General features: G+C 40.1%; 1 protein-coding gene across 1 annotated transcript; it reads left to right on the top strand.

The window, feature by feature from the left end:
• Positions 1-24,805: 24,805 nt before the first annotated feature.
• On the top strand, positions 24,806-127,544 carry LOC117472391 (spermatid perinuclear RNA-binding protein-like). Its single transcript, XM_034117545.1, has 18 exons — positions 24,806-25,020; positions 59,809-59,943; positions 68,936-69,165; positions 70,873-71,038; positions 73,515-73,659; positions 77,760-77,899; positions 84,739-84,834; positions 84,969-85,080; positions 91,137-91,234; positions 93,511-93,604; positions 94,821-94,889; positions 105,825-106,033; positions 107,982-108,131; positions 109,792-109,926; positions 118,037-118,177; positions 118,797-118,920; positions 119,386-119,436; positions 126,533-127,544. The coding sequence occupies exons 2-18, from the start codon at positions 59,935-59,937 to the stop codon at positions 126,619-126,621; spliced, it is 2,058 nt and encodes a 685-aa protein (XP_033973436.1). The 5' UTR covers positions 24,806-25,020; positions 59,809-59,934; the 3' UTR covers positions 126,622-127,544.
• Positions 127,545-140,973: the final 13,429 nt, after the last annotated feature.

Raw genomic sequence — 140,973 nt, 5'->3', positions numbered from 1 at the left:
AGCCGGCCCCCAGTCTGACTTGATACCGCCCCCGTGATAAATACATTTAATTATTGTGAAGCCAGCTGCAATGGATCATTGATCCACCAGGGGGTGCAGTGGGGTTCCACACTGGAGCTCATGTGAAATCAACTTCGATACAGTAAACTGGATGTATGTCTGGTACTAATGTATAGCGGATCTTTGTTAAGATCCATATGTCACGGATAGGATCATAGTCTGTGCTAAATAAGACATGTAATCATTTACAAAACATCACCATGTTGTTATTTAACAAAATTATGTTGTTTAGTCGAAAAAAACGAACGAGAGGAAATGCAGCCGGCTCTCGATTTTTAATCCTAATTTAATCATTATCTTCACCACGATCATTTATGTTTATGTTCGCCGAATTGACATGAAATCACTGACAAATATGAATATACTGTATTCAACTTCATTAAAATGTTATTAACATGCCTAAACTCAGTAATTCACTAAAAATATTTATATTTTAATGGAGCCTTGTCAGGCAGATCAAGATCCCGACACCCTGGGTGTTATTTTTCCCCATAATGACCAAGTCGCTGCAAATTATCCCGCTTATTACATGGCCACATTCTCAACAAAGTAACGACATGACTCCCAATATTAATTGAAATGCTTTTATGGATTTAGAAAATGTTTTTATTGATTTAAAAAATAGTTGTATGTATTGATTTAAATTGACATGCATCCGCTAAGAAAAATAGTCCGTTGTTACCGTTTTTTTAAACAGAATGAAACGGCAGCTCTCAGCTGTGTGTTTACACACCTAATGGCCCATCAGCCACAGCTCTCTCCCCCCCCCTGATCTTTCTTTTCCAACAGTTAAGTTAACTGTAGGCAGTGGCGGCTCCAGAGTATTTTTGTTGGGTAATCTATGGTAGGGCTAACCCATACAGTGGTGGGGCTCAAGTCAGTATTTGCAATGTAATTACATACACGCTATATCACCCCCCTTGACAGTGAAACGCCATGCGTGAGGTTTAGATTATTTCCCTGTCTCAATCCAAATTGAACTGTATGAAATTATAAAAAGGCATATTTGTCTTGTAGTAAATAAAAAGGGCGACCTGGAGCCATTCCTGCAATTTCCCCACAGGTGAAAGAGTTGACATGCTGAAAACCCAACCCCTGCAGGGGGATCTGGGGGGATTCTCCCACAGGAGATTTTTTGAAATACTAACATAAAATACACATTCTGGTACTCTCTTGAGAAGAAAAATAAATAAATCTATTACTACACATTTAAAAAAATGAATGCCATTTTCGTTTTGTGTTACTTTGTTCTGAAAGCTGAACCTGCTGCTCTTCACAGAGAGAAGAGGGAAGAGGCTGTGTGAATTACTTTACATTGTGGATAAGGGTGGATAGCCCCCATTGTTCTGTGTGTCAAAATGAAAGACAGCCCACACACCTATCAATCATTAAACCGTGGGGTCTTATTTCATTACGTGTTGATTTCTATCAACACGTAATGTTGTATCGATGTAGCCAGATGTACTACAGCAAAAGTATTCTCCGTCGGGACTTCCTGCAACAACACCACGTTGTTATCGTGATTCTGATTGGCCAGAAGACATTATCAAATATGTTTTATTGAGAAGACGATCACTACGTGACAAAAGTTTTCAAAACCGTTTCTAGTCTTCGGTATTTCCAGACAAGTGGCTACTGAAATCAATCTTACTAACTGCTGTCTGTGCAATTTACTCTGCGCGAGTTGGCGGACTTTATTTTGCTTACTTTAACATCATTTTTCATGGTGGGGCTAAGGTGGGGCTAAGCCATTTCTTGGTATGGCTGTAGCCTACCCCAGCCATACCCTGGCGCCGCCACTGACTGTAGGTTACTCTGAGTGACAAGCTTACAGTTAGTGAAGTAACACATTTTTTTTGTGAGTCACGACCTGGCTGTTTCATTCTAACATAACGCTCCAAATATGACTGTTTCCACTCGGACTTCAATACAGCAACACCATTGTTTGGTTTCCATGGTAGCGTGTCTCTTTAGTAGCGTGCACTCCTTTCCTGTAAATTACAGGTCCAGCCAGGCAAAACAGTGCACTTCTCTTTCCCGCACTACTGTGACAGACCATGGGGCTGGGTCAGCCACTAACATATTCATATTTCTCTTCTCAAAAAGAGAAATATGAACGTTAGTTTTTAACTGAAATGATCAAATAAAGTCAAAATGTCACAGTGTTTACAAACATTGACCATACCGTTCACCAGCCCCCACCCCCCTATGTTGAGTATACTCTTTGTTTAAAACTAATTGGCCATCGGAATGTGTGTGTCCCAACCCCCCCCTGTGATATCTCTTCTCCAGCAGTCTGTAGGTTTGTGTTCGCATATTTATGCTGTCGCAGTTCCTGTGGTTTCTATCGCGCATTGCCGGTATGAAAGGGTCTGTGCCGGAAATATCAAACATTTCATAAAAGTGAAAAACAATGAGCAAGACTTAACGTATTAATAATAATTAATTATATTTATTCCGTTTGGATGTACGATTTTTGACTTTGTTTAGAGCAGTGATCTTCTCTTCCTCTCTGCAGCAGAGAGCTAAGTGCTGTCAGACCGGACCTAACCCTAACCCTGAAAAGTATTATCATCTGAAAGTAAAATTAATCATTATGTTATTAGTATTAAATACATATAAGTATTTTTACAACTTGTATTTAGAAATACTCTGTTGTAATGATTGATGCATAACTGTGTTCATCCATTCAATGTGGCATCTGCTATAATGGGGTTAATGTATGATATTACTTAATAATACAATACACTATATAATATATGATATGATAATTACATTTTAATTTGATTCATTTCTTATTTCATAGTTTCTCTTCATTATTATAACAGTTCTGTTTCATATGAGTGTTGAGAGCTGTATCCATACATCTCTTAATTTTGCCCTCAAAGTGCACCAGATTGATGATGCATTTAACTTCAATATAAAGAAAAACATCTTCTGTTGTAACAACAATAACATTATAAATAGTAACATAGCTGAACATGGTATTGCACATTTAGCTTTGAGTGTTACTGACCTGAGATACTGAAATTAAATGTATTCTGTAGATTTTGGGGATTCATTAATGCATTTATTGCCATCACCATGCTTTTTCAAGATTCTTTTAAATTCTATCATTTTATAAGGACTTTGCAGATGTCTGTCAAGTCGCTGCAAAGTACGGTAACTCCTTCTGATGTCATAGCTACCCACGTATAATATACAAACAAAGTCTTGGCTTTCAGAATATGAAACCTTTATTTCCAAAATCACACGATAAATACATTTGTGAAGCTTGTAAAGGGAAGATGACAGGCACCTCACTCGCAATCTGCTCCTCCGCAGCGCCGCACCCCTCCCTCCGGCTGAAATTATGAATGTACAGTAAGGCATAGTAATCATAGATAACACGGCAGGGTCCGTTACAGTTTGTTTTCATCTGATTTCAAATAAACAAAGTCTTGGCTTTCAGAATATTAAACATGTTTCGGCAAATTTAGATGATAAATACAACTTTGAAGCTTGTAACGGCATAATTACAAGCGGAGAACGGAGTAATTTAACGTTACAGCAGGCATAACAACAGCCGGTGTTTATTTTATTATTATATATAGTCGTTATTCATTTGTTTTAAAGCTCAATAAGGAAGATTTAAACTTTCACACACGTTGACCGGCAAAAAACTCTGCCCGGTTCCCTCGGCCCCCACCACGTTGAATAAACAGAAGGCTGCTTTTGTGGAGGAAGTTACAGCGCTACGTACAGGCTCGGAATATGCAGCTTTTTCCAGCGGTATCCATAAATCTCTTAATTTTGACCTCAAAGTGCACCAGATTGATGCATTTAACTTCAATATAAAGAAAAACATCTTCTGTTGTAACAACAATAACATTATAAATAGTAACATAGCTGAACATGGTATTGCACATTTAGCTTTCAGTGTTACTGACCTGAGATGTTTTTATTGCATGAATTAAGGTGACTGAGGCTTTTTAACATAGACTTTTCAGTGTCCCACATACCCACATACCGTTCACCATCCCCCACCCCCCTACTGTATGTTGATTTTTGACTGTTTGCCTACATGTAAATGGGTGGCATTTAGTATCTACCCCCCTCTGAGTGAATACCTGTTGTACCTGTCCGGGGCTAAGCCCATAGGACGATGCTCTGATGTCATCACCCTCGCACATTTGTCATATGTTTACAAAAAACGATGTTAACACTTTCTCGTTCTTAATATATGCTATATTTAGGGTCGATATGTGTTGAATTTACTTTAAAATAGCAGATCACTGTGACCGGATATAGTTTTTTCGGCTTAGTGAACGTGTGTCTCTTCCTCCGCGGCTCCTCCGTGCAGAGAGTTTGCAGCGGTGTGTGTCAGCAACGTGCAGTCAGGGGAGGCACGGATTGGCCGTCGGGAGAGTCGGGACTTATCCCTGGCCAGCTGTGAGTTCTGGAGAATCACAGAACGGCCGGACGCCAACGGCCCGGTTGGCTTACGGCCGACAACACCCCCCCCCCCCGTCGCCCCCCCGTCGCACCTTCTAACAGAGCCCCCCCACATATCAAATCCCAATTTAACCCCTGGCCTCTGGAGCAGAAATGAAAGAGTTTTAAAAATGTTTACATTTTGGTAAGTTTTTAGGGAAATGTTGTAATATTGCAACGTTGGCCTTAGGTGGGAGCAGAATTTCTGTATTTCTACTCACATTGTCTGAATAAATATATTGAACAACTAAGGGTTAATTTGCAGGATTGATTGCTTACTTAGCCCTATATCAGTATATAGCATGAATAATAATCACACATCAGTCATATTTGTTATGAATAATCATTTATCATTTATTAAATAGTAAGTCGCTTTGGATAAAAGCATCAGCTAAATGCAATTTATGAAAGCCTCACTCAGGATTTTTTTACCAAGTGTTTTTATTGCTCTTGGGGCATTAAAAACAAGATTTTAACTTTAGTTTTTTATATAATATCTGCATTTTCTCTTGTGAAAAACTAAGTCTTAGTTTGGCCATAGTTATTTAATATATAAAGACTATATATTATTGAATTACAAGATTAGATATACTTTATTTGATCTAAAATATTGATGTGTTCAAATGCTCTTCTAAACAAAACTGAAAGTCCATGAAAGTTCTCTTCCTGTTTTTGTGAAGGAAGCGCCATCTCCTGGTTAAATCCTGAAATTGAAAATCTGGCAACGCCCTCTTGGAAAATAGTGGGAGGGCTTAACATTCCCAGATACTGGTCTTTGGCAGGTCTGAGGCAGGTAACTGGCAGGTAGTAGGCAGGAAGCAGTAAGCTGGAGTCTGAAATAAGATGCTCCATTTCGCAAAGATTTGTTTGCCTTGGACTATATATTTTTTGCTTTCTTTTGTGGAGTGACGTTGTACTTGTATTTTTGCTTTCAACTGAATAGCATGCTGTTTTAAGAAGACTGGCTTTTCAGAAACTGTTTACATCTCCAACAAAAGCACAAACACAAAATATATTTTGAGATGGACATTACCTTAGAGCCCTCAAAGAGACATTACTCTAGGTATATTTTGTGTTTGCGCTTTTGTTGGAGTTATTTGAACGTTTTTTGTTAAATAAAATGTTTCAGAGATGCCCGTCCAAGTCTGTCTAGGCCTTTTAGTTTGGGTGGTAAATGTATTAGAGGACACACCAATATTATCAGCTCCTATTTGCCTTGTTAAAGAACCACAGTAGCTCCTCAATTATTTTAGTGGTAACTAGGCTTTGAATATGAGCTGATTGTTATAATTAGTTAAACGCACCTTCTATAAAGAAAAAAGTGAGCATTGTTTATTGGCTGATCCAAACTCTGCTCTCCTTTTTATAATTGTTATTTCTGATTGTCCTTCTATCCATTGTCAACCGCTTATCCGGAGTCGGGTCGCAGAGGCAGCAGTTCCAGCAGTTCCAGCAGAAGGCCCCGAACTTCCCTTTCCCTGGCCACATCAAACAGCTCCAATTGGGGGATTCCAAGTTGCTCCCAGTCCAGCGTGGAGATATAATCCCTCCACCTGGTACTGCCTTGGGTCTCCTCCCAGCTGGATGTGCCAGGAACACCTCCCAATGGTGGCACCAGGTTCCCATAACCACCTCAATTGGCTCTGTTCAACAGGAAGGAGCAGCGGCTCTACTCCGAGTCCCTCCAGATGACTGAACTTCTCACCTTATCCCTAAGGGAGATGCCAGTCTCCCTCCAAAGCAAACCCATTTCGCTGTTGTATTCACAATCTTGTTCTTTTGGTCATATTAGTGGTTTTTGTAACAAACCTTTTATTAATTTTTCAAGCCATATTAAGATGACTAACTCAAACAGGAGGGAATTTGTTTGGGACTATTTTCAGTCGAGGATTAATTTGTTTCGGCATTGATTATGTCGTTCCTGACTTCTTTGGTTCTATTGTTTTAATCCAGTTCAATATTGTAAGAGTGTATTCAATCCTTTATATTGTAGCCAAACTGGGAGTCACACACAGCCCAGATCTGTCAATGTGTCGTACCCTGAAGCTTTAATGAACACACAGATCTGATTCTGAAGAACGGCACAGAAATGTCAGCATAAAGCCACTGGCCTCCTTTATGTTATAGTGTGCACTGAAATATTGATGATTCGCTCTTTTCGCTGTCACTGTCTCAGATACTTTCCTCTGACTGTTGAACACTCTGGTATTTTTTACTGCAACATATCTGATTACAGTTAACAAAAGCTGCAGTGCAGGCCATGTATTATTTATTTGTTTAAACACAGGGGGAGAGGATGGGTGAGCATCCTGCAGCGTGAACAGTTTGTCACTATTTTCATCTCACTACCATCCGTGCTCAGTCTGCTGCTTTCCTCGAGAGCCTTGTTTTGGATCTTCGGAGAAACACTCATTTTGCCCCCCTCTCCCTTTGTGCTGAGCACTTCTCTCCGGCTGTGATTTATCACCGCTCCGAGGTTTTCAGTTAATTCCCAAGTGATGCTACTTGTCTTAACCACCGCCCAAAATAGAAGACTTAACACACAGAAGTAGGCTACAGAGGATATGTGTGAGGCTCCCCTCCCCTGCTATCAGAGACAATGTGTTCCTGCAGATTCACACTAAGGTCTCTTCACTTGTTTTACACAAAGAAGTGTTCTTGAGTCGATGCTGGATTAAAAAGGTTTCTCTACATAATTAGTTTGATGAAGAGCAAATACTGCAGATAACTGACCGATCATTCCCTGCAAGGTGCACAAACCATCCTTGGTCAACTAAGGTTCTTGTCATAACCTGAACCTGAACCTGATAAGGAAAAAAACGAGGGATAATGCTGTCTTATCAGAGGCTCTTTCAATATATAAATACACCATTTTATTAGAGTGGTGCAGTGATGACGTATTTTTGTAGGCCGTCCCAGAAGTTAGCATCTCAAAGGGCTCCCTTGACAAAAAGCAATAGGATTTTTCCATTGGATCTTGGTATATTGCAAAAAATCAGATCTGTGGCCAGTGATACGATGATACTTACCACGTTTTGTTCAGCAGGATAACATATTAACGCCAATTTGTGATTTTTTCTTTAAGCGTATGCAATCGGCAGAAGTAAAATGCTAACGCTAGGCTATAAACGGACTACATCACGGTGTCATGGCTGTCCATCACCACCGCTAAGCTAAAGGTGGTCTCGTGTCGGCATAATGACGTTTTGTAGCATCTTTTAGTCCCTTGTTAGCAATCGTCGTTTCTATGATACGTAGAAGTTTTCCGACATTCCAAGTGGTGTATTTACTGACATATTTTCAGGGGCGCCAGAGGGGTGTGTTGAGGTGGATGTGTTGGGGGGGCAGGTCTCTTCTGCCTGGGCCCCCAGAGTGTTTTGCAGCGCCCCTGCGTATTTTATGTAGTGGAACGTAATTAGAAAATCTCTTCAGCTTGTAACGTGGGAACCAGAAGTGGTAAAATGCTGCTGATTTAGGAGTTGTTTCTGCACCACTTTATAGATTATGTCTTTAAATTTGTCCTTAACTTTCTTTGTTATTTTGCAGCCACATGATTCATATTTACCCTACACAGACTCAAATACATGTGAAGAGCTGGAGTCAGGACCATTTTGAATGAAGTATTGTGGAGATGCAGAGATTACCCATCCTACAAATGTTTTACTACAAAATATATTTGTTTGGTACAGATCCTCTTAAAAAATTCACACCATGATAATTTTATGTTATTTTTCAATAATAATGAGAATAATGATGCAAAATGATTTAACTCTCCAATACTGTGAATCATATCACAATTGCAATATCAGTAAAATATTTTTGCAATAACTTGTATTTTCCAATTAATGCAGCCTTATATATACAAACTAGGGCTGTCAAGTTAACGCGTTAATAACGCGTTAACGCAAAAAAAAATTAACGCCACTAATTATTTTAACGCGATTAACGCATGTGTATTTTTTGTCCTCGGCCGCCCCGTAGTTTCAGAGCGCATCGAGTTTAAAATACCATCTACAAGATGATGCTTAGAGCCCCGCACCTGCCGCCCGCTTGTGGCAGACCACACTTCCACGCTCACCGGCAGGCCCGGACTGGCCATCGGGAGGACCGGGAGGGAGTGTGTATGTGTGGCGCGACTCGCGCGAGCGAGGCACACCTTACGTGTTGTTGTTGTTAGCATCTGGTGCTAGCTAGCTGCACTAACGGATATAAGGAGCTGTTTCAATGACATTTCGCCGACAACTGCGCCGAGCACTTGACTTTATGCAGGTAGCCAGACAGTGGGACATTGTACGAAAAGTCAGCACACTCAGCACGGATAGTGCGCGCAACATGATTGCAGCGTCCAGGCAGCTCTCCACATCCACATTCTCACACACACACACACACACACACACACACACACACACACACACACACACACACACACACACACACACACACACACACACACACACACACACACACACACACACACACACACACACACACACACACACACACACTTTGTATTGTATTATTGTATGAGTGGTTCCAGGTTGAATCGAATATTTGTAATGTTCAGAGGTTGTTGTGTTTAATATTCATGAGAATATTTGTCATTGTTCAAATGATAATAAACAAACATATAAAGCATATTTGTCCACTCATATGTTGATAAGAGTATTAAAAACTTGAAAAATATCCCTCTAAGGTACATTTAGAACAGATAAAAAATGTGCGATTAATTTGCGATTAATCGCGATTAACTATGGACAATCATGCGATTAATCGCGATTAAATATTTTAATCGACTGACAGCCCTAATACAAACATATGTTGCTCTTGGTGATGCCCTTGCTCCGGCTTGTGTCTTCCTTAGCTAGTTTTACTATTTTCTGACCCCTGGTGGCCTTATAATAATGCATCATTACAGCCATCATCTGTCTGACGTCTCAGCAAACATGCGGCAGATGGATGCGATGCAGCGACATGTTTGGACTGACGCCAGCAGCAGAGAGACGAGGCAGGGTGTTTAGTGAGCAGCTATTTATGCTCCATCTCTCTGAGCAAACCTTTAAATATAAAGGTGTGTGTGTGTGTGTGTGCGTGCGTGTGTGTGTGTGTGTGTGTGTGTGTGTGTGTGTGTGTGTGTGTGTGTGTGTGTGTGTGTGTGTGTGTGTGTGTGTGTGTGTGTGTGTGTGTGTGTGCCTTCAACAGGCCTAAGTGATGACATTTTTGTAAGGTAAATACATTTTGGGTCAGTTAGGCCATTTTATTTCTATCAGTCAATGAAGACAACTGAAAGATTATCACACTTCTTTTTTGTTTGTTTTTCTATTATTACTTACAAATATTTGAGAGGAAGGACTTGGTTTTAGGTCAAAGGTCCGATTTAGTTTTAGAAAGCCAAGAAAACACAATTTCTTAATAAGGGACCTCACAAAGATAGAAGCAAACAACTCTGTACAGCCATGTGTTTGTATATGTCCACATTCCTCTGTGTGCATGTATTGTAAACACACGTGCACATATATACCCATGAACATGCTTGTGCTTGTCCCTGTGTGTTTGCGTGTGAGACTGCAGATTCTTCTGACCTAGGACGCCCGTTAAGCGGCTGGAAACACGCAGCAGCTCATCAAATATTTACGGCTCCATCTAATTCAGGTCTTCATGTGGTCTTTCTTCCTCGGGCTGTTGGCCGCAGGCTGGCAGAAAAAAGAAGAAAACAGTCCACACTCACGATAAACAAATTAAAAGCACCGTTCATCCCATAATGAGCTGTTACACAGTCCTGCGTATAAAAAAATATATAAACACAGTTGTGCCCAAACACATGCAAAGAAAGAAACATCTTAACCAACTTGATGTTAGGTCCACTCCCCCACTTATAAAAATAGCACTTTACCCCTGCTTACACCTATATGCCATGAGCTGATTATCGAGCCTTCATTGTAACAGTCGCGGGTACACTGTGTATTTGCGTGGGGAATGTTGCAGTAGAAAATTCCACTGTAGCGACCGGTACATTAATGGGAAACCCTAAATGTTTGTGCACCCTCTATGAAACGTCAAGCTACCCCACAGCACCCCCAAAATAAATCTCTGGCGCCGCCACTGAGCCTGCAACCCCGTTTTGAAGAAATGTGCAGTGCAAAACAGGCTCATTGCAGCCACTAATGCTGTGATAAGACACACTTTTCTGCCAAATATCAGCATTTTCTTTCTTTTCATTTTTTTGCACAGATTGCAAAGTGGCAAAGTATTATAATGTATTGTTCTGTATTATGTATTTTATTTATTTTTTTACCACACAGACTTATGGAGCATTGTTTTATTATCACTGTTCTAGCAGAGTTTTTTTTTTTTAAAGGAATGCTCACGTTCATATTGATGTATTTTAATAAATGTTAACTTGGCCCCATTACGTGACTATTTGTGTTGGGGGGGCCCGACTTTTTTTTTCTCCAAAGCCTGACAGAAAAAGTTTGAGAACCACTGGTTTAAAGTGTTTGCAAACCAAATGTTATTGCACTATTGTTCATATAGCAGTACTTTAAAGGTCCCCAAATATACTGTTTTTCATCAATATAATATAGGTCTCAGATATATACAAAACATGTCTCTGAAGTGTTTGGCTCGAAATACCAAACAGATCGTTGTAGTATCCCATAATCCCCTCTGTTTCAGTCCTGTTTCAAAAGTGCTGATTCTCTGGCTTTTACTTTAGATGAAAATAAGGAGCCCCTCCCCACGCCCCTCTGAGAGATATTTGGTTAAAAAGAACACAATGGTGCTCTAGGAGGAGATTCAGGTGATAAGGTAAAAATTGTTATGACATCATAAAGTGGCCAAAATCTGATCAGCTCATTTTCAGACAGGTTTTTATATAAATGGATCAGGACAAAAAGTGAGGGAATCTTTTTTCCTAAAAAATTCAGAATCAGGGGGGGGATATGTTTATGTATAAAAGACGTGAAAAAGTGGATTTTGCATAATAGGTGACCTTTAAAATAAAAGTGCGCAATACACTACTTTGAATTCATTATTGAGTTTTGCACGATTACTCGCAGAAAACCATGCGATTAATCGCGATTAAAAGGTTAATCGTTGCCCAGCACTAGCTATTATTTTGCATCGTTTTCTGAAAGTTTTCCCCTGTCGGCCAACCTATATTGATATAACGAGGGGCTCTGTGTCATAATCTGGCATCAAATTTGTGCTCGAGAAAAAATGAATATAGATTATTCCCCTTTGTTACTCGACATACGCAGTTATGCCCCCACAACTTTATTCTATACGTGCAGCACATACATTACATGAGAGCTAATGTCAGAGTTGCTTATAATCATAGTCATAAGGTATTAGGAGCACAGTCAGAGGCATGAAGACCAGCATGTATCCATTTATTCTAACACTGCATCATCCCACACACACACACGGACACACACAAGTGATTGATGTCACTACTGTGCACGGCTGCTGTTTCTTTTCCTTTTTTTCCCCATCCTGATCCCTTGATTGTAATTCAGCGGTGGAGGTGAAGGGCAGATGGAGGCGATGAACAGATCTGTTGTGGGAGAAACAGAGGAAGTGAGTCCCTCAAGTGAAAGGAGTGATTAACAGCGAGGGTGAAGGTGACTCTGACAAAAAGAAGGAACTGAGAGAGTGTAAACATTTGAGCGGCAGTGGAAGTGAAAGTGTGAAACGGATAGGCGGAGGAGGGAGGTGATGATGCTGTGCCTAAAATCATGTGTTTTTTGTGAGCAGAAATGAGGATACAATGTACACCAGCATCAAACTGGTGGTGCTCTACCAAGATAACGTCTAGAAATGTTATGTTATGTTATTATGTTATGTGATCTTTATTAGATTTCCTGATAAGAATTGATTCAGTTTAGCAGTAATACTTATTAAATTGTAGATTATTAGTACATACGTTGACGTTATTCTTTCTATAGGAGCCCTGTAGACGAATCTCAATAAACCCAACCAATCGTTGTAGGGTTTTATATGTGGTAAACTTGACAACTGTTGCATTGTGGTCCGTAATAGACTAGTGCGGTAATTTTGTGATCCGACCCGGAAGTTAGCATCGAAAAGACTACCCTCGACAAAAAACATTGGATTTTGGTGTAGGCTATTGGAGAAAATAAGCTCTGTGGCAAACATCCGTTTATAATACTTAACACCACTGTGTGATTTTCTTCATTGTAAATGCACTTGCCAGAGGCTAAAAGCTAACGCTAGGCTATAAACAAACGACATCACAGTTGCATGGCTGCGCAAGACCAACGCTAAGCTAAAGGCGGACTCGTGTCGGCGTGATGACATTTAGTTAATTTCCGGGTTTAATCACGGGTTTCTGCATCACTCTATTATTACTCTTTAATAAAATGCTGAAGGGCCTCAGTATAGACATGTTCCTGTTTATTATACATGGAGCCTTAAGATTTTCTGTCATGATTCCTTGAAAGTTCTTTCTAAATATTTGTTGGCACCACAAGAAGCAGAGTGCTATCTAGTTCAGCTTCAGAGAATGCATACATCTGATATCTCCAACCATCTTCAACTCACATCATTCCGTTCTATTGAGTCGAAACATGTGCAGATTTATATGACACACAGTCCCTTGACCCTCCTTAGCAACGGTCTGTTCTCATTAGCAGCGGACTGTTCGTGAGAATTAACAACCTCTGAAATGTCCAAATTGATCAGAATCGAGTAATCAACTAAGTTGAGTAATATATAAAGATAAAATTGCCTGTTGATTAAAATACTTTGATTCATCCAACTTGTATTTTGCATCTCGCAAGGATAAAAAACTAAATGTAGCTGGCTGGCCTGGCTTATCAATGTTCTAGATATATTCAAATGTTTCATAAAATGTAATCAGTTTGTCAGTGTCTTCTGGAAGAACAATTAAATAATAAAATAATAAAATGAAATGCAACCAAACAAAGCAGTGTGAACTACTACTTATACATAGAGACTAAATACACACAGTACACCATGTAAGACTTGTGATGAGCTACGGTTTTCTTGTTAGCAGAGAGCAGCAACTCAAACAGATGAATGCTTGGTGGAATTTATCCAATTATAATCATGGTCAGTGCTTAAGGAGGTGTGAACACGATCATCTGACTGAATATGAGGGTCAAATCAGCTGAGACTGTGAAATAATTTTACCTGGACCAATATTAGTCATTATGCATCTGCACTAATCATCTCTGGTCAAGTCAAAGTAGTAAAAAAAGGAATTGCAAGCAAATTAAATGAGTCAAACACTGTTTGACTGTTGATAGAAATTAATACAATTAAATCACTACTCTCTTGAGACTTACAGAGTGTAGGAGAAAGGTTGCTGGCGTAATAACATTTTGGCACTTTGCAATGGAATACAAATTGTGTCCTGATTCTTCGTGCTCATCAAATGAAGACTTAATGCCAAATTGCTAATTTGCATTTGAATTATCAGGATTATAAACCCATTAATTTGGTCTTTTGTTTGTTTTCCATTTATACATTTAGATGTACTAATCCAAAGTGTGTGCAGGCGACACATGCTCTGGCTTTGTACAATGACCCATTCATGTTTTTAATAAAGACACTGGGTCTTCAAAAGTCATTAAATAAAGCTGGTTTCACTTGATCAGCCACAAGTTGCTTCACATTTTATTAAACAATTGAGTTATTCATGAGTGAGCGTTGAGGCATTATTCAGCAGTATTTTTGTGCCGGTGCGACTAAGCTTTTAAAGGCCTTCCATATTAAACATTATATGACACCTTCTGGCAGGTGTGGATCTCCATCAACTGATAATCAAACAGCAGCAGCTACATGATGAACCTGTGGTGTAACAATATAAACACCGCAAACAAACTACAATGTCCCATTCTCTGTGAAAATGCACATGAAGCCATAAAGGTGCAGGAATGATTCCTGAAACCCGAAATGAGTTTTGCCACTTTCAGTTTCTTAATCTCCAAGTTAACCGTTTTTTTTAACCAGTTTTTGTTTAGGTGCTTTGAATAATAATCAAGCTTAAGAGATTTTGAAAAACAATTTATGACATCATATACATTACATTACATTCAATGTAATGTCATTTGTTGGACGCTTTTATCCAAAGCGACTTACATACATTCAGTACCGTGGACAATCCCCACAGGAGCAATTTGGGATGAAGTGTCTTGCCCAGGGACACAACGACATGCTGACTGCAGTGGGACTCAAACTTGCTATCCCCTGATTCGAAGTCCAGCACACTACCCACTGAGCCACAGCCTCCCTATATACGTCAGTAAATACTCGGTACCGCTTTACAATAAGACTACCCTTATAAAGGATTCATAAAGGGTTTATAATTAGGTTATTAATTAGGTTGTAATCACTTTATTAATCATTAAGAACCATTTACAAACCACTTCTAACACATTTTCATACATCAACACAGGCTCACTATTTGGCAAGATGACTAAGCCTTATATTGGCACTAGCTTACTTTGTTTTCTTCATCAGCCAGCATCCTTGGTATCTGTTGTTCACTGAGTTGATTCCCCCACTTCCATCTTGATGTTTTTTGGCATCTCTTTATGACCATTTATTTATGAGTTACTAACATTTATAACTGCCAAAAGGGAGCCTTATAAAGTGTAAAACAAATCACCATTTATTAATGAGTTACTACCATTTATAATTAGTTTAAGTTATATTAAAGTGGACCTATCATGCTATATTTGAATAATATATTGTAGGGCCATACAGTACCTATATAAAACATGTCTGTGAAGTTTTTTTTTCAAAATACCAAACAGATCATGCATTTTAGCCATGCCTCATTTCGCTCTATTTGCTCTTTTCCAGCCCTGTTTTTGCAAGGGCTGATTCTGTGAGAAGTCTTCTTCGCTGCTTTGTTGTCGACAGACTACAGCGCCACTTACAGGCCTGGCATATGTACTACAGCGTCTCCAGCGCTTTCGAGCGGCAATTGCCGTGGCCGTGGCCGTGGCCGTGGCTCAAGCCCCATTCCCCTGATAGGTGGAGAGTTGCCCATATAGGCGGAGCTCCCTGTTTCTGACGTCAGAACAATTTCAAATCTGTATCAGCTCCGTTGCAGCCCCCTTTTTAGAGATTTGGGTATGGAGGAAAAGAGAGAGGGTTGTGTTTTCTGACACTTGGTGAGTTCCCTGACACACCGGGGACACATATTCATGTATAAAAGACGTGCAAAAGTGCATTTTGCATGATAGGTCCCCTTTAAGCCTTAAAGTAATGCATAAATTAGAGCGTGTTCACATTGAGTTACAGGTCTGTCCAGTGACTGTTGCTGTTAGCTTTCTGCTCTGCTAGCAGCTCCGTGATGCCACAGGGGCTCTGCCTGTTCAGCTCATCCGGGGAACATAACTTGAACTCGGCCGTGTTTGTTGTGCTGGTGCCTTGTGGACTATTCTTCATGCTTATATCGTACTATTGTGACTCGCTCCGCTTTTAAAACAGACGGTGCATGAACGAAGTTTTACGGTAAGTGAAATTCGAGTACTTCATTTATGTGTTGCTTATTTTTTTGGCAGCTAACGTTAATGAATGTTAAGGCTTGGGTTAGCATGTAAGCAAGTGGTAGCTACATCTGTGCTAACGATGCTAATCGTAGCCTCCAAGTTAAAACGTAATAGAGAAGTGTTAAGCATTAAGTGGGATAATACTGTAGAACAAACGGCTTCTTAGGGTCATAAGGTCATCCTTGTAAGTTAGAGAGATATTTTATTAGGTAGGTAACTTTATGCATTGATAAGGTTATTTTAAATTTGCTATGATCGATTATGTAGACAAGCTAACGTCAAAGTAGTCTTGAGCGGCCTAGTGTATGTGAAATTAACAATAAGATGTGTGTATGTTACAAATATTAATGTCATATTTAAAGATGAATACTTAGATATTACAATATGGTTGGTTGAGCTGGAGTTCATTATTGAGCTTACACGTTAACGTCACAATCATATCTGAAGAACGAAGAGAATACATTTTATTTTTGTTAAATCAATATGGACCATTACTGTATAATTATCCTTAAATGATGTTATACAATGCACCTAATAAACAAGTATGTTCAAAGCTTTTATGTTTAAATATGTGTATCAGTCATACTAAATAGTCATTACTTTGAGTCCTACTTTTCTTCATGTGAGAATAAAATGTTTTGCTTGGCTCTTTTGCATCTTACTTTGCATTTCATATGAAAAATGTGTATTAGCTAAGCGTGAATGTTATAACTCATTCATAAATGGACATGTGTATTACACTTAAAAACGACGCACCCTTTCAGTAGTTGTAAATGTTAGTGACTCATCAATAGATGGTGATGTGTTTCACACTTTACAATAAGGCTCCCTTTTACCAATTATAAATGGTTGTAACTCATTCATAAATGGGAATGTGTTTTACTCTTTACAATAAGGCTCCCTTTTGGCAGTTATACATGTTAGTAACTCATTCATAAATGGTCATAAGAGATGCCAAGAAACATCAAGATGGATGGGGGGAGAATCAACTCAGTGAACAACAGATACCAAGGATGCTGGCTGATGAAGAAGATGAAGTAAGCTAGGTAGCCAATATAAGGCTTAGCAGGACAGATAAATGTGGGCTCACTATTTGGCAAGCAACCGGTCACAGTTGCCCTGTTTATCTCATGTCTTATAAAAGCTTATTAATGATTTATAAATCGGTTCACAACCTAATTAATAAATGAATTACAAACTATCCGTAAACCCTTTATAAGGGTAGTCTTATTGTAAAGTGGTACCAAATACTCTACTGGTGAATGTCCAAAGCTTTTATGTGTCTCTTTTTAAAGTTTACAGTGGCCGACAGGGGCAAACACACTACAACAGCCCAAAACACTTACTTTAGGAGAAATGCTCTGTACTTTCAAAACCAATGCAAATATAAAAACCCAAATGTCCCAAAACACATGCAAACAAAGAAACATCTGCACCAACTTGAAAACTTGCGCCGCGTTCGAAAACATTCACCAACTAGACGAAACATGCGCTGGGTTTACTTAAAGCGGACCTATCATGCAAAATGCACTTTTGTACGTCTTTTATACGTGAATATGTGTCCCCGGTGTTCCAGGGAACTCACCAAGTGTCAGAAAACACAACCCTCTCTATTTTCCTCCATACCCAAATCTCTAAAAACGGGGCTGCAACGGATCTGATAAAAACTGATCCAGATTTGAACATTTCACTGACGTCAGGACAGTGGCGCTACGGCTATTGGGCCAACTCTCCACCTATTAGGGGAATGTGGGGTTGGGCCACGGCCGGCCATTGCCGCTCGAAAGCGCTGGAGACGCTGTAGTACATATGCCAGGCCTGTAAGTGGCGCTGTAGTCTGCCACAAAAGCAACGAATAAGACTTCCCGCGCATGGTTGCCATGGTTGCCATGTTTGCCCTTCTGTTTATTCTCCGCTGTGGCTCTTTTTCTCCCTCCCCGAGGCAAGCGTTTGCTCCTGCTGCTGTAATTCACTGCAATCCCTCCCCGTCGAGGCAAGCACTGTAATTCTCTCCGGTTAGTCCACCAGCAGATGACAAACACCCACCGCTCCGCCTCTTCCAAGGAACGAGGGGACCATGCGGCAGAGTTTCAGTTAGGTTTTTTTTCGCCAGTCAAGATGTCCGTTAAAGTTTAAATCTTCCGGACAAAATTAGAAAAGTGCCGGTCAAAGGTCTTCTTTGTTATTTATTGAGCATTAAAACAAATGAATAACGACTCTATATAATAATATAATAAAACACGGAGGATGGAGATCTCTTTTTCTCCCCCTCTTCTGACAGCCCAGCAGCTGATCAGAGCACGCTCCCCTCTCCTGCAGGGGGGCGTGGTCAGCTGCAGCTCACAGAATCAGCCCCCTGCAAAAACAGGGCTGGAAAGAGCAAATGGAGCGAAATGAGGCATGGCTAAAATGCAGGATCTGTTTGGTATTTTGAAAAAAAAACTATATTTATATACTTTATATAGGTATGGCCCTACAATATATTGTTCAAATATAGCATGATAGGTCCACTTTAAATCGCTGCAAGCACAAAATGCTGCCAAAGCTCAAACCACAAAAGAAATGGGGACATTAAAAACTGACGCACACAGCTGGGACCAGAGCAATGTTGACGTTATGGAATTATAAAATTGGCCAACAGTCGCTTTCACTGGGTTCACTTACAGCAGATCTCCAATAATTTAGAAAGGAATCACGCAATCACATTGTTAAAATAAGCCATACAACTTGCATTAGGAAGGTTCCCAGTGATTGTTGGCCAACTTTGTAATCCCCATATGTCAACAAGCGCTCTGATCACAGTTTTTCACTTTATAATGTCCCCCTTTCTGTTTGTTTAGGCTTCTTGCAGCCTTTTGTGTTTAAAGGTTTTTTTGCTTGAAGCGTTTTCCTTGATGCAGCGGTTATAGTAAACCCTGCGCATGTTTTGTCAAGTTGGTGAAGATGTTTCATTTGTATGTGTTTTGGCACATTTTGTGTTTTTATATTTGCAGAATTTTTCAAAGTGCAGACCCCATTTACACGCAAACGCAAACGCATACGAAACGCAAACGATCCGAATACGATATCAAAAAAGTATTCCGTTCATGCGAGAGCGCTCGAGAGCGCTGGAGACGCTGTAGTACATATGCCGGGCCTGTAAGTGGCGCTGTACTTTCGCCACAAAATACACCAAAAGCAGCGAAGAAGACCCCCGAGCATGGTTGCCATGGTTGCCCTTCTGTTTATGCCCCGCGGTGGATTTAGCAACATGTAGTTCATGTAATTCTCCATGTCCACTTGTTGCTGATGGTTGTGGTAGAGGAGCTGTAGATTTTGCAGTTACATCTGTAGCATGGTCGAGCTGTACATTTTGCACTAACATCTGTAGTATGGTCAGTAGCAGTAGCAGTACCAGTAGCAGTAGCTATGGCTTCATCGTTATCAGGAAATGATCGTATATAGGGCGTACACACGGAGCCGTTTGGCCCCACAGAGCGTTCCGTTTGCAAATATTATCATTTGCGGGGTCCGTTTCTGCGTTTCCGTTACGGTTTATTTTGCAATCAAAGTATCCAGTGACCTTTGCTTTCCAAATGCAACTTTATTAGCGAGAGGACCCTCTGCACTGAGATCCCCACGATGCCAAATCATTGATCTAATTTAAAATGAAAAAGGAGGCTGTTTGTCTGCTGTTATCGATCAAAAAACAGCCATATTGACAAGTCAGTCACAACGAATAAAGGAGTGGTAACATAATTGCAATTAAAGGGGCCCTGTAATGCTTTTTGGGGTTTTCCCTTTCCTGTCGTGTTATATAGGTTTTTGTGCATGTTAATGGTCTGCAAAGGCTACAATCCCTGTGTTCCCTACAGAGGGAGTTTCTCTCCCACACCCTCCCCCCCTGCCTGAAACATCTCCATTGGACTCCTTTGTTTACTTCCGTAACATAGTGACATCACTATGTAATACTTGCGCTTCTATTCGCTAGCACAGCACATTGTATGTGAAAATTAGCATTATAGGACCCCTTCCAACAAATTGCAAAACAATTTGGTTATCAGAGAACGTATTATTATCTTCGCAAGATTGTAAAAGTGTGAAACCAGAGAAATTCTTTGTGTTAAAATCACCAAAACTTGTGTGCGTTTGGACGAAAGCAGGCAGGAGTGCCGCTGGAGAGGCTCTCTTACTCTCCAGTCCACCTGCTGCTAAGTGATGCAGACAGAGCTCACACACACACACACACACACACACACACACACACACACACACACACACACACACACACACACACACACACACACACGCTCACCCCTGTAACCCAGCACTCTGCTGATGCAGCAGAATAACAGCCAGTGTGTCTCTCCATCTAAACAGGGTCACTTGAGCATGCAGAGCCACAGAGTGGTGCAACATGACAGATAAGATAAGCGCCGTCCTCCTCTGCTGCTTGAAAGGCTGAGACGCTGCTGATGCTTGCCGGTATAGATATGTGGGGGACCTGACGTCTGTGGTGTTAAGCACATGCCAGATGGAGAGCGTCAGCTCTCTATGTGTGTGTGTGTTAGAGAGAGTGAGATTGTGTGTGTGTGAAAGAGAGGAAGCCATAGTTGAATTTGAATGTGAGAAATCAGAAACACAATACATTACATTACATTTAGCTGACGCTTTTATCCAAAGCGACTTACAATAAGTGCATTCGACCAAGAAGATACAAACTTGAAGAAAACAGAATCATATAAGTACATCAGGTTTCATAGAGCCAAAACATTTCAAGTGCTACTCAACTGGCTTCAGGTAAGCCAGTCCTTTGTTAGTACATAAGTGCTTGTTAGTAATTCTATCGCTCGAAGTAGAGTCGAAAGAGATGAGTTTTCAGTCTGCGCCGGAAGATGTGTAAGCTTTCTGCTGTCCTGATGTCAATGGGGAGCTCATTCCACCATTTTGGAGCCAGGATAGCAAATCGACGTGTTTTTGCTGATGGGAACTTGGGTCCCCCTCGCAGTGCGGGTGCAGCGAGCCGTTTGGCTGATGCAGAGCGGAGTGCGCGTGCTGGGGTGTATGGTTTAACCATGTCTTGGATGTAGGAAGGGCCAGATCCATTCACAGCATGGTACGCAAGTACCATTGTCTTGAAGTGGATTCTAGCAGTTACTGGAAGCCAGTGAAGGGAGCGGAGGAGCGGTGTGGTGTGGGAAAAAAAACACAAAAAAAGAGTGAAATGTGTGTGTTTCTATGTTGTAACATTTTATAACGTGAGAGGAACAGTTTCTTCCCCTCCGCTACCGGCCTCTTAAACAAGGCCCGGCCCCCCCCCACTGACACTTACCTCAGCCACAACGTAGTCTCTATATGCATTACATTAATGCACACAATGTTCATACTGCTTACTGCACATATTTCTTGTTTCATATTTTATATTTTATATCCTATAATTCATTCATAGCATTCTATTTCCATGTAAATTACTGCTTTATTTTATTGCTATTTAACTATATTTTATTGCGGTGTCCTTAAAGATTTTTTGTTTTATATTAGATTTCTTGTTTTATATTTGATGTCTGCACCATGACATCAAGTCAAATTCCTCGTATGTGTGAACCTACCTGGCAATAAACCTGTTTCTGATTCTGAGGTGATAAGAAGAATAGACTTTATTAATACCAACTGGGGGAATTCAGTTTTCACTCTGTTAGTATACAGTACACCTGAAATACCCACATGCAATAAACTTGACATAAGATTTACACAAAGCACAAACGTGACCTATACATAATAGCCAGGAATACGAACATGCACCAACACATGCATTTTATGTAGAAGTGTCAGAACAAAGGGGCTGCCATGTTTCAGTGCCCAGTTATGGGTTCGGTGTTTTGCTTAAGGACACTTTGGCAGAGCAAAAGAGGTCTACTGTAACCTCTCCTGCTACCAGTCCATACAATGTGTTTAGCTAAACAAAGGATTCTCAAAGATAAGCTGTCACAATTCATCTCATCAGACTATAGTGCAACTTCCAGCTAAATCTGTTTGTGGTTATTCATTCATTACTTAACACAAAAAGTCAACTCAGTGTGCAAATTTGCTGCAATTACTGTGATTTCTGACATGAGCTAATCCGCTCTTCGGCTCGTTTGGTTAATATGTGATGTTAGATATGATGCACTTCTTAGTGCGTTAATGTGCACAGTGGTGGTGAGTCACCAGCAGGATTCATTCAGTATTACCTGGATTGCTTTGCTCTCTGCTGGCGGACAGCAACTGTGTTTGTGTACCTGAGAGGAGTAAATAAATGAAGAGGCGTCACTCTGCTGCTGTTTCCCCGGAACCATAAACACCACTGAAGTCTGTTATAACTTCGTCATCTATGTAAACCAATGGTGGAAGTACATTTACTCACTATACTTAAAGATACGTTAAACTACTTTAGAGACATTGCTGTTTTACTTCTCAGAAGTATTTGATGGCACTTTGAACACCAAAAGCTGAGTGTCATCTAGTTCCGTTACATTGGAGAGAAGGCAGACATGTTTACGGCTGATATCGCCAACACCCTGCAACAAACACCAAAACATCTTGACATTGAAATAGCATTACATGTAACGGGAAATATATTTATTTTAGATTTTGAGGTGAACTGTGCCTTTAACACTGAATATGAATTGCATTTTTGAGCTTTCAACTGAATTTCAAGGAGCTTCAGATTAACGTAACCCTCAGTCTTAAGTCCCCTACTAAGGAAGACCATAAGATGCAGTTAAAAGCTCTGAAAAAAATTGTAAGAGCTGCCAGTAATTTTTTTGAGCCATTTTAGTGCAATGTGGACAGGTATTAAGAATATCAACGGTAAATGATTCACTTTGTTACATACCTTCAAGTTCAGAACGTTTTTTATAAATGTTTTCATTTTGAAAGAAATAACAAATCAAAGTTTTAGTTGCATTACTGTGAAGATGAAACTTAATCAATCTTCACGCCTTGGCTGTGAATTTTCACACAGATCTCACTGTCCTTTTTTTCTCGTATTCAAATGATCTTCACATTACTGCAGCCAAACGGAGTTAGATTTCCTAAAACAACTGACTTTTACAACAACAGTTTAAAATAGATAAATGCAAGTGGACTGATATTGGAGGAATTTGTTGAATTGTTCTTTTAAATTAACGTTTTAGGTTTTTCAATTAAGAGCAACCTCGCATGGTTATCGAGTTTGACTCAGAAAGCATTCCTGAGAAACAGGATACTGACAGTAATGTACATGCTGCACATTTTACAACATGGGTGCCTATTTATAGTGCACAGGGTACATGAGGTCAGTTAGGGTATACCAAGCATGTATGCTAGTTGTATAGACATGGACGCAAAGCATTATTTACATTGTAAATACGTATTAGCATTTTGATTGTTTTTTGTTCAACATTGAACATTTAACAGGACATGCTTTGATTTAATGTTTTAGTTCAAATGTGTAAAGTTGCCTTTTTACCAAACACACGCTGGCAGTATACAAGCACAATCCTTAAAAGACAGTAGCATAACTGTTATCAGACTTTAATCACAGTGCAAATTAAAGTGGTGCAAGGTAAAAACAACTGTGTAGTAGAAAAACACAGCATGTTGCTTTCAAAGTGGATAAAAGGAGCCCTATTATGCTCAGGTTCAGGCTCATATTTGTATTTTGTTCCTCTACTGTGACATGTTTCCACGCCTAATGTTCAAAAAGGTCTTTAATTTTCTCATACTGGCAGCAGCTTTTTTCACCCTCTGCCCCTAATCATATCACTTACAATGTGTTAGAGCGCTAGCCAATTGGACTCACTCTGGATAATTTACATGCATACAAACACACACTACTATAGGAAAGGAAAAAACCCAAAGAGCATAATACAGCCCCTTTAGGTTTGCAGATTAAGTCAAGTTTTCTCTGAATATTGTTGCACATTTTAATTTTGTAACACAGTGATTCACACTAATTGTTATGTACAGTGACTGACTTTCTTAGTCGTCAATAAATGTTCCAGTTTGAGAAGCCTCAGAGGCTTGAGTTGTTTTTTTGCAGCGTGCTGGTTTTGGCTGCACTGCACATTAAGTAAACAGAATGCAGACATACGGGGTAATGGCACGGCAGTGTTACAATTATAGGCAACAGATGGAACATGCATACCAACCTCCAGACATTTAATCAGCTGAAGGAGAAAGCTTGTATACAGAGTAAAAATAGTTGTGGATAATCATCCATTTATCTTGAGCTCAGCAGAGACATATCTAGCATTTTTGATGTAGCTGCATTAAAGTTATAATTATTGTGCGTATATTCAGCACAATGTCAATAAGTTCATCAAAAAAATCTTTACTCACGCTGCCACATCTGCAGGAAATATCCCATCTCTCTATGTTTTGTTGTGTTGTGAAATAAATATATCATGGTTAGACGCATTTCACTTTTTGATGATATTTTCTGTAGATTAGGCTATATCTCCTCTATTATGTCTGTTTTGTTATTTTCAATTCATTTATCAAATATAGCATTTTGGTAATGAATTCTTTGAAATCTAGTAAGAAAAAACACAAAAACAACAATATACTGTGGTCTCAAATATATTACTGAGGACATGACCTCAGGTTGGCATGTCTCTAAAAAGCTTTACTTGGTCCATCTTTTCTTTAGACGATCTTTGTTTCGCAATTTCATTTGGTTGGTGCATGCGCACCCGCAACCTCTGCTCCCCCCTGCGTTGGATGAGCGCTGACAGCAGGCTGGCCAGAGACCGTCAGCAGCCGCTGTTGTTGCCGCTTCCACTCCACGTTGTGAGACCGGATACAAACTGACACAAGTACGGGAATTCATTTCTGTAACGGGCAACAAAAAGTGTTTTCTGAAAGCTTTTGGACACAGTGAGCGCCGAGCCTACTCCTCCTCCTCCTCCTCCTATTCCCGGTGCTGAGCGGACTGTCAGTGAAGGTAAGTGTCCGCTTTTTGTGACAGTTTACGGTGCGGAGGGAGAGAGGGATGAACCGGTGTGCTGCTGCCGTGTTGTTGACCGTCCCGCACGGCTCGGTTAACTTCAGCCTCCATGTGTGTTAGCTCTATTCGCGTGTTTAAATGTGTGGTTTTACTGAAGTCCACTCTTGTTAAGGATATGAACAAAAAAAGGCAAGTTTTCAAAGGGCTGCATCTCGACCGTGCACCCCGCGTGGAGCTGACCGTCCTGCACGCGGCTTTTTAACATTTAAAGAAATACCTTACCGATTAGATATACTGTATTGATTGCAAATTGGGGATTTATTTCCGTCACAGCAGCATGCAGATAAGACATTGCACATTAATTAAAAGTGAAATAATAATAATGATAATAACATAAAATACAATACAAAATAGTAAAGATATATCAGCAGAAACAAAACAGGTGAACAAAACCGTGAGTAGTCGATAATGAAAGATATATCTATACAGTATATCTATTGAATACACAAAATAAATATACAATTATACAGGATTGTACATTATGACCACAACATCACAAAATATGCAATTACAGGTAGCCCAACAGACTATCCAAATTAATTTCCCACAGTTGTTATGTTAAGTGCACTTGATTGTTTGATCAGGTTTCATAATTGGACTTTGTGCAAACATATTTCATAACATGTTTTCATGCTTTAAAGGTAGGGTAGGTAATTTTGGAGAAACCAGCTCGAGTGCGCTAGAATTTGAAAATACACAACCGGAAAAAATATGCCACTTCCTTACAGAGCCCCTCCTCCAACACCAGTGGCGAGCCGTCAGGGCCCTCTAGGCCCTCTGTGAGGGCCTAAGATATTCCAAAAAAAAATATTTAAAAACATTAAAAAAATATATATATTTTTTAAATATATATTTTTTTAATATTATTTTTGTTATATTTTTCATTAGTTTTACCGAAAAAAAACTTGATTTAATAAAATAACATTTCCAAATAAATAAATCCTTCGAATCTGCCTGTTCAGTCTCTGTTTGAATGTGCAGGGTTACATGAAAGAAGCTCGTCTGGCCCTCTCTGCGATTCACAGAGGGCCCGCTATAGTAACTGAACGAGAGAGTAATGTCAAATGACAGTACAATTGACCAATCATATCTTCCCTCTAAATGGGTGGGTTTTATTATCGCGGACTAGATGACAAGTTCCGCCCGCTGTGAAACTTTTCTTGTTTCCATAGCAACAACAACTTCCTGTCAACAGCGTGAACTCGCCTTCAAAATAAAACCATGCCAAATTACACTTAAGACATACAACTGCAACGAAAGTAACAAACACAATGCAATATCATTTTCAATGTCAAAGAACACAAATTGGGTTCACAGGTGTTGTTTTGTGTGGTAGAGGGTCGCTGTCATTGATGCGTTTTGCACCCTGGGCCGTTGTTTTGATATTCCGCTGAAGTATACGCTGTGACGTAATAACTCTTTTTTTTTTCTTTTTTTCGAGGGAAGGGGTGGGGGTCAGAGGGCCTAGGTATAAAGCTCACGGCTCGCCACTGTCCAACACACACGAACGCGCACATGACCAATGAGGGCACGAGATAAGTTTGTGCACAGATGGAAAGCTGACAAGCAGGTAGGCCATCCAGTTATTTTAGCTGGGCCGGCTCAAATGATTGGTCCTGCTTTTTACAGTACTACGGCTTCCACAGATGACATTTTTTTATGGATTTTTTGTCAAAGCACTTAAGATATTCATTGCTATCGGTATGTTAAGAGCATTCCATGGAATAGAACAAAAAGTGTATCTCGAGCCGGTTTCTCAAATTTACCTAACCCACCTTTAATGTTTCAAAAGTGCTTTATCTAGTATGCTCTGATTGGTTGGCTGGCTGGCTCTGTTGTGATAGTCAACTGATTAGAGATGTCCCACCACTTAGCCTATCACGTACAATTTGTTGGAGCACTAACCAATATAAGCACCTGTGTTACATAGTGATGTCATTATGTAGCAATAGTAAACAAAGGAGTCCAATGGATGGGAGAGAAACTCCCTCTGGAGGAAACATAGGGATTTTAGCCTGTAACTATTATCATGCACAAAGACCTATATAACACACTACAGGAAAGGGAAACCACAAAAAAACAACCAATCAGCAGTCAGTAATTGTTCTCTGACTGTACGAGACTGAACCTGGTTGCTGTAACTGTGAGGAGTTGCTTTCTCTGTAATAGGATTTGTACAGCTGTGTAAATCTCATTCACACTCTGCCATTTTTTGTGGCCACTTTTATTTTTTATTTCTTTTGATGTTTTTCACAGATGTGAATGGAAACCATGTTATTTTCTCGGCCCTGGCTTGTATTAAAATAGTCCAAAATGATACTGCTATATCATCTACTTATATTTCAGTTCGGATGCTTTTTACTTTTTACATGAAGATTAAATGAAAGCAACTCTCAAGACGGTTGGTTCGTTGACAAAAAGGCAGCATGGTCCAAGAGAGATTGTCCCATAACATAATGTGTCCCCTGGTGTAGTGTCATCAAGACCCTCCCACGGTCCCACCCCCATCTGCTTAATGAGTGAAAGTATGTCATATTTTGAACCTCATAAACACTGAACAGTCCAACCTCCAGTGGGAGCCCGGTGTGCTCGGTAAGCAGTCCTAGCCCCCAGATCCCGGAGCAGGTGGCTCCTCTGAGGCCGAGGAATGTAAATAGAAATGGTAACCAGAGCCTAATGTTCGTCGGCGGGTAGCCTCCGGACCGGCTTTAGCTAAAAGTGTTGACGAGGATGCAGAAGCAGCACTTGGTAATAAGGATCAAGTGTGTGTGTGACATTTTCTTTTCAATTAGAGTTGTCCTGTCCGGTGTGTAAGGAATACACCAATGTTTTCTTAATAGTAAATCCTCAGCAAAGATGCTGACAGAGGGTAGTACCAACGTGTTGAAGCTCAAAGTCAGATGAAGCTGCACAACCCTTTCTGTTGATTAAGTTGATCAAAGTAGCTAAATGAGCCGACTTATTACCATCTGGAACATTAGCTACTTTAAGCTTAACGCGAAGCCTTGTGACCGTGATAGTTTGTTTATAGCCTAACGTTGGCTTCTTACTTCTGCCGGTTGTATCTGAAGCTTTACAGGTTTTCAAAAGGCAATTTCTTAAACGTTTGTTTTCCAAAGATTGTAATGTACAGAAAATACTTGTCTGCAATATTTGCAAATCCTATTAAAAAAAATCCCATTGCATTTTGCCAAGGGAGCCCTGTGTAGTTGCAATATAATAATTGAATTGATCGAAATGTTGACATGCCTTGTCTTTTTATGATTGCATCATTTGTTTGTATTCATAATTGTTAACGTTTTGTGCATCAAGTTCGAAACGTTACGTTAAGTGACGTATGACGGATTATATGCTTTTGTACATTTCTGGAGATTTTATTGTGTCGTAGATAGGGGACAGGAATTCAACCCCTATAAACATTGTGGCATTGATTACTGATGCCGATGGGAAATATGAGATAGCATTTGATGTCCAGAGCAGGTAATTGTAATTCCGATAACTGCAGCACCAGAACAAATACTTGATGATTAATCTATTTGTCAGTAGACAGAAAATGACTCAACAGTTATTTGGATCATTTTAAATTGTAGGATGACATGTTCCCCAGCTGTGAGGTTGGAAACCAATAACAGATGGACGATGAAAACTTAATTTCATCACCATGATAATATGATCTTGCATGTGGTACATAATAACACTTTATAAAACAGACAAGTCAAATCAAGCAATCTGATTGGTTCTTAGCCGTGATATACTGAGCGTATACCACGGGTAGAATTGTAAGTTACTTTTCACAACAAGTCAGTATCCCTCCGCGTCTGAGAAAAACTGTATACAGTTGGGCTGAAAAGCAAATGCTTTTCAAACTGGAACAAGAAAGCAGCGGAGAAGTAACTTGGGCAGAAACCCTCCTTTTTACGCAACGGTCCAGACATAGACATCAAACGGCAAAAACATATTCAGTGTGCAGTTCCTTTGGCATTAGGGCAGGGATATTTAGATACTTTCCAAGGTTTGACATAATGAGTTGTGCTACTTTTAAAGCAAGCAACGATGTTTTCAAATCTGTAATCAAAAAGGTCCGCAAAAACGCTATCGACCAATCAGATTGCTTGATTTGACTTGTCCGTTTTATAAATATATTTACATTTCTTCCGTTACGAAACAAACTTACAAAGCATAAGATGGAAACATTTAAGATTAACTTAACTCCGGGGGGGTCTTACTATGGAGGAGTGGATTGAGGAGTGCCTATCTCCAGAAAAAAAAAGCACCTAAAAACGACGACATGCAGAGCTACGTGAAGAGCAGGTAGACCAAATGGAAAGGTACCACCATTCAAAAGCTTTCTGATGCGGGTCTTGAAACAAAGCAGAGAAATTATGACCGTTAGTGGCCACAGGTGCGAAAGCTCTCTCCAGAGCTACTGGAAGCCGAATCTCGGGGACCGGAGAAAGTGGAGCAATATTCTCGCCACGCCAAGCAACAACCTAGAACAACCTCAACCTATACAAGTAACCTCGTAAGCCATTCTACTGATGCTGGACAGTTTTTCAGTGGGTGCACAATAAACGGCAACATACACATCAATGTAAATAAATAGCCAAATAATGGATCAACGCTCTCTGTCTAATATGTTCGCTAGCTGTTAGTGTTGTTGCATAGAAACCACCTCGCACTATGTTTCGTGCAGAAGGCAACGGAGGGACTATTTTATATTGAACATCATTATTTACTAATAAAAACTATTTAAATTAGAGTGTGTATTTTTCTTTCATATTGCCACACTTGGTAACCGTTTTATAAAAGCAATAGCTCACTTCAGGCCGTGATATATGCTCATTATATCACAGCTAAGGGGCGTGGTTCGGCCCGACGCGAAGCCTGTCGTGAGCTATTGCTTAATTATATCGGTTTACATACCTTTTTTTTAGTATTGATTAGGCCAGGGGTTTTCAAAGTGTGGGAAGGTGAGCCTCCCCTCAGAGAACATAAGAACAGCCGCACCATATTATTGTTGTTGCTATAATGCAGGGGTATTATTATCCAGTGGAATGCCCTTACCTACTGGCCTAGTTAAATCAAAGTGGTTACTTATTTTTGTCTGGGCAGTGTAGTTTTACACACCATCTTATTTGACTTTCTCAGGGCAGACCCCCACAAAGAAAAAAATATATGTACACACGTAAGGTCATCATCTTAACAGTTTTTTATGCTCGAGTCATCGGTGAGCAGAGCATCAAGTTGGCATGCCTATTACAGCTGAATGCGGCGATTACCATCTTGTTCAGCAAAACGCCTCACAAACGTATTAAGATCCAAAGCTTTAGTGCGTTTTGATTCAATGCTGAGTACAGCCAAACTTGACAGTCTCTTCTCTGTCATTGTAGACCGCAAATACCTTATTCCTTCCGTGTACTTGGGTCCGAATGCTTCTCGTTTTCTGCCGCCCGTTCAATTGAAATCGCCGCCAATCACATTTCCTCGCTCGCGCCAGGGTTACAAGGCTCGCGTCTTGTGCTGCATTCACTTGCACTCGGACATCAGGGATTTTCTCTGATAAATGTCCGATGAGCCACAACTTTTATTTCAAAACAAAGCTGCCAACTGGGGTGGCCAGACGCTGTCTCCTCTCTCACTTTAGGTAACTTCACTAAAAATCGATCCATGTTGCCGCTCGCATAAAGTTAGCTGAAGTTAACAAGCTAGATTTCACTGTTTCTCTTTATTTTTTTCTCACGCTGCGCCTCCCCTGAAGCTCTCTGGCGCCCCCCAGGGGAGGCGCGCCTCACACTTTGAAAACCGCTGGATTAGGCTATTGCATAAAGATATAAGGCCATTTTTCATTGTAGAGTTACATCTTTGTTACACTTCTGGATTTATGAAGTTGACCTGAAATTGGCCTGAAAACAACCCAAGCCCCCACTTTGTCATTCTACAACATGTCCGCTGGAGCATCATCACCCCCCCCCATGATATCTTGATGTCTTTGATATTCCCTGTTGCTGCTCTTCAATCGTAATGATGAGAAATAAGTATTCTCCAAATAGTTTCTGTCCTTTTAGCATGAAGACCCAAACACATTTAGAGGATGATGTGAAAGTCAAACTCACCATGGTAACCAGACTTATGCGCTGCATGTAAATGGTCTGCAAAGGCTAACATCTCAAAGTCCATGCCAGAGGGAGTTTCTGTCCCTCACTGCCATATTTGAACTAAGAAACAAACAGGAACAAACAAACTGTTGGTTAATAAAACGATAAGTAAAACAACAGAAAAATGTAAATACAATATTTAAATAATACATTAATGTTTAAATCAATTACCCAAAACTAATGGCAAATGTGTTCTGATTCTAGCTTCTTAACTGTTAGGGTTTGCTGATATCTTTTGATTTATTTATGATTTTCAATAGAATATATTTTAGTTTCAGTCTTTTTTAGCTTTCAAAACTGTGTTGACCAAAGAGATTTTACATGGCTGAGACTGAATAAATATGTGTGGCCTCTATCATTATTTAGTTTAGAATATAATCATCTCATGCATCAGACACAGGATTAAGACCATTGTGTTCCACGGACTGTGAGTTCCAATACCAGTTCTACTGTACCATTAAGTATGCTAGGAAAATAATCACTGTATACTAAATCATAGTATGTCAAAAGCAGTATTCCAAAAAACACCTGCATCCCGTACTGCATCCGGCGTCCTTTTGATTTCTTTATGTCTCGTTTTGTCATTGACCTTACAACAACATTTACATATAGTGGTATAAAAACCTGGGAAATATCGACCACATATAACATAGCACCCATATGAATTATGAGTGGATATAAATATTTAGTGATAGCCGCATCAGCATATTGTTTACTTATTCTCTCATGCGTTTGCTTCAATAGCACCTCTTCAGTGTAACCGAACAGATCTGTTGAGGTAAGGCAGTGAAACCTGAGCAGACGTTCCTGCTGCCATCGCCTCCATCTTCTCTCATTTCAGCTCCACCCTCCCTCTTATTTCACCCACCCTTAGAGCCTGGAGAGCTCAACTCATCGTGCACTTTAAACGTCTGAAAGTAGCCTCGTACTTAGAGCTTGTATGATGACGGAATAGATGGAATCAGATCTGATGTGAAATAACTACCTCGTCATCCGGGACACGGTGTTTTTCCCCGAGGATGTTTCTTCTCCTGAGCTGTTTGATGTTTTCAGAAAACACAAACCCTGCAGCCCTCTGGTTTTTGGAAATGTGATCGCTGCCAGTCGGCTGCTTCTGCCAGCACTGGGACTTGTTTACAAAACCCCTCATGGACTTCCATCATAGGGCCATGAGCTCACACGCTTTCCCTCCTATATCAGAACTGAAAATAGATAAATCTTTGTTGATGTTTTGCAGATCAGTGAAGACGGTTTAAAGGGCGCTTAGTGAATTAATTAGCAGACCGAATCTTCCCAGTAAGAGATAACCATTTGCAGTGGCGAGCCGTGACTTTTATACCTAGGCCCTCTGACCCCCCCCTTCCCTCGAAAAAAGAAAAGAAAAGAAGAGTTATTACGTCACAGCGTATACTTCAGCAGAATATCAAAACAACGGCCCGGGGTGCAAAACGCATCAGTGACAGCGACCCCCTACCACACAAAACCACACCATGTATATAAACACCTATCATGACAGGGCACCCACAGCCAAGTAACAATTAAAAATGAATTAAGTCGGCACGGCGGCCCACATTGAAAATGACTTAGGCCTATACCTTTGATGATCAAATCACTTAAACACAAAGTCCATCCTCCTGTCCTTTTGGATGAAGTACGTGATGGCGGGTCATTCAGCTGATCCTTTGCCACTCCAATTTATCATTGTAACTCAATCTTGAAAATGACTCGGTTAATAATTTCGCAACGATGTCCTCTCTATCACTGACATGAGCCATCATGAACGAACTTATGCTAATCATAAATCTATCGATCATAAATCTATCGATTTAGATTTATGATTCGAACATTATAAAAGTAGGGTAGACATGTGGATATTATCCGGCTGAACAAAACGTGCATTTAACTAAAAGGTTTGTTTTCCACAGATCTTATTTCAAGCTATTTTCCAAAATCCCATTGCTTTTTTGTCGAGGGAACCCGAGCGCAGCTTACTTCCGGGTTTTAGGACGCGTCACTGCACCACTTTATACACATGTATAAACTTCACAGCGGGCGGAACTTGTCATAAAGTCCGCGAAAATAAAGCCCACCCATTTAGAGGGAAGATATGATTGGTCAATTGTACTGTCATTTGACATTACTCTCTCTTGAGGTACTATAGCTGGCCCTCTGTGAATTTACAGCTGGACCACCAATCAGCTCCTGTCTTCACAGTAACTCGCAGAGACGGCTAAAGGAGCTTCTTTAACCCTTCACATTCCAACAGAAACTGAACAGGCAGATTCGAAGGATTTATTTCTTTGGAAATGTTATTTTAAATACAATTAAATCAAGTTATTTTTGGTAAAACTAATGAAAAATATAACTAAATTTTTTTTAAATTTTTTCTTTTTTTATGTTTTCAAATATTATTTTTTAGAATATCTTAGGCCCTCAGAGGGCCCTGACAGCTCGCCACTGACCATTTATTTATGTAATGTATAAATAATTGGTTTAATGCTGCCATTTCTGTTTAGGCATCCACCAATCCAACATTTTCTTTGTCAAACCTCTCATATTCAACTTAAGTCAACCTGATATATTTAAGTCTAATATTATCTTTCTCTTTTAGCTCTGACTCCCGAGGAAGGTATACAGTATACAGTGATGCGGAAATGACTCTTAAAACCCTAGAGTGACTGAGCATTTACCAACCCGGTTCAGTTGTCTCGAACTCAACGGTTTTTTGAACGCGCTTGTTGATAGAAGCCTGAAATAAGTTCTGTAGTTAACACAACCTGAAGAGATTTAAAAGTTTTATTCTCTGACATGCAATCCATCTGTAAATATCCCACTCGTGAATGTGCGAAGCTTCTATGTATCATAAAAACGGCTGTTGCTAACAATTGAATAAAAGAGACTACAAAACGTCATCATGCCGACACAAAACTGCCAAAACAGTAAGCTGAACAATGCCGAAAAACTCGTAGAGCTGATGGGAAGTCAACTACAGAGTTAGGGATAATCCTCTGGGACTTAGTCATTTTGAATATCCTCTTTTACAAAACACATACGACATTGATGTATATGTAATTTAAAATATTGATCTGTCAAGCTTTAATATTCGGCATTAGCAACAGTTGAGAATTCACTGGTGCAGTCTCTACACTACCAATGCTCTGAATAATAAATGAACAGGTAATACTCCTTTAAGCAGCTCAGGTAATCTCTACTTTAATCACTATGTGCTGACTTTGAAACCACGCTAAGTTCTTATTAGGTTTGAGCATTTTAAAGTTTTGTTGCAACTACATTATCAGTACTCTAAAGGCCGGTTCAATTCTGGTTGTGGTGTGGTAAAAGTCTGACATCCAAACCAAATAAAATAGACAAATAGCAACAACTGTCGAAATAAATTCTTGGTCATCATGAGTCATGACCAATCAGCAGACAACCAGTTGGTTTCAATATCTGTACAATAATCAGATAAACTGTAGATTCCCCGCACCAGGCGCTGTCACTCCCCTAAGATATCCCTCTCATCTCTTTTAGGTTCTGTTCAGCTCGAGGAACATGAGTGCTGCTTGTTTGAGGCTCGCTGAAAAAGAGACCCACAGGGAAGCAAAGCACTTTGCCAGCAAATTCACAGGGATGGGAATACACACAAAGGCATTTCTGCTCCGGTAGCATTCAGCCAGGCCTCCGAGGTGAAGGACAACTTGTACAGTCTCATAAGCATAAAGAATGGATTTCAGTTTTCACTGATGTATTGAGTCAAATGTGGCCCTTTTTATTCACAATCATCTCTCCTGCCAAATCCCTGAATCTAACTTTATGAAGAAACCTGCAATAACCTTTGTACTTTACAGATCGTTTTGGCAATTTAATGTATTAGCAATATCCAGTTACTGTTTTGAAGAGGTGCTGACCTAAAGAAAATTTTACTGGTCTCAGTAGGGAGTTTTACTTTCTTACTGTAATCTAAATTATATTCAGCTTTTCCACTCTCTCAAGGCAATCAACATTTCTTTGGCTTGAGAAAATGTTAAGTAGACGCACATGAGAGCAACCTATCCAGGTACTTTCCCTCTATGTCATGGCCATGCCCCTTTTTTGTGAAAACATTCCCTCTGAATTGACTGCCGGTAAATACAGATTTACATACATTCTTAAGTTTTCAATAATCACATCAAACATTTAAGAATAGTGTGCAATTTTCTAAAATGAGCCAAATTAAGATGGTCATTCAGGGAAACAATTTCTCAAAGTCATTGGAGATTGACGATTGGTGCATAGATATAGTTAAATTAAAAGCTATAGAGCAGCGGTTTTCAAAGTGTGAGGCGCGCCTCCCCAGGGGGGTGCCAGAGAGCTTCAGGGGAGGCGCAGCGTGAGAAAAAAATAACGAGAAACACTGAAATCTAGCTAGTTAACTTCAGCTAACTTTATGCGAGCCGCAACATGGATCGATTTTTTGTGAAGTTACCTAAAGTGAAAGAGGAGACAGCGTCTGGCAGAAAACGTGTGTCACTTGCACTTTTGGCTGTCTGTGGAGACAGAGTTCCCTCAACTCGCCAAAAAGGCTGTAAAAGCACTCATTTCCTTCACCTCCACCTACCTGTGTGAGTGCGGGTTTTCCGCATTGACTTTGATCAAAAGCAATTACCGGTCAAGGCTGCAGCCAGAGGATTACCTGCGTTTATTCCTGTCTACATTGCATCCCCGCATCATCCGCCTGTGCGCATCAAAGACGCAGACTCATTGTTCCCACTAAAGTAGGGGTGAGTGTAATAAGGAGGCAAAGTTGACGTTCAGTGTGTTGCCGGGAGCATATAAGGATTTATCCACGATGTTGAAAATGTTAAACATGTTAAAAAAAACATAAAGATAAAAAGGTTTAAAAAAGTTATTGTTTAATGTTTTAAAGAGGTGACACTACTCAGCCAATCAAATCGGTGCAGTCAGTGAGTCAGCACGATAGATTCAAACACACACACACAGATACGAGACAAGAAGAGAGAAACAGTCGGAGTCATTTCAAATGGCATGCTCAAAAAATAGAAAGGTAGACAGCGAAAACAGAGCATTTAATGACATTTTCTCTTAACCTGTTAAGCCCGAGAGACCCCGGTACCGGGGCACTGCCGCAACATCTTGCAGGAAACAGTGTCTGAGGGCATGTTCACTTAATAAACTATGAATGTTTTATATCCATGTAACGGGAAGAAACTCATCTAACTGATCATTTTTTTTTTTTTTTAAAAGAAAACCCACAATGCTAACACTGAGCCTCTGAATTAGCAACGAGCGAAAAATGCTAACAGATTACTGCACCGAAATTCACTCACAAAACCTTATTATTTATCTTTTCTTTACATCCATGACATCGTTTCACATCGTGAGGTGACACAGAATCGATGGGTACCCTCATTATCACTGAATTATACGAAATGGCGAAGTTATAAGCAAAAATGGACATCAAAACAGGTGACGCTAGGTAGCTAAAAATGCTAACATTTTTACCTTGGCTCTGTAGTCTCTCCAAAGTGGTCTTCAATGGCATTAAAACGATAAAAACGCTGCTGAAGTTAATCCATAGGTTAATCCAATGTGTCTGTGTCCCTTTGAAATGATTTCTGATAATCCATAAGCAATAAAACTGCTTTTCCGTTTCCAGATGTCAAAGCTAGAGATAGGTTCGCTCTGATGCAAAACTGCATGCGCGAAGCCCCCACCTTTTCTCTTCACAATGAGTGTGTGTGGGGGACTCCCCCTTCGATTCTATTGGCTCTAACGGTCAGAAAGAGGTGTCAACCATCAAAATCGAGCAAGGGGGGCCAGAGATATGGAAAATCCACCCAAATGACCCCAGAAGTGGTTTCTTTTTGCTAAATCTCTCTAAAAAGGTCAAATGTCACTTGTTTTGCATCAATCTTGATACAGGGTACTTATTATATGTTGTACTTTGGATTCCTAAAGCTTTTAGTCTACCTTACCATCATCCAAGGGTAGTTTTCACTATAAGTAAAAAAGAATTTTTGGACGGACACTATAATTTACAGTTTTTTACTATGTTCAATCTGAATTTTCTTTAAAATAAAAAAACATCTATATTGATTCTGACTGTTCTACATCCAACTCACAAGTTTATCATTACTTTGAGAAAAAAGATTATTAATTTAACCCTTTTAGAAGGGAAGATATGGTCATTTGTTCTGGGAATGTCATTTTCGAGCCTGAGACCTGAAAAACAGGCTCAGGGCTTAACAGGTTAATAGAAATAGTAAAATACTAAATCATCTGGGTTTTAGGACCGTGGGGCCGGGGCCTAACATTTTCTCTTACTGGACCTCTTTGAAATGCAAATGAATACCCCTGCATTATAGCAACAACAACAATAATAATAATAATAGCAATAATAATTGGGAGGGGGGACGCGGCTGTTCTTATGTTCTCTGAGGGGAGGCTCACCTTACCACACTTTGAAAACCCCTGCTATAGAGGATCAACGTCCTGTCAGTCTCTCGGTGGACACGTGGCAGGCAGCGTGCTAACACTAAAACTGGTGATTCCTTTGCTTCCCAGTGTTTTATATTTCAATGCAGCATCTACAGTCACTACTTTGACTTTTATAATGTTACTTTGACGATTAACGTTAGCCTCACTGGCATCATCATTTAGCTGTGAGGAAGTGTTTCCCATACACATGTATTCACTAACCACCCCATATGAGGATATTTGTCGTCTCTGTAGATGGCATGATACTACGGATATTGTCTTCGAAGTAAAGGCATGGAAAATCTGAACTTTGGATATTTTTGTTGTTTGACGTGCAATACAAGACACGGCAGCTTTTAAGCAGGATAACACGTTTTTTTTCCACTTGCCGCCGATTCTTTGTTTTCACCGGAAAGAGGGCGGGGCTGACATTCTGCTAGGCAGTGACATAGCGCTGCTTTCATCTATGGGAGATAAATATAAAATCTTGAAACCACCAGAACGCACTGACACGTTTATTTACACAAGTTTGAATAACCAAATATCAGAATCCTTATCAAAAGAGCTTGTTCGGGCTTTAATGTAAAACAAAATTGTGATCTAACTTTTAAAACTGTTATATTGGTATGTTGGTCAGGCTGCAGAGTAGAATTAAAATGTATGGTGGGGGATTTCATTTTTTTCTGGGAATTAATTCCAGAAACTGTATGAAATAAAAATGGCTCTTTTAATTTAGAGTAGTAAACTGAATAACTGACGATTCAGCTGCTTGAGGCAACAATCATGTTCTTCCAACAGGCTCATCTGCTCATTGACTGGCAGGGTTGTCCACATGGATCTTATACATCCAGAGAGATTTAAGAGAAAAAGGCACAAAACAGTATACAACAAATCATCTCATGTTATATACTGTCACAATCCCCAACCCTATTTTGAAGCACAACACTATTTAGTCTAATAATACCAATACAGTGCGAGTGGTATCTTACATCACATGCTTTTGCAAAGATGATTTGTCTCAGGCTTCTGTTAAACAGCCTCATGAAGTGTAACACCATTCAATCTTGACTTACAGGTTATTGGGCTGCCCACACCAACGATCAATATGAGTTTAAATCTATTGATTTAAAAACCTATTTTCCCAATTCTTTGTATCTTGACTAACTGGGGTCGACAATTCTTGGCAATGTCATCCTTTGGGAAATATGTCTGTCATCCCCTAAAAGTGCCTGTTTTGAACACATTTCTGACACCATTAAGGACCCAACAGAGAATAAAACATACCGTTTTCTTTTTACCTTTCACTTAGTTTTATTGTTATTCCTGTTCCTAACCAAGTCTTGCTCAAGGAGAAATCTTGCGTTGCATACATTTTTTTGAAAGACGTTAAACATTTAGCCATGACATTGACCATCTTTTAGATAACACTGCTTTTGTACTAAAAACCTTGAAAATACTTGTACTCTTTTCTCAAGCTTGACTTCATGCAACGAGTCAAACACCACAAACAGACCAGACAAATTCTAACAATTGATGTCCTCATAATTAAGTTGGACACCCAAATACCCAATTTACCTTTGAAGTCTGGACAAAGGAAACTGTCTTGACAATAAAACTGAACAGATAGTTGACACTGAGTATGTGGGTTGAGTGCTGCAGGTGATAGGGCTGGCTAAAAGATCAGGTGATATTTTTTATTTCCGCACTGGGTAGCAGGAGTGTGTTGAAGCAGTACGTGAGCTGTGAGTGCGATGAGGTGGAGTTCAGGAAGAATGTGTGCATCCTGAGCTACACTAATGAAAGCCATTGGTCGACAGTGTGGCTTTAGACTCTCCTGCTGCACAAAGCTAAATCAGAAAATGCTCCTTGAAACTATCACACTAGTGATTTTAGGTAAAGATCTCAGTCCGTACTGAACATATAAAAAATAGTATAACGGAATATTAAACAGAATAGTAAAAAGCCTAAGGCCGTGTGTTTAGACAGCGCCTTTTTCTGGCAGAAAGGCTCTGGCAGGGTGATAGAAAGTTCTTCCTTTAAGCATTGCATAAAACTCTTTATTTCGCTCACAATGTCCTGACAACCTACCAACGCTTTTATAAGACCGACTAGCTTTGCCTCCTTGACTGTTATCGATCTATTTGGGATACTTTTGTATTTTGTTGACATTGTTCCTCACTGTGGACACAAAGTAAAAGGTTCTTGCTCCCAAACTTTGTATCAATGAGCTACAACTCTCAATGTCACAGCCTTAGAGCAAGAGGGACGATCCGCATTCAGGCCCGTCGGCCGATTTACAAAAAAAAAGAGCTTTTAATCTTAGTTTTGATAGTTGGCGTCTGAAAACCAATGTAATAAACAAGCGTCCCCTCCAAATTCTACAGTGACGTCAGCAGCACACAAAAAGTTAAATATTTGTAAGGGGTCACAACAAAAGTAAGGAACGTTCACGAGGCGTGGAAAAAGATGTTTGTTCTCAGACAATGTGTTATGTGGCTCGAAAACATATTTTTCTTTTTGTTTTCAGTTGACAAACACCTAATTTGTGTATGGAAATATAAATTCAGCTAAGACTTACAAGACAAGTGTTTGAGCTCAAGAACACGTGTTCCCAGGTTAATCTACTCAATAAACGTAAAGAATTTTCCTTCCTTAAAATAACATTGTGTACCAAATCCACAATTATTTTTCACAGACCTGACATGTGTTTGTTTGTCTTTCTGTTCTGAGGCTTTCTAACAAATGAAATAAATGCAGGATACCAACAACACTTGAAATGCTCTGTGATCAGCTACTTTGAAATTGAAAAACAAGTTATTACAGAGAGAAAATGGGGGCAACAGAAAGCTGGTTTTCTGAACACTTCTATCACTCAGCTTCTACCAGAGCGGCCCTTTTTTTCAAAATACTTAAACTTGACCACCATTTTCAGATTGATCAGATTCTGGACCAAAACAATGCTGTCTTAGTGTAAAGAAAATGCAAATCGGAAACTGTTTTCTTTTGTGTGCTATTAGCCTTAAAGAGTGTTTTCACACAGATTTCAGGAGAAGGAAAGCATGCACTGGCACGTATTGGTAGAATGTATGAACCTCTGAACAGCTGGGTATGATTTGTACACACCTGTTTTTTCTCCTTGCAAACCTAGTGTGGAGTTGTTATTTTTAAGACACAACGAAATGGCATCTTCAATATGACAGTTTTCATGCTCGAACAGGCTGTTGGAGAATGAGAGAATAGTCCAACTGCCCCCCACCTGCTGCAGTCAATAAAGAGGCACTATAGAAGTATAGGAATGCACAGGTCGAATTCAAAAGTGGCCCCCAAATGCACATTTTCGGGTTCATATGTGTATTTAATGCTTTAATGTGACATGTTTACATGCTTTAAAGTTGAAAACTCCCTCCGGAGGGAACTTTGGGATGTTAGCCTTTGCAGACCATTTACATGCACAACAACCTATACAACACACTACAGGAAATGGAAACCCAATAAGAAAGTATAACAGAAGGTATTAAAGGCGTCTAACTCAGACAAAAAAAAAAACGTTTACTTTGAGACAAGGGAACCAGAAGTTGAAACAAGCTAACTCATCTCCAGGTTTTAGGACTTAGTGCCACTCTATCCAACACAGAGGTAGCTGGCTTGCCTCTGTGAACCGAACTACTATACGCTTTGAAAGTGGATTTAAAAGGGCAGGTTACAGCTTTATTTGGCACCTCAGGTGTTGTAGCAGCGGGTCTGCTGGGGTACGCCGAGGTGCAGAGTCTGATATCTCTCTCTCAGGCTGTGGATGGTGAGAGGTGAATGGAGGCAGTGAATTGGCCTCAGCCCATGAAGCCTGTCTGGACTGAGGCCTAATACTACGCTGCTGGATATTATAATTAGCTTCTTACAGCGGGACTATATTCAGAGTTCACTCAGGGCTCCAAGGAAAGCCTGGGAAAGAAATGTCATTCTGTGCACGTCCTCAAAAATCTGTATAACTGCACAAAAAAAAAAGATGGGATCCCTGTGTAAGAACTGTTAAACCAATTGGATGAAGTTCATTAATGTTAAAACCCAAAAATGTAACAGTAACGATATGTAGCTTTTTGGCTCCTTATGATTTTATGTTGTGGTTAATATTTCACTATATCTATAAAGTTTCAGTGTAGCACAAATTCTTCAAACATTACATTTTACATTTCAAGTATTTACCAAATGGTTTCATTGCCCCTGGCTCAACATATGATGTGATGTTTCCATTAGGAAAAAAGATCAATACTGAAATCATAAATAGCCTGTTAGATAAACATTTATTGATAGCGTTCATTATGTGTTTTTGATGATATTTATTATGATGACATATTATGAACATTGTGTGGAGACAGTGACATTGACCATTGACTTATCATTCAATATCATGATGTGGAATTTCAGGTTTTGAATGAGCTTATGGGTCAGGTTTGAATGCTGATATAATCCATCAGTATGAATTTAAATGGCTGCGATGCTGTGTTTCATCCTTGTGACTCAATTATATTTCAGATCTGTGTTATCAGCGATGTATCACTGCCTTAAAAACATAAAAAATAACGGAAAATGGCTGTCCCCCAAATGGCAAATTGCTTCTGTAAAAATAGCAAGTAATGAGTGGGAGCATCCCAAAAGAAACTCTGGAATGGGTGCACTTACATTTCCCGAAATATAAAATCCTGCAGCTTAATACAAATGTAGCAGCCTGATGGGAAGAAGCGGAGAGGGTTGAAATGAAAACTACTGTAGGGCTCAGGTATCCTGTCCTCTAAAGTCCTCAGTGCTCAGCTCAGAGTGGACAGCCGTGCCCCGCCTCATGATGTCTCCATTACCTGGCTGAGACACACACACACACACACACACACACACACACACACACACACACACACACACACACACACACACACACACACACCACACACACACCACACCCCCCACCTGCTGCTTGTACCCACCGCAGGAGACTCGCTTCATATGTCACTCTATTCTGATTGGTTGTGGGCAGAGCAATGAGCTGAAGCTGCATCATCTCCTGATTGCCTTATTTGTTATTCTTTATTGAGTGGACACTGGGTATATCATGATACTGCTATTGGAGCATGGAGTGGTGCAGTCATGACATCTTTTTCATCTCTTTTTGCAATGGATTTTGGAATATTGTAGCAAATAAGCTTTGCGGCAAACACACGCTTAGTTTAGTCACACATTTTATTCAGCATGATAATCTCCAAATATATTTTTATGATCTTGAAGCTTACCACATTGAAGCAGCTGAGACCTTAAGACATGTTAAAAAAAAAAGGAATATGAAGTCACAGAACAGCTCTGTTGTGATTGGTCAACTGCTTAGAGATTTCCCACCCCTTTAAAGAAATAAACCAACATAAAATAAACGTAAACTTAATTTGCAGTATATACAAATGTCCACGGTCGAGCCTAAATAGCTTTACAAACACTGTAAGGATAATACATAAATTGGTATGGCAAGCAATAAAAATGCAAGGCAAGCTCTTTCTGTGGACTAGAATAATAAAGCAGGTCTGATGGAGGCAGCAGCTCTCTCTCAGCTCTCTCAGCTCTCTCAGCTCTCTCTCTCAGCTCTCTCTCTCAGCTCTCTCTCTCAGCTCTCTCTCAGCTCTCTCAGCTCTCTCTCTCAGCTCTCTCTCTCAGCTCTCTCAGCTCTCTCTCTCAGCTCTCTCTCTCAGCTCTCTCAGCTCTCTCTCTCAGCTCTCTCTCTCAGCTCTCTCAGCTCTCTCTCTCAGCTCTCTCTCTCAGCTCTCTCTCTCAGCTCTCTCAGCTCTCTCAGCTCTCTCTCTCAGCTCTCTCAGCTCTCTCTCTCAGCTCTCTCAGCTCTCTCAGCTCTCTCCTCTCTCAGCTCTCTCGCTCCTCAGCTGCTCTCTCTCTAGCTCTCTCTCTCAGCTCTCTCCAGCGCTATCTCAGGCTCTCTCTCTCTCAGCTTCTCTCAGCTCTCTCTCTCAGCTCTCTCTCTCAGCTCTCTCTCTCAGCTCACTCTCTCAGCTCTCTCTCTCAGTTCTCTCAGCTCTCTCAGCTCTCTCTCTCAGCTCTCTCTCTCAGCGCTCTCTCTCTCAGCTCTCTCTCTCAGCTCTCTCAGCTCTCTCTCTCAGCTCTCTCTCTCAGCTCTCTCTCTCAGCTCTCTCAGCTCTCTCTCTTAGCTCTCTCTCTCAGCTCTCTCAGCTCTCTCTCTCAGCGCTCTCTCTCAGCTCTCTCAGCTCTCTCTCAGCTCTCTCTCTCAGCTCTCTCTCTCAGCTCTCTCTCTCAGCTCTCTCTCTCAGCTCTCTCAGCTCTCTCTCAGCTCTCTCTCTCAGCGCTCTCTCTCTCAGCTCTCTCTCTCTCAGCTCTCTCAGCTCTCTCTCTCAGCTCTCTCTCTCAGCTCTCTCTCTCAGCTCTCTCTCTCAGCTCTCTCAGCTCTCTCTCTCAGCTCTCTCAGCTCTCTCTCTCAGCTCTCTCTCTCAGCTCTCTCAGCTCTCTCTCTCAGCTCTCTCTCTCAGCTCTCTCAGCTCTCTCTCAGCTTCTCTCTCAGCTCTCTCTTCAGCTCTCTCTCTCAGCTCTCTCAGCTCTCTCTCTCAGCTCTCTCTCTCAGCTCTCTCTCTCAGCTCTCTCAGCTCTCTCTCTCAGCTCTCTCTCTCAGCTCTCTCTCTCAGCTCTCTCTCTCAGCTCTCTCTCTCAGCTCTCTCAGCTCTCTCAGCTCTCTCTCTCAGCTCTCTCAGCTCTCTCTCTCAGCTCTCTCTCTCAGCTCTCTCAGCTCTCTCAGCTCTCTCTCTCAGCTCTCTCTCTCTCAGCTCTCTCTCTCAGCTCTCTCTCTCAGCTCTCTCTCAGCTCTCTCTCTCAGCTCTCTCTCAGCTCTCTCTCAGCTCTCTCTCTCAGCTCTCTCTCTCAGCTCTCTCAGCTCTCTCAGCTCTCTCTCTCAGCTCTCTCTCTCAGCTCTCTCTCAGCTCTCTCTCAGCTCTCTCAGCTCTCTCTCTCAGCTCTCTCTCTCAGCTCTCTCTCTCAGCTCTCTCTCAGCTCTCTCAGCTCTCTCTCTCAGCTCTCTCTCTCAGCTCTCTCTCTCAGCTCTCTCTCTCAGCTCTCTCTCAGCTCTCTCTCTCAGCTCTCTCTCTCAGCTCTCTGTTCTTTCTCATCATTTCCTGGCAAAAATCCTCCTTTGAGTCTTTGTCGATACTAAGGTGGTTTTATCTTTGAGAAGCACTGCTCCATTTCTAAGTAATGACGATATCCAGACATTCACAGTTTTGACCCAATATTGCTCTCTTATAGAAAAAAAGTTTGGGAATATTTTAATTCATTCACTGTCAGAGACACAGGAAATCTGTCTATTTATATTTTCTTATCCTGTTTTTATTCAGTCCAACATCGTGTTGTTCATTTTCTATTCAAGAGCAGTTTGCCCTGATCCAAGACCACAAACAACTTATCACTGTCTGCATGGCTATCTGCCAGAACTCTGACATTTTAGTCACTGATGCCAAACATCAGATAGGATAAATAGTGGAGGAAGTCAGCGATAATCGATAAATTGACTTATCGTACGATAAATAAAAATGGACTCGATAACTTTTCTGAGCTCGATAAATTGAAGTTTATATAAGGATGTGACCAGCATTTTAGCCAGGCGCGCTGTGGCTGCCGGCCACGCGTGCTGTGAGGGCACCCAGCCAGGTCAGGAGTCAGACACTCCGCGTGCACGTGCAGCAGTGTAGCATCCAAATTAATAATATAGCGACAAGCCGGAGACAACGTGTGACTTACTCGAGGGGAATTTAAAGTGAAATGGAATTGGTTACAAAACCTAACTACACATCTGCGGTGTGGCAGTATTTTGGATTCAAGCCAAATCAACGAGGCCAACCTACGGATTTGAATGAGCCGGTGTGTCACATTTGTTTAAAAAAAGGTAGCGACAAAAGCAGACAATACCACAAATCTTAAACTACACCTAAAACATAACCACCCCATTCCGTTTTCCCAGCTGGGAGCAAACACGGCAGCTGGAGAGCCCCCACCACCCCGACAGTTTACAATCAAAGATGCATTTGCCCGACAATGCAAACATGTTGGTGTTCCTTGCTCGAAAACTGCATCTGGGTCTTTGTATGGACAGTGGACTGTACACTTGACTGTTGTTTTAAGGAGGTTTTTTTTGCTTGTGAGACAATGTGTGCTCATATTTATTTATATATATATATATATAAATACATAGATAGATAGATAGATAGAGAGAGCTCTGTTTTCCAGCCTGAGTCTATTTAATTTATTGTTTTGGTTGTGTGTGATTTAATTAATTTATTATAATTTAATTAATTTGTTTTATTTATTATATATAATTTATATATTTGAATATTATTTCACATTGAATCGGCTGAATTGACGACTATTGGTCGACTTGAACAATCTTTATTCGAGAGCAGCCCAGTTAGTTTGTTCATGAAGCGTTGTTCCGCTAGTACATGAGGTTATGAAACCAAAGAAGGAGGACATTAAATGCAATCTCTACGATGTATCTAAAAGTAAAGTGTGGAAGCCCACCATCACCAGAGGCCTGTACTACGAAGCTGGTTCAACCTAACCTGGATATGTTTGAGTTAGCCGGTTGGCCCAATCCAAAACATACGCGCTCTCGCTAAGCTGTACTACGACGCTGGATATCAAGTGGATCGCTCAAGCCAGCCGTGTCCTATCTAGTTAGGTGCGCGTTCACATGAAAGGGGTGGTATTTGGAGCATTCGACCAATCTCAAACATGGACAAGCGTACTGACAGCGCAGCGCCATACTTCCTGAATGAAAAGTGAACTTTAATATTAGTCAAATATGAAGAAGTTAAACTTTAAACATCCATGACTTAAACACTTTATCCAGGATCAAAGCCACATAGCTGCACCTGCAAGGTGAATACAGCTGGTAAAAGAAAAAGCGTTTGAATGCGTACATTAACAGGTTTATGATATCACTGCCCGTCTAAGACACGAGTGGATCTGACTTTAATTACATTTGACTCGAGTGTTTCGTCAACTTAATGTGTTGCTTAAAATAATACTTCTGCATACAGTATGTGACACTGTGAGTGTTGCACGGCCAGATACGGCTCAAGAAGCTGACTCAAATAAGGAAATATATGATACATTATGATGTGATATGATATGAATGATAATGGGACACATCTACGTCTGCACTCACAGTGCCGCGGACTGTACGTACTGTTACTCTGATCCGGTTACTTATGTTGTGGCAGATATTTAAGTAAGCTTTCTTAACGCTAATGTTATAATAGTCAGATTGCTCTGAAGATGGGAGGGGATATTCTATTAATTTTCACATTCACAGTCAGTTGATTTTTGCCGGCCGTCTTTCCTGCAACGGCAGTTTTTCTGTATTTCCTCTATCCTGTAATATGACTTGATAGCTTTAAACTCCGCACACGGAGCTCTGATTGGTCAGCAGGCGGTGCTTTCACTGAGTTGATCTCTTAGCCTGCAACCTAACCTCCTCCCGAGGAGGTTAGCCGCTCAGCATAAGTTACCATGGAGATCTCGCCCGCTAAAAAGAGAACCAGCGTCGTAGGACCGGAAAGCCCGAGTTTTCCCTGAAGTCAGCCGGCTAAGCGAAAATCCGGCTTCGTAGTACTGTACATAGTACTGTACAGGCCTCTGGTCAAATGTTGTTTTCCTAACCGAAGACCTACTTTGGCATCAACAGCAAACTCTCTTTACCATGACACGTTTGATACACGACCAAACAGAATGTTACCCCTCACTTTGAGAGAGACCCATACACCCACATAAACAAGCTGCTTTTAGTGTTAGACAGGGATGAGTGTGTTGTGCTTACTTGGATGTTTGTAGGCACCACAGTGCACCACTGATCCATTAATGCATTAATGAAGGTCTAATCCTCTGCTGAAAAAAAATAAAAGCACAGAAGCCGCTGTTTCATAACAAAGCAACTGTGTTTCCTGAGCCTTCTGTGTGGCCGTCGCCCAGCTGGGCTTCAAATCTGGCTTTAGGGCCCGCCCAACCTTTAGCTGCAGCTTTCTCCACAGTCTGAGTTGGACCGCTCTAGATTCCATTTCCTGGTTTATACCCTCTGTGACTCGCTTACTTATTTGTAGGATTGCACCAATGCACATTTCGCAGCCAATATCAATGTTGAGAATATAAATGTGGAAGATGGCAATGTTTTTCTCTAAATGTTGTTGTTATTGATTCCCCTTTTGTGCCAGGGAAACAAACAACTCTTTAATCTAGCACAGATTCATACAAATAACTTTAAAAGCCTCTTTAGTCTGCTATACAAATACCCACTCCATAAGAAGATTTGAGCATTCAGTGATAGTGTTCAACTCTGTGTTCTACATAACCTTTCTCATAATTAAACAACGGATTAAAGTGAGCTGTATAACTAACTTATAGGAGAAATATTATGCTTTTGGGGGTTTCCCCTTACCAGTATGTTACATACACTTACCAGTGTGGTTAAATATTGTAATGGACGCCTGTGGCTCAGTGGGTAGTGTGCTGGACTTTGAATCAGGGGATAGCAAGTTCGAGTCCCACTGCAGTCAGCATGTCTTTGTGTCCCTGAGACACTTCACCCCAAATTGCTCCTGAGGGGATTGTCCACAGTACTGATTGTATTTGTAAGTCGCTTTGGATAAAAGCGTCTAACAAATGACATGTAATGTAATGTTATAAAACCAAATACACACAACTATGAGGAAGAACAACATTATTCTTGCTGGGTTGTTCTGCGTCACTGATATACATTGCCCCAGAGAAAAGAAAGTAATGCGATACACATACAGTATGTGTTAATGTACTGCACAGCTTGGGCATTAATGTAATGTGACTGCTGCAGTTTACATTTATAAAGTATTCCCTCAGTTGATACTAATCTGTACCCCTCATAGATTGACTATAAAGGCACGCTACTTCCAAGAAATGTAACATAACCTGGTCCAAGCAAGGTATAATTGCAGCATAAGTTGCCATGGCTTTCTGCACAACATAACTCGCTAACTCTCTAATCTGGCCTCCTGCTTTTCACTTAAACGAATGTCTGGCCTAATTATTCTGAATATATCAATAAATATATGTCATACTCTGCTAAAACATGTTGAGCCAATGGCTTAAGCTTGTTATACAAGATGTATAAACTGAGAAAAAATAGCCTGTGTTTTAAAGGTTTAATAGTTGATCGGCTCTGTTTTTAAATTCTGTTTGTTGGCCTGTTACAGCAGCCGTCAGGACTGTCAGGCTTACAGCGTTGCTTCGCCTGCTTTACCCTCGATGGTCCCTGATGTTTGGAGCGGCCGTTCTCCAATTATCACACTTCCAGACCCGAACTTGCCTTGTCTTTAAACAAATGTGTAGAAAGTGTGCAGATCCAAGCCTAGGAAAAACAGCTTCTTAACAAAGAGCGTTAAATAGTCTCCGTCAGAGTTCTCAGTATCTTCAGAGTGACGAGGGGGTGTTGATTAACATCACAGCTTGTTTTTTCAAGATTATTCACACATTATTTTCACTTACCGTAACCATACAGTCTTTTTTTTTCTTTTTTTTTTTTAAAGCTTTCCACTTCCTCTTAGTCAGATCTTCTTGTCTAACATTCCCAGTTAAAGCTGTTATGAAGAAACGTCTACCTATTTTCTAGCTGTTATTTAATTCAACACTTCTTTTATGTTGTCTGGTTGGCGTGTCTATGCCTCTTGGCGCTCCAACACATTGTACGTGATTGGCTAAGGGGTGGCACATAAGCGGTTAACCAATCATAACAGAGTACATAACCTCAAGTACTTCAGTACAATTTTGCGTTACTAGTACACAGTGAGTATTTTCATTTCATGCAACATTATACTTCTACTCTATATTTTCAAGATCATTTTGTTCCTTTGCTCCAGTACATACAGTATATTTGGTAGATTTAGTTACTTTACAGGTTCAGATTATTAATCTAATACAAAAAAATGTGTGATCAAAATACAGTCACAGATGTGATCAATCCAGGTATTTCATATATATACAGAAATGGCCCATTACACATAACTACTTTTGAAGGGGCCCTATTATACTAATTCTCAAGTTCATATTTGTATGTTGTGTCTCTGTGACATGTTTACATGCTTTAATGTTGAAAAAGTGTTTAATTGTTCTCATCTCTAAACGGTCACAACAGAGCAGGCCAGCTAGACTGGGCTCTGGTTTCAGACGGAGGGTGAAAAGAGGTGCTGCAGCACAGGCAGTATGAGAAAAAGAAAGAGCTTTTTGAACATTAAAGCATGGAGACATGTCACAGTAGAGGCACAAAATACAAATATGAACCTGAAAATGTGCACAATAGGGCCCTCGTTTATATTAATTTCCAACAGGATGAGAGAGAGGGTGATTATAGGACAATAGAGCCTTTCAACAAACCAATCAATATCAAGTTAAGCGAGACAAACTTCGCATAGGTTATGACGACACGATGTAGGTCTGTTATGTTATTTAGTGCTCTTGCAGTGAGAGGGCTGCATAATAGTTTTTTATTGATAGTTTGGACCTAAAGAACACACTCACATTAAACCTCGTCTATACTGAACTCCATACATAATACTCTGGCTCTGAGAAATGTGATATACATCCGAATCTAATTTAGTGAGATGGGCACACACAATGAAATATGTTCTCTGCCGCTAACACTCATATAGGTCGTTGTCTACACATTGTGCCTTAATGCGTCAGGCAAGGCTGCAGCATGCTGCAAATACATTGGGTCATTTGAACAAAATAAACGTGTCCATATTAAGGAAATATGTCATTAACTGAAGGGCATTCTGCAATTTAGGTCAGAGTATCTATTTACCTGCCGTCCTATTTACAAGTTTAAGTTTGATATATTCCTACCAAGTTATTTCGATTTTTTTATGAGTTTATTTGTCACACATCATTTGGGATCAAAAATACTGCAAACACAACGCTGCAAGACGCTCAAAACACAACGGAAACAGGGACACTAAAAAGTGATGCACACATCTGGAACCGGAGCGTTTGTTGGCATTCAGGGATTATAAAGCTGGCAAATTGTAACTGTTGGCAGAGTCAGTCTGTTTCATAATTCTATGTGTTTTGTCAGTATATTTGAAATGATTAGGTTAGCTACGTAAGCTAGCTAGCTTACAGCAGATATTCAATAATGTAAGAATGAATTATGCAATCACATTTTTTAAATAAGCCAATCAAATGTACATTTGAGGGCACAGTCACAGTTGGCCAACTTTATAATGCTCAAACGTCAACAAGCGCTCCGGTCCCAGCTGTGTGCATCACTTTTTAGTGTCTCCGTTTTGTTTTGAGGTATTGCAGTGTGTGTTTATTTGCAGCGCTCTTTTAGTAAACACTGCGCATGCGTTTTCAAGTTGGTGAAGATGCTCCCTCATTTGGACGTGTTTTGGCACATTTGTGTTTTTTATATTTGCATCATCTTTGAAAGTGCTGCGCGTGTTTTGTGCCGCTATAGCGCGTTTGCACCTCTCATCCACCGTACAAAACTCCCAAGTTTTGGAAAATGTGAGATTCTCTGCATCTTCACTATTATTAGAGAGTTTGCGGCTCCCCTTGTTGTCGGAGTGTTAGTCAAAAAAGCTTTGTAGAGAACTAGGCTTTTTTCTATCTCCCATATCCGTCTGGTGTGAGCTCGCAGGATTGCACAAGGCATTATTTGAAGTCTTGTGTGAACATAAACGTCTGCTCATAAAAGTTCCCCGCAGTGAAAACTACCTAAATAAACACAGCCCGTGAAAAATAGTTCATCTACCCTTTCTCAATATGGAGGCCAGGGACAGGGAGGCATTATAGGGAGAGGATACCTGAGGAAGGGACGTTTGTGGAGTGGAAGAGCGCAGCCATTTGCTGGATGTTTCGGTCCAGAGTGCATTACAGCAGCATGAGTGGATGCATTTTAAGCAAGACCTCTGACACTGGTAATGTTACCGCCTTACTCTATTCACTGTGGGACTAATAACCCCAGTGCCTTGTCACTCACCACAATCACGGCTGTCAGTCAGATGTTAAGCCACTTGTTGTAAAAAAAAAAAGCATCATTAATACTTTAGATTCTCTGTTGCTTTTGCAATACTGGCACTCTCTTACATTCTTTGTTTGGCTGCCAGTGCTGCTTTCGACCTCCAGTCTTCACGCAGATATTCGATCAACTCAAATATTTTATATATATCTTGCATAATGAAAACAACTGTAAATAATGTGTCTGCTATTCTGGGATTTACTTTCGTGTGGGAGTTTAATCTAAGTTTGATCATATATACAAATATTGATTGAGCTTTATTCATTTAATTCACCTTGTCTTTTGAGCTATGGAAAGATTATAAGACATTTAGCTGCTGTAAACAGAAATCCACTCTTGAACCCGTAGCTCCATCTTACCTTGAACCATCTAATATAAACTTCCACAGAAATAACACATAAAACAGTTGGATACTATACAAAATAACATATTGAAAATAGACTATATGTAGTCAGTATGACGTTACCCACTGGTTTCGATTTGCGTTTGTAACATCTAGTTTGTTATTTTGGAACCATAAATGACCAGAGAAGGTTGAGCTAAGTGCAACCAAACGCTGGACAAGACATTTTAGGATACTAGAAAACCTTAACTGTCGATCGAATGGTTTGAAACCAAACCATCCTTTAGTGGCTACCGGTCACAATTGAGCCATTTCCAAAAGCATACCCTGCTTTATTGCTTATTTTACTCCAAATGGGACCATAATTTACAACATGCTGTATTGAAGGTTTCAAACTTGGGACCACAAACTCATAAGGACATTCTTTGCAGGATAAATCCAAGTGAGAAATATGTTCATTTTCTCCTAGACTTCTATTCAATATGCATTATAAAATATGCACTGAAAAGCTTAGTTATGGGTAAAAATGTACATTTGTTGACACATCAACATTTAAGGATTCAGGATATAATTGTTGTAATGGCACCAATGTCTAAAAATGTCAAACAATACCTAATTAGATTCTTTATGTCGACGTAGCATTTTACCACTTCCGGTTCCATCGTCTCAAGTCAACGTTTTTTTTAACGTGTTTGTGGTTAGAAGCCTGTAAACAAATTCTACAAGGTGAAGAATTTGTTCTCTGACATAAAATAACTCTGTAAATACTCCACTTGCGAATGTCTGAAGTTTCTATGGGTCATAAAACAGCGGTTTCTAACAAGTGACTAAATGGGACTACTTAACATCATTACGCCGACATGAGTCCGCCTTTAGCTTTACGGTGGTGTTGCGTAGCCATGCCACAATGATGTATTTGCGTTACGCTTCAAAAAGTCTTAATATGTGAAGATTATCCAGCTGAACATAACGTGTTAAGTATCATAAACATGTGTTTGCCACAGAGCTTATTTTCTTCTATATACGGACATCCAATGGGGAAATCCAATCCTATTTTTGATGAAGGAATCCCTTGCCATGCTAACTTAGTGCTTCTCTTCACAGGGAAGTGAACCTTTATCGTCTTCATAATAACCAATCATAGTACCCTATGAAAAACAAAGCACTCCTAACATGTAACATATCGGGAAACCGTAGTTAACCTTATCTTTTTCTTGTGGATTCATTGTTGCGAACATTTATTTCTGACTGGGGTTTAATGATCCTAATTGCTGTTTGGTGAAACAAAATGGAAAGCTCTCGCAGGGTTTTGTTTCTCACTGAAGATCCGAGGTTGGAGATTGTCCTTTTCATTTATTGTCTCATAATGTGGGCGTACTGAAGCCCTTTGAGACTTTAACCAGGATAAAGGGCTATGTAAATAAAGTTGACTCAGAGGGAGTGGATGTGTTTAAAGCTCCCACTCTTTATACCGTTCACTGTTGTGGCTTTTATTTATGTAAAGCTTGGCGTACGTCTCCTTTGAGTTGTGTATAAATTCTATATTTATATAGAGGGGAAACTCATCCTTGCTGACTCCCTCTCTGGCTTTTTTTTAAATCAGCGTTGCCTTTTTGTCACACGCTGAGCTCACCATCTGCTGCTCCTGCAGCACCATCAACGTCCTTAAAAAGTCATTGCTGTATTTTTAATTATCTTCGTTTAATCACCCCTCTCTTCAGGGAGATGAAAGGTTATTAAAAAATGAGGCCGCATGGGGGAAATATTAGAAGAGCAGCAGAATACTGTATGCTAATATAGACAGCCATGACTGTTACGTCTAGGTCCTGTTGTCCTTGTGCCATGTGTTTTACCATTAACTGTTAGCATTTATTCATGATTAATCACAAGTTGAACATTCTTGTATTTTATTGGAAGATAAAATGAATACATGTGTTGTGTTGTAAAAAGAAAATGCATGACAAACTCGTAAGATAAATCAGAGTTAGGTTTACTTCATTACAACATGATTTATGAATTATTGGCATAAAGTCAAATCATTTTTCTCTTAGCTAAAGCATCGATAAAGCCGCTGTCAGGGAGAGCCGCTGTGATGTTCTGCTTTGGTTTATTGGCGCGTGGTTCGGCACATTTCCGTGTTGGTATTACAGGAGGATGTTAAGGTCAAATTTGGTAATGTGATTCATTTGCGTAAATTTGTATTACGGTTTCCAGATTGTTTTGAAGTGTGTTAACAGGAGGGTTCATTCAGGGCTATTAGAGTGTTCATGCTGGGTAGTTGATTTTGTTCCAAAAAAAAGATGCACTGATACATGTATATAGACGCCTCTTCCCAATGTGAGTCAACGGGAAAAAGTCCCAATGATGTCACAGACTGACACAGGATTTGTAGTACCATCGTTTGGCCCCTACGGACATTTGCTTCACCATCTGGCCCACTTCCTTGGGGCTTGCTTACACCCTCTGTCTTGAAGCAGAGCCCAGTCTGCTCTGATTGGTTAGCTGGTCAGCTCTAGCTGGTGATTATTCAACCGCTTAGAAATGCCCCTTCCTTAGCCTATCGTGTACAATGTGTTGGAGCGTGGCCAATAAAAGTGCAAGCTCTTAAGTCAGGTAGGAGTTGGGACAAGATTGCATTCTGTTTGTTTTTCCATATTTTAGGATGAGCAATATCTTGTCACATGTTCAGCAGGACGTGCTCAACATATATTTGTAGCAAAAGTGGTTGTGAAGCAAAAGTGAATATCCTTCGCATTCATCCCAGTAAATTGTCTGTGGCAGTGTGGACAAATCTATGTAAGAATCAATGTATCTTTCTTCTTAGGTACTGAATGGATTTACAACTTCCAAATATTTTATACTTTTCTTTTCTTTTTACAAAAGATTCTACTGTACTTTTATGATATTTATCCCTCAGACCAAGTTCATCGTTAAGTAAAGATTTATTTATTTTAAAAATATACGTTTTTCAATGTTGTTTTGTGTACAAAGTATTTTTGGAAATTGGCAAGATTTGGGAATAAAAAGGCAGTAAGCCCAAAAATGTATTGCTTTCATCCAATAATTTGCCCCATTGCCTTAAACATATCAGACTGGAGATGACCCTGAAATAAGCAGCCATACTATATGTACTTTAAGCGGCCATATTATGCTTTTTGGGTTCTCATTCATACCATTCACTTCGATGTCTCACTATGGGATGCGCCTCCCTGTGTATACCTCAGAAGCATCAATCTCATTACTCCAATCCTGATTGGCTGGTGAGTGCGCCAAGCTAGTCAGGACAATACCTTTTCTTGTCTATATATATATATATATTTACATCTGCAACAACATAGATCATACAGATCTGGTATCAACATTTTGAATTTCTAAAGGAAATGTTCCAAACTTGTCACTAGGGATGTCCCGATCACCTTTTTTTGCTCCCGATCCGATTCCGATCATTTGATTTTGACAATCTGCCGATACCGATTTTTCCCGATCCGATCTTTATGCAATGCATTAAGAGGAAAAAAAAGGTAACAGATAACGGCTGGTCATCCAACGCGATGAATTCAGCTATCTTGGCTGTTATTTTTTTGGCCTTTTCACTGTTCTGGGGTAGTTTCTCTTTCCTTTTAAAAGTCTCTGAAAGTGTCGGTTGTTTCAGTGCCGTTACCTGAGTGGCCGCTGTGTACTCGTCGTGTTGTTGTTGGTGGTGTTTGTATTAGATTGGTCATGTTGAACGTAGCTCTGTTCTTTCCACCATGCGGAACCTCCGCCTTGCAAACATTGCATCTGGCTGTTACACTGCCTTCGCTTTCAATTTTATAATACTTCCAAACTCCTGACATTTTCTCTGTCCCGACTCCCGAGTCACCAGCTGAACGTAGCCTCTTGTTAGCTTACTGCTACTATTAGACACTGCGCCCACTCTGTTGCCAGATTTGAGAGAAATAAGCAACCAGGTCTATGAAAACAAGCCCAAAAGAAGCAACACATACATGATGTTGTGTAATTTTAACCCAAAACTAAGGCCTCAGGATGACTTTAAGACGTGAACATGGTCATTTTTGTTTTGTAACATTAAATAAAATGTATAAAAATATTTTATAAAAAAAAAAAAAAAAATCCCCCGATTTTTTTCTCCCGATCCCCGATCACGTGAAAATCACGTGATCGGCTCTGATCCCCGATCACGTGATCGGATCGGGACATCCCTACTTGTCACTCAAGTTGTTATCAAAGGAAAGTCATGTATCTATGTCAGCCTAAATGTGCCACCACTTCCTCTTCCTCCTCTGCAGCCTGTCATTGACAGTCAGAAAGTCACATGAGATTAGAGAGGGATGCAGCAGAAATATGTAGCGTGAAGAGGTGATGTATCTTCAAACTGAATACTGAGGCACAAACACTCCTCCTTTTCCGTGTGAGAATAAGGCTTGTTAGCATTCATGTGCTGAGTTCCAGTCTCTCACACGTAGCAACGTCCTCCATTATTGAGCAGTTGTAAATGCTTTGAAGTTGTGCTGTTTGGGGAGTTTTTGTTCCAAAATAGGCTAGGAGCGGGAACGTAGGCTTTGAAAGGCAGAAATCTCAGCAACTGGTTCAGTAATTGCTGTGCCATATTGATCAACATCCTTTTTCTTGATTTTTCTCGGTTAAAGGATGATTCAAGACTTGCAGTAAATAGACAATACTGCAGCAGTGAACACCATCAGCCTGCTCTGCTCTGTCATTGAAAACAAGGTCAAGGTGACAGAGAATCTAATTGACGCTCGGCTCGACCCCACTGATTCCCCCAGGATGTTTTACACCATCACCACCACCACCACACAGTTACACCAAAGGCTCCGGCTCTCGTCTCATTAGCATTTGACCTCGTGGGCGATGCAAAGCTGCTTCATCTAATGCTTTTAATGGCCAGAATATATTCTGCGTAATTAAATTAATGTGTTGCCGTGCTTCTGTGGCCCGATGACGTAAGAATAATTTCATGGCAGCATCAGCATCAAAGTGGTTTGTGAAAGGCTGGTTTGTTTTTTTAATTGGGATCAGAAGCAAGTTTTTTAAATGTCCCATACATGAAGCATCTGCATGAGCTCATCACAGAAGAACAGGAGCAGAAGGACTAACACTGTCATATGAAACATGGTTACAGATCCTATTTAAAACAGGTTTATTCAGTATGGCCCACATGATAATTTTGGTTGTTTATTACAAAAGTAAAACGAAAGAAATTAACACAATTTAAACAATCATTTTTTTAGAAAGGGTGGACAAACTGAAAACAAGAAAGAAGTTGGGAGTTGTCATAGCAGATTAAATGCTTCATACTTGGTAAAACTCCAATAATTGTACAATTCAAAGTCTACTGCATATGTCAAATGTAATTTATAGAGCAGTGCTTGAATGGGTCCTTAACCCGCAAAATAGTTAGCATTTAAACCCTTCCAGTTTCCCTCTTAAGACTACTAAACATCATCACACCGAACATTAGCACCCTTATAAGCAATGGTGACATGCCACCATTTTATCACTTTAGGTTCCCTTGTCTCGAAGTCAACGTTTTTTCAAGAGTTTATGTAGATGCCTAAAATCGGAGTTTAGCACAATCTATACAGATTGTAACGGTTTGTTCTACAACATGAAATGGGTCAGTAAACAACCCACTCATGATCTCTAGCTTAGCGTTGGTAGAACCTGTAGAAGTCAGACACATTTAAATCTCTCTGCTCACATTGTCAGGTAAAAATAATTAGCTGTAAGTAATTTTTTTAAAGTGTATTCAAAAAGTATGAAAATGAATAATAATTTCAGTTTGCATTTAGGGCTGGACTCAAGGCTGCGCATAGACCAAAAAGTTAAAAAAAATAAGCTTTTACATTTTTCAAAGACACAACTAACCCTAATGTCGATACAAATTTGGTTGATTTGGGGCAAAAGTTTCAATATTATGAACTGGCGGTAATTTAGCTGTATACTGTTTACAATATATTACTTGTTTATCGTCTCTTGTACATAATCACATATTTACAACAGGGAAGCACTACAAGTGCATGTGATGTGCCCTGGTGACCAGACGTTTGCCGACTTTCCTGTTGTGCAGATTCTGGCTTGGGAGAATGTATTAACAGCAGTTGCATATCCTTCCAAACGAGCCATCTATTGTAGATTTTGTAGAACATTTTTGTGATTACTAGTATTGAAATGTGAAGCACAATGGTTGTAAATCTGACATCAGGGATTATCATTTTGAGCCTTGAAAACGCAGCCAGACATTTGAAGCATTTAGCTGATATGTATTCAGAGCAGCTTAGAATAAGCCTTAAATCGTGGTTCACCCACATCATAAGCAACAATTACAAAGGTTAAAGCTGCATCATTACCAAGCCAACAAAGGTTGCCCCCTCTGAATGTTGACAAACACTTAGAGCTGCACCAGAGGCCTGTACTACGAATCCAGTTCAACATACCCTGGATATGTTTGAGTTATCTGGCTTACCTAACCCAAAACAAACGCGCTCTCGCTAAACGGTACGACGCTGGTTATCAACTCGGTAACTCAAGCCAGGGTTTCTCTGTCCGGCTGAGTGCGCGTTCACATGAAAGGGGTGGGGTTAGCAACATTTGACCAATCACAAACATGGAGAAGCGTACTGACAGCGCAGCGTCATACTTCCTGAATGAAAAGTCAACTATAATATTAGACATATGAAGAAGTTAAACTTTAAACATCCATGACTTAAACACTTTATCCAGGATAAAAGCCACATAGCTGCACCTGCAAGGTGAATACAGCTGGTAAAAGAAAAAGTGTTTGAATGCGTACATTAACAGGTTTATGATATCACTGCCCCGTCCAAGACACGAGTGGATCTGACTTTAATTACATTTGACTCGAGTGTTTCGTCAACTTAAATTGTTGCTTAAAATAATACTTCTGCATACAGTATGTGACACTGTGAGTGTTGCACGGCCAGATACGGCTCAAGAAGCTGACTCAGATAAGGAAATATATGATACATTATGATGTGATATGATATGAATGATAATGGGACACATCGACGTCTGCACTCACAGTGCCGCGGACTGTAGGCTACGTACTGTTACTTTGATCCGGTTACTTATGTTAACTTGTGGCAGATATTTAAGTAAGCTTTCTTAACGCTAATGTTATAATAGTCAGATTGCTCTGAAGATGGGAGGGGATATTCTATGAATCTTCACATTCACACAGTCAGTTGATTTTTGCCGGCCGTCTTTCCTGCAACGGCAGTTTTTCTGTATTTCCTTTATCCTGTAATATGACTTGATAGCTTTAAACTCCGCACATGGAGCTCTGATTGGTCAGCAGGCGGTGCTTTCACTGAGTTGATCTCTTATCCTGGAACCAAACCTGCTCTGGAGCAGGTTAGCCATTCAGCATAAGTTATCATGGAGATCTAGCCCGGTAAGAAGAGAACCAGCGTCGTAGGACCGGAAACCCAGAGTTTTCCCTGAAGTTAGCTCGCTAAGCGAAAATCCGGCTTCGTAGTACAGGCCTCTGATGTATGAAAAATGCTATACAAATTAACTTTTAAAAATAAATAAAAGAGAAATACAAGGTTAAGTCCACATTTACCGAAGGTGTGAATTTGACATTTTTCTTCATTTTATTTGTATTCTTCTCACAGTGGGACTCGAGACGGAGAGGCCGAAGCTGAGAGATATTTGACCGCATGAAGAGGCCAAGTGACGGGACACCGGTCCTCACCTAGACCTCTCCCACGAACCAATCCCCCCCCCTCCCCAGCCCCTGCATGGACATGGTGAGCTTTGTCTTATATATTGTGTGTGTATGTACCTTGGCCCAATGTAAGTAAACTGATCACTTCTCTAGGAAGCAATTCATTTGAAGCTAATGCTGCAAATTATCGCTTTTTTTGAAGTTGTTTCGTCATGGTTAATTGCACCTAATGTAAGCTAAATGCTTAATGTAATAGTATGTAATGTTCTTAGTAGGGATGCTCCGATCGCCAATTTTGGGGCCAATCGCCCCGATCGCCGGAATCGGTATCGGCCGATATCGATCGCCGATCCGATCGAGTGGGCCTATGGGGATCTTCCATTTAAAGTGATGTTTAAAATTCAGTTAATGGGGCTCATTCACTGGCGCTTCCACAAACAACAACCAACATAATTATTACATTCAAATGATGTACATTATTCAAGTTTACATTAACTTTGGATAATACCACGGGAGAAATGAGCGGAAGCGCTCTCTTTTCCTCTCTCTCTCTCTCTCTAGCCCGTCAGTATCTCATGCAGCTCACTGATCCAGTAATGAGTGACCCACAGTGAAGAATAAATATATTTATAACTAGTTTAGCTTGTTCCAGAGGTAGATAAAATAGCTAAGTGTGTTAGGTCTAACTCTTAGTGTGTGTTTCGCTCCGCTCACCGCTCCGTCACAGCGGGTGGGGCTGCAGGATTTCTGCTTCACACACATTGCATACCGCTATTTTATTGTCATTTTGGGACACCTTAAAATACTGCCAGACCGGTGAAGCCATTTTGGCAAGCTTGTTTTGCCGCACACAGAGAAAAGTGTCATGTATTTTACGTCATCATTTTACGTCATGCTATCGGCTCTCGTGATCGGCATTTTTAGAGAGCACCGATCGATCGGCAGAGAGTGAGTATCGGCCGATATCGATCGGTGGCCGATCAATCGGAGCATCCCTAGTTCTTAGCCACTAATCATTTCATATTTTAAATACACCCATACTACCTGACCATTCATCAGATAAACTACATTTTGAGTGGAAGAGGACACAACTAGTAACTTCATACTGTAGCTCATAGGAATGGAAGGGATCTCTTGATGGTGTATTCCAGGCCATAGAAGGTTTTTAGCTTATCGTGTTTTATAAACTCAGTAAAGGTTTATTTTTGTTCCCAAGCCAGTAGCTGATTAAGTTTGCCATTTTCAGACAGCTCAAGCATTGGATTATCAGTCAGACCAAATAATTAATTGTAGGGATATTAGACGGTTTGTGGCAGCAGAATAACAAGAGGTGTGCCAAAATACTTGTTGTTGATTTGTCTCCTTTGTCAGATCCTGATGAGTATTAGGCCCGCACACCACAAAAAAGATCCCCAAGGATTCGAGTGAGAGGTTTTGACAAATGAATTCACAAAAAGCTAGGTTTGAGAATATCCCAACGCGATTTAAATTAAACTAAATAAAACACATTATTCTTAAACTTATCTGCAAATTTGATGAACCCTAATGTTTATGTGAGGGATCATTTGAAACGAGTATCCCAATTATAGCTCGCTCAACTACAAACCAACATAACTTAAAATGGTGGCAGCACTGATCGAGGTTTTCTTTAACCGTCCAAGTCTGTTCACATTTTCTTTTCCACTTAACACTCTTTAAATAATGCCAGAACCCATACCGTGTTCCCGTTATTGTTCACTTCCTGTATGTCTTCTTCTGCTGTTCCCTTTATTGTTTACTTCCTGTCTGTCTTCTTCTTTTGATTTCTCTGTCTTTAAACCTCTTTCCTTCTCTTGCGCTCTTTTTCTTTTTCTTTACTGAGGACAGTTTAGCCATCATGAATCCAAAGTGTTGGGCTCTCCACAAACATAAAAAGGAATATTGCAAAAGTATTCCATGGTGTTTTCTGATGGAGAAAACTAATGTTTGTTGTCCACTGCTGACATTAAATCAACCGGGCTTCTTTCTGAGGATTGATATGACTGCAATTAGTCCCTTGATCACATAGCAACAGTCATATTATGCTTAGTAGTGGTGCGTTAGTGAGTATTAACAACCTCTGAAATGTCCAAATTGACTAATCAGAATCGAGTATTCAACTAAGCGTGTAATAATTCCTATTTAAATACTTTGCTGTAGTTTTAAATCGGAATTGTGACTCTTTTATATATGTATATGTTTATATAATTCAATACCTGAAAATGTGATTTTCCTATAATACCACAATCAACGAGACAAGACATTGGGTTTCTTCAGGTGATTTGATGTGTGATGACTCTATGCTTTTGTCCCTTTTAAAATCCACAGATTCACCAAAAGTTCAGTTTTTTTGTTGGTCTTTTTCTGCATCTGAAAGATCAGAAGCCTAATAGAGATTTCTAAAATAACTTGCCTACTGCAAAGGTTTACAAAGAAGCGAAAAATCTCCTGAGATCAAAACTCCAGCAATATTGGCGGTTTTAAAAAAAATGTATTTACGCCTTCATCAAGGCCATCATACAACAGAGTCTCTTTGCGTTGCCAATGGTTATGTGCTTAAGATGACCCTGTTAAAAGTCACATGTTGGAATGCTTTAGTATAAAAAACGGGCAGTTGAACAGGTATACCTGATCAAGTGGCCAGTGAGTGTATATGTTCATAACATAGTGTGTGTGAGTTCTGTTATCTCAGATTTTATTTCTGCTTTTTTAAACGGTAGTATGTGATCATTGTTAATGTAAGCTACTGCCTGAATTTGCTAAATGAAAGGCAGGTTTCCCTATAAATAAAATATCTGAGCAGAGGAAACATTTTTCATAGTAAATATCTTGGTTACACTGCTTTTATATTGTGACAATAAGATTAGGTTACATTCTTTTACAGGTAACTATAACTTTAACCCTCCAGACCCTGCTAGTGTGTGTTAGATGCAGTGGTGAGCCGTGACTTTTATACCTAGGGCCTCTGACCCCCCCCCTTCCCTCGAAAAAAAAAAGAAGAGTTATTACGTCACAGCGGATACTTCAGCGGAATATCAAAACAACGGCCCGGGGTGCAAAACGCATCAATGACAGCGACCCTCTACCACACAAAACAACACAATTTAAACACCTATCATGACAGGGCACCCACAGCCAAGTAACAATTAAAAATGAATTAAGTCGGCACGGCGGCCCACATTGAAAATGACTTAGGCCTACCTTTGATGATCAAGTCACTTAAACACAAAGTCCATCCTCCTGTCCTTTTGGATGAAGTACGTGATGGCGGGTCATTCAGCTGATCCTTTGCCACTCCAATTTATCATTGTAACTCAATCTTGAAAATGACTCGGTTAATAATTTCGCAACGATGTCATCACTATCACTGACATGAGCCATCATGAACGAACTTATGCTAATCATAAATCTATCGATCATAAATTTATCGATTAGATTTATGATTAGAAAATTATAAAAGTAGGGTAGACATGTGGATATTATCCGGCTGAACAAAACGTGCATTTATCTAACAGGTTTGTTTTCCACAGACCTTATTTCAAGCTATTTTCCAAAATCCTATCCCATTGCTTTTTTGTCGAGGGAACCCGAGCGCAGCTTACTTCCGGGTTTTAGGACGCGTCACTGCACCACTTTATACACATGTATAAACTTCACAGCGGGCGGAACTTGTCATAAAGTCCGGGAAAATAATGCCCACCCATTTAGAGGGATGATATGATTGGTCAATTGTACTGTCATTTGACATTACTCTCGTTGAGTTACCCTAGCTGGCCCTCTGTGAATTTACAGCAGGACCACCAATCAGCTCCTATCTTCACAGTAACTCGCAGAGACGAGCTTCTTTAATTTAACCCTTCTCATTCCAACAGAAACTGAACAGGCAGATTCGAAGGATTTATTTCTTTGGACATTTTATTTTAGATACAATTAAATCAAGTTATTTTGGTAAAACTAATGAAAAATATAACTAAAAAAATATTTTAATTTTTTTTTCTTTTATGTTTTCAAATATTATTTTTTTGGAATATCTTAGGCCCTCAGAGACGGCTCGCCACTGGTTAGATGTCATCCTCTGAAGTAGTTTGATAGAAAGAACATTTATTTTTATTTCTGTGTGTGTCAGATTGAACTGAATGGCATCCATCGACAAACCCCGCAAAGCAATTCATTAAAGCAGTGAACGTCATTACTATGTAATTGCAGTGCGAGCCTCAACACCCAGATGTCTCGTAGGTAACAAATAAACAAGCCTGACGTGGCGCGGTCGTCCAGAATCAGTGTTGAGGCCGTGAAAGTCCTAATCTTTCATTTAGATCTTGTTAATGTTTGTGTGTACGTTTTGTGTGTTATGGCTGTTGACACCGGCCACACTTGCCTGTACACAGCCTCGAATGCCCCCGGCAGTTCAGCGAGAGATTAGCTAGGTCGTGATGAATGACCCTCGCAACTCCAGCACAAGCCCCCGGGAGTCATGGCCATGAATTATTAAAGCACCATCATAAATAACTCACCGTAATGAGGGTGTGCTTACACGCTGCGGGCGGGGAGAGAGGCAGGAGAGGAAAAAGGGGATCGGGAGTTGAAAAGGAATGGGTGATGGAGAGAGATAGCAGTTTGACCTTGGACTGGAAGCCTGGTTTGAAGCCTTTGGGGAATTCATCCACAAAAAACACACTGGACGCTGCACTAGGTCAGAAACCAGAGGAGACTGTGAAGTCCACTGTAGACGGACCACTTTTGGACAAAATGTACTCTCCATTAAAGGCAGCTCATTGTGGAATAGCCTCCCAACTGAGATACGGGATTGTCCCACTCTCAATAGTTGTAAAGGTCAACTAAAAGAATGTTCAGAAACAAACAGATGTGCAATCACCGCTAAATGCACTTTAACACAGGGGTATCTCCTCTTGCACTTTATGTAGCTCTTTTATCTTCTCTTGCACTTGTCGTTGCTGCTATAGTGTACTGCCATGTGGTAAATACTTGTGTATGCTGCTCTTGCTCTTTTGTACTTTTTGCATATCATGTATTTGTCTTTGCTATGTGTATAATTGTCATGTTTTTAAATGTTTTATGTGAGGGACTGCGGATGGAAATGAGCTCCAAGCTAAAATCTGGCATATTTACACTATTTGCATTTTCTTGTTTTAAGTGTTCATTAATGTGCATTGTCCCTGCTAAATAAACGATTAAATGAAATGAAATGGTTTGATGCTCGTCTGACGGGCACTCGGGCTTGTAAAAACGACTATGGAGCACATTTTGCACATCATCAGCCCTTACAAGTACATGGCATAAATGTTAATGTTAAAGGTCCCATGTCATGCTTTTCCGGTTATTACCCGTCCCCTTGTGTGTTATGTAGCTTTTTATGCATGTAAACGGTCTGCAGATGGGGGTGCTGCAGCCCCCTCAGCACCCCCCCCCTTCCCGCGTCCATTCGCGATGTCTCGCTGTCTCGCAGACCCCACGCAGCAACCAGAAAATTAACCCAGCTCACACTGTCCGCTCCTCTCAGCAGCGAGCCCCGCAACGTCCCGCCAACACGGCACCCAGACCCCACGCAGCATTCTCATCTGTTTGTCATTACTGGTGTCATTTTCTGGTTGCTAACGCCATTGTAACACATAATCACTGATGTTCCACTATAACGGTGGTGGACTCATCAGAACAGAGTGGGCGAGCTGACCAATCAGAGCACACTGGGCTCACAGGGAGCGGGGGGGCAGGAGCTCCAACAAGCCGTTTAGGACAGAGAGTGAATACACATACTATACAGAGATGCTGTATGAGAAACCAATGTGAGTTTGGAACATTGAACAATCTAAATCTATTCTAGTAGACCTCAACAATGGAATTATGATCAGTAGAAATGGCCATGACATGGGACCTTTAAGTAACGGAGGATGTATCTGGGCCACGCAGAGATTGGCAGCAGCGCAGGTCTCTTCAGGTGTTGCTGTCATCGTGCACGCTGGGATGAGCCTCGCTGAACACAAACCCCTGCGTTTGCACGTCTGAGAAGGAAGTCGAGGGAAAACAACACCAGGCATGCGTTGAATTAGAAACAGTGCGTTCAAGTTCAAAGACATTTATTTTGCTCTGGATTCCATACCAAGAGCATTGCTTTGAAGAACGACAAAGATGATCATCTTTCTTTTGTCCCTCAAACCCGTTTTGTGATGTTTAAGAATGGAGGACCTTTAAAACAGCTAAGCAAGCTGGTTTATAGCAGCTAAATAGCACCTGAATGTACACAAAATAACCTTCAACAATTACACAGCGAGCATTTGGAGGAAATTGGCATTTACACTACAAAATATATGGCTAGACATTTCCTCAGTCTTTCCATCAGATCTACTTGCTGCAGAGATTTCCTCCCATTCAGCAAAAGTGCATTAGTGATGTCCAACACTGGTGTCACTGGATAAGGTCTAGTTTACAGTCTGTGTTTCAGTTAATCCCAAGATGATCGATGGGGTTGAGGTCAAGGCTCTGTGCAGACCAGCTACAGGAGCACTATTTTTCAGGTTTCATATTTGTATTTTGTGTCTATACTGTGACATGTTTCAGGGAGGCTGTGGCTCAGTGGATAGTGTGCTGGACTTTGAAGGGGATAGCAGGTTCCAGTCCCACTGCAGTCAGCATGTCATTGTGTCCCTGGGCAAGACACTTCACCCCAAATTGCTCCTGTGGGGATTGTCCACAGTACTGAATGTATGTAACTCGTATGTAAAAGCGTCTAACAAATGACATGTAATGTAATGTAATGTTTCAATGCTTTAATGTTCAAAAAGGTCCTTATTTTGTATCATACTGCCTGTGCTGTAGTACCTCTTTTCATTAAAACGAGCAGTGTTGGAAGAGTAATTCAGATCTTTTACTTAAAGGGGACCTATCATGCAAAATGCACTTTTGTACGTCTTTTATACATGAATATGTGTCCCGGTGTGTCAGGGAACTCACCAAGTGTCAGAAAACACAACCCTCTTTCTTTTCCTCCATAACCAAATCTCTAAAAACGGGGCTGCAACGGAGCTGATACAGATTTGAATTGTTCTGGCGTCAGAAAAGGGGAGCTCCGCCTATATGGGCAACTCTCCACTTATCAGGGGAATGGGGGGTTGGGCCACGGCCGGCCATTGCCGCTCGAAAGCGCTGGAGACGCTGTAGTACATATGCCAGGCCTGTATGTGGCGCTGTAGTCTGCCACAAAAGCAGCAAAGAAGACTTCCCGCGCATGGTTGCCATGGTTGCCATGGTTGCCATGGTTGCCCTTCTGTTTATTCTCCGCTGTGGACGCTCTGGCTCTTTTTCTCCCTCCCCGAGGCAAGCGTTTGCTCCTGCTGCTGTAATTCTCTCCGGTTTACCACCAGCAGATGACAAACACCCACCTCTCCGCCTCTTCCAAGGGACGAGGGGACCGTGCGGCAGAGTTTCAGTTAGATTTTTTTTCGCCGGTCAACATGTCCGTTAAAGTTTAAATCTTCCGGACAAATTTAGAAAAGTGCCGGTCAAAGGTCTTCTTTGTTATTTATTGAGCTTTAAAACAAATGAATAACAACTCTATATAATAATATAAGAATAAAACACGGAGGACGGAGATCTCTTTTCCTCCCCCTCTTCTGAGAGTCCAGCAGCTGATTAGAGCACGCCCCCCTCTCCTGCAGGAGGGCGTGGTCAGCTGCAGCTCATTTGCATTAAAGCTACGTCACAGAATCAGCCCTTGCAAAAACAGGGCTGGAAAAGAGCAAATAGAGCGAAATGAGGCATGGCTAAAATGCATGATCTGTTTGGTATTTTGAAAAAAACAGACATGTTTTATATAGGTATGGCCCTACAATATATATTTCAAATATAGCATGATAGGTCCACTTTAAGTAAAAGTAAAAATGCTATGGTCTTAAAATACTCCAATACAAGTAAAAAGACATACATTCTGGAAATACTGTGTAGATTAGTAGTACAGTACTGCATTATACCATATCAGCATCATGATGTGTTGTCTGGAGCTGTGTCATTGCGCTGTAGCATTAATATATATATATATATATATATATATATATATATATATATATATATATATATATATATATATATATATATATATATATATATATATATATATATATATATATATATATATATATATATATATATATATATATATATATATATACTTTTGTGGGACTATTGTGTATAGGGCTCAAACCATCAAAAAACACCTCAAAGATTATTTTCGTATATTACATCCACATTTGGCTGACAAATTAGATATTCTGAATTGTCCTTAAGTTTTGAGCCTGGAACACAGTTAATTTGACCCAATAACAATGATAGAGCAATCCCAAAACCAGATCTGATAAATACCTAAAATGCCTGTTTGGTATTTTCCTGTGTACAAAGAAATTCGATTTTTCCAAAACCAACCCATTAAGGTCAAGGTTTTGTGGCAGTAAAGTTGTGCAGTGTTGTCATAATTAATCCAACATTTTGGGGACGTAAGGACATTTATTCAGCCGAGCTACGTATCTCTGCTTCCTCGACACATGTCGGCTCTGAAGCTTTGAGAGCTTTGAAAGATAGAAGATCTTATGGTCTTTTTTACAGTAGAATACTTTATATTTTTCATTTATGTAGTTGGCAATTATATATGAAACCATGATGAACTTCCGAACAATGTTGGGTACAGAGAGCTCGTGGGTAAATGAGTAATTCTGTTCAAAGACAGTTGGTATTAGTCCATAAGTTTTGATATAATAAACATCAGGTTCCCTTCATAAATCGGTACGTGCTCACTGACAAAAGTCAACGACATTACCACGGATGACATTTACGCTGATTAATGACAATGATGAGGAGGATAGACCAACTCAAAGGTCACACGTTGTGAAGGCCACAGGTTTAATTCCTGCAGAAGTCCATGTTTCCTCTGGATGTCCTTGAGTTTCAGTCTGAACCTGCTCCCGCTGTGGAATTCATACTGCATCAGCTGGAATGAAAACCTAAAATAAAAAATGACCATGTCTTTTTTTCTTCTCTCCTGAACCCAGAGGTCTTTCAGATCGTTTGCTAACGACGACCGCCATGTCATGGCCAAGCACTCCAGCATATACCCGGCACCAGAGGAGCTGGAGGCCGTCCAGACGCTGGTGTCCACTGTGGAGGGAGCACTAAAGAAAGTCTCTGATTGGATGGATGGACTAAATAAATCCTCAGGGAAGACCTCCAGCAATAATGAGGCTGGGGACATTCAAGTGGAGGCAGACGCTGCTGAGACAAAGTATGTCCTGCTGAATGTGCTGTTATTTTAGGGTTGTTTTAATGTTCATACCGTGATGATTTAAAGCTGACAGTTTATACCGTTCTGTCCAGAGAACATCTCTTCTTTGATTATAGTAAGATGGTCCTGCTCAGTGGGGAAGTTAGCTGAAATGTCTAATTTTTCAGGTTTCATTATTATATTATCTGCCTCTACTCCTGTGACATGATTTAATGTTCAAAAAGGTCTTTATTTTTCTCATACTGTCTGTGCTGCAGCACCTCTTTTAGCCATTTCCTCAATACAGTGCTACATCCTTTCCCTCATAAAACTGTGTTCTGCTGTAAATTATCATCAGGAGGGAACATGTGATGATTGGTTGATTAAACAAGCCCAACAAGAAATCATAAATCCTCAACGTTTGGCACGTTGCCTGAAAATACACACAGAGGTTCTGTACTCAGAAATCATCTCAGACAGGATACAGAGAGGAAGCTGATTTATAGAAATAAAACACAACCAGGACATAAAAAAATAAGTATATTGTATTGTTGATATATAGGAGGATGTCCAGTCAGCAATGTTTTTGCAAAGAGAATTACCAGAATGTCTCCAAGAAGAATCATTTAAAAAACCCTAAGCAAAAAGTGTCAGTTCACCCAGAATACCAAAACATATATTTTTTCTTAAAGGGGCCCTATTATGCTCATTTTACATGTTTACATGCTTTAATGTTCAAAAAGCTCTTTATTTTTCTCATACTGCCTGTGCTGCAGCACCTCTTTTCCCCCTCTGTCTAAAATCTGCTCTGATTGGTTAGCTGGCTGGCTCGGTTGTGATTGGTCCACTAAACTACAGTAAACTATGCATAGCATTAGCATGTATCTATAACAACCTATATGTTTTCTAAATGCAGTGGTTTATGGTAGCATTAAATGAAGTGAGCATAGCAAGGGCTCCTTCAACTAAAAGCAATAGGATTTTTTAAATGAATTTCAGAATATTGCAGAATATACGTTTCTGTTTAGATTAGATTCAACTTTATTGCAAAATGCAGTTTGCATCAAAGCAGAAAGTGCAAAGAGTAGGTAAAGTGTTAAATGTTCCAGTATCTGTGGCAAACACACGTTTATAATATATTTTGTTCAGCAGGATAACCTTCACATATTTCCAACACATTTATGATTTTTGAAGCATAAATGCAATCGCCAGAAGTAAAAAGCTAACATTAGGCTATACACTAAAAACATCACAGTCTAAATCACCATCAGTAAGCTAAAGTCTGCCTTTGTTTGGTGTTATGATACACGGTTTTCTCACTTGTTAGCAACCGATACATAGAAGCTTCGGACATTTATGAGAGGGGTATTTATTGACACGTTTTATGTCGTAGAACAAAACGTGAAAATCTCGTATAGGCTTGTGTTAACCACAGACCTTATTTCTGTCAAAAAAGCCTTGAGGCGAGGTAACCCAGAGGGGCTTAAACGGTAACTTCCAGATTTAGGACTCATTACTGCACCACTTTATATACTACCATCCCATATGATCTTATTTTAGCCTCCTGACCAAAACAACTGTTAAAAAGAAAACTTTGACTTGATTTCCGGAGTTTAGGACTGATTACTGCACCACCCCATAGTTGCAATAGTTCTCAACATGTATTTGTGTCAGCTTTTCTATGTGAACAGAATAATCTGATGCTGGCTGTCCTCCATCTTCCCTCAGGCCCGACCACACGCCAGCGCTTTGCGGGGTGACGCGTGTCGGTCTGGTGGCCAAAGGCCTGCTGATCAAAGGGGACATGGACCTGGAACTGGTGCTGATGTGCAGGGAGAAACCCACCAAAGTTCTGCTATACACCATCAGCGCCAACCTCCCCCTGCAGATCCAGGTACCCGCAGCCCACCTGCAGCACTGCAGTGTTCAGCACTGTGCATCCAGAATGAGCCATCAAAGCACCACAGAGGAAGCAACCTTGGCGCTCTTTAAAAGGCTTCTTTGTGATACTAGCTTCAGTGGAAATACTTGTCCACAAAGAACAACCAGAAAGTTATTTTTTTGTGACAAAAGAACTCTGTCAGGTGACATGAACAAAAGACATACTGTACCTGAAGATCAGAATAATAATACTAATGGCACATTTAGTGGACTTATACATTCTAAATGTAGCTTCATTTGCATTGTGCAACACTATATATAGACATAATGTACGGTAATAAGAAGGTTTAAAAAAAGAAAAAAACTAACATTCTTATGGTTGTGTGGAATTTCAGCAGTGATGCACAAATTGTCACTATGTTTACACATTTAAGTGATAAATGTCCCTGTCCTTAAACCTAATTTAATATAAGTAAAAGTAGATGAAAATTAAAAAAATATTATAGAAGGGAATTACGATTTATTAACTTCGTAATCGTAGCTTTAGGCAGATTATAATACATTATTAATGCCAAGAAAATAACATTTTAATAACACTACCATCATATATTTCCTTATCTTTTAAATTGTTATATTCTTGCCATAAACAACCATATATGACAATTACTATAAAAAAAAGGGCGTAATTTACGTGGCAATTGATAATGAATCAATAATTGAATTGTATTGATAAAATGTTATCAATTATCATCCCTAGTCTAAAGGGACGGTCTACACAGCCAAACAAATACAACATAGATCAGAAGAATATTTAATTTTCCAATAAAGTAAAAGTGCACCAATTGTGGGAGACATTTTCCCTCTCCATTCATTTAACTGAGCCCCATATCGAGAGATCTGAGGCTCAACAAAAACTCAAGTGTTCATGCTCTATTTGCCCAGATATGGGTACTTTTTCGATCTATAGTCACTCCATTTAGGGCTTCATGTGTCACTGAGCAACTTTCATAGACATGAACGACGGCCCGCCTCCGACGCTGTATGCAGTTTTCTTTATACATCCTTAGTCCTCGATGGCAGCTTCTATTACTTCTGAACAGCAGAATTTAAAGAGTAAAGATAGAATTCTTGATAACCGGGATTATTAGCATTAGATTAGAAAAAAAATGTTAGTTATTAAATGAAAACCATCTCAAAAATACCTGTGATGTGCACTATTGTGTTGTTTTTATTTCAACCCACCTTTTATTAAAATCAAATACTGCTTAAAACATTTTTATGACTGCAGAACAAGTTGAATTCATTAGCAACACAAACCAGTTCAAGAGTTCAAGCCTGAGTAAGACATGTTCCTGTCCCCAGAATAATGATGAATCATTTTCATGAGCGAAATAAATAATTTCTCAGTAAGGAAAAACAGATTTTTATTCTTTAACCAGATCAAAGGATGCTTTTTGGTTAGTAGAAGAAGACTCAATGATAGGAGATGGTTTGAAGTGGATATGAAATGAAACAGGAAGTGGCACTGAGTTTTATGTCTGTCTCCCTGACATGTGTAAAGCCCAATCTTCAGAGCATGTGGACCCTTTCTTTACAGAACTAACTGTTATTTGTGATTTCTCCCTGCAACACTATGAGCCTTGTGGGTTATCATAAGATCTCTACCCTTCAGATGAGTTTCAACAGAGCCCCACCCCCCTCTTTAAGCATCTGCTAGCTAACATTGTCGACGTACACAGTGCTTCCTGTGCCCCCCCTCTCAGTTAATTACCTGCCATATCTGCAGTGCCGGCTTCATCATAAACGGAGGAAATCGTTTGAAGCTCTCATTTCCTGGGCCAAGCTGTGAGAGATTGACAGGGAGAGGGGTGATGGATGGGGGTCATTCCTCGCAGGGAGAGATGGAGCACTTGGCAGCAAAAAAAACGGGAATCGGAAAAGCAAGATAGTTTGGCGTGCTGGGAATTGGCTGGCAATAACAACCGGGGTTCAAGCTGTAAATGAAATGTGGTGGTAAACACAACAGTTTGTGTGCCTTTTGCTGCTTCCACTGGCAAGCAAAGCATAGGAAATCAGGGTTTGTACTCTTTGGAATTCTTACCGTTGCTTGTTGATGGGGTCATTAGCTTGCAGCTAGCAGTACCCATGTTGCTAATCTGAAGAAATATTTGTGTTCGTGTGATGGACTGAAACTGTGTTGACATCTGAGTAACGCCCTTTTACAAACAAATGTAAAAGTCTGTTTCTGAACTGCACTGCAGGTTTCATTGGGGTTTAATATGAGTTGTTACAATTAAATGCCTGTTGTCAAGGCAAATAAAGTACATTTCTGTAAATACAAGTATGTTATGTGTAGGCCACAGACCTTGTTCAAACAGCTTGTCCCAAACAGAGTAGAACAGCAGCGCCTCGTTCTCCACAAACAGCAGCAGTCAATGTTTCCACTGTTATTTTCGATTCTTAATTAATGGTGCAGCCCTGCCTTGCAGACAATGACGGAGGACAAATTCGAGGTGCAGTCGTGCGTCCCCGAAGCAGCCATCCGGGTCCGCAACACCAAAGACCCTCGACTCACGCTGAAGATCACCCTCTCCTCCTTAACCATGAGGGAGGAACGCAGCCCCACAGAAGAAGGTATTGACCCCTCATCCCCTCTGCCCCCCATGCCTTACCCCCTTTTACGCTTCCTGTTTGAGAAGATGCTTGCTTTTATTTGAACCGTTTCCTGCCAACAGAGGAAGGATTATATAGAGGGAATGTGAAGGTATAAAAGTGCTATGAAACCTGAGCTTTATGTGAAGGATGATACATTGAGAGAGCTGAGAGGCCAACAGGGGAAAAGGAGAAGGGACAATATGGATCTGGGTCAAGTGTAGGGGAAATAGCAGATGGCTGGTGAAGGATGATTTCCACAGGGGTTGTTCTGGATTGGGATTGGGGGAAAAAGGACACGTCTGTCCCAGGTGTCCTCTTCTATATCATCCTGCATCTGAGAAAGACGATTCAGCTATCCAATAATCAGAGTATAGTACAGGAATTTAAAGAATTCATCTTTAAAGAAAAGGAGCTGGGTGTTAGGCAAAGTTGACGTTCACTGTGTTGCCGGGAGCATATAAGGATTTATCCACGATGTTGAAAATGTTTTAAAAAAATGTTTAAAACATAAAGATAAAAAGGTTTAAAAAAGTTGTTGTTTAATGTTTTAAGGAGGTGATGCTACTCAGCCAATCAAATTGGTGCAGTCAGTGAGTCAGCACGATAGATTGAACACACACTCAGAGACGAGACAAGAGGAGAGAAACAGTCGGAGTAATTTCAAATGGCGTGCTCCAAAAAGAGAAAGGTAGACAGCGAAAACAGAGCATTTACTGACATTTTCTCTTACTAGTAATAGAAATAGTCAAATACTAAATCATCTGGGTTTTAGGACTCATTCCTGCACCACTCTATTGGGCAGCGTTAATATAGGCAGAGATTGTTTTTTCTTGTTAACAGATCAGCTGATCCCATGAAAGAGATTAAAATCTCCCAGTTAATTGTACCCATTTTTGGAAAGTTCTTGCACACCAGGAACAGTTATTGACGGGTGTGCTGGATCAAAAGAACTCACACTTTGACTGTATTTATTTGTAGTGGTGAGTAACAGTCTAACTGATGCCCTCTGGCTCTGAATGGACCCCTGGTGTGAAGCTTGCCTCTGCTCACTGACTGTTGGTTTTGTTGCCGTAGCTCCGCAGGTCAGCGCTGTGTGGATTGACACTTCTCTGCGGCCCCGTTGCTGACGAGGCGCCCCCCCCCCCCCCCACAACCCGGCTACAGGAAACCCCGGGTACAAGGGGCCTCCCCAACAACTAAATCAAACCAACCCTCTCACTCTCTGCCTCAGACATGCTCCTCTTACCCCCCCTCCACCCTCTCCTCTTTTGACTGGACTTCTCTCTGGGTCACCATGAAATTCTGGTCCATGTCTACTACCGAGCACATAGACTAAAAATGACTCCGGCTTCTCTGCTTTAATTACAGGGGATGACCCCTCTCTGGTGTTCAATTTGCATTGGCTCAAAATGACATCCCATAATTTCATGTTGTAAAAAAACGGTGTTAATTAAGTTAATGTGATGTCCTGGTCACTAATCAAAATTCACCTAAGCTGATGATGTCAGGGAGAATTTAGTAGGGGTTGTCCTTATCTGTCTGTGGTGTTGACCTGTGACTGATGGTTCCTTTATGGCGTGCCTCTAGGAAACAGCTTCTGAAAAGCATCAATCATGCCAAATAAATGAATGCATACATACTTGAACAATTCCCCATCTTTCACAAAAGAGCTGGAATATTCGTGTTTTTTTAATTACCATATTCAGGTTATTTCTTAGTATCTTATTTTATGGAGTCTTGAGTGTACCACCTAAATAATGTAGTGTTTCCTGACTGAGTGCTGCCGCTGCTGCTTTGAATTAGATCTAATTTAATTTGTAGGTGGGCCTCAGCCTACACGTTTAACATTTAAAAATAATTATATTTAAATTAAAGCTAATCGAAAAAAGAGACTAACTGTGAATGCAGGGGATGGATTAATTTGCGAGATGAAACGTGATTGGACAGACAATGTAAGTAGGCAAGCAAATAAGGGCTGTGACATTACATTTTTTTCAATGTACATGCATACATTTCATATGAACAATTATATGAGAGTCCCATTATTATTGACATTAAACATTAAACATACTGTTGGACTTTAACCTTGACCCGACCTTTAAGCTGCCTTAAAAAGCAAGTGTGCTGCTTAACCATCTCTGCTGAAGCAACACATTATTCTATATATATATATATATATATATATATATATATATATATAGAACTAATAATGATAAATAAAATGTTATTAATATTTAAAACTGAGATGCTCTATATTTATTCCCATGGCACTCTCCTTAGGTTGTAGTTATAAAAAGGTATGATGAAATCCCTGACAGTTTTAATGTTTATCTTGTTAAGTATTAACTTGGGTCCAAAACTTAGGGAATTACTGCACAAGACAAAAGCTTCACCTTCAAAACTTTATAAACTTACAAGAATAAAATTCAACAAAAGTATTTTGCAACAAAGTCTTTTTTCGGAAATAAATCGTAATTTAACGGCTTTTTTTGTGATTTCCCTTCAATTCTCAATTACATTGGTTTCGGAGTCTCCATGTGCACAAAGGTAAACTCAGATTATACCTGAAAGTGCCGAATTAGAGAAGTTTACTCTTCCAATGCCACTAATAGTGGTAGATATTTTACCCAGAATTCCCAGGGGCAGAACATAAAGGATCCTAAATCTTAGGTCTTAGAGGAGTGACACTGGACGAACCCTGTGTCTCATCAGCTCCTTCTTTGTCTTCCACCTCTTCCATCCTCTTCAGCTTCTCACACGGTCTCTTCAGCAACAGACTGCCAAACCACATGCCGCTCACATTACTACTGATGAATCACACACACACACACACACACACACACTCACACATTGGAATTTTAATACTGTGTGTATCTAGAATTAGAGACTTGACTGTAACCTCCTCTCTAGGAGCCGGAGCTTATTTGAATGCTCTGTGTCAGCATTACTGTCAGCCTGGTAAAAAATAGCCATGATTTAATCTTGGCTGGCTGCTGCTCTTTAGAGAAGAGTTTGTTGAACCATAAGGCCACTGATTCCACACTGATGAGACATTTATCATCATCTAATATTTGCGACTTGGCAGGCTGAAGATAATGTTTCAATTCGCTATCGCAGATTCCCTCCTGATGATTCACTGATAGCCTGTGAGCCGTCACCACTGAGCTCCGCAGTGTGGTTTGCAGTCTGTTCCTCCCACCCTTATTTGTTCGTCTGCTTGACTGTCCCACAGCGGGCACCCCTCAGCCGCTCCCGAGAACAAACGGCCTTCACTTTCTTTCCAGGGTGGCGTTCTCACTCAGATGTTTATGTTGTCCTTGTCATCTGCTGTCACTCTTTATTCTGCTGCCGTTCTCCCATGGCTCGCCTCCAGTCTTGGCAGGAGCGCTCCCCCACAGGAACCCGTGTGGAGAGACTGTGTCAGTCAAACATAAACATCTGACCGGCCCCGCAAGACTGAAAATACTAGCATGGCGCCCCCGAAAACTGCAGCATTTTTTTTTATTTAAGCGGGATGACTTCCCCTCTCTTCAAGTAGAATTGCTAAAAAAGCAAACGAAAAAAAACAAAGTGAAACCAAGAGAAAAAAAAAATCGTTAATTTGTTCCCCAATCGTAATGAGCCAGAATTTCCATTTGCATCAAACGTGCCCCTGTTCCAAAGTGTTATTATAATCTTTAATTTGGCTTTTGGCCCCCTGTTTTCGCCATGCTTTCATTTTCGTCCTGCGATGTAATTGATAACACACTAATCCGGCGTGCTCCATCGCCTCCAGCCACTGATCTGCATCTAGAGTGAGACTCCGGCCGGGCGGCATGTGCTCACGTCTACTCCGGTTCCTCCTGTCGATGTCATGAAAGATCCTGCCTTGTGCATGAGAAACCCACCCCCCCTCTCCCAAAAAAGACAAACAAATGTACAGAACCTCTCAAATGTCCCCTTAGCTCATTCGGTCAGATCAGTGGGTTTGACTAATAATTAGCAACCCCGCTGCCTGTGTGTCTGTTTCTGAGTGTGGGAGGTCACGCTCAGTCTGTCCCGTCTCACCCTGTCCCGTCTCACCCTGTCCGTCTCTCCAGAGAAAGGCCATCAGGACGACAGGAAGCAGGAGGACAAGAAACAGAAGGAGGATGAGGAGGAGGAGGAGGAGGAAGAGGTCCTGGACAGGCAGAAGTGCCGGGCTGCACTGGCTTCACTCCGACACACCAAGTGGTTCCAGGTGAGCACATCTGGACCAATGACACAATCACTCTCTGAGCCCGACCCTGAATATGCAGTGAATGTCACATTTGATTACAATGAAGCACAATCAATAAAGACAGACTTTTTAAAAGCTTCAGATGTACTCATTTGTAGGCAGCAGCTGTTTCATACACAGGCTACAATTATTAGCTTTTTTCATTGTGATAACTTCAAAATATATTTATATATATATATATATATATATACTTTTGCTGTCAGAAAAGAATATGTATATATAAATTAGTGCTGTCAATCGATTAGACATTATAATCCCGTTAATCACAATAATACTCTGTGATTCATCCGAAGTACTTAGCACATATGCTGGTGCTGGTAGTATTCTATTATGAGCACTATGTCTAACTCCTGTGCAACTTCAACAAACTGGCTAGCCCATGCTTCTGCAGTTAAAGCAATTGAGTCTAGTTTCCATTTGGCGTGGATTAGGTGTGTCATTACATCGAGGTACTAATGTCCAGTGGTCTCCAGTCAGTGCAATAGCTTGTGCAGATTCCTCTGCTTTATTTGCTTTTTTACTGCCATGCAATTCATGGTAAACATCCACGCTGGAATTACAGGAGGAAGTTTTGTCCAACTTGTTGATGTGGTTAATTTGGGTTCATTATTTTTTACGTCTTAGTTTTACCAGAATAAGCGCAAGGGTTAAAGCATTAACGTTAAAAACATAACTACATAATAACAGGTTTTAAATGAAGCAGAGACATTTTAATCTGCTTTTATATACTAATGTGTGGCTGCAGCTGTTTTAAACCTGTGTTACAATGATTTGCTAGTTAACCTGTTAAGTGTAAATTCTTACCTCCGCCTAACAAAAAACCATTACTTATAGTGGAAACCACCCTTGGATGATGGGTTAGTAGCCTAAAAGCTTTAGGAATCCAAATTATAACATATAAGTACCCTGTATCAAGATTGAGGCAAAACAAGTGAAAATTGACCTTTTTAGAGATATTTAGGGAAAAAAAGTCCAGGCGGACTAAGCTTTGGGCACATCTGGTTCCATCAGTGCCATTTGACCTTTTTCAGGTACCAGACTGTAAAAATCATTTTATAACATTGAATCATCACTATAGTTATTCATTCCATCAAAAAAAAAAGAAAAAAAAAAGAAAATAAATTATTGTAAAATTTAACCTGCTAATTATTGTCATGGATTTGAAAACTGATGTTGTTTATTTGCTATGTTCTGGCTGCTAGCTCAGTGAGTTCTGGCCGTGCAGTGATGAGACCTATGCCAATGGAATCTGTGGAATCTCAGCTTTCAGATGATGTGTTGTTTGTGCAGAAAGTATAATTATAAATGATCATTTTTGTGAGTTATGAGCAGAAATAGCATTAGTCCGTATTTGCTAAGGGCTCATTGAAAGGCTTCTTGTGGGAATTATTATTATTATTTTTTTTTTTTTTTTTGTATAGTCAGTTAGCTGAGTTTCTTCCCGTCAGCTGGGTGTGGAACATTAATAGTTTCATAAATGACACTTCAGAGATCACACTGGTGCTAGCAGATGTAGCATTTTCGGACCCTTCGGCGGGTCCGTGGGGTTTAACAGGTTAAAGGGGCTTTATTATGGTTTTTGAGGTTTTTTCATTTATTTCATTTTCATTTAATCGTTTATTTGAAGAGGGACAATGCACATTGATGAACATTTAAAACAAATAATGCTTTAAAACGTAAACATGCCGGATTTTAGCTTTGAGCTAGTTTCTATCCGTAGTCCCTCACATACATTTAAGAACATGACATTTATATACATAGCAAAATAAATACATGATATGCAGAAAGAGCATGAGCAGCATATAAGCATTTACCACATGGCAGTACAATGTAGCAGCTTTCCTTTCCTATAGTGTGTTATATAGGTTTTTGTGCATGTAAATGGTCTGCAAACCATTGTCACTGTCGGCAGAAATGGCCTGTTTCATAATTGTAAGTGGTTTGTAAGTATGTAATGTTGCATGTTTTCTCAATGGGCCCATGTGTTGTCCAGTTGGTGAAGATGTTACCTCATTTGCATGTGTTTTGGCACATCTTTTATTTATTTATTTTTTTCATAGTTTTTAAAAGTGCAGCAAGTTTCTTCTAATGTACTGTAGGTGTTTGAGCGCATCTGCCCCAGTCTGCCACTGTACTCATCTAATGGCATTATTTTAATGCACTGAACTCCTAATGTTGATGATGACAGAAGTGGATAGAAACATGCATTCATTTGCATTTTCTTTTGCTGATTATTTTTGAAATTCAATTTAAATTCAATTTAAATTCACATTACCTATCATAAATAGTGGTAGTAAAGTAATGTGTGCGCATTACACATATCCAGCAACTGAAATCATTAAAAGCACATTAACTGGCAGGTAAGAGAAGAGAATAGACAGCAGGGAAATGTTTCTGTTCTGTCTAAATGTTGGAGGAAGAACTTGGCAGAGTGCGATGTAACTGAAGGTCATGAAGAGATTCTTAACCAAATCAGGTTTCAGATGAGCTGAGAGTTATCCAGCGCTGGGGAGACAGAGGAGAGTCAAGGGCAGGTGAGCAGCTTCCCTGAGGGAAGGAGAACCAGATGCAGAGTAATACCACAGTGAAGGGCTGCTCTAAAGGTGAAGCAGAGCAAGGCCGCTTCCGTTTCATCATATTCACGCGGGTGTACTGAGCCGAGGACCTCCACCCCTGTAATTACTGCAGATGCCCTTAGTGGCCATCCTCTCGTCCAATCCGCTGTAAATGAAAGCACCCGAGTTAAATCACCTGCTGTATTTGGAGGAATATTCATTTGGTGCAAATTAGAAGTCTCCATTGTCTCTAGTTTGATTAGTTTTTTATGTTAATGTCATCATCTTTAAGGTTTTATTCTTCAATTTCCATCAGATTAGATCAGAATAGATTATAATAGATTATATAAAATGAGGATGGATTCATTGCACTTGAGGTACAAATAAACATAAACTGTTAATGTCATAATCTTTAAAATGACATTAGATGATATTACATTAGATTAGATTCAATCAAATCAGATACAATTAGATTAGACAAAATTGGATCAATTGATTTTAAATAGGAATTTATTCAATAAAAACTGATCAGATTTACATCAAATTAGATCAGATTTTAATTGGATAAGATTGATTAGATTGAATTATATTAAATGTAACTTCATTTATTTAAATTAGAATAGATCAAATTGAATTATACACATTTAAATCAAATAAAATGTGATAAGATTAAACTTGATTAGATAACATTAAATAAGATTGAATTAGATTATATTTATTTAACCCTAATTTAATTAGATTAAATTAGACTAGATTAAATAAAAATAAAATTAGATCATGATAGATCAGATAATATTCAATTAGATCAGATTAGATAAGATTTGCTTTATTTATTATTTTAATTATGTTGGCTACAGCAGCAGTTGGACATACATTAACAAAGGAATTACAAATATCAATAATAAATTAATACATATCTAGTAGAAAAACATATATTTATAAAGCATCTCTATCACATACAAAATGAGTTAGTAAACACTATGATTGACCAACAAAATATAAACATAGGATACTATATACAGTACATTATATGAGTTAGGAGTAGTTGCAATCTTTAAAATAAAATGTAGAATTGAAATGCAATTTTTCAAGCTTCCTTCCTTTTAATTTGTTTAGGAACATGAGACCAGGGTTGTAATTATATTTTCTCTGGACAAACACTGGATTTCATGTGGGTCATCTTGGGGATTTCCATTGGTTTTATTAGTTCATGTATATTCATGTCACTAAGTGCAGAGATGTCCAGTGAAACTTTTGTCATAATGGTCAACCATATAATACTCCTGCCACGGCTTAAAAATGACTAGTTTCCCTATAAAGAGGCAAAGCATGTGGGGGGGGGGGGATAATAGAACTACAATACATGGCCAGGATGCCTGACACAGAAATGTACTTAAAAGCATTTCACAGTTGAGTGCAGGGGGGAGAGGACTCAGCATTGAGTGCTTATATATATGCTTTTTATAGAGTACTGTACATCAGTATTGGAACAAACATTACATTTCTTGAAAATACTACTTGATTCATTTTAAAGAGGCCCCATTTTACACCTATGTGTATTCTTGGGTTACATTTTCACAATAACAAAAACACAATACTGCTTGATGTTCTTTGATTCCAAATGAGAAGACTCTTATGCTGCGTTCACACCGGACGCGATGCGATGTTTGGGGGCGGCGCGATTACATGTAAAGTCAATGCAGAGATGCGGACAGACGCGAATTCGCTCCGACGGTGAGCATGAAGCGGTTGATGCGAATGTTGCGGCGCGATTGGAGGGGGCTGCGACCAGTGGCGTCGCCTGGCCTGGGCATCCGGGGCTTTAGCCCCGAATGTTTTTTCTGTAGCCCCGGACAATTCTCCCTCAATAATAATATATATACATTAACCGTGCTTTACGTGAACCTCATCATGACACAAGAGAGGACGGCAGGACTGTAATTTCCCGTGTTCAGTGAATGCAACAGAGGCATGACACAGACCAATCAGAGAGTTGCATGGAAATAAACGTGTGCTTGTGTCATTCAAGCTCGGCTCTGTGTGTGTGTGGCAATAGCGCATTTTTTGTGTGATAGAGAGAGAGAGAGAGAGGGAGAGAGAGAGAGAGGGGGACCGGTGCCAGCAGGGACCGTGTTGTTAGCATCTGGTTAGCTAGCTGATAAATGGACATAAGGAGCTGTTTGTTCCACAACAAGCTGGAGGAGAGTCCTCTGCTGACAGACTGAGAGACTCAGGTGAGCTAAAGGACTCTCTGAGTGTTTAGATAGTTTACTTTAGTCTAAGTTATCTCAGTGGGTCTCAAACGGTTTGGTCACAAATTATTCAAAAGATTATTTCCGCGGCACACTTTTATATGATCATTATAGTTATAAAAAAAATAAAGAGAATAAAGGAAAAACAGTTATGAAATACTATATGGCAGTAAAACAAGAATAGAGTTTAAAAGGGGAGTGATTTGTAAAATATCCTTAAAGAAAAAGTAAATCTGTTTACAGTTCTGTTTCAAATGGGTGTTGAGAGATGTATCCATAGATCTCTTAATGTTGCTCTCAAAGTTCACCAGATTGATTGCTTTTAACTTCAATATTTAAAAAAAAATCTTCCCGGGGGAGCATGCCCCCGGACCCCCCTAGAGGAGGTTAGGTCCCCCCCCCCCACTCGTAAAAAATAGCAGTTTACCCCTGCCTATATGCCTGAACTGATTATCGAGCCTTCATTGTAACAGTCGCGGGTATACTGTGTGTGTGCGTGTGGGGAGTGTTGCAGTAGAATATTCCACTGTAGCTCCGCCGCCACTGTGGGCTAAGCCCCGAATGTTTTCAGGTCCAGGCGACGCCCCTGGCTGCGACAACCGCTCGAGTTCAATTTTTTCAACTCGAGCGTCAAAATCCCATGACGCGATCTCGCGGTAGCCAATCGGCGGTGAAGATCTCAGCCTGCCTTCACTGACGTTGAACCAGAAAACCAAAACATCAGCCGTTAGGTGTTAGCACTCAGAGCTCACAGCTCCTCATATCTGTTCAGAAACTGGACAAAAGTTACACAAAAACCACAGACTGTCTGTGTCATGGCGAATACAGTATCAGTATGTTGTTACTTCGGCATCATTTAGAAACGTGCATTACAATTTAATCACGGTAAAATATGTTCATTTTGTTATAGTTGTAGCCAGCCCGTCTTGTTTGAATGATGCAAGTAAACACAGTTGATAGCCGCGGTGAAACTCGAGCGTTTAGAGCGATGCGATAAGAGCGATTAGAGCGAAGCAAATATTCGCATTGCGTCCGGTGTGAACGCAGCATTAGACTTATCAGCATTTTAAGCATTATTTCTCTACTTTTATATTCTTAATGTTTTGTTTATTTATGCTATATTTAGCATAAATATATTTTATGAAATGTTTATTACTTTTTTTAATTTGTTATGGGGGTTCTTGTTTTGGTTATTCTGGTTTGGGTTTATTTTTGTTCATTTATAACTATGTTGCAACTTAATTTTTAAGAATGTATTTTTCGATACAATGTTTATGACTATAGATTTTAATTTATTGTGAAGGTTATTGTTTTGGTTGTTGTTGTTTGGGATGAGTTTTGTTAATTTACAATTATATTACAAATAGATTTTTGAGGTATGTTTTGAACACACTGTTCCTCATTTTCTTCTATTTATTTATATTAATTAAGGTATTTTTTATTTATTGTAGATGTTCGTGTTTTTGGTTGTTACTGTTTGGGTTAAGTTTTGTTAATATCTAACTATGCTCGAAATTTCAGTTTTAAAAAGTGTTTATTATAATTTATTTATAGATTTTTTTGAATGTATATATTTGTTTGTCTTGGTAGGGGGGTTCTTGTTTTGGTTCTCTTGATTGGGTTGTGTTTATATTTATTTTTATTATTTTTAAATACATTTTTATTGTTTTATTTCAATTTATTTATTTTGTTGTTTCTTGTTTGGGTCGTTCCTTGCATGTTTTGTTGTATAACTTGTCTTCCTCAAAGCAAATAAAGGTACTTAAAAAAGATAATTGAACATTATCAAATTAGATATCAAATGCAGGCTCTCACAACAGTATTTGTAGCAAAATTACATTTTAGTGGTCTTGAAAATGCTTCTTTAGGCGCTGCAGTTCTACTATCTCTGAGCTTGAATACATATCCTATTTCTGATGTGTGCTGCTCTGCTGTGTTGCTCCTTGTGCTGACACTCAGATCTGTTTGTCTCTCTGTCTGTCTGTCCCCTCAGGCCAGAGTCACAGATCTCAAGTCTGGTGTCATCGTCTTGAGGATTTTCAGAGACATGAGCAACAGACTGGCTGGGTGGCAGCCTCTCAAAGGATGGGTAGGTGGCTCCACAGAATCTGAATGAAGTCGTACAAACTGTAAACTACACAAGTGTCGTAAGCTCTGTGTCCCAGGACCAGACGCGTGCCTGGAATTGCTTTAGTTTGTTGAGTGTCCTCTCTATGTCCGCAGCCTCTGGAGCTGATCTGTGAAAAGGCCATGGCAACGTGTAACCGGCCCCTGGGTCCAGGGGAGGGCCTGCGCCGCGTCATGGAGTGCATCGCCTCAGGGATCCTTCTTCCAGGTCAGGGATCAGTCCTCTACTGCAACCTCCAGGCCCCCTCTGTGGTCTGCATTTACACTCTGCACACGATCACGTTAGTTTAACATCGTTTGTGAAACCCAGGATGAAATGTAGGTGTCTCACCATTTGCTTGGTGTGTATGGTGCACACATAGAGAGAAATACAATTGTACGAAAATTGACCAGAACTATTACAATTTTTTTTTAAACCATATAAAACATAGGGAAATATTTACACAAAATATAAATACAAAAAAGACCTAGTACAGTAACATATGATAAAATACCCGGGTAAAATAAAATATGTGCAGTATTGGAATTTAAAGTGGAAAGCTTTGCAGATTTAAGAAGGGGTAGTGTTTAACAGAAATGTGCAAAGGATGTTGGCAATATTAAAATGAACAATATTCGTTCACATGATGTGAATACACTTAAACCATAGTGTTTACAGAGGGGGTAAGAGTAGTTAGGGTCCCAGACCTTGTTGATGACCAGGCCTCGTATAGAAAGATATAAACAGAGGTGAACAGAAATCTCCATATCTTTATTTATTTTTCTATTTGCAAATGTGTCTCTGCAAATGTAGGTGTCGTTAAAGAGTGTATTTAAGAGGCCCTGTTATGCTTGTTGGGATTTTCCCTTTCCTGTATTGTGTTATATACGTTTTTGTGTGCATGTTAATGGTCTGCAAAGGCTAAAATCCTAAAGTTCCCTCCAGAGGGAGTTTCTCTCCCACACACTCCCCCCTGCCTGAAACTTATTTTAAGCTGCTTTTATACTAATTTGTAGTCAGCAGCTGTTTAAAACCTGTGTTACAATGATTTGCTCATTAAAGAGGCCTTATTATTCTTTTTGGGGGGTTTTCCCTTGTGCATGTCAATTGCCTGCAAACCACCCTGAAACACCTCCTTTACACTTCTTTGTATACCTTCCGAACATAGTGACGTAACACTCATGCTTCTATTGGTTAGCGCTCCAACACATTGTACATGATATGGTAAGGGTAGGACAACTATAAGCGCTTGACCAATCACAACAGAGCCAGCCAGCTAACCAATCAGAGCAGACTGGGCTCTGGTTTCAGACAGAGGGTGAAAAGAGGTGCTGCAGCACAGGCAGTATGAGAAAAATAAAGAGCTTTTTGAACATTAAAGCATGGAGACATGTCACAGGAGAGGCACAAAATACAAATAAGAACCAGAAATTGAGCAAAATATGTCCTTAAGGTTTGGATTTGAAAAAATAATCCAAGCAGTCAGATTTGTGCAAATGTTATATTCAACCTCAAGTAGATTGAACTGGAAACTAGAAAATACATTTCCTGCTGAAAATGCGTGTGAATGCTGTAAACTGTGAACATTTGTGGCTGAATTTAGCTGAATATGTTATTAGTTGAATGGTCTCTGTAGCTGCTTTAAGCTACAAAAACCAAGTACGTGTGTTGCTGAATTTAGCGGAGAAATGCAGAAAAGTTAAATGATTTGAATCAAATTGTTAAAGCTCAAATGCATTGCAATGACTTTGTTGAAAACTTGAAAGTGAAATGTTAAACTGGAAGAGTAGAACAAATAGTGAAGAAGCTTAATATTTAAAATAAATGGTTTAAAAAAGGTATAAACAACCAAATGTTGCCCCCCCTCCGTGGATCTGATGCTGTCCCCTCACAGGAAGTGGGAAACGGGAGAAGACCTCTGGACACCACGCTGTCTCAATGATCTACACTGTTAATATGAGAGGAAAATATTAAGTTAACAAATAAAACACAGCTCAGGGGCAGTCATGGACGGTAGGTTTTCCTACAAAGAGAAGTAGTAAACTCAGCCTCCATTGATTTTCATATCAAATTAGCGTGTTAATAAAATAATCTATCATGGCTTATACTTGCATATCTAAACAGAATCATGAAAGCATGTTGGTAGTCCGGCACAGGAGTCCGTGTGTCTGACTCTACCAACATGCTCACAAACTGCTAGCTAAGTAGCTAACTGTCCCTGCTGTTAGGCTACTTAGCTTGCATTGTTATGGATCTAAAGGTAGCAAAAGCTAACTTTCATAGCACAGCTTTTCTTTACTTCTCACTTAACACAATAAAGAAACAGACCGTATAGTACAGCACAAACAACACAAATGATCAATACTTACATATATTTTCACTTGTAGTATTATAATAATTGAAATGCTGATTCTTCTGGGGGTGTTCTATCCACGCTCAGCTACCGCACCGCAGCTGCCTGCACTGTACAATCACTGGAGGACTGGGCTGTCACTCAAAAACTGAGTAGCCAATGGGGACGCACCCCTGAAAGTCCCGCCTACCTGGGACATTTGTGTCAGAATCGAAAACAAAAAATGAGGGAGCGCAAAAGAGAGAGCTGCAGCGAGAGCAAAAGTCTGATCATTGAGAAAGAAGCAAAGAGAACAGCACACAAAAATATATGTTAAAACAAAGAAAAAATACTTATAGTTTACATGATTACACAAATGATTTGTTTGCAACTTATAGTTTTATTTTTAAATTACATTTATTTTGCTTGACTCTTGCTTTTCTCTCTCAAACTCTTAGTTTTGCTTTATTCTGAGAAAGTGTTCTTTTATCTTTATGAAACAAAACTAATCCCATATTTACCAAGCTCCAAACTAAGTTAAATATCTCAAAAAGTGTAAAAGATATCAAAGATCTGAATAAGATTGTAATGGCTGAAGGTCTTGTGATCATTTTAAAGTTGGAATGAAGTCTAGTCTAGCATTTGGCGCACGGTGTAGTTAAAAGAGGATTGTAAGGTTCCTCCCATTGAGTTACATGTTAAAAAAAGAGTTTAAAAAGCGGAATATTTCAAAAAGTATTAAATATTTTGAAAAAGTTGTTTGTTTCCCATCAGGTGCTGAAAAGGCTGAATATTTTGATATTTGAATGGTTTCTGTAGCTGAAAGTAGGCTGAAGTTATCGGACTGCAAAATATTGGTTGAAATAATAATAATGAGAAGATTAAAGATGTGAAGAACTATAGTGGAATGCTGTTGCATACTTTTTTTCCAAGTTGCAATAAATAACCAAGAGGCTCACAACTCAAAACAATAGAGTGGCGAAGTCCCTCCCACTTACTTCCGGGGTATGGGACCTTATTCCGGAAAAGTTATGCATTGAAGTCAATGGGGAGAGAAAACTTATCTTTCGATCCCGTTTGAATTGTGCCATGAATTACACATATGATGTTTGTCAATCTTAAAAAATCATTTCCATGTCAAAAAAGTCACAGTTTGTCGTAAAACTGTTGAAATATAAGACTATGAAAAATACGTAACTAGAAAGACTACAAATCCCAGAGTCGCGTAAGTGATGTCACAATTGTTTACCTCCACCATTCAGATACCTAAGATCAGCGCAATATAGATATAATCTATCTATATGGCGCTGGCTAAGATAAGATAACTTTAACAAGATGCCTGTGTGCTTAGTACCAGGTTGTTATTATACCAGCAATGGGTCTTGCTCGTTCTTTTGCTTCCCATCTGATGAAACGACCAGGAGTGGCTTGATCAAGTTAGCTACCTAGCTAGTAGCTAGCACGTTAGTTAGCATTACAGCCTTGTCATTTTTATTAGCCTTAACATGAAGTAACATTAAGTAACCCAAAATGTTAAACAGTAAGAGTAGTAGTCATATTTCGTGAACCCTTTGAATAGTACTGTCACCGGTGTGATCATTCTATAATACACCATTTAATTCCGGGGGAGAAATGCTAACGCTAACGTTAGCATCGGCGATCTTTTCTACTTCATGCTATCTGCACAAATGGTTGACATTAAACATTAAAACGACCAGGCAGTTCAGAGAGAATCAAAGGAAGGCAGGCTTTGCATGACATTCTTCAGGACGTGTTTCATTGTGGTGATAGTCAATCGTTTGTTGACAAGACAGTAGTGACGGCCATCTTGGTGACGTGTGTGGTTGACCAGAGATGTAGTTCATTGAGCCTTTCACACAAACAAATGTGTTACTTCACAGTTTTACGACACATTTTAATTTGTTTGACTTGCAAAATTATCTTTTAAATTGACAAACATCATATGTGTAATTCGTGGCACAATTCAAACGGGATCGAAAGATAATCTTTCTCTCTCCATTGACTTCAATGCATAACTTTTCCGAAATAAGGTCCCATGGGGCTCAACCGGAAGGGGAGGGACTTCGCCACTCTATACCAAAAGTCAAAACATGTTGGCAGCAGGTTTGCCCTCTGAATCATTCAACAGTTTTAATCTTGTAAACGATGAAATTACTCCGGCCAGGAATGAATACATGTCAGCCTTCAGTGGATAAGAGCTGACCGTAGTGATTGGATCCAGTACTCAGACTCTCTGCTCAGAGAGCAGCGAAATGAAATTACAAAGTTTGACACTGAAATTGAAGTGAGCAAGGACACTGAAGGAGCTTTATAGCCCCATCTGAAGAGAACAATTAATAAGAGGGAGTATTTAAAATGATGATCCATTGTTTTGGTCAGTGCACCATTATACAAATACATGTTTACTACTTGTATACTACTTTTAAGGGAAAGGGGCTTTCAAGTACATAAGTCATAAATGAAATAAAGTGGCTCAATATCTGCTGAGTTCTTCAACAAAAGCTTGCTGAACACATTGGTCCTTGGAAATATTTTAACAACCATTTCATGGATATCCATAAAATGCTTTTCAGACATTCAGGTTCCCCTCAGTTGGAATTGTAAAAGGTGTTACGATGATGATTTAAGTTCTATTTGAAAATGTCCCTGACATTTATTGTCGGGGCCGCCGCTTGCGGACAGGCAAGGCAGGCAACTGCTTGGGGCCCCGGACCAGAAGGGGGCCCCGGACCAAAGAAGGTAGATTAAGAAGGTCCACAGCAACGACAACATGAAACACCCTTTAATTTACTGCAACGATATGTCGGGAAACCCCCTCAAGGCGGCCCCATGCATAGCGCGCCGTAAAATGCTGCTTCTTATCTTAAGTTTCGTTGCCTTGCTCCGCTGTGCGTGGTGATGAAAAGCTGGTTCGAGGGGCCCCCAGTGAATGTTTGCCTAGGGCCCCACAGACTCTAGAATCTGCACTGTTTATTGTCATGGGAATGTCTTCCTGTTCTATTTCAAAAATGGAATCCCACTTAATAAAGACATATTATGTTCATCTTCAGGTTCATATTGAGATTTTGTGTCTCTTCTTTGTCGTGTTTACATGCTTTTTAATGTTCAAAAAGCTCTTTATTTTTCTCTTACTGCCTGTGCTGCAGCACCTCTTTTCACCCTCTGTCAGAAATCACGAACAATGTGTTAGAGCGCTAGCCAATAATAGCGCAAGTGTTACATAGTGATGTTATTATGTTGCGGAAGTAAACAAAGGAAGACAATAAAGGCGTTTTCGGGAGTGTGTCTGGAAGGAACTTTGGGATCTTAGACTTTGCAGACCATTGACATGCACAAAAAACCTATATAACACACTAGAATAAAGGGAAAAGCGTAATATGACCTCAGTCTACAGTATCCTACAGAGCATTAATTGGGTAGTATAGATTCCCTCAGGGCTCCTTTAGTGGATTAACAGCAACATGAGTGTGGAACTCTTTCATTCAGTAAAAGTTGGTGGTGAATTATTTTTAGAGAGATCGAATCCACCTTCTTCATCCTCCGCAATTGTAATACTGGAGCAATCCACTTTAACAATGTTTTTTACTCAGCTCCAATACAAGAAAATGTTCTCAGGGTTATTTTTTCCTTCCCCTTCTCTTTCTAATCCATATTCCGGCAGCTTCCGTGTTTGATCAGTGCCGAGCGTTAGCCTTTGTGATGATGTGATTGGATTTTGTATTCGGGCTTCGCCTCAGCGTTGAAATGGCAGGTTGTTCCCTGGAGTCCCTGAATCATTGATGAGTTCCTGCTGCATTCAGAGTGTACACAGCAGGAGTTGCTTAATTATTTCCGTGTGTGTTTTCCTGTAAAGAGAAATTAAAGAGGGTTCAAAGAGTGTGTTGCTGTTTGGAGGACTCTCATGTCTGAGTCACAACCTTTTCCTCTACAGAAGGCCCCGGAGTCTACGACCCCTGTGAGAGGGACCCCACAGACGTCCTGACTGACCTCAGCGCGCAGCAGGCAGACGCCATCACTCACAGCGCACAGGTCAGTCCTCTTTACCCATCAGCCCCTGCTGCCGTTAGCTCTGCAGTGATTAAAGCCAAATCTTAAAGCAGAAGGAATTTAAGTCCATAAGCATTTACACTATCAGTGTTTAAGACGTTAACTATAGTTAGTATTTTAAATTTCAGTAAATGCTGATTATTTCCTCAACTAGCAGCAATTGAAGCATCTTGAGTGTCTTGCTGCTAGCCCAAAACCCAATGAGATGTCTTAATGTAGGAAAATGAAATGCTGCATGTTTTTAGATTTGAGAAGCTATCAGTATCAACTATTTTTTGCTATAAAGATTAATTTATTAATTTATCAAAATCTGATTGAGTTACAGTTAAGGTGTTTCCTGATAAAGACGCTGTTAGGTCGAATACCAGTGTGTGCGTTCAATCCAAGCAGCAACCCCCAGTGCTAAAAAATACCCTTTAAATCCCAATGTTAAAATGCCCACCTGCACAGCAGAAGTAAAACATGTTCAGTCAATAAAGCGTACCTCAGGCTCAATGTAGCAAATTCAACTCTCAGGGGTTTGTGCTAAAGAACACTCTCGTTACGATCAAAATAATTTAAAAAAACATCAGTTTTTTAGTTGCTTTTGTGGTTTTCTCCTGTCACAGAGAGACAGTGTGTTTTGTTGCTGCAGTCCAGGAAGTTTAAGCTGATACCTTTTTGGTTTTAATTTAGGTTTAGGAGGTTTATAGTGCTCAAGGGCACTTTTACAGGAACACAGGAGCATTTCATCGACATCCTTCTGTCTGCACCGGGAGCATCGATTAAGACGCTCTTGTCTTCGGCCTCAGGGCCACAGATGCTCCCAAAGGTGATCAAGTGACACACACAAAAAAAGTTCACCTTGAAATTCATCAAGTATGGGATGGCAAAATCTGTTCAAACTGGAGCTAAATAATAAAATACTAATACATTTTACATTTAGAGTGCTTTTTAAGATACTAAAATATGCTTTACATAATATACATTTTTAAATCGAAAGACAATCATTAAGAACAACACACCTCAAATGTAAAACAATAGTAATTTACACAATAAAGAGGCCCTATTGTGCTTTTTGGTGTTTTCCCTTTCCAGTAGTGTGCTATATATAGGTTATTGAGCATGTACATTTTCTGCAAAGGCTAAAATCCCTGTGTTCCCTCCAGAGGGAGCACAGGCAGTATGAGAAAAATAAAGACCTTTTTGCACATTAAAGCATATACACATGACACAGTAGAGGAACAAAATCGAATGATATACCTGAAAATGAGCATAAAAGGGCCCCTTTAAAAGCACCATTGGAAATGTGAGTTTTGAGCTGCTCAAACAACAGAGTGATATGTGAAAACCAAAGAGAGGTGTGCATGTAAACTCTTTTGTGTAGCTACAGTAAGACTTCTTCGCTGGAGATGAACTAATGTAAAGCCACAGATGTGTTCCGAATATAGACTTTCTTACATACCTTCCCTTATAGGAAGTCTTTCATATGAACTGCTGCTTTATGGACCTTGTCTTTGCACTCTGCCCCTGAGATTTATAAAACTTCCCTTCCTGTTTTCCTGCTATAAAAGCTGAGTATAATCATTAGCTGGGCTGCGACTCTTGAGACTTTGAAACATCTCACTGGGGTTCACTTCCTCTCCGCCGAAGTCAGCATTTTCTTTCAGGAGACCGGACGAGCAATGCTCTCCTGATTGAAGGAGGTTTATTAGAAGCAAGCCCACTGCATTACCTCAGCACTATAAATAGCTGAGTGGCTGCAGAAGCCCCGGACTCTGACCTCGGATCAGCAGCCCCTCAGTGTAGCGCAGGCTTGATGAACTAGGAAGCCTAATTAGCCTCCTTAATGAGCGTGGGAACACTCTTTCCCGCTCACACCCACACAACTACTGTACCACCACCACTGCTGCTGCTGCAACGCACAACAAAGTCTGCCCCCGGGTGGAGAATGGGAGCTAAGCGCTGAGAAAATAATGAAGACATCCTCAATTCACATCTTCCCCTCTCACTCTGTTCTGCCTTTGTTTTGCTCTCTGGGAATAAGTTTCTTTCTTTTTCTTATCTCCTTCGTTTGAGTGTTTATTCCCCTCCTCTATAATGCATGACGTTTCTCCCAACAGAGTCAGATTGTTTACACAAAGTTTGCCCGGTAATTACAGCGCATTGATCGGAAAATAAATGATATCCATGCTGCCTGTTTTGACTGCACACTTCTGTTGCTCTACAAATACAGAGACGTGCTCTTATTCTGTCTGGTGTGTGTTTGTGTTTTTCAGCATGCGTTACGCCTCCTAGCTTTCGGACAGCTTTACAAGGTCTTGAATATGGATCCTCTCCCTGCCAGCAAGCCCTCACCAAGGCTGTTAGAAGGTGTGTGTTCAGTTGTGTTTTCCTGTTCATGTGAGTCTCATATACTGTATACGGTCGCTCATTGCAACACAAAAACATGGCCTCTTTTCCGACTATCCTGCAACATTGATTTAATTGTTTAGTAACCGTCCTAATCCTTTTCAATTTATTTTGGCTGTTCCCATTATTTTTATTTTATCATTGTCTATATTAATTTTTCACATTTACAAGCACAAAAAAAGTGTTATGTTTGAATTTGCCAGTAAAATAGTTATAGTTGTAATCTTGTGTTTACCGTTTGAGTATGGGCTTTTAAACATACATTGCCCGATCCATCCTTTCTCCAACCAATCAGTCGATCCATAGACAATTCACTGGAACCAGAGACCAATAAGTTATATAGAGATTGACACTCGATAACGTCAAACAAATTTGATGCCCTGTTTTTGCAAAAGCAGATTTAAACACCTAAGGATAAACCTGCCAGCCAGCTAACCAATCAGAGCAGACTGGGCTCTGGTTTCAGACAGAGGGTGAAAAGAGGTGCTGCAGCACAGGCAGCATGAGAAAAATAAAGAGCTTTTTGAACATTAAAGCGTGAAAACATGTCACACTAGAGGCCCAAAACATAAATGAAAATGTGCAGAATAGGGACCCTTTTAACCAGTGCGTGTACACCTACAGTACTAAGAGAAGTCAAAAAATACATGGAAAGAGAAAACATGGTTGCTGTAATTAGCAAGAAAAAAATCGACAGGAAGTATAGCCCAAACAATGCTGATTAATCACCCTAAATGCCCTCAAAGTTGAAACAGTGAACTCACAGAATTGTATTTGGTGGGCTTCTTTGTAATGTTTATTTGACCATTTCTATTAGATCAAATTGTTTCCTGAGATGACACATGCTGCTCAATTTGCATGACCAGACAAATGAATTTGCAAACATTAATTAATTTGGCGTTATGTGTAATTTGTTGTGACAGCAATATTGCAACTCTGTTGTGTGTTTGTGTATCTTTGTATTTGCATTTCTTCTGTGTGTGCCCGTGTGTGTCTGTATTCAGATTCCTATTTTCATCTCATCATTTTATTTCATGTTTTCGTACTCCCCTATGCAGTGTACTATTCTGTTTGTATTCCCTCTGGAAAAAGATAATTACAATAACAATGTGTTGTTGCTGACATGAGTGTCTTTGTGATGTTCCAGGTGATCAGTGTGTGTGTTTGCGCTCCACAGGCGGCTGTCAGAAGAGGCACCGGGAGGACGTCGGGTCAGATGACAGAGACTTCATCAAAAGGATGAAAGGTGACTTTGAGCATCCACTCACCGGTGTAAAAAAGGGACATTCTGCTCACATGATTTTAATTCTCTTTCTCCCAACTCGTAAACACACAGCACACACCACAGGGGACTAGTGAAAAATAATAATAACCAAAGACCGCCTAATAAATGCGTTGGCCAATAATCAAACACTGGAATCCATGTCTGCTGATAGCGTTCACAGTGTCTATTTGAAGCCTTATTTTTATCATGTAGCATTATTAATTTATATAACTTTTCTTAAAGGGGCCCCATTACAGTATGCTTTTGGGGTTTTCCCTATCCTGTAGTGTTATATAAGTTTTGGCTAAAATCCCGAAGTTCCCTCCAGAGGGAGTTTCTCTCACTTTTTGGAAAATAAATCTAAAAGGGCAGGGATCCTATAACCAGACCATACATACCATGCCATAAAGGGTATCAGGCCTTCAGTTTATTAGAAAGCTGTCTTGCTCATTTTGACTCCCCAGAATAAAGCTTAGCGTTTGTCTGTTAACAGCAGATAAGTGGATATTGATTGAAGAGATTGTCGCTCAGTTGTAGCTAATGACAAAGACACAAAGCCCTGTTTTCACTGTTTGTATCTGGCACAGCTGTTAAGTACAGTCCTGTAAACAAAGTGCCTTCTGACAGGCGTTGTGTAAAAGGTGTAAAAGTGAGAGTCAGTGGAGCAGAAAGAGGTGAGGCTAAGCTTTTCTCAGAGATCCGGACGCTCTCTGTGTGAGGATCAGAGCGGCTGTCAGACGGTATGCACTTCAATCTCCGCTTCAGAGGAGACAAAGTACCCCGGCTCGGCCTGGATGTGGCCCATTGTAGGCCGCCGTTTGAAATTCAGCAGTCGGAGCTGATATCTCCTCAAGATCATATTAGCAATCCACTTTAGTGCAGTGAATTGTCAACAGCTTACTGTATCCTAAGAGGCATCATTCACCGTATCACCCAGCTGCATGAAACCGGTTCAAAAAGCTGTTAAAATTCTGCAAGGAGCTGTGGCATTTTAAGTGAAATGTTTCCTCCAAGCAGAAAATTGTGTGGCGTTATCAGATTTCCGAGTAGCTGCGATAGAGAGGAAAAGGGGAAATGGAGCTGAAAGACGCATTCACAGGTTATCAGGAGTCTGTGTGTCAGTGTCTTAATGTCATGTCAACGTCAAAACTGTCCATCAGCGCCATCCAGGTCTTCATCAGACATCTTCATCAGATCTGCGTGCTGTGCCCTCAGCAGTGTTGGGGTTACCACGCTACAAAGTAATGTGTTGCTGTAATCAGATTACATGTCTGTTACGCAGTAATGTAACACGTCGCTGTTGATAACAGCAGTAATCACATTTCAGTTACTAAGCACGGCATTCATATTTGCACTAGATGGTTGAAAGGAAAACATATTTTAAGTTTTGTTGACAAAGAATTGAGAGTTTTTCTGGGAGGTTTTTTTAAGGCTGATGTTCAAACAAAGAGCATTTGTCATTTGATTTATGGTGCATCGCAGGTGACTAGTAAAGTGACTAGTATTGTAACTAATTACTTTCATCAGTGAGAAATTGAGTAAAGTAAGGCATTACTCTTTTATAAAGTAACTAGTAATGTGTTATGCATTACGTTTTTTTAGTAATTACCCCAATTATGGCCCTCAGTGATGGCCCTCTGCATAATGTGCGTAACACAGGTTATATGCTCTGATGGTAGTAGTCTTGCTGCCGCTATCACACTGAAGGCACTATCTGTTCCTACAGTGGTGACCCTGTACTCTATCTTCAATAAACAAGCTATAGCACATGCTTCAGCAAAATGCATTTCCTCCGTTTTCACCAGTTCAGGTGTGCAGTTATACCGAGGTAGTGCTGGTTCTTACTGATGTCCAGTGGTCAGTCAGTTCAATACATGTAGCTTTTTCCGGTTCCGCTTTCTTTGCCTTCTCACTGCCATGCAATTCATGGTAAACCTCCACTCTGGAAAAACAAAAGGAAGTTGGGGTCAAACTTTGTGATATGATTAATTTGTGTACATTTTTTATACGCATCAAGGTTTCCCAATTAATTGCAATCTACAACGCTTTAACTTTGACAGCCCCAGAAATAAGTTTAGATAAGACTTATTCCCTAAGGGGCACATTGACTTGTTAAAGCATAACAAATGTATACTCTAAAAGGCTGTATTTATTTGAATGCAAATAATAAATTAAAGAAATAAGAGAGGTGACATTAAAAAACGCTACAAACAATATAAACATTAAAATATGCACAAAAGAGACTGATGAAGGTTTGTTATTGTGGATTGTCTTCAGATTTGGCCGTCCTAGCAACGGTTTGACTCAGATCTGAACACACGCACATGAAACACACTTGTTTAAATTCAGTGTGACTGAGGACATCACTATCCCAGCTGCCCTTCACAAACAAACGTCCACAAATCTGCGTGGAAAGTAATCCAAAAGTACACTTGTTAAAACTCCAGAACTTGCTTTTGAATATTCACGTTTTCACGCTTTTTTCTAAATTAAACTCATTTAAAACGTTGTTTTATACTAGTGCAAAAAAGGTTGAATTGTGCACTTCTGGTAGCTTAATGTGAACTATATACAACAAAGTTATGAATAATGTGAAAAGTTTATGCAATATTGTATTCAAGTGTAAATAAAGTTTTATAAAATAACTGTAGTATACTGTAGGGCAGTGGTTCTCAACTGGTCAGGCCTCGGGACCCACTTTTTACTTGGTCAATACATCGCGACCCAACATTTTGAACCACTCAAATCTATTCAACAAAAGATCGTGCTGTAATATATACGCTTTTGAGCATACAATATTAATACAAGTGAAGTACAGTGCATATATCCCTTATATCCCTTCACAGAACTAAAGTATGCTTTTAAAAAAGGTTTAATGAGATGATGGAATCAAAGCTGAACTATATAAAAAGGCTCACATGCTGAAACCCAACCCCAGCAGGGGGGTCTGGGGGGATTCTCCCCCAGGAGATTTTTAGAAATACTAACATAAACTACGCATTCTGGTACACTCTGAGAAGAAAATCGGGCCTTCAAAATAAAAGTTTGACTTTTTCCCCCAAAAAAAAAAAAAAAAAAAATTCCAATTTTTTTTTTTCAACTTTTTTTTCTTCACTCACACATCCGCGACCCACTCGAAACGGGTCCGCGACCCACTTTTGGGTCGCGACCCACCAGTTGAGAACCACTGCTGTAGGGAATACAATTATTTCCAAAATATATACCTCATCGTATAAATGAAAGAGAATACCATGATCATATAATATTAATATGTAAAAATACAATGAAGAATATAGTAGCAATATAGCATTAGTATGTAGTTATCTAAGTTATGTAATTTAGTGTAAAAATGAAATCCTGCACATGTTGAACTGTGACTCCCATTGTAATAGAGTGTGGGTATCATGATTTAAAGACATTTACATCAGATTGTTTCTACAGCTACATTTCAGCATTACTACCTTTTTTTGGCGGCTCCTGCCATACCCTGAGTTAAAGTTATCAATGTTTAAACATTGATTTTATGTCACTTAAATGTCTAGATAACGTCAACTGCTTCCCTGGACACTTTGGCGTCTTTCTTTTCTTACAAATGTCCTGTTGTTTAACACCCATGTATGTATGTGTGAATGTGAGAACTGAACACAGTTGGAGGCTGGACTTATTTTACTCCTATGAAAGTTACTCAGTGGCTCATGACTCCAAAATGGCTTGACTCTTGAAAAGGACCAATAGAGCATGCACACTTTTTCTTAAGCCCCGCCTCCAATCCGCTGAGTCACGGCCAGTAATGTCTCAGTCAGATTATTGGAGAGGGAAAATAATGCTGGACTCTGCTTTTAGCAAATGTACAACTTTTAGTCCTTAATGATTCAAATAAGAGCTATTCAGGTGTTATGTTAGTCCTGGCATGTATTGGTACCAGGACTTACTGGTTTATTTGCGTAAAAACAAAAGATAAACACACGTCTCGCAATGGAAGTTTTTCAGATCAAATTACATCACAGACTGGCACTGATATGTAGTACCACCATTTTGCCACTAAAAACATAGTGTGTGTTCCCTTGCAGTATTTTGCATTGCTTAGGTTTGAATTTTGCATTCCCATGGATCCATAATGGCACTATTTTTGGCTATTCACACACATGTCTATACCATTGCTGCTATATATACAAGTGTGGCTGACATTGATCCTGTCTGTCACACATTATTTTATAATGATCTGAACAACGATTGCATGCAGTGTTTGTCTGGGTGCTGTGAGTTGAGCTGGTTGTGATAGCTGAGTGTGTGTTTGATTCCCCTCTATTTTGGGCTCCAGTAATGATTTGGGAACACATCTGTCATGGCTTTCTGCTATGCTAATGTAAATAGGAGCAGTAACGAGATGTCACAGAACAGCTACAGTAGCTGTATTCCTATGATCATTATAGATTCCACTACAACTGCAGCAAAAGTCCAATTATTTATACCTACGGTCATGCATCATGTTAAGTAAAGCAGCAACGATACGTCGACTGTTCTGCTCAAATTGTATGCCCGTCTAGTATATTAGTAGCAGAAGCCAATATATTTTTAATAGGCAGGTAGTTGGATGCCTTATTCATAACTTTGACATTCAAATACTGCTCAGCTTTAATTCATTTTGTTTATAGGCGATTTTTCTGCACAGTTGAAGAAAATGATTAGAATGCTAATAATACTATTAGTATTAAACTATTTATACAATTATATTCCAGTGCTGGCTGCATAGGAGTGTGTGTGCTCCAGAGTGTTGTAAAGTCTATATTTATTGAAAAATGATTAATGTAATCATATCCAAAATTCACAACTTGTCTTTATCTAACAAAGTATTAACATCAAAATTGCAACAAACTTACAGCACCATTAATTAAATGTATACAAAACAAAAAAATCCACTTTTTTTCCCTTTTTTAGGGTGATGATGGTTTAAGAGTCATATGAGTAAACCAAAATAAAAGAGTATAAAAGGTTAGCTGGCCGCTGTTGAGATTGGTCAACCGCTTAGAGATGTCCCGCCACTTAGCCTATTACGCACAATGTGTTAGAGTGCTAGCCAATAATAGCAGATGTAAACAAAGGAGTTCAATGTGAATATGGGAGAGAAACTCCCCCTGAAGGAAACTTTGGGATTTTGAACTTTGCAGACCATTTAAATGCACACAAACCTATATAACATACTACAGGAAAGGGAGAACCCCAAAAAGTATAATAGGGCCACTTTAATAAATATACTTTCGGTACTGCATTCATTTTAAAATCACCTTGATTTGAATTAGTGCGAATGCTGTTTACAGCATTCCACTATAGTTCTTCAAATCTTTATTCTTCAACTTATTTCAACCAATATATTGCCGTCGAATAACTTCAGCCTACTTTCAGCTACAAAAACCATTTGAATATAAAAATATTCAGCCTTTTCAGCACATGATGGGAAACTTTCAACTTTTTCAAAATATGTTGTACTTTTTGAAATATTCAGCTTTTTAAACTATTTTTTAACATGTAACTCAATGGGAGGAACCTTCAAATGCCAAATGCTACTCCCTCCACATACTTTCAGCTAGAGACTTCACTCCAACTTTAAAATGATCACAAGACCTTCAGCTATAAAAGTTTTCTTCGGATTCTTCATATCTTTTACACTTTTTGAGATATTTAACTTAGTTTGGAGCTTGGTAAAGAGGCTTTCTTCAGATTTTAACATTAGTGTGTATTGCGCAGCTCGTTAAGTCTAGAGTGCTTTGATCTCAAAACAGAGTGGAGGAGAGCTTGAAATTCGCCCAATTCTTTTTTTAAACCTGCCATAATTCCCAAACTCTACACTCCTTGGACATAATTCTGTGCTTGAATTGTAGGAAAACCTCTCTTACGTTGAAAAATAAAATAAAAATTAAGCAAAATGCCTCTTGAGGGCATGAAGTGACAAAAACTTTCAACATGTCTCCATTAAGGCCCATTGTAAATTCAGCCTGATCTTTCGTCAGAGCAGCAGCTGCACACCTTTAGTAAATCTGCCAAAAATGGCACATTATTGACCCAAAAGTACACAAACAGCAGACTCAGACGCTCGTCAGGGTCCTGAGATGCTGCACGCGTTGACATTTTACCGATATTAGCTACAGTTTTTAAACTATAGTTAGAAATGTAAGAGGTTTATCTCTCATTCAGAACAATGGAAAGGCTCTCCTTTCACAGCACATCTCCATGGAAAACTTTGATCTCTGGGCTCACGTACACAGGTGTTTGATAATGTCGTCACCATGGTAACCTTTGATCTCTGGGCATACACACAGAGGTGTTTGATAACATTCATTCACTACTACTTACATTTAATATCTAACTCCTTCAGCCTATTTTCAGCTACAGAAACCATTCAACTATTAAATTATTCAGCTATTTCAGGACATTGAGGCTATACATTTTGTTGTTTATACCTTTTTTAAACCTTTTCTTTTAAATATTAAGCTTCTTCACTATTCTTCCTACTCTTCCAGTTTAACATTTCACTTTCAAGTTTTCAACAAAGTCATTGCAATGCATTTGAGCTGTAACAATTTTGATTAAAATCATTTCACTTTTCTGCGCTACGTTCAGCAACACACTTACTTGATTTGTATAGCTAAAAGCAGCTACAGAGACCATTCAACTAATAAAATATTCAGCTTTTTCTGCATTTTCAGCTAAATTCAGCAACAAATGTAGACAGTTTACAGCATTCGCACGCATTTTCAGCAGGAAATGCATTTTCTAGTTCTGTATAGCTTCCAACCTGATCCTGATCAGTGGATCAGCTGGTGAACTTGTTGCCGTCATTACTTGGTTCCCTTTGTATTTGCGCCTGGCTTCAGAACTCAAGATCCAGTCTTAAAATGTTATACTGGCAACCTGCCAGGTGAGAGACACAAAACTCTGGAGATGACTCCCTGGATGCTGCGTTAGAAATATGCATTTTTGGGAAATGAGTGCATTAAGATATAGAGGACATGAGAGAAAGGCAGGAAGAAAGGTGAAAGTACCCTCGACAGTTTATGCTTAGAGCAGCATTACATTACATTACATGTTACTTATTAGACGCTTTTATCCAAAGCGACTTACATACTCAATACTGTGGACAATCTCCACAGGAGCAATTTGGAGTGAAGTGTCTTGCCCAGGGACACAACGACATGTTGACTGCAGTGGGGTTTGAACACCAAGGCTCTATCCACTGCGCCACACACCTCCCAGCATAAATAAATGGAGTCGGTTCAAAGCAAGCCTAGCCAGCCCTAACTATAGGCTTCAAGCTTTAAAGAGGTCAGCTTAGGCTCTCCATTTCTGGAGCTCACTTGTTCCAAACAAGATGCACCAAGACAGAAAATGAACCATTCATGCAGATTTAAAGACGCGCCTTAAAAAAATAAGTAAAAGGCTACGTGCTCCTCTTCCTCCCCTCCTCCCTCCTGTGTGTCGGTGTAATTAAATCTCCCTCTGTGGGACGATCGTCCCCTGGAACTCTCCTCCGTTTTCAGTTCAAAGCGAGTGACGGGAGGCACAGATACCGAGGGATTAAAACTGCAGACTGCTGCCACGCAATTATCTCACCGCCTCCCACCACGCCAAACACACACAGAGCATTAACACCTCCCCCTCTCTTCCTCACAGCACCTGTCCATCAGCACATCCGTCTCCTCACACAGCGTCCCCATCCATATTCATACCGAAACACACTTGAGTCTTTAGTGGCTGTCAGACCCTCCAACTCATTACTCACTGACTGCATGACAAAAGACAAGTGTGTGTAGAAGCTGCTGTAAGTATTCTGTGTGACACTAGTTTTACAGAAGGGTACATCTGTGGTCGGCCATATGGAAATGATCACAATGGTATCTTTAAAAAGATATACTCAAATAATCACACTTTTTAGATATAAGGAAATTAAGACTGATGTTTTAGGTTAAGGATGCCCTATTATGCTGTTTCCTGTAGTGTGTGTTCTATAGGTTTTTGTGCATGTAAATGGACTGCAAAGGCAAAAATCCCTGTGTTACCTCCAAAGGAAGTTTCTTCCCACACACTCCCCCCCCCCCCCCCCCCCCCTCTTCCTGAAAAGCCTCCATTGGACTCCTTTGTTAACTTCCGTAATATAGTGACATCATTATGTAACGGTTGCGCTTCAATTGGCTGGCTTCTCACTACATTGTATGTGATAGTCTAAGGGGCGGTACATTTCTAAGCTGTTGATCAATCACAACAGAGTCGGCCAGCTGACCAATCAGTGCAGACTGGGCTCTGGCCAAACTGCAAAAATATGTCTTCAGTGTTTTACAAAACAAAGAAAAGACATTAACTGACTGATTGGGAAAGCCCTTTTTTATTAAGCCTTTTATTTTTGTTTATCTCTTTTTGGAGTCACATTATAATAAGGACAGCTTTTTGCTCAGGGCTGCCTGTATATCTGTTATGATTTGTAAATATGAAGGTGTTGTGTGCGGTTAAATAACATTAGCTGCTGCAGCTGCAACATCAACGTGTCATGCATCTGTAAAAATAATCACAAAGGATAGTCAAAGACCTGTAGGGAAAAATATCAAAAATAAGCTTTGAAAGGAAGGTCTGATGTGCATTAACGACAGCAGGAACGTCTGGAACATCTGACCCCTCAGCATTGCTCTGAAAGCAAAAATAAAGTTTACCGGGTGCAGTATGCCAGTGATATTTTTCTGGAGACGACACGAATATTTCAGGGTAGCAGGGTTAGCTTTCCTTTTAATACCATCCTTATGTTGGTTCTTCTCAAGTGTTTACAGAGGAGTGTAAAGCAAATCTTGAACGCACACCTGCCAATGTTTCCATACAGCTCAAGGGAATAACAGCATTTGTTATGGAGACTGCCAGAACTTTTGTTCTAACAAGATGTCACCGAAGTGTCACGGCAGAGAGGAGGTGTGTGTGGAGGTGTGTGAAGTATCCTCTCATCAGCTGCATATTAACCGTGAGGGCGCTCTGTTTTATTACATTTAACTCATATTTCATTGATCATTGATGGAGGTCGTGCACAAGAGCTCAGCCTGTATTTTAGTGTCGATATTATCTTTGCTCTTAAATTCAGTGTTGGAGGTTTTTCAGGACGCTTCATTAAAACCTTCTTTTGCATCATAGGATTCAAATAACCATACTAAAGGTTTTGCAACCTTTGTACTGCAATCTAATAGTAGCTTGTTATTTAGCAATGGTGATAAACTGTTTGTAAGAAATAAGATTATATATTTTTTAAACTTTTATTACTTACTTTAGAATTTTAGAATACTTTTTCTGCAGCGTTTAAATCTATCTGCAGAATCAGGAAACTTGTTTACAGTTAGTGACCATTAAGTCTGCATTCATTTGTGTCATTATCACATTGTAACCGTGTCAATATTAGGGACAGATTGTATAAGTGAAAAGACTCACATTAATATTTACCAATTTGTATTGTACATGAACAAGAAACTGTGTAACTAAACATCACAAATCTATAGCGAAGCAATTCAATATTAAAGAGGCACATGTTATGCTTATTGGGTTTTTCCTTTAGTGTGTTTATATGTAGGAGGCGTGTGGCGCAGTGGGTTGTGCGTAGGTGTTCGGATCAGGGGGTCACAGGTTCAAACCCCACGGCAGTCAGCATGTCGTTGTGTCCCTGGGCAAGACACTTCACCCCTAATTGCTCCTGTGGGGATTGCCCACAGTATTGAGTATGTAAGTCGCTTTGGATAAAAGCGTCTAACAAGTATCATGTAATGTAATGTAATGTAATGTAATCTAATATGTTTTGTGCATGCTGCAAAGGTTAAAATCCAAAAGTTCCCTTTTCAGAGGGAGTTTCAACCACACACTCCCCCCTGGACTGGGCTCTGGTTTCAGACAGAGGGTGAAAAGAGGTGCTGCATCACAGGCAGTATGGGAAAAATAAAGACCTTTCTGAACATTAAAGCATGTAAACATTTCACAGTTGAGGAACAAAATACAAATATGAATATGTCCTTTTTAAAATGTTATCCTGCATGTCTCTTTTTACCTTGACAGGCATTACTGGCAATTTTAGTAACAAAATATCTCTGCTGCTACACTGACGTGATCTTGAGACTTGAGGATTTATCTTATTTTTCTGCTTGACAAAAATAAAGAAATCTGCCCATTTTACACCTAAATATCATTGGGTTAAAATATATTATTTTCTGTAAAAATGCTTGTATATTGGTATCCTGGAGAAACTGATGTTTATTGGTTTCTCATGAATCAGATTTATTCAACCTGCTTTTAACAATTCAGTTTGAAAGAACTGCAAACCTCAAGAACATTTCAAGTTTGCACATTGAGTTTCAAACAGAACAGAAGTGAATGGAAATCAACGGTCGCCTTGAACAGTAGAAAAATACATCCTGATAAAATGGCAGCTTAAAATTCTAAACACATCAGTATCCCTCTTTGAAAAAAAGAAATGGTCAGTAAATATTGCTTCGTGCAACATGCTAGAATATCACTCTGAGGAGACTGTTTGGGTCGAAATTGAACTTGAAACATTATTGATTATCATTATCCTTTAAATTCTTGCATGCAGTTGTTGAGTTGATTTAAAAGAATCATACATTTGATGCCTAAAAACACCTTTACGTGTATGTACTATAGCTTCTGCAGATTCCTCCGTTTCCTTGGCTTTTTTGCTACCAATCATTTAATAGTACAAATCTGAACATGAATTACGGGAGGAACTTTGGGTCAACTTGGTAATGTCATTAATTTGTGTTCAATTTCCAGATTAAGGTTTCCAAATGTTCTTCATAGTTTCTGCTGTTGTGTGTTCTAATTACATTTTAGGGTCATATTAACCAAAATGTTTGGAAGATAACCCATGCATCTCTCTTCCTTTAGTCCTGGACTGGAGGATGACGGATCCTAACCACCCCATGAACGCTCTCATGCGTCTCAACCAGATCCACCCGGGCCTGCAGTACCGCCTGCTCTCTCAGTCCGGCCCAGTGCATGCCCCGGTCTTCACCATGTCTGTGGACATCCAGGGGACCACCTACCAGGCCTCCGGCAACTCCAAGAGGACGGCCAAGCTCCAAGTGGCCCTCAAGGTATTCTGCACGTTCAACACATGTTTTATAATGTGCAGGAATGAAATATACTTTACTAATAACGTGAAATGACATCAATCAAACTCACAAGCAGAGAGCTAAATGTAATACTTTAAGTTTTGTTTGTTTGTTCTCCAAGATCTTTCTGGAGCCGTTTCCCCACCATTAAAAATGTATTAGAATGATGTGTAGCTCCTCCATCTCTTTTGTGCATTGCATTGTGGGAAGATAATGTCCATGAGCTCAAGTGTCATAGTTCATAGCATTCAGACTTTTAAATGTAGTCCAACACATTGGGTTAAACAAATATTTTTGTACAGTCATGATCCCCAGAGGATGATTCCAGCTGTTCATTTAGCTCCACCATGGTGTTAACGTTTGTGGTTTTGAGTAAAATATTTCAACAGCTACATACTTGACATTAGATACAATTTGAAGATCCTTAAACTCTCACCCAGCAGCATTGTTAGGTCTCTATAGAGTGGTGTGCAGAAACGAGTCCCAAAACCAGGAAATAACTTAGCATTTTCCCACTACGGGTTCTCTCGTCTAGAAGTCTACAGTTTTTTTAACGTGTTGATGGATAGAAGCCTGAAACAAGCTCTTTTGACAACACAAGCTCAAGAAATTCTCACGTTTTCTGCTCAATATAAAATATGTCAGTTAATACCACACTCTTGAATATCTGAAGGTTTTATATATCATAAAAACGGCGGTTGCTAACAAGTGACTGAAAGTAACTACAAAAGGTCATCATGCTGACATCAGTTCGCCTTTAACTTAGCGGCAGTGATGCGTGGCAGTGATGCGCGGCAGTGATGCGCGGCAGTGATGCGCGGCAGTGATGCGCGGCCATGCCACCGTGATGTAGTTCTTTATAGCCTAGCTTTAGCTTTTTACTTCTGGCAATTGCATTTATGCTTCAAAAGTTAAAAAGTGGTGTCAATATGTGGAGATTATCCTGGTGTCATTGATGTGTGTTGGCCACAGAGCTTATTTTTATTTTGGGAAAATCCCATTGGATTTGGTCGAGGGAACCCTTGCGATGCTAACTTGGTCGAGGGAACCCTTGCGATGCTAACTTGGTCGAGGGAACCCTTGCGATGCTAACTTGGTCGAGGGAACCCTTGCGATGCTAACTTGGTCGAGGGAACACTTGCGATGCTAACTTCCGGGTTGGCCTACAATAATACCACATCACTGCACCACTCTATTTCAGTTTGTAAAAAAGGTATCCGCTAAACATCTCTAAAGCTAATGACATTCCCATTAACCTTATCTGTAATTTGTGTAAACTGCTAAAATGTGGATGTTAATACACCAAAATAAGATGGTTAGTATTATCTTGAAATGTAGCTCATTATCAATGGACTTAAGTAAAGCTGCAGAGCTTTAACATATCTGTAAACTTGAGTAATATTCCATCCACTGCATTCAAGGCAGTGCACAAGGGAAATGAAAGAGTGGCTCATAAATGTAAAAAAAAACAAATTCAGTTCCAATTTCTAAAACAGTATACTTAGAAACCCACAATTATGTTTATGTCAAACAGAACATATTGCATTATTTTGTATTTTGTTTTTAAGTACAGTGTATTGATTGCTTTTATGTCAACAACTGTTTACGACAATGATTAGGAAGTACATCATATTCTGTATACAGCAGGAATGTGTGTGAAAGAACTCATTTGGTCCTGCTAAAGCATGATGGGAGCTGTAATGTAGCTAAATGCTATAGAGCCCCTAAGGTATGGCATGTAGGCAATGATGATGAAGATGGCCAGTGTCAGTGTTCAGCGCCTTGCTCAAGGGCTGTTCATAGACACTGGATGTGTATGTGTTGGGACATTAAGGAACCAGTTATCCTATAATTAGATGACTGTCTAATGCAGTAGAGACAGACTATTTACTGGAGGTGATGAATAATTAGCGCCGTGTTTCCTCCTCAGGCGCTGCAGGCTCTGGGCTTTGTGCTCGGCGGCGACGGAGACGTGGACTCGCTGAGCGCCGACGAGAAGTCAGATGGCGAAGGCAAGATCGACAGGATGTCCACCACCTCCAGCTCCACCTCCATCACCTCCTCCACAGACACACAGGAGGTGGGGAGCACACACACACACACACACACACACACACACACACACACACACACACACACACACACACACACACACACACACACACACACACACACACACACACACACACACACACACACACACACACACACACACACACACACACAGTAGGATTATTAACAAGTACACATGGGTATTAGGGCGCTTCACAGACAGACAGTTTCACCAACTACTGATGTGATATAGGGTTGCAAGATTTAGAAGAAAAAAAACGTAGTGCTATTATTTAGACTAATATTGCATTAGGATTCTTTTTACCAATACTAGATACTGCAATAATCTCATTAAAAATAAAATAATAATAGTTTGATTTTCTTTTTGGGAGGATCTGTGCTGTTGTGGCGATTTAGCACTCACAACAGGAAAGAATGAAACGGAGAGGAATCAAATAAAACACAAACACAGATATAGTTGATCAATTATTATCAATAATAACGAGGAAAACATTACCTCTGCTCTCAAGCAGTCCTACAGCAATGCTCCCACCCAGAGACATATATAGGACTTCTACAATGACGTACCCTCATTTCCGTTACATTAACTAACACACAACATCACATGTTTTTCCCTCTGAATGCCACACTTATATATGTTGCAGATGTCGAAAGTTCATCTAGCTCATGACATCTTTAGGAGTAATAAACTAACAAAGGTTAACTGTTTTTATAACCTGAGGCCTTCTCTGAACTTCCTCTAACCTCGGTGTCAGCTCACTTAAAATGAATACATCTATTGATAATTCAAAACGACCATTGTCTCTCTAACTCTGTGTGACCTAACTCAGTAACACAGATGATACCATGTGATCTTAATGAATAAGCCAGAAATACGCTGTAATAAGGATTCTGCCATAACAGTACCTAACAAGGAATCTTCGTTAAGTCTATACAATATTTGTTGTAGGTCGTGACTGCAGCTGCACAATACTTCATCCAGATATTTTGCCTTTACTTACTATTGTATATACTGCTACTTGGTTATTTCATTAGTCCAATTTGCAACTTAGATTAAATGTGCAGCCCTGTCATCAGTGATGTTTATTACAAATTCTTAACTCTTAAGTTTGAAGTGTCATCTTGCCAAACAAAATCTGCAGTCACCTGCCTCTCTTTCAGCATTTGTTTTAGTTTCTTCTTCCATCTGTTGTTCTTATAGAGGTAGAGCAATAATGGTACATGTCAGCTGTCAAGGCATACCCAATATTTCCAACTTCAAGGCTAATGAGGGATCTGAGTGTGCTGAAACTTTCAAATACACAGGCATTTTTAGAATGTGTCAAAATAACATTTGTATGGCATGTGAAAAAGCTGCATGGTTTTTGCTAGCACTGCACAATTAATTATAAGTTTTATCTCATTTAGTATCTCTGCTACTATTATTCATATACTTTGTCCACAAGGGATCACTGAAACTGAAAACACACTGCAAAAGTCCCAAAATGTATACTTATACAAATACTTGCACACAATATATCTAAATAATTTTTGATATTATTTGTATTGTTTTGTCAGTTATTCTCTGTCAGATAGACAGAGACAGATTTTAACTGTAGTTAAAAACATTTAGGAATATCTAACAGATGTTTGTGCTGACCCTCTTTTCTGCCTCCGTCCGCCTGCAGTCCAGAGCTCCAGGTCCCATCCTGACGGCGGGGGGGAAAAACCCTGTGATGGAGCTGAACGAGAAACGGCGAGGGTTAAAATACGAGCTGATATCAGAGAGTGGCAGCAGCTACGACAAACGCTTCATCATAGAGGTACACACACACAACCACAAACCCTAATTGATTTCCTGTCTCCCTTTCACAAGGTCTTATTAGGAATTGATGAGGGAGGAAGCGTGTTTGATGTTTGGCGCTTCCTGCATCAAAACTTCACATGGCAGGAAAGAACAGCTTAACATAAAAACAATTTTATCCTGTGAAATCAATCTGAATTACAGTGCAGATAGTTTCTACAAGACTAAAGTTATTCTAAATGTCTTGATATTATTCCGCACCAGGATCTTGTTTCCTTTGTTATTATTTTTACACCTGTATAAATAAAGGCTAAAAAAAATTAAAAAAAATTATATATAATTGTTATTATTTCTTATGATGAATATGTGCCAACCTGATAAATAATTTGCATACAAATAATTTGCATACAAATAGTTATCCGTTTGTTTAAAAGAACCAAAAGAAGAACTGTGAGGTGAGCATGACTAGTGACACCCACAGTAATGTAACGGATGAGTCATCAACAGATACTCATTGCATTACATGTTAATGCACTAAACCATGTTTGTAAAGCTAGAACATTTCAAGTATATCATTTTTAATTTAAATTATTTTTTCAGAGTTACAGAAACGTCAGTTGTAAAGCGGTTCAGAATATGACATTGTATTGTTAACTACTTTCTGAGTAGGGGCGAGGAAGTGAAAATAAGTGAGTTTGTGTAATAAGTGAGAAGATTTCTTTCTGTGTATGTACAGTATATCCTAGTCACCGGGGAGTACAGATGTCACGATTGCGTTTAAGCATGTTATGTCTATAATTTCTATTCTATATTGCTTTGAAAACATTTCCTTTAAAGGTGGGGTAGGTAAGTTTGAGAAACCGGCTCGAGATACACTTTTTGTTATATTCCATGGAATGCTCTTAACATCCCGATATCAATGAATATCTTAAGTGCTTTGACAAAAAATCCATTAAAAAATGTCATCTGTGGAAGCCGTAATACTGTAAAAAGTACGACCAATCATTTTAGCCGGCCCGGCTAAAATAACTGGATGGCCTACCTGCCTGTCAGCCTTCCATCTGTGCACAAACTTATCTCGTGCCCTCATTGGTCATGTGCGCGTTCGTGTGTGTTGGAGGAGGGGCTCTATAAGGAAGTGGCAGATTTTCTCCGATTGTGTATTTTCAAATTCTAGCGATCTCGAGCCGGTTTCTCAAACTTACCTACCCTACCTTTAAGCAACTGTAATTATTCAAGTTTTCTAGCAAATAACAACATTTTACAAGATAACATTGAAACACATTATTACCCAAAGTATAATTTTGTTGCTAAATGGAACCTCTGTTTACGTTATCAAAAGATAACAATAACTAGCTTTCATCTAAATGGAACCTCTGTTAACATTATCAAAAGCTAACAGCTAACGTTAGCAAATGCTAACAATAACTAGCTTTCATCAAAATGGAACCTCTATTAACGTTATCAGAAGCTAACAGCTAACGTTAGCAAATGCTTACTAAAACTAGCTTTCATCCTGCCTATTTTAACACAGATTTGACCAGTGGTTCTCAAATGGGGGTACGCGGACCCCTTGGGGTACGTGGACCCCTAGGGGTACGTTGGAGTACTGCAGGGGGTACTTGAGATTTATTTTATGTTAATGAAAAAAATAAATAATAATAAATAGGTAAATATACCAATTTTAGGAAAAGTAACGAAGTTTGAGCAGTGTGGGTTTTATATTAATAGACTAGAGTTACACATATTTCAAAACACGAAGTGTAATAACTGCAGTTGCCTCCCTGTCAGAATGACAAAGATCCTCAGTGAAGCACAAGCCCATGTTTCTCACTAAATTGTAAGTACAACTTATTAAAAAGATCAGTTCAATGCAACTAATGCCGTCTTAGTGTTATTGCATGATATTAAAATTGGTTTCAAATCAAATCAAGTTTTATTTATATAGCACATTTTTTAAAACGATTTTTGGTCGAGCCAAAGTGCTGTACATACAGTAAAAAATACTTTACAATAAAGACACTTTACAACAAATGCAACAGCACAGTTTGTACAGAATATCAGTATGAGAAAAACGACACCCTCTGTCCTTAGACCCTCACATCGAGGGTCAACATACAAGGAAACACTTCCAGAGAAAAACCCCACAGTTTAAAGGGAAAATGGGAGAAACCTCAGGGAGAGCAACAGAGGAGGGATCCCTCTCCCAGGACGGACAGACGTGCAATAGATGCCGTGTGTACATTGAAAAGATAATACATTTTACAGCGTAGGTAGACCAAATGTTTGGAAATGCATGTGTCTATAATAAGAAGATGAATCCACGAGGATGTCAAGAACAATCCTGTGGGAGCCATCAGGGAAGTAGTATGATGAGAGTCAGGCAGGACCACAGTGACAGGTTCAGCCACGACTCGAAGTCCAGGACTCAAATCCAGAACTCAGGATAGAGGATCCAGGACACAGGACCACAGCAACAGGATCAGCCACGACTCAGGATCCCGGCGTAGATATAGACACAAAAAATGTGTTTAGGTAAGAAGTAGGGAACAGAGGTGGAGAGGCACAACGTATCTACGTACATGCACTCCCTTAGGATAGGTTGAGGGAAAAGGGTAGCAAGTAAGAAGTAAGAAACAGAGGTGGAGAGGCACACGCAGGGAGCAAGATCCCCACTGGAGCCTTAATTGGAATTGGTGAGAGGTAAGGAGGTACGCTGTGAATACGGTCTAAACACTCCCCGGCCGGAAAAAGCCTCTCTGCAACCTGTTACCCTCTAATAGAACCTCGAGAGGTCAGAGAGGGGAAAGGTTTTGGATAAAGAGAAAATAGAATGAATAGATTACAGGAGTAGAGAGTATGAGAAGTAGAGAGAGAATAGATTTAGAAGAATGAGAAGTAGTAATAACCTTAGTTTTAAATATAAGATCCAAGCTTTTAGGATTTAAGTGAAAGAGCAAGAACCAAAATATAGGTGAAGAGGCACAGCGTGTCTACGTCAATGCACTCTTATTCGATTATTTTATCAACTATAAGCTTTATCAAAAGGAAGGTCTTAAGCGTACTCTTAAAAACGGATAGGCTGTCGGCCGCCCGAACACAAACTGGAAGCTGATTCCACAAAAGTGGAGCTTGATAAGAAAAGGCTAGAAGGCCAGAGAGAAGAAGTGAGTTTTAAGTGTTGTTTTAAAAAACCCTAGGGTCTGGGCCGACCTCACATGGAAGGGCAAAGTGTTTCAGAGCATAGGGCCAGCCGCTGCGAATGCTCGGTGCCCTCGGGTTTTGAGCCTGGTCTTGGGCACTATCAGCCTCTGTGAGGGCCTAAGATATTCCAAAAAATAATATTTAAAAACATTAAAAAAAAAAAAAAAAAATTTTAAATATATATTTTTTTAATATTATTTTTGTTATATTTTTCATTAGTTTTACCGAAAAAAAACTTGATTTAATAAAATAACATTTCCAAAGAAATAAATCCTTCGAATCTGCCTGTTCAGTCTCTGTTTGAATGTCAGTTACTATAGCGGGCCTCTCTGCGATTCACAGAGGGCCCGCTATAGTAACTGAACGAGAGAGTAATGTCAAATGACAGTACAATTGACCAATCATATCTTCCCTCTAAATGGGTGGGTTTTATTATCGCGGACTTTATGACGAGTTCCGCCCGCTGTGAAACTTTTCTTGTTTCCATAGCAACAACAACTTCCTGTCAACAGCGTGAACTTGCCTTCAAAATAAAAGCATGCCAAATTACACTTAAGACATACAACTGCAATGAAAGTAACAAACACAATGCAATATCATTTTCAATGTCAAAGAACACAAATGGGGTTCCCAGGTGTTGTTTTGTGTGGTAGAGGGTCGCTGTCATTGATGCGTTTTGCACCCTGGGCCGTTGTTTTGATATTCCGCTGAAGTATACGCTGTGACGTAATAACGTCTTTTTTTCGAAGGAAGGGGTGGGGGTCAGAGGGCCTAGGTATAAAGCTCACGGCTCGCCACTGCCATTGGGATAAACGCGCTGAAGTTTCAAAAACGTTGCAAATATAAAATACACAAATATGCCAAAACAAATAGAAAACGCTGCAAGAAGCTCAGAACACAATGGAAACAGAGGAATAAAAGGTGATGCACACAGCTGGGAGCGGAGCGCTTGTTCACGAGATGTAAAGGTTTCTGTGCAGAAATATGCCAAGACATTTTACAAAACCTAAAGAAAATTGGGAAGACATGATCGAATGAAAGAATTAATAAGATGAAGCTGAACATTTTCCGATATCAGACAGAATTGTCAACCTAATTTCTATTTTCAGACTGACTTTGCCTACACTGTAACATATTAGGCTTGTTTGAGACGAGCTGCGGCTCGCCTCGAAAGTAGACGAGAATAGCCGATCGCAGCCGGGGGAGGTCTCAAAAAGCTCGCCTGAAGTCGGACAGCTCGGAGTCGGCTTCTTCTTCTTCTTCTTCTTCTCTCGGTTTTTTGGCGGATTTCAAACAACTTTAAGGTGCATACTGCCACCTCCGGAGTCGGCTTGACTTGTTTTGCATTTATAAATGCACACGGCATCTATTGCACGTCTGTCCGTCCTGGGAGAGGGATCCCTCCTCTGTTGCTCTCCCTGAGGTTTCTCCCATTTCCCCTTTAAACTGTGGGTTTTTCTCTGGAAGTGTTTCCTTGTATGATGTGAAACGTAAGGACAGAGGGTGTCGTATTGTCATACTGATATTCTGTACAAACTGTGAAGTCCACTGAGACAAATGTAACATTTGTGATATTGGGCTATATAAATAAACATTGATTGATTGATTGATAAAGAATGGACAAATGTGTTTAATCGTTAATGTCAGATATGTACTAAGTAAATACATTTGTTCCTGCTCAAGATTAGATTCAACTTTATTGTTATTGCACAGATTACAGGTACTGAGACAACGAAATGCAGTTTAGCTTCTAACCAGGAGTGCATAAAGCAGTAAAGTGAAAAGTAATGTACACAATCTACAGAATAAAATATAGAATGAATTGAATGATGAAAAAACAGTGAGGGGTATGAATACACTATATACACAGTAGCCTAGCCTAGTATGAACAGTGTGTTGTATGAATATGCTAAGATAAAGTATGACAACGGTAAGCAGTGCAAGTATAGTATAAAATATATAGATATTAATGTCATGATGATAAACATTGTGGAACAATGATGAAAAATGTGAATGGAAGTGGCCACGTAAAACGGACACAAAACAACAACACACTTTTGCCGAGCCAATGGAGAGTTTCATCTCCAGCACGGGGTAAAACCCACCAATGAGCGCTCAGCTCGAGATACCAGCGAGTCGTTTCCCATCAAGCATTTCGCTTCCGCAGCCCGGGGAGAGAAACTGCGCCGCCTCGCCGCGCCTCGCTCTCAAGTCTGCGGGCGTCTTTGTCCCGCGAGATTTCAACGTCTCATGTAGGCGAGCCTCCAGAGCAAGTCGGACAAAATGACTAACCATCATGCAACGCACGAGCAAGACGTTGATCGCAATTGCGCAGGTCTGCGCAGGTCTCGCTTGTCTCAAACAAGCCTATTGTAAGGGGCTGAGAGGCAGGGTAGTGGGAGGCACCTACATTCCCAACAGCAGTATTGGGAGCAGATGTGGAAACCCACACACCTGGTGCTAATCACTCCCTCAAGGGAGACAAAGCACAAAGAGTTGGTCAGTTGTGTGTGGCAGGAGGCTCCCAGTGTAAGAAAACGTTAGCCTTTGTTCTTTGGAAGGCATTTTTTAGTTTGATAGCAATAAAGCCTTTTTGTGGATTTGAACACTGCCTCTGTCGTGATTGCTGCACTACCACTTTCCTCTTTATCTGCCCAGTCCGGTTACACTGGTGGAGAATGCGGGCATAAGGACTCTAGTAGTGATGGGCAAATGAAGCTTTGAATGAAGCATCGAACCACTTGGACAATTGTGTCGGAAATAGGTTCATTTCTCGAAGCTTCAGTTACAGCGACCTCTCCTGGCGAAGTGAAAGGCTGCAGTGGGTTTAACGTATCTTTGCCTTGAAAAATATTCGATGCACACACACACTAAGACTGAATATCATGTTCTATTTGCAATTAAAGATTGATAATTGTGTGTATTGGGTTATTGAGAAGAGAGTGCTGGGAAATGTGGCATTGGTTGAGTGTGCTTGTGTAATTATGGCAGGGGGTGATTATGTGGGATGGGGAACACTCAAAGATCTTTATTGAGGTAATTATTCTTTTTATTTTGTATTTTTCTAAAGGCATTTTTTTGGCCGGGGAGGGCCTTTTATCAGTTATAGTATTAAAGTTGAAAAGCGGGCAATGATTAAAAGTTCATCCATTCCAGGATTTGAACCAGTTGCGCAGAGGACGTCGCCGCATGCGGGCTGCCGGCTCTATCCACTGGGCTATCTATTCTTTAAACTACTGAACTCTTTTTTAATACTCATAATTGTCTTTTTGTTCACAACTTCTCCACATTTTGAAGTGTTTCCCGAGCCAGAACGACCTATCTTTCTTCCTGGCTTGCTCTATAATGATCCAATACAAATGCAATACCAACAACAACGCAAACTACTACAACAAGCCACACATTGCGCATTGTTTAGAGCGGTTATAAAGTGTTGAAGCGCTCAAATTCGAAACTGTTTCAACTTGTCACCTGTCAGAATCGAGACGAGGGTTGATTCATTCAGGAAATGAAGCAGTTGCTGCTTCGGACATCATTATGTCACGTGATTTGAAGCAAGCTTCGAACCACTGCTTCTATGGAATAGGGTCCAGGGTTTGAAGCACGTATCGAAGCTTCAGTGTCAAACTGCCATCACTAGACTCTAGTGGTGGTGTTGCAGTCACAAAAAAAAAGATGGAGGATGTACTAAGAGAGTTGGTGCACATTTCTTCTGAGCAGCAGACTCTGCAACGGGAGATGATACAGGAGTAGCGGAAACAGAATGCGCTTCTCCATGTGGAGGTCCAAAAATGCCTAGCAGCAGCCTCTCCTATCCAGAGGGGAGCAACCGTGCAGCCTAACCCAGGTCGATTCATCCCCAAAATGACAGAGAGTGATGAAATAGAGGCCTACTTAACAGCCTTTGAGTGCACATCTGAAAGAGAGGGCTGGCCAAGGGACTCCTGGGCTGATCTGGTTGGACCGTTCCTCCTGGGCCCGGCACAGCAAGCTTACTTCGACCTCCCTCCTGACCAAGCAAAGGATTACGTCGTCTTGAAGAGGGAAATCCTGGCGAGGTATGGCTACAGCTTAGCAGCAAGAGCCCAGCGGTTCCATGACTGGAAATACAAGCCAGAGTTGTCAGCCAGGGCCCAGATGTATGACCTAGCCCGGGTAACCAGAGCCTGGCTGACATGCAACCTCGAAAAGTTAAGTGTTTTAGAGAGGATAATGATGGACAAATACATTCGGTCTCTGCCCTATGAGATCAAGAAAATGACAAGCCAGCAGAATCCAGCCAGTCTGGATGAGTTGGTTAACCTAGTGGAGAGCCACATGGTCACAGCGGACCTGCTTAAGTCCACACGACCAGATACCAAGTGGGGCCGGAAAGGCAGTGGGGAAGCATCAAGGACTAGACGGGCACGAGAACCGCCACGGGAACCAGAAGAGGTAAAGCAACGACAGCCCTACCTGCCAGAGGGCCAACCATGTTGCTACCGGTGTGGGGAGACAGGCCACATTTCCCGGGACTGCCCAGGGAAGGAAGAACTAATGCCGACCGCCAACTCATCTGGTGCAAGGCCCTGCCACGTTCTTGACTCCTACTGGGTACAGGAAAGCTAATTTACCCCTTTTATAAGTGAAGTTATAGTCATTTGTTCTGGGAATATCATTTTCGAGCCTGAGACCTGGAAAACAGGCTCGGGGCTTAACAGGTTAACAATCACATAAGATAAAGATAAAAGAGAGCTGGAACCAGACATTTTGAAAGAATCACTGAACAGTTAACCAATTATCAAAATAATCCGTCAACGAACAAATTGATTATTAGTTTCAGCTCTAATTCTCTGAGAAAGACCAACATAAAGAAGAATAAACCTATCTTTTATACACCTTTCATCAGAAGACGTTCTCCTCTGTGTGTTGTTTGTGTGTGACAGGTGGAGGTGGACAAGCAGGTGTTTCGGGGAACGGGTCCAAATAAGAAAGTAGCCAAAGCCAGCGCAGCGCTCGCCGCCCTGAACAGCCTGTTCTCCGGCTCCAAATCTACAAGCATCAAGAAGAAAAGACCCAACCCTCCTGTGAGTACATCACATGCTTCTCTGGTCAGCTTTAACACTAGAACCGCCAGAGGTCGCTGTATACGTAAAACCGCCAACGGGTCAAATTTACCCGCTATTGATTTTCAAGGTACAATGTTCTTTTATTTATCATGTAGAACAGTGAGTTTTGATCGCACAGGGATGAAATTTATACCAATATAATCTGTGGACTCTCAGCTTTTCATATGATATCGTTTCTGCAGATAGCATGAAGTATAAAATATCGCTACCAGTGCTGATTTAAACGCTTGGTATTAGACTTGTGTTTTGTTTAGGTACACATCTCTCTATCTATCTCTCTCTATCTATCTATCTATAACTATCTATCTGTCTATCTATCTATCTATCTATCTATCTCTCATCTCTCTCTCTCAATTTTTTTCAATCTGACTTCATATTGACCATTTTTAACAACAGAGGGTGCTACATAACACACTTTCAGGAAAAGTCACGGACTGGGAGACTTTAATATTTTATTGAAAAAAAGTTATACAATCAAAAAACAGCTGCGGGTAAAATTGACCCGTTGGCGGTTCTAGTATTAAATGAAACCACTTAATAATCAGTGCTCATGTGTATCTGCTGTGTGTGTGTGTAGCCAAAGAGACCCGTAACCTCGATGCTGACGCTCCCGGCCCTCGCTGCCAGACCTCCAATTGTCCCCGTCCTCCCCAGAGCCCCCTACATCAGCACACAACACACACATGGATACATCCCCCCGGGTGAGTTTTACATGGTTTACTAGACTAAGAAGAGAATCAGTTATATGTACAATATAATCATTGTAGCGTAAGTTTTCACAACAAATTAAATGTTCAATATTTTAATCATAATTATTCAACATAGATATTAAAAAGTTGAAGGTGGGTGAATTGTGTCACAGTTTTTAGTGTTCGAGGAATATTTAGATTTTTTTGGGAAATACACTAATTTGCTTTATAGATAAGAGGATAACAGTTTATGATTTCTTTTAATTCCATCATTTTTCCAGGAACTGTGGAAGAAAATAGCTTTTGTGGCAAATACAGTACGGCACATTTACATGATGGATTCAAGTGCTCATGTTATTTAAATAAATACTAATTCAAACACAACTGCTTTTATGTCTGTACAGTGAATACAAACATGCATGGTACTGTATGTGCAATAATTACACTGTGGTACGCTTTTTCTCTTTCTCCTCTCAGGTTTTGGGGCTCCTTATGGTTACAGCCCTGCAGGCGCCCTCCCTCACTACGGTAAACTCATTCACTGATCAATAATCCCTCCATTTGATTTTTTCCATCACTACATTTTAGTTCTTTTTTTGTTTTGCTTGGCTCTCCCTTAGGTTTTCCTTCCAGAGTTCCCTCAGTAGTTGTCCCAGTCATCAGAGTCCCCACAGCATACCCCATCACCCACCTCTACCCCTATTAGGACCCTCAATCACCTCTCCAACTTCAGAGGAAGTCACTGGTTAAAGTTAGATTCTGACATTTACTTTTTATGTTCAGGACACACACTTTAAACACCAACAGTGGATTACACAGACCTTTGACTAGTTGACCCAATCAGTACCACTGCATAGCATGTTCCCTTATTAGCAACCAACTCGATCAATTTGGCCTTCAGAAAGTTGGGCGGCCTGATTACAAAAATAAGCTCATCAAATCATTATACAACGACAACATGAGTTCAGTGTTATAAAGACTGGTAAGGTTTAGTATTGAACGTACTAAATGGACATTCACTAAAAGGATATACATATATATATTAGGGCTGTCAGTCGATTAAAATATTTAATCGCGATTAATCGCATGATTGTCCATAGTTAATCGCGATTAATCGCAAATTAATCGCACATTTTGTATCTGTTCTAAATGTACCTTAGAGGGATATCTTTCAAGTTTTTAATACTCTTATCAACATATGAGTGGACAAATATGCTTTATATGTTTGTTTATTATCATTTGAACAATGACAAATATTCTCATGAATATTAAACAGAACAACCTCTGAACATTACAAATATTCGCCTCAATTCAACCTGGAACCTCTCTCATACAATACTGTGTGTGTGTGTGTGTGTGTGTGTGTGTGTGTGTGTGTGTGTGTGTGTGTGTGTGTGTGTGTGTGTGTGTGTGTGTGTGTGTGTGTGTGTGTGTGTGTGTGTGTGTGTGTGTGTGTGTGTGTGTGTGTGTGGTGTGTGTGTGTGTGTGTGTGTGTGTGTGTGTGTGTGTGTGTGTGTGTGTGTGTGTGTGTGTGTGTGTGTGTGTGTGTGGGTGTGTGTGTGTGTGTGTGTGTGTGTGTGTGTGTGTGTGTGTGTGTGTGTGTGTGTTGTGTGTGTGTGTGTGTTCAAGGCATACATGCTCCAACGGGAGCTGCCTGGATGCTGCAATCATGTTGCGCGCACTATCCGTGCTGAGTGTGCTGACTTTTCGTACACTGTCTGGCTACCTGCATAAAGTCAAGTGCTCGGCGCAGTTGTCGGCGAAATGTCATTGAAACAGCTCCTTATATCCGTTAGCGCAGCTAGCTAGCACCAGATGCTAACAACAACAACACGTAAGGTGTGCCTCGCTCGCACGAGTCGCACCACACATACACACTCCCTCCCGGTCCTCCCGATGGCCAGTCCGGGCCTGCCAGTGAGCGTGGAAGTGTGGTCTGCCACAAGCGGGCGGTAGGAGCGGGGCTGTCAGCATCAGCTTGTCGATGGTATTTTAAACTCGATGCGCTCTGAAACTACGGCGGCCGAGGACAAAAAATACACATGCGTTAATCGCGTTAAAATAATTAGTGGCGTTAATTTTTTTTTGCGTTAACGCGTTATTAACGCGTTAACTTGACAGCCCTAATATATATGTGTAGTCCAGTTCTGGGAAACGAGCATCCACTTTAACAAACTGAATTACTAGCCTCTCTATAGGTATCTATAATAACACCAACTACCAGTAATCAACATAGGAAACGTAAATATCCATTGTTATGAACTTAAAAAAACACTTACCATAGAATACTGCAAAATACAATACTGTATACAGTATCAGGAAAGAAGTAAATTAACTGTAAAGAGGTAAACCAAAATGTGTGGGAAACTTAAAAAATAAGGTTACTTACTATACACTAACTATTAAGTATCTACAGTATGGATCTAAACTGTCACCGTAAGGAAGTAAACAAAACGACACCTAACAAGACAGACTTCAATATATATAGGCCTCCAATGGTGCATATCAGGGAACTAAGCTGCAAAGGGGAAAGCATTTTCTGTGGGGAACTAAACAAATAGAGCACTAACAAAACACTTACTGTTAAGTATCCAGGTAATTGTTAGGAAGTAAACAACTATAAAAACCTACAACATTTACAGTGCTGTATATCAGGGAACTAAATATATAAACTGCAATGAGCTGAATAATTTTTTGGGGGGAACTAAAGAAATTAGGCTACCAACTTAACACTTTCTATTAAGTATCTACAGTATGGAACTAAACAGTCACTGTAAGGAATGAAAACATTAGCCACTTTCACACCAAGTACTTAGCTGGTACTTGTCCCCAGTACTTGTTCCCCCCAAACTCTTTAGTCCCTGGAACCAGAGATGGAGTACTCGAGTCCTGGACTTGGACTCGAGTGCCGATTTTCGGGACTCGTGACTCGACTCGGACTCGCTCATTGATTGACGCGACTCGGACTTGGACTCGTCAATTCTCGCGCACGATGACTTGGACTCGGACTCGTAAATTCTCGCTTACAATGACTTGGACTCGGACTCGTGAATGTTTCCCCTCCACGATGACTCGGACTCGGACTCGTACATTGACGCTCCGACTTGGACTCGGACTCGAGCAAGTTTTCTCTGGAGTCTGATGTCCTCTATCCCTGCGTGTGCACCTGCGAGGCGAGTTCACGTACTGGGCCCCGCTATTCCAGTCTAAAGATGTCTAGAGACACACCCCGCATCGTGCTGTATGCTTTCACACATTCTGCTTCCACATTGGAAAAGAGCAGCGCAAAATGCTCGTTATGTGGAAAAATTATTGAAGAGAAGAGAAGGCTCCATAACACATTACTCTAAGGATCGAGTTCAGACATTTTGGCTGTCTTGAACACTATCATCAGAGTAACGTGATCTAATCAATAAATAAAGATTCAGCCGATAACACGAAAGCACATGGCTACTTAACATACAGAATGACGTCATTTTGCATGCTAAGTAGCCATGTGCTTTCTGGGGCTCAATCTTTATCGGTAAACCGATTTAACCTGTAAAATTCCTTCAAAATAAGAGTCCCGATCTTATTACTATCAAAATAAAAGTGCAAAACGAAAACGTTACCATAGGAAAATATTGGATTACAAATATAATCACTTCTCTAAAAGGTAACTAATTTTAAATATAGTTAGACATATTATGGGTCATTTACAATAATAATAATAATTTTAATATTAGTAATAAGCTTTATATTTGTATAGCACCTATTACAAGAATTGTAGCCAAACTGGCTTCACAGCAGTTCAATAGACAGATTAGTATAACATGACAGCATAAAAGCAATGTAGAGGAGCAGCTACATTTCAACACATATATCCACGAAGATTAATACATGAAGACTTGTGACTCAGACTTGACTTGGACTCTTCTTAGGTGACTCGGACTTGGACTCGGACTCGAACACAGGTAATGGTGACTCGGACTCGGACTCGACTCGGACACTCCTTGGGTGACTCGGACTTGGACTCGGACTCGAACACAGGTAATGATGACTCGGACTCGGACTCGACTCGGACACTCCTTGGGTGACTCGGACTTGGACTCGGACTCGACTACGACTCTCCCTTGGTGACTCGGACTTGGACTCGGACTCGAAGGGTGGTGACTCGAGAGTGACTTGGACTCGTGAATTGGTGACTTGACTACAACACTGCCTGGAACTGTCCTAGTAGATTGCATTCTCACCGGAATAAGGTGCCGTTTACACAAGGACAAAACGGGTTGTATCTGCTACTTTTCTCTCGTGTATAGCTCGTTCGTTCACACGAGGTCGACGCGTAAACGCGGAAACGGACCCCACAAACGATAACGGGTCCCAAGGTGGATAGATCTGGAAACGGAACGCTCTGGGGGGCCAAACGGCTCAGTGTGTACGCCTCTATACGATCATTTTCTGATAATGATAAAATAGCCCCGCCTCCCTCTCACCACGTCTCCTGCTCAGAGATGTCTGAAGAGGGGGAGGAAAAGAGGGGCTCCGTTTATTATTCTTATATAATTATATAGAGTTGTTATCAATTTGTTTTAAAGCTCAATAAATAACAAAGAAGACCTCTGACCGGCACTTTTCTAATTTTGGCCGGAAGATTTAAACTTTAACGGACATGTTGACCGCGAAAAAAAATGTTAACGGAAACTCTGCCGCATGGTCCCCTCGTCCCTTGGAAGAGGCGGAGAGGTGGGTGTTTTTCATCTGCTGGTGGACTACCGGAGAGATTTACAGCAGGAGCACACGCCGTCCACCGCGGAGAATAAACAGAAGGGCAACCATGGCAACCATGCTCCGGGGTCTTCTTCGCTGCTTTTGGTGTATTTTGTTGCGGCAGCAGCGCCACTTACAGGCCCGGCATATGTACTACAGCGTTTCCAGCGGGTCGAGCGGTCTCGTGTGAACGGACACGTTAATTGAGCCGAATGCGTGTGAACGGAAGACTTTTTTGAAAAAGAATTTGGTGAAACGTACCTGTTTCGTCCTCGTGTAAATGGGGCCTAAGTCCCTGAGGGAGGATTAGGCAAATTAAGCCGCATTTATCTGTGACTTTCTATTTGTGTGTGAGGGGGGGGTCAGTGGATCAGAGTGGCAGGTAACGCTCGCTGCGGCGTTTTACGGGACGTGGTTTGCAATTCGCCCAGCCAATCAGAAATTGTTAGTGTGGCCGACACACCCACGAACCATTTCCTCCAGAGGAAAGTACCACCTCTCTAGCAGGGACTATCTGGAGGTGAAAAGGTTCGCGCGAACTAGGGACTAGTTCCAGATCTTTTTGGTGTGAAACCAAATCTCCCCCCCTATCGGCCTAGTTCGGGGGGAAAAGTACTCCGGTGTGAAAGCACCTATTGCTAATATTAGTAGGGAACTAACTCATTACTGCAATAACACTGTGGGATGCTGTGGCTCAGTGACTTGGTGTGCTGATCTCTGGATCAGGGGAGCACTGGTTCAATCCCCACTGCAGTCAGCATGTCGTTGTGTCCTTGGGCAAGACACTTCACCCACAATTGCTGTAAGTCGCTTTGGGTAAAAGCGTCTAACAAGTGAGGTGTAATGTAACAGATTCAAACCTAAAGGGAATTTAACATATTGTAGTTACTACTAAATGTACAGTAAAGACAATATACAATAATACAATTGGCTGTAGAGAACTTACGAAACAGACACTGTAAGGAAGTAATTAATACTAAATACACATGTAAAAAAATGTATACTATGAAATGAATTTGATCAGAGATCTTTTTGTCAAAAGGTTCAATTATTCCTTCAACCTCACCTCATGGATGTGAATGTTGTTTGTATTTTATTTATCTCTGTTTTCTTATGATTTAAAAAGGTTCCTGTTGAGATCAAAATAAAAAAATATGAATGACAATTGGTTTGCACTGAGAATATTTTTCTTTTGTTTGGATGGTGAAAGTCCAGGTTTACATTTGCTGTTGTTTTTGAGCGATTGAGCAATTTTGTGTTCAGTGAAAATACTTTATTTTCAAGAAGATTTTAATTCTGACCTGTTTGTAGGTTATATTCTGTTGAAATAAATGAATAATTTTGTCTATAGCTGAATAACTTGTACTTTGTAAAGCTTTCAAAACCCAGTCGCTGGTTCATTTATCAATTGTGACTTTTCCGTGATGTGGCCATGAACCCAAGTACAAAGTTACAATCCCTCAGCTAGCATTTTGCTGTCCCCTCTTTCCCAAACACCAATTGTCCAATCATATTTTAGCAACTGGAAAAAACTGGTTTATCAAGCTTTGTTTTTATCCACGTTGAAGCATTTGGCATGGAGCTGTAATACAACAGAATTGTAATGGTGACATAGAGTGGTGCAGTGATGAAGTATTTCTGTTGGCAGACCTCGAAGTTAGCATTGCACGGTCTCCCTTGACAAAAAGCAATGGGATTTTCTAAGTATATTGCAGAAAATAACATGTTCATGATACTTACACATTTTATTCAGCATGATTATCTCCACAAATGCAAACCGCTTTTGACATTAAAAGCATAAATGCTATCGCCACAAGTTAAAAGCTTACGTAATGCTCTAAATGAACTACATCACCACCACTAAGCTAAAGGGGGACTTGTGTCGGCATGATGAAGTTTACTATTGTATATTACTTGTTAACCACTGCTGTTATTATGACACTTAGAAGCTTCGGACATTCACAAGTAGGTTAACTGCACATGTATGTTATGTTAAAGAACAAAATGTGAAAATCTCTTCAGCTCGTGTTAACCACAGGCCTTATTTCAGGCCTCTAAAGAAAAACACTTTAAAAAAAAAATTGACTTGGAGACGAGGGAATATGTCATGCTAACTCATTCTGGATTTTTGGGTTCGTTCCTGCACCACTTTTTAACAAAACTTGTTAGTAGACTTCAGCTTTTTACAAGCTTGTCTTCATTGACTTTATAACAGAAAAACCCATGTAGCTAATGTTAGCTGATAGCTAGCTAGCTACAGCTCATTAAATCTGCCAGTGATACGCTTTGATTCAGTCGTAATAAGTCTGTTTCGTTTTTTTAAATAAAGCCTAATTTTTTATGAGAATAACTATCATCTTTAATTTCCAAACCTGCGATTTTTATCCTGGTAAAACTACATAATGTACCATGCATAAACTGGAAGCTTGACAGGCGTAGCATTTTTTACTTAGCAGGCAGATAGAAATGATGGTCCGAACTTTCAAAATAAAAGCCAAGATGTAATGTCTCTGAATTGTATTTTAAGTAAAAGCTGCACCCGGCTGTTTCACAAAAGTAGCCGTTTGTTATAACTGGCAAACACCCAGAAAACACCTGTGCTAGAGACGCTTGTAGAGAAAAATTGTAATGCTGATATAAAAAAATGTGATAGGATGCACTGAATCTCCTGAGCACTAAGAATGTCTGGGAGATACTTTCTAAAAGCAGCTACAAAAAGTATGTATTCTGCTTTGAATGTGCAACCTTGTCTCTGATCACATGTTTAAAGCATTCCCCATTCCTTCTAATCACCTCAGCGTTCAGGACAAAGAGGATACATTAAGTGCTGATGATTACTTCTGTTAACCCGGTTGCTCGTGTCTCCTGTCTGTAGGTGGCCTGTACATCGACAGTGCCTATTACCAGCCGCAGACCATCGCCACACCTATCATCATCCACCTGGGCCCTCAGGATCTTTTCTGACCCGACCCACGCACCGAGGCCAGACTCTGCCCCCCGTTTAACCCCTCGCCCTTTTTAAACTCTGCCAGCGCCTCTCAATTACTGCAGCGCCGCTCCCTCGGGACTCTCCTTCCACACAAGACGCGGCAGCAATATTGAAAGCAATATGGAGGAGACAACACTGCGGGCAACACTCTGTCAAGTCAAGGGCGGGTTTTAGTGAAGAGGCGAGACTTTGTTCGCCAGCTCTCAGAAAATGTCAATGAAACACAAAGCAATAATTCTCCTGCCTTTGGGTATCTCAACATGTTCAAAAGCAACTTCAGCAGAATTCAAACAGACCATCAACACCGGCACATTTACCACAATGTGACCTGTATGTCAATATATTTACTATCTGTATATATGAATGTTTGTGAGTTTTGAATATATATATAAACATGTTAATATGTAAAACCCGCTGACAGGTAAAGAAACGTATTCATAATATATCTCTGAATGTAAATACTAGTAGCTTTGTATTTAAAGCACTCAGCAATGCTATCTATGAATATTAAGATTTAAATTAATTTGACAAACTCTATTACACTATTGGTATGCTGGTATATATTCCCTATTTAAACATGATAACATATAGTATACAAAGTATTGATTTTCCCTGAGATAAATGTAACATACTATTTGACATTACAAGGTTTTAATTATTTATTTTCCCAAAAATAATCTCTCAAATTGAAGCTTTGTCACCAGTCGTAAAGTCCACTTATGTCACTGTTGGGTTTAAATCAATGGTTACCAACCCGAGGGCATGGGCCCCCTCAAAAGCACACAGGACAAATATTAGAGGTCACAAGATGATTAAAGGAAGAGGAAAACAAATATTTCTACATAACGTTGTTAGTAACAGACTTTTCTTGGTTTTAAAGGCTCTCAGACAGAATCATATCTATAACTAACAACCAACACCCAGGGCCGCCCCACGCAAAGTTATGTGATGAGGCCCTCTGTGTCGTGAGCGTCGACGGGAGGGGGGGTGGATGCGAGGTGAGGCCCCACGCAGTCTGCGTGATCTGCGTGTAGGGAGGGGCGGGCCTGCCAACACCTACAGTATTTTACAACTAGATGAGCAGGAGTGCAGCTTTGGAATTTGTTAATCACTTTGATAACTTTTTGCTATGTAAAGATGGAGAGTTATATCGATCTGAGCAATCTTTTACTTTACGCTGGTTAGCTTTTTGCTTAATTTGTTAGCATTAAAGAACTACATCTCCCATGGTGCTTGAGGGCAGATATTGCTGCAGTTGAATGGTGAGAAAATAGAGTGTGCAGTGATGATGTATTTTTGTAGGCCGACCCGCAAGTTAGCATCGCTAGGGCCCCCTCGACAAAAACCAATGGGATTTTTACATTGGATTTCGGTATATCGCTGAAAAAAAAGCTCTGTGGCAAACATAAATGTATGATACTCATCACGCGTTGTTTGGCAGGATAATCTACACATATTTACACCTAATGATTTTTTTGAACGGTAAATGCAATCGCTAGAAGTCAAAAGCTAACGCTTTAAACAAACAACATCACAGTCGTATGACGGCAAGTCACCACCGCTATCTAAAGGCGGAATCGTGTCGGTGTGATTACGTTTAGTGGTCTCTTTAAGTCACTGGTTAGCATCTGCCAATTTTAGCACATATAGAAGCTTTGTACATTCATGAGTGGAGTATTTACTGAAGTATTTTATGTTATAGAACCGAACCTGAAAATCTCTTTAGCTTGTGTTATCCACAGACCTCATTTCAGGCATCTACCGAAAAAGCACCTTTAAAAAAAAAAACATTGACTTCAAGATGAGAGAACTGTAAGTGGTAAAAGGCTGGCTCATTTCAGGGTTGTTCTAGGACTGGTTCCGACACAACTCTATAACATCGCTACCCTAGTTGACTATAGCTCAGATGTCAACAAGTGTTGCTAAGAGTTACCTGATGCTAAGTGCATACAAAACCTGACATTTTGCTAAATAGTTTAGAAGATACACTTCCCGTTTGGGAATATGTAACCCTTCTTCAAGAGAATGTTTCAAAATGACTCTAAAGCAGGCTACAACAGTGCTAACCATTAGCACCTCACTGTCCACCAAACCTCTTAAAACTGAGGAATAATATTTGATTTAAGAGTCTAATGAAATGACCTGCTAATATTTAGTTTTTGCATTATTCCTCACTGCAGCCTGACTGAAAGCACAAGTGTTTAAAGCAATACTTCACTCAGGAACCTTCAAACTAAATCTGATCATGTGAAACAAACAAACAACAGAGAGTACGGCAAACTCCTCAGTACTGTAGACGAGACAATGCTCAAACAGAATGTAAATGCCACCGTGGATGTTACAAACACCTGATTTAATAATATTGTACTGAATGTCTCTGGGAGAATGTAAAACCACACTTTACTTATGCTGCAGAACATTTTACAAGAATCAAAGTCATAAGAGGATAGTGTTGTTTTTTTTCCTTTTCTTTAAAGTGGACCTATCATGCTATATTTGAATATAGTGAATATATTGTAGGGCCATACCTATATAAAACATGTCTGTGAAGTTTTTTTTTTCAAAATACCAAAAAGATCATGCATTTTAGCCATGCCTCATTTCGCTCTATTTGCTCTTTTCCAGCCCTGTTTTTGCAAGGGCTGATTCTGTGAGAAGTCTTCTTCGCTGCTTTTGTGGCAGACTACAGCGCCACTTACAGGCCTGGCATATGTACTAAAGCGTCTCCAGCGCTTTCGAGCGGCAATGGCCGGCCGTGGCCCAACCCCACATTCCCCTGATAGGTGGAGAGTTGCCCATATAGGCGGAGCTCCCCTTTTCTGACGCCAGAACAATTTCAAATCTGTATCAGCTCCGTTGCAGCCCCGTTTTTAGAGATTTGGGTATGGAGGAAAAGAGAGAGGGTTGTGTTTTCTGACACTTGGTGAGTTCCCTGACACACCGGGGACACATATTCATGTATAAAAGACGTACAAAAGTGCATTTTGCATGATAGGTCCCCTTTAAATAATTATTCAGTTGGATTCGTAGGACCAAATGTTTAAAACATGCTTGACATTTTTATTCTAGGAAAATTGGCCAAACCAGATAATAATGTAATTTTATGTCACAATTATAAATGTTTTTAGGGGGAATAACCAAATCCAGTGAATCCAGTGCAGATTCCCGATGAATTGACATATCCTTTGTAAAGATGTTGGTTCTTGTCTCACTCAGTAGTTTTGTCGTGTCTGAACTTCCATACTCTGCACAGCTCCAGCAGTTTTCTCTGGGATTATGTGTGAAATCAAAGAGGCTTTTCTGATTTGTAACAGTCGTGCGAAACCTGGAAATTAAAAAGAATGTGTAACAAGAAAAGACGAGGCATGAAAGAATTTGGAGTTTGGTGTGTGTTCCTGACCCCTTCTACTTCATCAGTTTTTTTTTCTTTCAGTCACACTTGGCTGCCGCGGAGCTAATTACATCTGAGGGAACAGAGAGAGTGAAAGAAACGTCGGATTACACACAGAGAATCAAATAAAGGCCCAAAACAAGACATTTAAACCAGCTGCTTGAATGAAAAGATGAAGAACTTAATGAGTAAAACTGTGTGTAACTCTACAGGAAGCTTATTTGGTCTCCAGTATCCCACTGATGTCAGCCAATTCTCACCTCAGTGCTACACCACATGAATCCCGTACGAACATTACGACACAGGAGACTGACAACACACATTTAAATGTGTCACTGGTTTAAAAATACTTCCACTTATTGTCCTGGTAACATCCAGTTGTTGCCAGAGGCATAGCACAGCAGAGGCAGATAAAAACGGCCATCAGTCAAAGTGTTAATGTTTTTACCTGTCGGTATGTGACTGGAATATCTATTTAGATCTATTAAATAACTTACTAAGGGGCCCAATTATGCTGATTTTCAGGTTCATTTACTGTCTCTACTGTAACATGTCTCCATGCTTTAATGTTCAAAAAGCTCTTTATTTTTCTCATACTGCCTGTGCTGCAGCACCTCTTTTCACCCTCTGTCTGAAACCAGAGCCCAGTCTGCTCTGATTGGTTAGCTGACCGGCACTGTTGTGATTGGTCAACTGGTTAGAGATGTCCTGCCCCTTAACCCTGTTATTTCTACCACTGTGCCGTGACAAACCAGTGTGCCGTGAGAGATCGTCAGGTGTGCCGTGAGAAATTGTAAAATGTCACTTAATCGCTCCAAAAATATTATTTAGTTGCTGCAAATAAAATCCAACACTACCATTCACTTCAAAACAAGAGTACGGACTATTTTGTTTGCCTGCATTGACAAATTGAGAAACGGGTAATTTTATTGAGAAAAATACATAGAGAGAGATCTCAAAGCTAGCTACTTCGGCGCTGAACTCCTAGCGGAATTGAGACTTGTCAGCTAACTTCTTTAGACTGAGCCTCTGTCTGTCAAACTGTCAATGACTGTTTCTGGTGAGTGGTAACCTGTCATTATTTAACAAGCCATGCCTTACTTTCATTACAATTTTTTCTTTTCTTTCATTGAGTTCAAATATTGAGTTGAGAAACTAGCAATATTAGTTTTTAGCCAGATCATCCATTAGCCTTAGTAGGCCTTTGATGAGTCTTATCCTCCATAAGTTTATGGTGTTGAATTTCAGACTGACACAAATCAGCGCTTTCCCAGATTTGTGAACAGAATGTAATAAATGCTGCTCAGACCTCAGCAAGCCTGCAGACTTGAACCATCATGATCCTTCAGCCAAAATAAAAACTCTTGCAGAGAATATTGTTTGTTCCAACTGCTTTTATTTCTAGCAATGAAATCATGGATGTTTAGTGTTCGGTGAGGCAGAAGCCTGAATGCAGATGGCGTGGATGTCGGTATCAGATGGAGGTTTAGATCCTGCTGGTATTTTCAGCGGTGAGAAAGAAGCCAGAAGGTGTTGGATTACGCAACGTGGGTACATGCAGCCCTCACTGATGGCAGGCTGTCATCTTACTTTGGCGCTCAGGACCATGATGCACTGCAGCGCAAATACATTCTTTTCACCCTCGAAACACCTCTGACATCAGTTCGAAGGATAAAGGACGATCACACTGTATATATGTATATTTGTCATGATGCGACTTCTTGCTATTATATGACAAATCATTATTAGTAGCATTAGTTACTGTATCATGGTAAGTATCATATCACCTCATTATTGCCAATACACAGCAGTACCCAGTAGAACTGACCAATCACGTGTGAGAAGGCTTTGCAGCAGTCCTTGTGGAGAGTGAATGAAGTGGAGGGCATTGTTAGGAATCCAATTTAAGAGCTTATTTGCTATAGTCTGACAACCATTTAGTTCTTTATTCACTAACATGTAAACTCAAACACTGTTCAGTTCATGAACATAGTGACATCACAATGTAACACTTTTGTTCTATGCTAGCGCTCCAACACATTGTACGTGATAGGTTAAGGGGCGGGACATTTCTAAGTGGTTGACCAATCACAACAAAGCCGGCCAGCTAATCAATCGGAGCAGACTGGGCTCTGGTTTCAGACAGAGGGTGAAAAGAGGTGCTGCAGCACAGGCAGTATGAGAAAATAAAGAGCTTTTTGAACATTAAAGCATCTTAACACGTCACAGTAGAGGCACATAATACTGTACTAATATGAACCTGAAAATCAGAATAGTAGGGCCCCTTTAAGGGCCTAAAAATATCAGGATTCACTGGTCCTTCTTACCATCTGAGCTTCAACAAATCCACAGACAAAAGCTCTGAACATGTTTGAATGTTAGACCACAGCCTCCTCTGCTGGCGGAGTGTCCTTTGCTCGCTCAGTGCACAACCTCACTAATGGGTAGAGTTGCAGATATCCAGCTCATTATGTCAGTATTGTGTAACAGCATCAGTCCTGGGGTGCTTGGGGACAGTTACACCTTACAGAGACTATAACAAATGAGTTCAGGCACCCTTACGCAGCTTCAACACACTTGTATGAACTCTGTTCTCCTTAAAGGCTGAAAATGTGGTAAACAGGGAACTACTTTAACGCCATAGACTGAAGCATTAGCTGCAACCTTACAATGGTTCGACATTTTTTGAGAAACTATAACTGTTTTTTGTACACTGTGAAGAAAGAAAGAAAATGGAAAAGTAAAGAAAACAAAATGTGGATTGCATGAAGAAAAACTGATCGAGTGGAGGGGGAAGAGGAAAGAAAAAATAACAGTAGAAAGACGGTTTGGAAGACACATAATCCCATCACATGTCAAATTAAACCACTAGATGCCAGCAAACCTCTCTGACAAAAAAGTAAGCAAGTGTTTAACTAATGGCAAAATCAAAGAATTTGATAGATCATCATGAGGTAGCTCTGAGGTTATTGCATCCAAAAAGATTAAACCTCAAGTTTCTCCTATCGTTCAAAAGCTCATGTTACACTTAATAACAGAGTGTACGGTGGATCATATCCACACAATTCTGACAGCTGTATTTAAGATTTAACATCTATCTAGACAGGTTTATAGGACAACGTTGAACTGAGCAATAAGAAGTATATTCATTGGAGCTGCAGCAACCAAGTTAGTTGTTGGAAATTGCAATAAATACAAATGATACGCATGGATAGTTTGCGATTTAAATGGCTACTGTTGAGATTACACAATGTTAGTGCGTGTCAAGAGAAACACCTGAGTATTAAAGGAATTGGAAAAAATAAAGGTTATAATGCTGCATCCATGGGTTTTGTCATGGACTGGATGTTGCCACCATGTTGTCACTTTTTGTTTTATTGACTGTGGTTTTGAAGCCTCCAGTTTGACATTTTGGTTGTCGCCATTTTGTTTTTTGGATATCACCAAAAACTTTGAAGGTTCATTTTCTCAGAGACTTCTTTACAATCAGACTTATTTTTACAACCCTCGCTGGCTATTAGAAAGCATGTAAGTTTAAGGCACCTCGACAACGTTGCACTTTCAAAAAATTCTAAGCAGACATATTAAAAACAGAGATATTTATACTTAGAAATAAGACAGGGATCCATAGATCCAAAGTGACATTTTTATGTAGGTTTCTTTTAAAGATCAACTGAATACATCGGTTTTCCAGATAAAATCCCTTAAAGGGCCCATGTCATGGCCATTTCCACTGATCATAATTCCATTGTTGAGGTATACTAAAATAGATTTATATTGTGCATTTTTCCAAACTCACATTGGTTTCTCATACAGCATCTCTGTAAACTACTTGTATTCACTGAATTTCACTCTCTGCCTTTAACGGCTCGTTGTAGCTCCCAAAGCTCCAGCCCCCACCCTCCCTGTGAGCACAGTGTGCTCTGATTGGTCGGGACGTTGTGAATCGCGCTGAGCTCCGTGGAGGTGTTGTTTCCTTGTTTAGCGATACACAGCGAAACACAGCCAAACTCATCCTGAGCACACACAAAGTCACAGCCGAAGTAAAAACAATAAGTGTGGCTTGATATTGAGTAAGAAAAAGGTTGATAAACGCTGTGAGAATGGGTCTGCAGAGAGAATTTCGCCGCGATCCCAACTGTCTGTTATCAGCCTGCACAGGGAGGAGAAATCAGCAGAGCTCCCTGCACTGAGGTTGCGATCGAATAGTCAATTTAGCTTAGGAACCTTCCTAACGGAGTGAAATGACCCGGAAGTCCCTCAGTGGCAGCCATGATAAGTGCCGTTCGAATTCTCTAAATGAAAGGAAAGGAGGTTTCAAACTTCCTTTATAACCTCCTTTAGCTTAGGAACCACTGGACCTCCCTCACCGAAAGGAGAGGAGAAAATGCTGCCCCACAATGCCTTGCGGCCGCGGCATTTGCCGTCACACAACAGTCGGCCGTTCACGGAACCAACCGATTATGAACGAGAAATTATATCATGAAAGTTACGGTGCTTATTAAGCATTTTAAAACGTATGTGGTAAGTTGCCAAAGTGCTTTGTTTTGAACGTTCATCAGTATTATAATCAAAAAGAGAAATATGAACGTTAGTTTTTACTGAAATTATCAAATAAAGTCAACATTTCACAGTCTTTACTGAGCTGTGTGGGGTTTGTTCAACTTTTAAAAGATGTTTGAATGGTGATGAATGGTGATATACACAGTGATAGATGTTAAGGACTAACGTTTATAATAAATACATTTGTATTGATTTTAAGATCTTTTCATACAATCATACGTATTGGGATCATTTGTATTAATGTGGACCGGAGGGAGAGGGTGACGAGCATAAGTTTCACTTTCCTTTTTTATTTCAATTCCAACTTTGGTCATGAAGAATATGTTTCTCTGTTGTCCCCGTTCATAAAGCATAAAGCAACAACATCAGAGCACGGTGCAGAGTCTCTAGATGAGTTTACAGTAGTCCCTCGTTCTTATTAAACATCCATGTTGTAGTCCGCTGTATAGAAAACTGTAGTTTCCATAGTTTCCCCACAGCAGCAGGCGCACATTTATGACCTCCGCTGGCGCACCATAAACACGTCGGATAGTGAAAGTGCAGTCGGATTCTCTAAAGTACCGCAGTCTCTTCTCCTAAATCCTTTTGAATTCTCCTATCCACTATCCCTTAACCCCGTGACGTTTCACTCAGAGGTCAAGGGATAGACGATAGGGTTAGAATTTAGGAGCTGATTTTTGGACTATTCGACCGCAACCAGGGTGTGTGTGTGTGTGAGGAAGTCCGTGGATTGGTCAATTTGGACCAATCAGCGGGGGCTTAACGTAACGGCTCCGCGGACGTAACGTAACGGCTCCACGGATTGGTCCATTTCGTTCCGGGTACCGCATGACATCATGCCGTACTCGGAACGAAATGGAAGACTCAAATGGACAATGACGTATCTCCAACGAGGCGTTTTGGGGAGGTATTTTCTATGTTAGAGTTTTACTCGCTACAGGGTGTACTTTGAGGGTTTGTGACTCTGCACACCGTTTACATGCATAAAAACCTTCATAACACACAAGGGGACGGGTAATAACCGGAAAAGCATGACATGGGCCCTTTAAACTGCATCTCTCTTAAAGAGCCAAATACCAATACACAACAGCTCAGGGAAACGTCTCACTTGCTGCAGTGATGTAGATATGTGTTACACTGTGCCATCACTGTTGGGTGTAGAAGGGTGTATAAGGACAGATCTGTTCAGCAGGAGATGTACAAGACATTTAACAGTCAAAGTATGATTTCACCTAAGCATATAGCTGCATAATTAGATTTTTGGGGAAAATAAATCAGATCGACTTGATTTATTTTGTATTTTGTGCAGATTCTCTCCAGAGAACGTATGTGGCGCATCGCACTGGCTATTTGTTATATAACTTTTTCCTTCAATATTATCTAACTATGTCCTTAAAAAGTTGCAGCCGCGACTGTAGACATGTAAGATGAAATCTCAGTCCCATGTGAGGGTGGGATCAGAATGTGAGAGCTGCAGCCTCACTGTTTCTGCACCTGCAGATCATGAGACAGCCGATAACAGAGCTGCTGTCTCTGAACAACACTGGGCTGCATTGTAGTGACACAGCCACAGGCTAACTCATCCAGACAGGCCCAAAATCACACACTGCCACAGAGGCGGGAAACAGGCAGTCATGGACAATATGAGGGGGTGATCCTGTTATTTTGTTTATGTTGACTTAAAAACAATATTGAAACAATTCAGAATTAATAGAAAACTATGACATTTTTTTTCTCAACTTTTAATCAAATGTAGTAGAGAAAAAACACTCCCTCTGGAGAGAACTTTGGGATAATAGCCTTTGCAGAGCATTTACATGCATACACACACCTACTGTAACACACTATAGGAAAGGGAAAATCCAAAAATACAGCCTCTTTATAAGAAGGAATAAAATACTGTTTTAATAGTTTGGGTCTTTCACTGGAGCATAAATACAGTCAATGAAAGAGACAAAATTAAACCCATAAAAGATTAATTTCACACTAGTAGACCCAGAAGGGAAGCCTCCATTTCCTCCATAAATACAAGAAACATATATCTTATACATGACTTGTAACTTTGCAGAGCTGCTGCTTCGTTCAATTCACCACTAGAAGTTACCGATTCAAGAGAATACTACATGACGACTCATCTGTCAGAGGACTCAGACCCTCAGACCATTTGTGAGACAAGCACTGTCAACTCAACTTGCAAAATACGACTGAACAACTTACATTTGAAGGCAACGAACATACAGTATTAGTTCTATAAAGATTTCACCAATCGGCAACCTCCGTGAAAACCTGCAGTCTCTTTAATGGCCAGCAGGGGTAGACTCAAATGGTTTTAAAAAGGATTACGTTAGAAGTCTATGAGTAAAGGACCATACCCCTCACTCTGTTATGCTCACAGTAAACGTTTTTCTATACGTTTACGGTCTCAATAGCTAGTTTCAACTCCTCACAGCAGGATTTTCATATTAAAAATGATATTCCCATTTAGAATAATTTGAAGATTAGTTAGGGTATGATTCAGGGCGTGACTAAAAGTGATTGAAAGGTCTTTACCACAGAATTCTCTTTTGTAGAACTTTACATCTTTTACAGTCTTTTTAAATCATTAAAGTCAACATTAACATGTTGGTTACCCTTAAAATGATGGTCACCGCTGGTTCCAAATAAAAAAATAGCAATGACATGTATATTAGATTGGATTGAGATATTTAGAGATACCTTATAAACTGGTTTACCAGTAAACTTTAACATCTAGTGTGGAAGGGCTAACAGTCTAAAAGATAAATGTTTATGCACTTTGTCATTTATGAGATTGATCAAATACCTCCTGCTGTTCACTTTAGCATGTTAAGGGATTTTGCCCCATCAATGCTAGTCTGATGTGGCGTTTGTAAATAACTTGCTTGAGGTCCAAAGGAAATGAGAGACGTTAAAGAGAAGGAAGATAATCTGATAAAACCTAAATTAATTATTTTAGCCTCAAAGTTCAAAATAGACAAACTAGATCATAGAGATCTGGGTGACCTAGTTTGTTGTGCAGCTGACCTAAATAAAGAAAGGATTGGTCACATCTTTGCATTTAATAATAAACAGATTTTGTTAACTAGCCTCAAACTCACCAACATTGGAGGTAAGTGTTGAGGTATATTTAGAGAGCAGCTATCGTTTATCGTATAAAGATGCTGTTCTGTGAACACTAATGGCGCATTTCCACTACAGCGCGGAGCTCGCTTTAAGCGTGCCGTGCCATGCCCGGCCCGTTTTGGTTGCGTTTCCACTAGGCGTAGTTCCGGCTAGCGGGTCACACAGTTTTTCTGGCCCCATAAAATCGAGGTTCTTTCCGGGCCAACAACCAGGCTGAGTCGGGCTGAGTTTGCTAAACTAGAGAGAGAATCGCTGGCAAGGGAGCTACTGTACAACTACAACAATATGAATATATTTGACCGTGATCTAATTGTAATACACGTTTCAAAATGATGCCGAAGTAACAACATACTGATACCGGTTAGTAAAAACCATGAATTAATGCTTTGACAAGTCTGCAGACAGACAGCAGGCGAAAAACCTTTTAAAATGCGTGTTTTCTAAATGGAGATTGGCTAAGCTGACGCGGTATATGCTCCGACCGTCCACACTCACAACAACGGCCTATACAGACATAAATAAACCAGCGACTGTATTCGCCATGACACAGACAGTCTGTGGTTTGTACTTGTTTAACTTTTGTCTAGTTTCTGAACAGATATGAGGAGCTGTGAGCTCTGAGTGCTAACAGCTAACGGCTGATGTTGGTTTTGTGTTTCGCATTGAAGATGATGTCACGGCTCCGCCTACACTGCGTTACTATAGTTACTGCCCCAGCTACTAAACTGTAATAGAAACGCAGCATAAAGTGAGCCAGTCCTAACAAGGCCTAACGAGGCCTAGCCATACCGAGCGAGGCCCTGTAGTGGAAATGCGCCATAAGACTCCTCTGGTGCTACAACTAACAGGCCTTGCAGCCCGAATAACCAACACAGTCTCACGGCATTTTGTGTTATAGTCACAAAATGTATCTATTGATTCGTGTTCACCAACACGATTTCCCCATTTTTTTCGTGTCACACAGAACGATTTTAAAAGCAATGTAAATAATAACAAATTAGAAGATAATACATATTTCAGTATTTTGAGGCTCTGAGCCGCATTTCCTTTCCTCGCGGACGGCAAAAGAACTCCGGCATTATACTATTTAAAATAAAAGGGTTAGAGCACATGTGTCAAACTCAAGGCCCGGGGGCCAAATCAGGCCCTTGGTGGATTTAATTTCGGCCCGCAGGATAATTTTGAATTACTATTAGATCTGGCCCGCCGGTATATTGCACGCACACCTTCACACAATCCTGAGGGTTTCCTCAGGATTGACCTGACCCCAAACATTGATGAACTTGCACCCAAGATGAGATGCCAAGTATCTGGCTTGAACTAGCATCACAGAGCAGCAAACTGAGTTTAATGGATGTTTCCTCCTGCACTTGCAACAACAGGGCATGTTTGGTTTTTTCTTTGAGGGAAATTGTTTTTTTGAAGCTGTTGTTGGCCTGTGGAAAAATGTAATCATAAGAAATGACTCCGGAAAAACTGCAGATAGAGCCATAAGAAATGAATGCAACTGATTATTTAATGTTTAATGTTGTTTTTATAGGCAATAATTTAAGCTGTGTTAGTTCCAGGTTTAATATGTGCAATAAGTTCATTTCAATAAGTTTTGCAATAAACATTGAACCAGTCCGGCCCTCGACTAGTACCGATTTTTTTATTTTGGCCCACTGTGTATTTGAGTTTGACACCCCTGGGTTAGGGTAAGATATTGAGTGAGAAAATGTTTTCATGAACCACACAGCTTCCGGTCTTCCAAGACCCGACTGGACAAAAAGACGTGGTGCAGGCACGAAACATACTGCCAATAGAAAAACATTGCTTTTAAAATCGTTCTGTTTGACATGAAAAAAATGCGAAAATCGTGTTGGTGAACACGAATCAATAGATTAAATTAATTTCGTGACTATAACACGAAATTCTGTGAGACTGGGTTGGAATAACTGAGCTAACAGCTAACTAGCTTGGGGAAGCTAGCATTAGCAGCAGTTGGTGATTCGTGTTACTTTATCAACAAGTAAAGCTTTTGTTCAACTATTACCTCAGTAAATCAAAGTCACTGGTGTAAATCAAAGGGAAAAACATTTTAGCCTTAAAATTAAATCCAGTTTCACCAAAATCAGCTTACTGACGTAAAGTGCTACGCACTTCTCAGGGGAGATGATGCAACCCATCAAGTAAAATGCAGGTAAAATAGTTACATAATGCTGCAATTCTCGAGTAAATGCACAGTGCAGTAGGCTACTTGAGTGAATGTTCTCAGAGGGGATGCACAGCAAGCACCAAGAAAGTTAGAAGAGCGTTGACGCAAATTATTCTGGTGGCCAAATGGGGGTACTACATCTTCCGTGCCAGTCAGGTGATGCCATTCAGCCCCAAAAAAACGTTTTCCAGTAGACTAACATTAGGGTCCTAGAAGTTGTAAATGGGCTAATATCAAATTCCTAAATGATCTCACCTCCTTTATTATTTTTACTGAGTATAGACCGGACGTGACGCTGCTTTGATGGATTGGAGGCGGGGCTCAAGGAAAACACAAGTGTGCATGCTCTATTGTCCCAGATACAGGTATTTTTGTTCTTCTCAAATTAGGCAATTTTTGCATCATTGTGAGACAGAGCAACATTCATAGGAATAAACGGGGCTTGTCTCCAACGACATATCTATTTTCTTTAAACATCCATGATGCACTTCTTCCTGGGGGGTCATTAAAAGAGGGAAGTCCTGCAAATTTACCGTGGAGACTTCCTCCATCAGATAGCAAAGCAGTGACTGGTATGGTTACTGCAGCAGGAAGCAGAGCTGCCTACCTGCCTCCCACGCAAACCAAACAGTCTCTCCCACACACACAGCATTTTCTCTATATCGGTCCATAGATTACTTTTTTCAATGATTAATTAGTTGCCGGTTCCATTATTGATGCTGTGTTTGTGTGCAGCAGAGAAGCCTCGCTGAATAATAGATTGAACCCCAACTCTGCTAATGCTTTCAGGAAGGTGGGGGAAAGGTATAAGGAAGCAAGGAGGGTAGGAAACACTTTTAGGGTGGTAGGAATAGAGGAAGCAAAAACCATGGGAAGAAAGAAAAACAGCTTAGAAAAACAATAAATGTGAGAAGAGCGGCTTTTGTTTCAATTGTTGCACATATTGTGCAATTTAAATTACATTTTTCATATATATTTGGTTTGATAATTTCTACATTTTCCCTCTCAAAATCTGTTCTCTAAGGCCGCAACTGC

Source organism: Trematomus bernacchii, unplaced genomic scaffold, assembly GCF_902827165.1.
Source record: "Trematomus bernacchii unplaced genomic scaffold, fTreBer1.1, whole genome shotgun sequence".
Taxonomy (NCBI): domain Eukaryota; kingdom Metazoa; phylum Chordata; class Actinopteri; order Perciformes; family Nototheniidae; genus Trematomus; species Trematomus bernacchii.
The sequence above is the reverse complement of the archived record's forward strand: the minus strand, read 5'-3'. Positions and strand labels throughout refer to the sequence as shown.

Coding starts and splice junctions, on each gene's coding strand:
- LOC117472391 (XM_034117545.1), top strand. Junction 94,890..105,824: donor CTTCATCAAAAGGATGAAAG/GTGACTTTGAGC, acceptor CTCTTCCTTTAG/TCCTGGACTGGAGGATGACG. Junction 108,132..109,791: donor CCTCCACAGACACACAGGAG/GTGGGGAGCACA, acceptor GTCCGCCTGCAG/TCCAGAGCTCCAGGTCCCAT.